General features: G+C 42.9%; 4 protein-coding genes and 2 pseudogenes across 4 annotated transcripts; 4 read left to right on the top strand and 2 right to left on the bottom strand.

Moving 5' to 3' along the window:
• The first annotated feature begins 67,911 nt into the window (after window positions 1-67,911).
• Window positions 67,912-71,064, top strand: LOC119535103 (annotated as a pseudogene).
• A 15,426-nt stretch (window positions 71,065-86,490) lies between these two features.
• On the top strand, window positions 86,491-87,213 carry LOC119535321 (annotated as a pseudogene).
• A 1,273-nt stretch (window positions 87,214-88,486) lies between these two features.
• Window positions 88,487-95,615, bottom strand: GCC1 (GRIP and coiled-coil domain containing 1). Its single transcript, XM_037836241.1, has 2 exons — window positions 94,152-95,615; window positions 88,487-93,308 (listed from the first exon to the last, which is right to left on the bottom strand). The coding sequence occupies exons 1-2, from the start codon at window positions 95,181-95,183 to the stop codon at window positions 92,013-92,015; spliced, it is 2,328 nt and encodes a 775-aa protein (XP_037692169.1). The 5' UTR covers window positions 95,184-95,615; the 3' UTR covers window positions 88,487-92,012.
• A 2,790-nt stretch (window positions 95,616-98,405) lies between these two features.
• Window positions 98,406-101,458, top strand: ARF5 (ADP ribosylation factor 5). Its single transcript, XM_037837442.1, has 6 exons — window positions 98,406-98,597; window positions 99,137-99,217; window positions 99,558-99,667; window positions 100,148-100,219; window positions 100,744-100,869; window positions 100,993-101,458. Exons 1-6 carry the CDS (start codon window positions 98,531-98,533, stop codon window positions 101,077-101,079), a joined length of 543 nt encoding a protein of 180 aa, XP_037693370.1. The 5' UTR covers window positions 98,406-98,530; the 3' UTR covers window positions 101,080-101,458.
• A 1,495-nt stretch (window positions 101,459-102,953) lies between these two features.
• On the top strand, window positions 102,954-108,235 carry FSCN3 (fascin actin-bundling protein 3). Its single transcript, XM_037837580.1, has 6 exons — window positions 102,954-103,097; window positions 104,131-104,827; window positions 105,162-105,280; window positions 106,933-107,092; window positions 107,564-107,734; window positions 108,030-108,235. Exons 1-6 carry the CDS (start codon window positions 102,954-102,956, stop codon window positions 108,233-108,235), a joined length of 1,497 nt encoding a protein of 498 aa, XP_037693508.1.
• Window positions 108,236-114,345: 6,110 nt separating this feature from the next.
• Window positions 114,346-122,955, bottom strand: PAX4 (paired box 4). Its single transcript, XM_037837749.1, has 10 exons — window positions 122,874-122,955; window positions 122,536-122,757; window positions 117,503-117,633; window positions 117,052-117,267; window positions 116,662-116,737; window positions 115,951-116,076; window positions 115,636-115,718; window positions 115,179-115,248; window positions 114,812-114,828; window positions 114,346-114,537 (listed from the first exon to the last, which is right to left on the bottom strand). Exons 1-10 carry the CDS (start codon window positions 122,953-122,955, stop codon window positions 114,346-114,348), a joined length of 1,215 nt encoding a protein of 404 aa, XP_037693677.1.
• Between the last annotated feature and the right edge of the window lie 21,224 nt (window positions 122,956-144,179).

The following is a 144,179-nucleotide window of genomic DNA, read 5'->3' as shown; positions in this document are numbered from 1 at the left end:
AGCAGCAAGGTGGGAACTGGGTGTGGTTGTAAAAGGGACATGTGATGATGGAATTGATCAGTATCTTGACTGATGTAGTGGATACATGAATCTACTTGTGTGATAAAATTATAAAGAACCAAATACAGACACAAATACATACAAGTAAACTTAGGGAAAACTGAATAAGATGGATAGATTGCATCAATGTCAATATCTTATTTGTGATATTGTATTACAGTTTTGCAAGATGCTACCATTGGGGGAAACTGGAGAAAGGGCACATGCTTTTATTTTTGCCATCTATGTATTCTAAATGCCCTACTCTACGAAATCCTTCATCTCTACTACCTCTAGTAGAATGGAGAGGAGGCTTCAGACTCTAGAATCAGATTATCTGCATCAAATCCAAATTCAAACTTCACCATTATGGTTTATGTGTCCTTAAGTTCACCATGGTTCAGGTTCTTCAATTAAGAAATGATATGTGTCTTAGTTTCCTAGTGCTGCTCTAACAAAGTACCACAAATTGGGTGGCTTAAAACAACAGAAATTTATTATCTCACAGTTCTGGAGACCAGAAGTCTGAAATCAAAGTGTCAGCAGGGCTCTGCTTCCTTGGAAGTCTGTAGGTTCTAGCAGTGACTTGTGAGAAATCCATCATGTTCCTTGGCTTGTGGCAATACACAGTCTGTGCCTCCATCACGTGGCTGACTTCTCTTTCTGTCTGTTTCCAAATTTCTTCTCCTAAGGACATCAGTCACACTGGATTAAGCCCACCCTAATCCACTCTGTCCTCATCATAACTAGTAACATCTTCAAAGATCCTATTTCTGAATAGGATCACATTCCCAACACCAGGGATTAGGACTTGAACATATTTCTTCGTGGGACACAATTCAATCCATAACAGGGTGAAAAAATAATACTTACCTATAAGGGTCATTATGATACTTAAATGGGTTAATGTGTGCATAAAGACTTGACACAGATTCTTACTCAGAAGCAGCACTTCAATAAATATTAATTATTATTAAGTTGCTTGCCATTATTCATGTTGTCTCATCACCATGAGAGTATATACTATAAGTGCAAAGGGACGGGATCCACAAATCTAAGTGGAGAAACTGTAGGATGCCGACCACACCACAATGAGGAGGCATCCGTCCCTCTGATGGCAAGAATGGGACCCCTTGTTACTAGTCAGATGACTAATTGCTGTAAAGCTCCTTGATCCTCCCTGCTAAGAAGCCACTTTCCCCTCTCCCTTCCTCTCTTTATATCCATTCCCTACATTCCTATGATACAAACCAACTTCTGTGGTCAAATTGAATTCAAGCTACCCCCAAGTAAATAACTGACTATGTTCCCACTTGTCATTTGTAACTTGGTTGGCTGTAACTTAGAAGAGATGGCTTAAGTTTGTAAAAACAGGATAGGCAAAAGGATGTGATTGAAGTAGAAATAAAAAGGAGTGGACTTTTGTTGTACTCTATTTGACTATGTCAGCAGCCTAAACGGCTTTCATGTTTACCAAGGGGTACTAATGTTTCTTTCTAATGTTTCATAACTGAAACTTTGGTACTGTAACTCAACGTTTTTGGAAATTTCCTATATAACTACTTATTAAATTGTACTTCGAAAGCTATTACCTTTTTGCATATATGTTATATTTCACAATAAAGAAATTACTGAAATTGTGGAACTGTAACCCATAAAATCCTTCGAAATTTCCTCTCTAACTACCTGTTAAACTGCACTTGGAAAGTATCACTTCTATGTATAAATGTTATATTCCACAATAAAAAATATGGTTAAAAAATCAACATAATTATCCCAGGAAAATCAGAAATTTGTAGGATTTCCCTATACTTATTTTACAGTTCAGTGCTGTTTTTATTTTGAACTATATATGAGAGTTGAGAAGGCACCTTTAGCTTATCGATGTTTAGGGTCTCTAAGCTCCCTAATCCAACCCTAGTTTTACCCAAAGTATCTTCCATGCCTCACTGTTCTTCTCCATCTAAATACCACTACCCAAGTTCAGGCTCTGTATTACCACTCACATGGCCTCCTTTTAAACCGGAGCCCCTGTCTCTAGCCTCTTCTCCTTCTAACCAGACCTCTACAGCCTGAATTATCTTTCTGGAAGACAGATCTGTTCACATCAGTCTCCTACTGGGAAGACTCTCAGGACTTCCCACCACCCTTTTAGCAAGGCCCAGATTCCTTAAGATAAATAGCAAGACCCCTGAGATCTGAACCCAAACTACCTGTGAGCCTTGTCTTCCACTATGTCCTTCCAGGCGCCTTGCCAGGCTAGACAACCTGCCTTCCCCAAAACAAGTCAGGCACCCTAAAGAGCCACCCCTCCATCATGCTGTTCCCTCAGTCTGCTCCTTCCAACATTTTCCACCCATTACTTAGAACAATCCTGATCATCGTTCAGATCAACAAAAATTTCATAGATTGAATTCAATGACTGTGGTGCTTAGACAGCCACCACAGCCATCAACTGGGACCCAAACCTTGGTCATGATACTCACAAACACAAAAGCAAAAGATTGTGAGTTCTTCTCCCTAGTCTACCTTCTAGCTTCATGCGATATGCAAACCTTGCTTATTACACACCTGCTTCCAAGAACAACTCCACCCCAGTCACTGATAAGTGCTCAAAAGGGAACAGGGCAGTATTTGACTCATGTGGTCCAATTTGATCTTTCTTTACTTTGTATCTCCTGCTTTTGGCTTTCTAACTCAGAATCAGAATTTGGGCACGTCTTTCACAAGTTCTGGTATGTCAGTGGATTTTTCAATACTATCCCAGCAAAATTCCTGATGGGAAACATATGTTATTTTAACTTTAAGATCTATCCTCAGCCTCCACCTACCAGACTTCTGGCTTCTATCTTAGGTTCAGCCACTAGCAGTGAGGATGACTCAGTGTGACCCAAAACTACCTCCAGAAAAGTACCTCAGAATGTAACCTATGGTATCATTAGCAACCTCCTTGTGTGCTAACAGAAGCCTTCCTTACACTCTACAGTTGATTCCTCCTACTACACGAAGCAATTGTATAGTCATTATGGCTCCACCATGTGCAAATCCTTTTAGCTGCTGAGGAAGTCAATACTATCTCTATAATAAAACTGGGGAAACTGAGTCCTGGAAATCAGGATTATTTTCTCCTGTACCAAAAATCTCAGTCCATTTCCTTCCTTTCAGAGAGAATTTTGCTCAAAAGAGTAGTTGGTCATATCTAGGAAGCCAGACAAAGAAGGCCAAATCCCTGAATAGATTTGAGAATACAGTGTGGTTGGCAGGTGCAGGTTTTCAGAGGCATATCTCTCCCCTTGATCTTGACTCTACCAGTGCCATCCACTCTCTTCACCTGTGCTTTCATCAGACAGTTGCTTACACTGTGAGCAACACTGTCAGGTCCTCAGGAAAAAAAGCCTGAAAGAAATTAAACTGGGCCAAAAGGAATTCACTCTGCAAGCTCATCCTCATTCAATTAAAAGTTTAATATCCACATCACCACTTTTGGTAATGGTCTCAAAAAACAGCAGCCTGGTGAGATGTGTAGCTCTGTTCCAGCCTCTAACTAACAACATGTGCTTTAGGAGACTACATTGGGCTCTCTAAAGAACAGGAATGAATCAACTGCTTATCCCACACTTAATACTCTCTAGGCTGCCCAAATCCCATGAAACAACCAGCCAGGCTCTGTACCACCTAGCCATGAAGCGAGAAGGATGGAACATACTATATAGCTGTTGCATCTCTTAAATCAGCATATTTTTTCAAAGAATACAAGGGAGCCTGATGAAAGAGTAAATGTGACAGTTTTAAGAGCCCATGACTGGGTCATAATGATCCATGCTAATATTTAACCAATTTATTCTTCACCACTGAATATTTCCCCCATCCATTCCAGATACAGTTTCATTTTGCAGTGCATTGCAAAGCCATGCACTGAAATGACATTAACTCTCATCCATTCTCATGATCAGATGAAACTGCAAGGTGTGAGATGCTGTTCTCTGTATGTGGAGAAGCTTTCATTATAGCACATTTGTGTTGGCATTTTTTAAGGGGGTGAGGTAACTGAGAATATTCATACACTAAATCAAAATCTAAAGTATGGCAGGAGAGGAGATGCCAAAAATCCAGCCATGTATTGTATCACAACACTGACATCTGTTGGCTACAAGTGTACTGAACCCTCCTTGTCTGATCTGATTTCACCTTTCTCTGCAGCTGAAAAACAGCTGCTTCTAAACCAAATCGTTTACTGGCTCTGAACCACTTAAGGTATGTTATATGGTGTTGTTCATTCCTAATAGATCACAAACTCATATTCATGGTTTCTCATTTTAGCTTTCAATTCTCATGAAGCAAGATTTTATGCCATTTTAATACTCTTCTAAACCAAAAGCAAACATCCCCTTATGCAACAGTCCCATTAATTCCAGCATTTTACTGTAAATCTACATTTTACTGTAGATTTGAAATGTCAGTTATGAGGAACATCACACGAACATGTTTATTGACATATATGTCCCCAGACAAATGCTTTTTGCCATTCACACTGCTGACTACTCTTTCCTCCTGGATTCTCCTTTAATCCTCCTTCTTGACCCCATCCTCCACCAAGTGCTCATTTTCTCTCCTCTGTGTCCCTATGTTCCTCTTTTTCCCTCTTCCCACCAACTACAGAGAGCCACAAAAACTCTGTGTCCAATATTCTGGGCCTCTTCTAACATTCAGTATCTGGGGCACTATCCAAGCTCATGGTTTAATTTCCCATATAAGAAATCCCAAATCAAAACCTTTGGCCTTGACCTTTCCTCCTCTCTCCTACTCCATATCTAATGATGTTTTAAAAACTTAGAATAAGAGGTATTTCCTCCAAAGTCCATTATTTGATGCTATGATTTTATATTCTATCAATATCTATAACTTTAATGTTCTAAAAACTGAGCTGTTGTCCTCCCTTTTGAATCATCACCCCTTACTCCCCAGCTTCTATCAAATGCAGTGTTATCTTCTCAATCCCTTAATTGCAATTGGATTTGGTGTTGCAACCGTCTCCCCAACAACTTCTATCCATTCCCACAGCAGTTGTTCTGATCCCTGCTTCCCCTGCCTCTCACCCAGAAAAGACAACAGAGAGTTCATCCTCTTCTATGACACCAATTGCCACCTTTGTACTTGTTTTCATTTCCTTGGCTACTCAAGCAAATACCATGCAATGAGTTGGTTCAAACAATGGGAAATTATTAGCTCACAGTTTTGAGGCTGAGAGAAAGTCCCAATCAAATGGTCATCAAGGCAATACTTTCTTCCTGAAGATTGGCATTCCAGGGTTGGCTGCCAGTGATCCTTGGCTCTAGGCTCCTCTGTTACATGGCATTGCACATGGCAATGCACATGGCGGCATCCGCTGGTCTCTCCCTTCTCTCCCAAGTTCTGCTGACCTTCAGCTTCTTGCTTCCTGTGGCTTTCTCTCTGTGTGTCTGAATTTCATTCTGCTTATAAAGGACTCCAGTAATGGGACCAAGACCCATCCTGTCGGAGGTGAGCCACATCTTAACTGAAGTAATCTCATCAAAAAGTCCTACTTACAATGGGTTCACACCCACAGGAATGGATTAAGTTTAAGAACATATTTTCCCGCGGTACATACAGCTCCCAAATCCCCATCTGTAGCCCAGACCTCTCCCCTAAGTTTCAAATCCTTATACTCCATATAGCTATTGGTCATCCTCCCTTGGATATCCCCCAGATACGTGAAACTCCCCATATCCAAAATCAAATTTCTATTTCTCCCTTTCTCTCCCACAACCAGTTTCCTCGTCCTCTGTTCCTTATCTCTGTAAATGAAAGACTGGTGACTTTGCTGTCCAAGCCAGAAACCTGGGCATCACCATCGACTCCTACCCATCCCTCAAATATCATATATCCAGTCAAGCACAGAAGCTTAATTAATTTGTCTGTTGATTCCAGCTCCTGGATTACTCTTTATTTCATTCATATCTCACCAACCCAACCATAGCAAAGACAGCTATCTGAACACCAAAGATTTGTGCTCCCCTTTTACAGTACGGCATTGTGAGACAGAAACAGCTGGCCAGTCAAGAACTATATTCTATAAGCCTCTAGTACCTAGGGTGGGAAGATGGCATGTGAGTAGTTCTTTCCCATGGAGTATGTTTTAGTTTACTAGGCTGCTTTAAGCATATACTATGAAATGAGTTGACTTAAACAGTTTCAAAGCCATGAAAATGTCCAAATCAAGGCATCATTAAGGCAATGCTTTCTTCCCAAAGACTGACTGCTGGTGATCCTTGGCTTCTCTGTCACATGGCAAGACACATGGCAGCATCTCCTGGTCTCTTCCTTCTGTTCTGGGTTCTGTTTCAGTTTCTTGCTTTCTGTGGCTTTTCTTTCTCTCTATGTTCTTTCTCTGAGGCTTTCTCTCTCTGTCTGAATTTCATTCCACTTATAAAGGACTCCAGGAATAGGATTAAAACTCATCCTGAGTCATGCCTTAACTGAAGTAACATCATCAAAAGGTTCTACTTATAATGGGTTCACACCCACAGGGATGGATTTGATTTAAGAACATATTTTTCTGGGGTACATACAGCTTTAAACAACCACAGAGACGAAGCTGAAGTTACTTGTACTACTTAGTAGTTAAGAAGCAGGTGTACCTTCCCCAGGTTCTTACCTCATCCATCAGCTCAGTGGAGTGAACTCTGAAGTCTTAGAGGACAATGGGGCCACAGGATAGGAGCCTGGGTCTCTGAATGAGTATTTGGAAGGCTGTCTACCAGGAATACCCATATTGGGCAGTGACACAAGCAAGAAATAAACTTTTACTGTGTCAAACCTCAGAATTCTGGGGCCTATCTGTTACAATACCTAAAAAAACCCTCTGACACTACCCTATTTCAGGCCACCATCATTTCTCTCCCAGGTTATTGCCTGTTAATACTTGTGCCTTTAGTCTTGTCTGTGGCCCTCACTAGGTTGTAAGCTCCACGAAGGCAGAGTTTGCACATTGCCTATTATTTAATAAAAATAGCTAGCATTTACTAAATGTTTATTATATGCCAGGCACCACGTTAAGCACTTTACATTTAATGATCAAAATAACCCTATGATGTAGGTACTAGTGTCATCCCCTTTTAAAAGGGCAGGAAAGGCTAGGTATACTATCTAAGGCACCCAACCAGAGCCAGAATCTAACTCAGGCTCTGTGACCCAAGTCTTCACTATGAACCACGACAATCTACCATAGTTCCCCTACCACTATCCAATAAATATCTGTAGAATAAGGGCACAGAAACCTCCCTACTAAATTTTCCTAAGCTGTCCTCACTCACAACTGATACAACATCCTTTTAAAAGTATCATTTAGAGCATCCCATTCCTCTTTACCAGAACCCACAGGGTTCCCCAAATATCCTTCATGTCAAATCCTAATAGCTTATGATCCTTCCTTCCCAATTACTCTCCAGCTCATACCCTCCTCTCTTGGATCTCTCTCTCCCTATCTCTTATCTCCACACACACATGCCTTCACAAGTGTTGACTTTAGTCCTCCTTCCAGTCCTCATGCTGACGATTCCCTCACATCCCACCCACTCCCATTCCTCTGTGCCAAGGCCCTCCCCTCGCTCAACCCTACTTCCAGCGCAGCTTCCATGAATTGTCCCCTGACTTCGTCTAGGATGGTTTACTCTGCATCTTACGTACGTTGTCCTAGACCTCTGCTTGCATTTGCAATGAATCCTTTTTATGTGGCATGTGTTCTTCCCATCTCCCGCACTGTATTACACACACCGAGGGAAGAATCTAAGTTCATTCTTTTATAGATTTCAGTGAATGCTCAATAAATGCCACCTACTGAATCCAATAATTTGCTTTGTATAATCCTCTACCTAGCATCTTCTGAAGTGCCTCTGGGTCCAACCCATTTTCTTCTTATACTTCAGTTTGAGACTTTTTAATGGAAATTATACATAAATCTAAAACAAAATAAGGGATTTACAAAGAAAGCTATCTTTCTATTGCTTCTGTTGTAGGCTATGAATTTTTCCATAAAAGGGAAATAGATTGTTAGAGCATGAAATAAGCAATTAGGTCTCAAGAAAAGAAAGGTGAGAGGTGAGAGAGAGGCCCCAGCAATATGGAGCCATTTGCTTTTGTACGTTAGCTTTACTTACACCCCCTTCCTTGCTTGGGGCTATTTCTCCTACCCTCCCTTCTCTACAGGGCGGTGCCTGGTGGTAGATAGTGCATTTGGGGGGTTGGTTGGCACCGGGTGTTTCCCATAGTCAGTAGCGCCAGGCAGGGTGTCTGCTGGTCAGGCCCTCCTGACCTTGATTAACCGTCCTTGCTCAAGGGCTCCTTCATGGTCTCTTCTCTCCCTCTCTCCCTGTTCTAGCCTGCCTCAACCTCCCCCTCAGAGAGTTCTTGTTGCTTAATATTAAGGGCTGCTGAGGGATGAGGGTCTGGATCTTCCATAGCTGCTTCTTGCTTGTCAGGGGGGCAAATGGGTCATAATGCACAATTATTATTAAAAACAATAAGAATATTTAATATCTATTAAATCAGTGCCTAGAACACAGTAAATCTCTATAAACATTTCATTTAATTCTGACAGCAACCCTACAAAGTGGTCTTCTTGCTATTTATGGATTTTATTGAGTTTTCCTGAGTTTCCTTCTTGAAAGAGCTCATAACTAAGAAATAGGGCTGTTCGTGAGATATCTGAAAGCTCACTGATGAGGTTTCCAAAGACAAGATGTTTAGTGAGCATGCCAGAATATGGCTGAAGAGGAGGCACCAGGGGTGATCAGTCCCAGAGAAAACTTCTATCTTCATAGAGTGGCTGCTGGCAAGTTACAGGGAAATCCTAGAGAAGCAATACCTTTTCCTATTACAACCACTATTATCACCACTGTAATCCACCCTCTCCATATGCTCCATTCACCTTAGAGTCTGATACCACGTCCCACAGTGGTCTGCCTAACTGTCCTAGGTCATTCTAAACACATGGAAACTGTGCTTTCAACATTGCTTGGATGCTCACACATTGTGAAGCCAGCCCAGGACCCCAATCTCTTAAAACCATTCAATTTAGCCCTCCTGAAAGAGACATAACCTAGCTCTCAAATAAACTTGTTAACACTTTCAGGCATGCCTCATCCTTCTTTTGAAAAATTATTTTTCATTTACATGTCATATTTACTACTTTGTGTTCAGACATAACTTACATTGTGCTGCACAAAAATAATTGATTACTCATGAGTGACAGAATAATTGTCACTACTCTGGGTTATTCAGCTATTTTTATGCATTATAATTATCAGCTTCAGTACACTAGACAGAATTTAATGTTCTTGAAAATTAACATTATTGAAGGACTTGATACCAAAGAATGTAATGTTCTTAAATTAAAAATTTCTTACACACTGATAGAGACACACATTGCTGGGTATTCATCAACATTTTGTTTTAATCATTTCAAGCCCCTTTATCATGTTGCAGAGCCTATAGCCCATGTCAATTCAGTACAATTGAATTCTGTTAAGTTGATGATCTGAATTAATATTTGCAATGGTAATATTACATGTTTGATGCTGTGTTGATGATCTAGAATCTTTTATCTACTTATCTACATTATAGCTGGGAGTTCCTTAAAAAAAAAAAAAAAACAGAACCATTCATATATGACCCTAATAAGGGCCTGGTGGTCTAAGGCTGCATGATGCATATTTAACAATCAGAATAGTATACAACAATGATGCCTGTGAGCTTGCTGGAAGAAATTCCATCCTGTCTGCCCTGTGGTCCAGATGTGATGCCAGAGAAAGGCCTTCCCAGGATAAAAGGCATAACTGTGGAGATGAATCTGGCTCTTAACTTAATGTCACTCTACCCAGGAGGGATAGTGTGAAGAAAGAGTATCTTTAATTATGCATCAGATTGTATAAATGAAAGCCCCCTTTAAAATGACTAATTACAGTCTCCCAAAATGCTTATTACTTCCTGAAAGCTGGTTTTCTTTTCCTCGCTGTGTATAATACCTTTGCTTATCTGGTCTCTTTCTTTCCTTTTCATTCTGACTACCTTCTATCTCTGATGGCACAGGGATGTTTAAAGGTTTGTAAATTGAGTGCCATTTTTCCATACAGGTCCTCTCCATTCTGCTGCAGGCCCCCACTTCCTAGTGTTCACACGCAGTTGCCTCCCAAACCATGTGAACACCTGACCACTCATCATTCTGCTGTCTATTTTTAATATTATAACTTTCTTTAAAATAATAATAAAACTTACATTTTATCCCTGGGGACTGAGAATTGTTTCTTTTCTGTAAGTTAGTGTTCCAGTTTGCTAATGCTGCCATTAAGCAAAATACCAGAAACGGATTGGCTTTTATAAAGGGGGTTTATTTGGTTACAAAGTTACAGTCTTAAGGCCAAAAAGTGTCCAAGGTAAGTCATCAACAATAGGGTAACCACTGAAGGATGGCCATTGGCATGGAGAAAACCTCTGTTAGCTTGGAAGGCACATGACTGGCGCTCCCAGGTTACATTTCAAAATGGTGTTCTCCAAAATGTTGTTCTTGGGGCATTTTGTCCTCTTTTAGCTGTGGCTCCTCTTCAAAATGTCAATCTCAGTTGCTCTGAGTTCCTTCTGTTTGTCAGCACTTTTATATGGCTCCAGTGATTTAATTCAGACCCACCCTGAATGGGTGGGGTAACACCTCCATGGAAATTATCCAATCAAAGGTCTTGCCAACAGTTGATTGAGTCACATCTCCATGGAAATACTCAATCAATAGGTTCCAACCTAATCAACACTAATACATCTGCCCCCACAAGACTGCATCATAGATAATGGCATTCTGGGGGACATAATACATCCAAACTGGTACAGTTAGCAAGAAACATTTAATAGAAAATCATTTTTCACCTCCAGTATAATGGGTTACCATGTGAATCTGAGAATCATACAATATTTACAATTATTAGTTTTACCAAAAATGAAGTTAAAAAAGACAAGGTTAGGATCAATCTTAAATTTGAAGCCAAAATTCTAATATTTCTTCACAATCAGATTAATAATCAACATGACTTAAAGTAACTCACTATAATTGTCTAGCATACATAAGTTTAGTAATGACAGCAATTCCTACCAACTAGATTAATTCCCATAAATTGGCATAGAAAAAAATGCTTCTTACTTCCCATCACACACAAAAATTAAGTCAAAATGGATCATCTGCCCAAAAGTAGGAGCTAAAAATATAAAACCCTTAGAAGAAATCATAGGGGTAATCTTTGTGACCTCGGATTAGGCAATGGTTTCACAGATATGATGCCAAAAGCAAAAGTGACAAAAGAAAAAATTGGACTATATCAAAATTTAAAACTTGGTGCTTCGAAGTATCCCATCAAAAAAATGAAAAGACAACCCACAGAATGGGAGAAAATACTTCCAAACACAATAAGGGTCTAGTATCCAGAATATATAAAGAATTCTAAGAATTCAATAATAAAAAGACAATGCAATTAAAATATGGGCAAAGGACTTGAACAGACATTTCTCCAAAGGAGATATGCAAATATTCAACAAGCACATGAAAAGTTGCTCAACATCATTAGTCTTTAGGGAAATGCAAATTAAAACCACATGAGATACCATTTCACAGCTACTAGGATGGTTATAACCAAAAAAAACAAAAACAGAAAATTAAAAGTGTTGACAAGGATGCAGAGAAATCAGAATCCTCATACATTACTGGTGAAACTGTACAATGATGCAACCACTCTGGAAAACACTTTGGCAGTTCCTCAAAAAGTTAAACATAGGATTACATAGAAATTCCACTCCTAGATATGTCCCCAAGAGAACTGAAAACTTACATCCCCACAAAAACTTGTACATGAATGTTCATAACAGTATTATTGTAATAGCCCAAAGCAGAAACAATCCAAATGTCCATCAACTGATGAATGATTTAAAAAATTGTGGTATATCCATATGTTCCAGTTTGCTAAAACTGCTGTTTTGCAAAATACCAGAAAGAGATTGGCTTTTGTAAAGGGGATTTATTAGGTTACAAATTTACAGTTCTAAGGCCATAAAAGTGTCCAAACTAAGGTATCAATATGAGGATACCTTCACTGAAGAAAGACCGATGACATCCAGAACACCTCTGTCAGAGGGGAAGGCACATGGCTGGCATCTGCTGGTCCTTTGTTCCCAGCTTCTGGTTTCAAAATGGTTTTCTCCAAAATGTCTCTGGACTTCTGTCTCTCTTAACTTCTCTCTCTCAGCTCCTATGCATCCATGCTTCTTCTCAGAGAGCATTTCTCTCCAGTGTCTGGGGGTCCTCTCTTAGCTTCTCCAGGGCAAACTCTGAGCTTCACCTCTTAGCTTAGCATCTCCAAACATCTTTCTGTCTGCATTTCCAAGTGTCTGAGTCTGTGTCAGCCCCTGAACTCTCTTAAGGACTCCAGTAAACTAATCAAGATTATTTTGAATAGACAGGATCACATCTCCATGGAAACAACCTAATCAAAAGATCCCACCCATAATACAACTGCACCCACAAGATTGGATTAAAAGAACATGGCTTTTGTGAGGGGCATACTAGATTCAAACTAGCACACCATACAATGGAATATTATTTAGCCATAAAAAGGAATGAAGTTCTGATTCATGCTACAACATGGTGAAACTTGAAAACATTAAATTGAGTGAAAGAAGCCAGACACAAAAGGCCATATATTGTGTGAGTCTGTTTATACAAAATGTCCAGAAAAGGCAAATCCATAGAGACAGAAAAGAGATTAGTGGTGGCCAGGAGCTACACAGAGGGGAGACTGGGAAGAGTCTGTTAATAGTTACAGGTTTCTTGTGGTGATGAAAATGTTCTGGAATTAGATAGTGGTGATGTTGTACAACTCTATGAATATACTGAAAACCATTGAATTGTACATGTTAAATAGGTGAACTTTCTGAAACATGAATCAACATAGCAGTTATTTTTTACAAATGCTTATTGATGGAAAGTGTTTTGTGCCCTGATCAGTGAAGGAGTTTCCAGAGATAGAGATTGGGAGGTGTCCTAAAACCTCCAATCCACAGAGCTCCATTCCAGAGCACCAGGATCTTCACTGGCCTTCTTCTCTTTTCCCCTGTTTAATTCAGATGTGTTGGTGTTACTTTAGATAAATTAACTTCTTTTCTCTTCTAAGGTATTCATCTAAGGGAGCCATAACCTAGAAGTTAAAAGTACAGACTATAGTCAGTGGGGCTACGATTTTAAATGCCAGCTCTACCATCTAAGAGATGTTGGGCACGTTGTTGAACCTTGCTGGGCCTCATTTGTCCTCACCGTAAAGTGGGTATGATTATACCCACTTTGCAGATTATAAAACATGAAATAATATGCATAGTACTTACTGAGGTCCCTGACAGGGAGTAAGCATTCTGTCATTGCAGCTACTGCCTCAAAGGCCTCTTCCAATTCTAAAATTCTGTGAGATGTTTAATAGAATTACAATTTAAGCAGTGTACATTATAAAAATAGCAATTAACACAGAATAATAGTCTACACAGACATGATATAAAGCTTAAAAGAATAAGTTTTAAAAGTCCTGTGTCATACAGCACGGACACTTCCATTACAATGGTGTGTGCTCAAATACTTTTTCCTGTCTTCTGCCAGTTGCCTGACTTCTCAGTTAAAATAGAGTGTCCAGGAATATGACTCCCGGGGAGGAATGTAGACCCGGCATCGTGGGACAGAGAACATCTTCTTGACCAAAAGGGGAATGTGAAAGGAAATGAAATAAGCTGGCAGAGAGATTCCAAAAGGAGCCGAGAGGTCACTCTGGTGGGCACTCTTACGCACACTTTAGACAACCCTTTTTAGGTTCTAAAGAATTGGGGTAGCTGGTGGTGGATACCTGAAACTATCAAACTACAACCCAGAACCCATGAATCTCGAAGACAGTTGTATAAAAATGTAGCTTATGAGGGGTGACAATGGGATTGGGAAAGCCATAAGGACCACACTCCACTTTGTCTAGTTTATGGATGGATGAGTAGAAAAATAGGGGAAGGAAACAAACAGACAAAGGTACCCAGTGTTCTTTTTTACTTCAATTGCTATTTTTCACTCTAATTATTATTCTTGTTATTTTTGTGTGTGCTAATGAAGGTGTCAGGGATTGATTTAGGTGATGAATGTACAACTATGTAATGGTACTGTAAACAATCGAAAGTACGATTTGTTTTGTATGACTGCGTGGTATGTGAATATATCTCAATAAAATGAAGATTAAAAAAAAAAAAAAATAGAGTGTCCAGGAAGGGTTGATTTGGTAGCTCAGGTGTTCCTAAGCACACATTTTCTTTCCATAATCTGGCTACATTTTGGGCTATGACTTTCTTACCACATTTAAGATTGCACTGGGAAATCACAAAGTTGGTGGAGGTGCAAGTGTAAGTCTTTGGTCAACTACAGTGACAGCTATTGCTCTCCCTGCCCCTTAGGTTTTAAGTCAGAGATCAGACACTTTGATATTGGGTTAGGTCCCCTCTTCTCTGCTAACTTTGATACTGTGTGCTTAAGATGCTATTTCTTAGATCGCAAAACAAACATTATTAGCATCATTTGCAAAATGACAAAATTACAGGGCTGTCTCCACTGACTGTTTTGACAGATTGACTTCTAGCTCTCATGATGTCTTCTCTTTTCTTCAAGCAGTAATTTATCTAAAAGTTAACTACCAACCATTAGGTCCCCCATGGAGCTAGCCCAGCAGTCTAAGTCAAGAGTGAGGAAAAAGGGGAAATCATGTAACTTACCCTCAGTGCAGTCACTAATTTTTCTCAGAAAATAGGGAAACAGAAATATGACTAAAGGAAAGTCTCAGTAGGCACAGAAGTATTAGTAGTAGTAGTAGTAATAATAATAAATTTCTGTAAGAAAACCCACTTAGACCCAGTTGTGAGATAATGAGTACATGCCACACCAAGAAACAGCAGCCTGTGATTAAATCTACAGCCATTCACGTCCCTCTAAGCCTATGAACATAACAGAAAACGAAAAATGTTCTGATGTTCATAGGTTGGCCCATCTGTAGTGACTTTGCCAACACAGGTAGGGGTGGGAGGAGTAGGTATACGTTTCAGATAATCTCTCAAACATTTTAGGGTTTCTATAGCAAGATTGTCCTTCATCTACCCATGAACAGAAATGACACAATTTTTTTAATTATAATCTTGAATAAATGAAAATTATACAATTCAACAAATTATTCCATAGTACCAAATAAATTATGCAGGTCTACTCAAAACAGCTGACATGAACTGTGACATTTAGAAAAACATTACTCCATCTTGATCTTGTTTTGCCATCTGCAAAACTCTACAACTAATGTACCCTACCATGACCCACCACTTTGTCAAACTGGATTATCGCATATAGATCCACAGGCTTTGTAATATAGACACTTAAGAGATAAACTGATTCAGAAACACGAGCAAAACAAATTCCAGAAAATTTTGGGAAAGAGCTATACACCATATTAAAAATTAAAATATTTGTCATTCAAATAGATAACCTATTATAAAGTCTATACACTTGCACACTTTTTTGAAAAGGAGTTGTCTCCAGAGCCAAACTGTCTTGGCTTTGAATCTTGGTTCTGCCAAGCTCTTGGACCTCAGGCAGTTTAATTTCTCTGTGCCTCAGCATCAGTCAAGCAGGGATAGGGATAGACTTATCTCATAGGGTTTTAAAGAGAATTAAATGACTGTAAAATACTTAGTGTCTGGCACAAAGTAAGTGCTATATGGGAGTTAGCTCTTACTCTTATGTAGTAGAGGTGGAGCTCTGGCTCTGGTAGGGTGCCATTTTAGCATGCCAACACAAATGAGCCCCTTGACTTGGCACTTCAGGAAGCTTAAACCTGAAGATCAACCTGACTAAAGATCAATAGAATAGAAGGGACAAGAGATGATCCCTTCTATTAGCTATTTCACGGAGTTCAGGGGTACTCTTTTCAGAAGCTCTCCAGGGACCTTCAACTCCTGGGCATTCAGAGATGGGGAAGAGCATTCTCTGGATCAGCAAACATCAACTGAGAGGTGCCATATGGAGAACATCCATGGCTCTCCACTTAACAGAAAATCATAATACAGTACTACCTACCTATAATAACACTGATAAAACATTTTTAATAATTCAGAAAGCACTTCAAGATCCAACAATGTTGATTCATGATTATGAACATTAATTATCACTATACTATAGAGATGCAGAAAAGGATGATGGGTTGAGCTTGCACCAACTATATTCTCAAAATAATCTTTTTAAATTAAATCTTTGATATGAGTATGCTTGCACATTATTTATGTCCTTTTCTACTTTTTGATTTTCCAGTTGCTTGGACAATGTCCTCATATGAACAATGAGGACATTATTGTCTTTGTTTTCGGTGAGAATGTATCATTTACCCAGCCTTTCACCATAGCACATACGTCGATTACTCTCTGAGAGTAACACCCCAAAATCAAATACCCAGAGCTAATAAGTACTAGACAGTGGCTCCCAACATTTTCACCTCTAAAGACTCCTTTTATTTTCTTTCCCCACAAACTACATGTTTTGAAAGATTATATCTGCAGTCATTTTACAGAAATACAGTCATTGGTTAGCCATTCTCTTATTGGAAGGACATGTAGGTTGTTCCCAGTTTTAAACCATTACAAATAAAGCTACTATGTACATTCATGTAGAGAATTTTGTGTGAACATAAATTTTCATTTCCCTGGGATAAATGCCAAAGCGTGCAATTGCTGAACTGTATGATAAATTGCATATTTAGTTGTGTAAGAAACTACCAAATTGTTTTCTAGAGCTGTACCATTTTACATTCCCACTAGCAATGTATGAGTGATCCTTCCCAGCATTATTCTTCATTTTAGCAACTCTGACAGGTGTATGATACCTCAATGTAAAATTATTTTGTGGTAACATATATGTAACCTGAAATTTGCTATTTTAACCATTTTTAACCATTCAGTGGCATTAATTACATTTACAATGTTGTGCTACCATCAACATCATCTATTACCAAAACTTTTTCATCATTCAAAACAGAAAACTGTACCCATTAAGCAATAACTCCCCATTCCCCCTCCCCCCTCCCCCAGCCCCTGGTAACCTCTAATCTACTTTCTGTCTCTATGAATTTGCTTATTCACATAAGTGAAATAAATATTTGTCCTTTTGTTTCTGGCTTATTTTGCTCAGCATAATGTTTTCGAGGTTCACCTATGTTGCAGCATGCATCAAGTTTGTTCCTGACTTCGGGAAGATGACGGGATAGGTGAAAGTAACTAGAAAGGGGCCGAAGGACACCAGGGACCATGGCTTCCGGGTGTGACCGGCCATAGAGGGTTCCCTACAGTACACGGAGGTAAAAACGGAAGAGAGACGGTGGCTGGAGGGACCTGGTGAGTGTGTTCCCATTGGACAGCCTCCCAGCTGGCAGCAACAAAACCACCGTGGGCAAGGGAGGGAGCGGTGGCTCTCCACTCCCGTGCAACTACCTTGACAGCTTGCTGGGGTGTGATCCTCCATAGTTAGACAGCAGGGAACTCCAGGGAGGGAGCCTGGCAGGCAGCGTTTGCTTCCACCATGGAAGTGGGCGGAGGTGCAATAGCGAGAAGGCGGTAAGGGAGAGGCGCCATACTGGTGATCAGGAACCCTTCCCACACTCCAGGGACTCAGGGGCACAAGGCAGGCAGAGAACTGGCAAGCAGGACCCACGTTCCATCTGCAGGGTGCCCTTGATCAGACTCCCTGCCAACCTGCTCATGGCCCGCATTGCAGCCCCAGGACAGGCATTCCCAGAGCACTCAGAGAACAGGTGCACTGATTGGTTCCCCACCCGATTTGGACTCCATCCACTGCACAGGAGAAGGTCAAGGAAGACCTACTTGAGAGTGCCACCTACTGGTAGGTTAGGGAAACTGCACTCCAGCAAGCTGTGCCTCAAGAGCACCACCAGCTGGTAAGATTGGGAAACTGCACTCTGCACCACTGCACCACTCTCCTCTATGGACAGAACAACTAGACAGAGGACCAATAAGGAAATTGAGAACCTAAACAATATGATAAACGAATTAGGCTTAACAGACACATATAGATCATTACATCCCAAAGTACCAGGATATACATTCTAGTGCCCATGGAACATTTTCCAGGATAGATCATACGCTGGGGCACAAAACTTAAAAAGATTGAAATTATTCAAAGCACATTCTCTGACCACAATGGAATGTAACTAGAAATCAACAACCACCAAAGAACCAGATATTTCACAAATATATGGAGGTTAAACAACACACTCCTAAACAACCAGTGGATCAAAGAAGAAATTGCAAGAGAAACTGGTAAATATCTACTGATGAATGAAAATGAGAACACAACATATCGAAACCTGTGGAATGCAGCAAAAGCAGTGCTGAGAGGGAAATTTATAGCTCTAAATGCCTACATCAAAAAGCAAGAAAGAGCTAAAACTGAAGACATAACTGAACAACTGAAGAGTCTAGAGAATGATCAGCAAACTAACCCTAAAGCAAGTAGATGAAAAGAAATAACAAATATTAAAGCAGAAATAAATGAGCTGGAGAACAACAACAAAAAAAAACAACAATAGAAAGAATAAATAAAACCAAAAGTTAGTTCTTTGAGAAGATCAACAAGATTGATAGACCCTTAGCTAGACAGAAAAAGTCAAAGAGAAGATGGAAATAAACAGAAACAGAAATGAGAAAGGGATAATTACTGCAGATCCCAAATAAAAAAAAAAAAATCATAAGAGGATTCCGTGAACAACTGTATGCCCAAGCTAGACAATTATTTAATTCAATTTTATTGAGATATATTCACACACCATGCAGTCATATAAAGTGTACATTCAATTGTTCACAGAACCATTATATTGTTGTGCATCCATCACCAAAATTAATTTTTGAACCTTTTCATTACCACACACACAAAAATAATAGGAATAAAAATTAAAGTGAAAAAGAACAATTAAAATAAAAAAGAACATTGGGTGCTTTTCTTCCCCTCCTCCCCCCCATTTTTCTACTCATCCATCCATACACTGGACAAAGGGGAGTGTGGTCCATATGGCTTTCCCAATCACATTGTCACCCCTCATAAGCTACATTTTTATACAATCATCTTCAAGATTCAAGGGTTCTGGGTTGTAGTTTCATAGTTTCAGGTACTCACTACTAACTATTCCAATTCATTAGAACCTAAAAAAGGTTGTCTATATTGTGCATGAGAGTGCCCACCAGAGTGACCTCTCGGCTCCTTTTGGAATCTCTCTGCCACTGAAGCATATTTCATTTCCTTTCACATCCTCCTTTTAGTCAAGAAGATGTTCTCCATCCCACGATGCTGGGTCTAGATTCCTCCCTGGTAGTCATACTTCATGTTGCCAGGGAGATTTGCTACCCTGGATGTCAGATCCCACGTAGCAGGGAGGGCAGTGATTTCACCTGCCAAGTTGGCTTAGTTAGAGAGAGAGGGCCACATGTGAGTAATAAAGAGGCATTCAGGAGGAGGCTCTTAGGCACAATTATAGGCAGGCCTAGCCTCTCCTTTGCACCAAGCTAGACAATTTAGAGGAAATGAACTACTTCCTGGAAACATAAGAACAACCTAGACTGACCCGAGAAGAAATAGAAGACCTCAACAAACCAATCACAAGCAAAGAGATCCAATCAGTCATGAAAAAATCTATCTACAAATAAAAGCTCAGGGCCAGATGGCTTCACAGGGGAATTTTACCAAACTTTCCAAAAAGAATGGACACCATTCCTGCTCAAATTCTTTCAAAAAAAGTAAAGAAAAAGGAACACTACCTAACTCATTTTATGACACTAATATCTCTCTGATATCAAAACCAGATAAAGACACTATAAAAAATGAAAATTATAGGCCTATCTCCCTAATGAATGTGGATGCAAAAATCCTAAACAAAATACTTGCAAATCAAATCCAAATGTACATTAAAAGAATTATACACCACAACCAAGTGGGGTTCATGCCTGGCACACAAGGGCAGTTCAACATAAGAAAATCAATTAATATAATTCAATACATTAATAAATCAAAAGGGAAAAATCAAGTATCATCTTGATAGATCCTGAAAAAGCACCTGACAGAATTCAACATCATTTTTGATAAAAACACTTCAAAAGATATGAACTGAAGTAACCTTCCTCAATATGATAAAAGACATATATGAAAAGCCCACAGCCAGCATAGTACTCAACGGTGAGAGGCTGAAAGCCTTCCCCCTATGATCAGGAACGAAAAAAGGATACCCACTGTCACCTCTATTATTCAACATTGTGCTAAAAGTTCTGGCCAGAGCAATTCACTAAGATAAAGATATAAAACTTATCCAAATTGGAAAGGAAGAAGTAAAACTGTTCATTCTTTGCAGATGATATGATCTTATATTTGAAAAATCCTGAGAATTTGACCACAAAGCTACTTGAGCTAATAAACACATTCAGCAGAGTAGGAGGATATAAGATTAATGCACATAAATTGGTAATGTTTCTATACACTAGTAATGACCTAACTGAAAAGGCAATCAAAAAATTGGATTTACTGAAAAGTTCAACTACCTAGGAATAATCTTAACCAAGGATGTAAAAGACCTCTACACAGAAATTTACAAAATCTTAAGGACCTAGATAGGTGGAAAAATATTCCATGCTCATGGATTGGAAAACTAACCATTGTTAAGAAGTCAGTTCTACCCAAACTATCTACAGATTCAACACAATTCCAATCAAAATTCCAAAACCTACTTTGCAGACTTAGAAAAGCTAGTTATCAAATTTATTTGTAAGGGAAAAAGGCCTCAAATTGGCAAAAACATCCTAAAATAGAAGAACAAAGTGGGAGGACTTGCACTTCAGAATTTGAAGCACACTTGTATTAGTTAGGGTTCTCTAGGGAAACAGAATCAACAAGAGATGTATATATAAATACAAGATTTTATAAAAGTGTCTCACACAATGGTGAGTATGCACGAGTCCAAATTCCGTAGGGCATGCAGCAAACTGGCAACTCCAATGAAGATGTCTGATGAACTCCTCAGGCAGTGAACAGGCAACTTTGATGAACGTGTTCAATGAACTCCTCAGAAACGAAATGGTAACTTTGAAGAACTCTTCAGGAAACACTTCACTGGTTAACTGAAGAAGATCCTCTATACGTCTCCCTTAAAAGTCTTCAACTGATTGGATTAAATCCAGCTGACTGAATTCTCTCATTGTAGAAGACACACCCTTTGTTGATACAATCATTCACAGCTGCAGCCAAATGACTGATGATTTAATAAACCAGCCTTCTGGTTTATTAATCAGCCACAAATGTTCTTGCAGTAACAGTTAGGCCAGTGCTTGCTTGACCAGACACCTGGACACCATCACCTGGCCAAGTTGACACATGAACCTAACCATCACACTACTACAAAGCTACAGTGGTCAAAACAGCATGACATTGGCATAAAGACAGACATGTTGATAATGGAACAGAATTGAGAGATTGGAAATAGACCTCCAGATCTACAGTTGACTGAGTTTTGATAAGGCCTCCAAATCCACTGAACTGGGACAGAACAGTCTCTTCAACAAATGGGGCTGGGAGAACTGGATAGCCATAACAAAAAGAATGAAACAGGATCCGTGCCTCACACCCTATACAAAAATTAACTCAAAGTGGATCAAAGACCTCAATATAAGAGGCAGTACCATAAAACTCCTAGAGGATAATGTAGGGAAACATCTTCAAGACACAGTATTAAGAGATCACTTCTTAAACCTTTACACCCAAAGCACAAGCAATGAAAAAGAAAGAAAAGAAAAGAAAAGAAAAGGAAAGGAAAGGAAAGGAAAGGAAAGGAAAGGAAAGGAAAGGAAAGGAAAGGAAGAAAGGAAGAAAGGAAGAAAGGAAGAAAGGAAGAAAGGAAGAAAGAAAGAAAGAAAGAAAGAATTCCTCAAAATTAAAAGCTTCTGTACCTCAAAGGAATTTGTCAAAAAAGGTGAAGAGGCAGCCAACTCAATGGGAGAAAATATTTGGAAACCATGTATCTGAAAATAGACTAATATCTTGCATATATAAAGAAATCCTACAACTCAATGACAATACTACAAACAGCTCAATTATAAAATGGGCAAAATATATGAAAAGACATTTCTCTGAAGAGAAAATACAAACGGCTAAAAAAACACATGAAAAAATGTTCATCTTCACTAGTTATTAGGGAGATGCAAATCAAAACCACAACGAATATCACTTCACACCAATAAGAATGGTTGCCATTAAACAAACAGGAATCTACAAATGCTGGAGAGGATGTAGAGAAATTTAAACTCTTTTTCATTGCTGATGGGACTGTATTATGGTACAGCCACTCTGGAAGACAGGTGGTTTCTCAGAAAACTAGATACTGAATTAACCTATGATCCAGCAATTCCTCTTCTCGGTATATACCCAGAAAATTTGAAAGCAGTCACACGAACAGACATTTGTACACCAATGTTCATAGCAGCATTGTTAACAATTGCCAAGAGATGGAAACAATCCAAGTGTCCTTCAACAGACGAGTGGATAAAAATAAAATGTGTTATATACATAGGATGGAATACTATGCTGTAATAAGAAGCAACAAGTTTCTGAAATATATGGCAACATGGATGAACCTTGAAGATACACTTCTAAGTGAAATAAGACACAAAAGAAGAGATATTATATGTTATCACTTCTATGAACTATCTGAAAAATGTAAAATCATTGTCTTATAATATAGAATATTGGGGACCTAGTGATAGGCAGTAGCTAGTAAGGAGAAATGATAATCAAATATGTTCATATATGGTAGTGATGGTGAATTCAAAGGTATGGTAATGGATAGGGATGATGATTGTTAATGGGATTATAAGTATCAAAGCTGTATTAAAGGCAAATAGGATTGAAAGGGATTGTTTAAAGGTATGTTTCCCACATATCAGCACCACAAATAAAGATGGGTGCTTGCATGATATACTTCTATGGTATGACACTAGCACAGAGAGTTGACAATAGAAGTGTATTTGGAAAAAATCTACATATTGCATACTGGGGACTATAATCAATAGGAATATTATGCTAGCATTGCACAAATACTAGGGACAAAAAATTAAGGGCTGACAAGAGCTACAAGATGTTTTAGGTCATGAGAATTGTTTCAAATGGAGAGTGATGAGGATTGTACAACTAAGTGATGATAATGTGAGATATGAATGGATTATCACGGACATAACATATGCTATATGAACTTACGAACCCCCTACTTTGTAAGTCAAGCCCTCGATATTGAGGCTTACTTGGATGAAACTTATGTTTGTAAAAGGGGAGGCTAAGCCCACCTACAGTTATGCCTAGGAGTCACCTCCAGAAAACCTCTTTTGTTGCTCAAATGTGGACTTTCTCTCTATAAGCCCGACTCTGCAAATAAATTCATCACCCTCCCCGCAACGTGGGATAGGAACCCCAAGTTGAATGAGACTTCCTGAAAACGTGGGACATGAATTCTGGGAATGAGCCTGACCCTGGCATCAAGGGGTTGAGAATGCCTTTTTGACCAAAAAGGGGGAAAGAAAGGCAACAAAATAAGGTTTTAGTGGCTAAGAGAATTCAAATAGAATGAAGACACTGTCCTGGAGGTTACTCCTATGCAAGCTTCATCTAGATAAGCCAAATGACACAATATGATAAGCCCAAGTCAACAGTAGTCCCAAAAACCTTAAAGAATACCTGGATCCCTACCTGAGACTCTATAAAAGTTTTACTCACTAAGTTTATTCTTCAGAAACTTAAATCCTTCAGAGTGCTCCTATGCCAGCTAAGTTCCAAAACCCAGAGGCAATACCCTCTTCAAGAACATCAACTAGATGTGTCCCCTTTGCTCATAAAGTTGACACTCCTTTTCAACATGAATAGGTTAGGGTGGTCACTGCCTAGACATCCCTGAAGATCGGGAAAGTGACTAAACTAGAGGAAGGGGTAGAAACAGACAAGACAAAATTTAACAAAGATTATAAATACTGAATCTTTATATAATTTTCTTTTTCTTAGTTGCTAGGGTATTAGAATAGCTAGAAGGAAAGAACTGAAATGGTGGAACTATAACACATAGAATCCTTTGAAATTTGTTCGATAGCTATTTGTTAAATTGTAATTTGGAAGCTATAACTTTTTGTATATATGTTATTTTCACAATAATGAAATAACTGAAACTATGGTACTATAACTCAAAACAACTTTGGAAGTTTCCCATATATCTACTTGTTAAATCATACTTCGAAAAATATTACCTTTTTGTATATATATGTTATATTTCATAATAAGGAAATAACTGAAACTGTGGAACTGTAACCTATAATATTCTTTGAAATTTTTTCTCTAACTACTCATTAAATTGCACTTGGAAAGTTATCACTTCTATGTACATATGATACATTTGAGAATAAAGAATACAATAAAAAAAAAATTAAGTTACACAACAAACTCATCTGGCTTTAGATTAAAAAAAACACCTTGTTCCTTTTTATGGCTGAATAATATTCCATTGAATGTACATATCACAGTTTTTTATCCATTTGGGTTGTATGCACCTTTTGACTAATGTGAATAATGCTGCTATGAACATCTGTATACAAGCATCTGTTTGAGTTCCTTCTTTCAATTCTTTCGGGTGTAAATCTAGGTATATACCTAGAAATTGCTGAGTCACATGGTCATTCTACATTTAACTTTTTGAGGAGCTGTCAAACTGTTTTCCACAATGGGTGCACCATTTTACATTCCCACCAGCAATACATAAGGGTTACAATTTCTCCACATCCTTACCAACTGTTCCATTTTGCTAATGCTGCTGGGAGGCAAAATACCAGAAATGGACTGGCTTTTATAAAGGGGGGTTATTTGGTTACACAGTTACAGTCTTAAGGCCATGAAGTGTCCAAGGTAAGACATCAGCAATCGGGTACCTTCACTGGCAGATGGCCAATGGCGTCTGGAAAACCTCTGTTAGCTGGGAAGGCACGTGGCTGATGTCTGGAGTTCTGGTTTCAAAAGGGCTTTCTCCCAGAACATTCCTCTCTAGGCTACAGCAGTTCTCCAAAATGTCACTCTTAGCTGCTCTCAGGTTGTGTTTCAAAATAGCATTCTCCAAAATGTCTCTGCGTCAGCTTCTCGGGGCAAACTCTGGGCTAGTACCTCCAAAGCATCAGAAAAACTCTGCTTTCAACGGCCATCTTCAAAATGTCTCTGTAAGTTGCAGCTCCTCTCCAACATGTCACTCGCACTTGCTCTGCACTCCTGTCTGTGAACTCCTTTATACAACTCCAGTGATCCAATTAACACCCACCCTCAATGGGTGGGGTAACACTTCCATGGAAATTATCTAACCAAACGTTGCAGTCACAGTTGATTGAGTCACATCTCCATGGAAACACTCAATCAAAGAATTCCAATCTAATCAACTTTAATACGTCTTCCCCCACAAGACTGTATCAAAGATATTGGCATTTTGGGGGACATAATACATTCAAACTGGCACACCAACACTTGTTATTTTCCTTTAAAAAAAAAAAATTAGCGATCCTAGTGACAGTGAAATGGGATCTCACTGTGGTTTTGACTTGCACTTCTGTAATGACTAATGATATTGAGCATTTTTTTCATGTGCTTATTAGCCATTTGTATATCTTCTTTGGAGAAATGTCTATTCAAGTCTTTTGACCATTTTTTCGTTGTGTTGTTTGTCTTTTTGTTTTTGAGTCATCAAATTGTGGTTTTACTTTGCATTTCCCTAATGGCTAGTGAAGTTGAACATTTTTTTGTGTGCTTTTCACCTGTATATCCTCTTCAGTGAAATGTCTGTTCATGTCTTTTGCCCATTTTCTAATTGGATTGTTTGCTTTTTTAACATTGAGTTTTGAGAGTTCTTTGTATTTTCTAGATACTAGTCCTTTGTCAGATACGTGGCTTACAAATATTTTCTCCCAGTCTACAACTTGTCTTTTCATCCTTTTCACACTGTCTTTCACAAATCAAAAGTTTTTAACTTGGAGGGGTCCAATTTATCAATTTTTCTTTTTATAGATCATGCTTTTTGGGTCAAGTCTGAGGATCCTGCCACAGGAACCATTGCTCTAAAATTAGAGTCACCGATTTATCCCAGTTTGCCCGGACTTCTCTGGTTTTAGCCCTGAGAGTCCAATGTCTTGAGAAACAACTCAGCCCCAGATAGACCAGGATGGCTGTTCACCCTAACCAAAACCAATGGACTCCTGCACATCTTTGCACCAAAGCAGCCTCAACTGAAGAATAGAGGGCTAGTGCCAGGGAGACACCACATCCTTATGGCTTAGAATCAATAGATGATGTCATTGACAAGTGATTACATTATGATGCTACGAAGTTATGACCTGCACACATGGCAACTTCACAATTTCCCATCTCACTATGATGGGCTGATTGCTCTGGAAAGGCAGTGTGGCAAGAGAAGAGAGTTTCATTTATATGGTCACCCCACTGTTCTCCCCTAGCTTTGGACTCAGTACCCCAGGTAGCTGTTTTCACAAGTCCCACCTACACCCTTCTACACTTTAGTTAAACCCTCTGAGCCAGGTGTCCTCAGCCCTGGCTGCACAGTAGAATCACCAAAGGAACTCTTTTAAAAAATGCCAATGACTGGGCCCCATCCTAAACCAATTAAATTTGGTTCTCTGGGAACTAGGCAGCAGAAAACTAATAGTTGTAAAAACTCAGCAGTTACTATTAAACTTCACCACCTGAGGAATTCCTGCTATTCTCTTAAGCAATGGGGGCTACCAATTTAATAAGCCAAGCCCTCTATCTAGAGGCTTGCCCTTATGAAATTTCTCTCTCCAATGGCAAAGCTAAGCCTACTTATAATTATGCCTAAGAATCACACCCAGAGAACCTCTTTTGTTGCTCATATGTGGCCACTTTCTCCCAGCCAACTCTGTAAACTCACTGCCTTCCCCACTACATGGGACATGATTCCCAGGGATAATCCTGGCCCTGCATTGTGGGATTGAGAATGCATTCTTGATCAAAAGGGAGAAAAGAATGAAACAAAATAAAGTTTCAGTGGCTAAGAGAATTCAAATAGAATCAAAAGGTCATTCTGGAGGTTATTCCTATGCATTATATAGATGTTCTTTTGTAGTTTCTAGTGTATTAGAATAGCTAGAAGGAAATACCCGAATTTGTTGAACTGTAATCCAGTAGCCTTGAGTCTTGATGATGATATAGCTTTTATTATGTGACCATGTGATTGTGAAAACCTTGTGACTGTCACTCCCTGGATTCAGTGTATGGGCAGTGAGTAACAAAATAAAGACAAATGTATATATAATAATGGGGGGCAGATAAAGGGTATGGGATGTTTTGGATGTTCTTTTTAATTTTTATTATTTTGGGGAGGGAGTAATGAAAATCTTCTAAATCTTCTAAAATTGATTGTGGTGATGAATGCACAATTATATGATGACACACTGAGCCATTCCAACATATACTTTGGAAGGATTATATGGTATATGAATATATCTCAATAAAATTGCATTTAAAAAAAACTCTCCAGGTGATTCTAATGTGCAGCCAAGATTGAGAACTACTGCTCCAACCTCTAGGAGTGGAAACCCCATGAGGGCAGGGATAAGATCTGTTTTGCCACCATCATACCCACAGCACCCAGCCCTTGCTTGCACAGAGTATGCATCCAATATATATTTGATAATGAAAAATAAATGAGTAACTAATACAGAAATGATAAAAGATTGGTATCAAATATCCTTTAATTTGTCTCTCCTGCTTGGAACTGAAGAATCAAATCAGGTGCCAGATAAATTACAAGATAAATCTTCCAAAAAGCTATTGGAGTTTAAAAGTTAAGAAATTCCTGAGTTCCTTAATGGACATTTTTATTTCCATCATTTTACAGATAGATACTTTGGACCTGGGGCAATGAGGGTTGTACCTCATCTCCAGGTAAGTTAGAGTAAGTTAGAATCTAGAGCCTCTAGCTACAGCATCACTAGGGAGCAGGTTAGAAATGCAGATTTTCAGTCCCTATCATGGAACAACTGAGTGAGAATCTGCCATTTAACAAGATCCCCAGGTGATCCACATGCTCATTAAAGTTTGAGAAGCACCTTCTCTCCCAGGTGGCTGACAAATCACTGTGGGAGCCAATCAGGTGGCTCCACTGGGAGAATTCTTCAGCACCTGTGAGAGCTGGGTTCTCCCTCCCCTACTCCCCCATCCCACCCCAAGAGACCCCCAGATGGGGCAGACACTGCAGCCACACACAGAAAGCGTCTAAAGACTTAAATCTTTAATTTTTCAAGTATAAGTCTTGAACTTGAAAGATTAATGAGCAGGCAAACCAACGCTGCAGAGGAAACTAACCTAAAGATACCATACAGTCTGTTTATTTTTACTTTTTGAAGAATTTGAGAGAAGACAGGTTCATGGCCTGTGTATCATCCTGAGATGGATAAAACAATGTGGCCATCTCTGAATTACCCAGCACTGAGGCAGACTCTTTGGGGCTGCTCCAGGAAGGCAGGGTGGGTGGGCCTCTTCACTCCCTTCCCCACGTGGCCAGAGTTTTGTAATTCCCACATGACGTCCCCCATGCTAGGCAATCCCCTCCCGGCACCAATGATTAGCACCAAGATCCTTAGAAATCCTGGCCTGTCTTTCCTCCGTCTTGTATTCTAGTTAGCATGTCAGCATCCTTGCCAGCGTTTACAATTGGTGGCTATTACTTCTGTCACCTACTTCTTCATCCTATAGACTTTCTGTGGGTTTTGAGGATGAAAAAGGGTGGTAGTGGTCATCTTTTGTTTTGTCTAACAACAACAACAGAAAAAAAAAAAAAGGCAGACTTACACTTGTGAGGAATTAATTTATATTTTGCAAATTCTAGATGCCCGATTATACAGTTTTACCCAATTTTCTCCAAGTCACCTACTAAATCACTATCACCTACTCATCCTTTCTTGGTGACACATAACTGACATATGCCAGAAGTTCACGGAGAACAGCTCCAAACTCAGAGTAAACATCAGAAGAAGAACTAAAATCTCATCTGAGCCCCTCTCTGCCCTCAACCCTAACTTGAACATGTCACATTAACACAGCAGCACCCAAACCAGTGATCTCTGCTAGAAACCGTGTTGAAACAATTATGCTTTGCCCTCAATGAAATTGCCTAAACTATTTTCTGCCTTACAACATCATACACCAAAAACATTTTTCATGCCTCAGCCATGGCTTGAGACAGTTTTGTTGTTTTTTTTCCTGCATTCTGCCATCAGGGGGAAATTGATTAATGTGAATGTTTTAGCTGTAGTTGTTGTTTGTGTATAAACTTTTGTTAAAACAAGTACGGCAGAATAAATGACCTTTATGTAGACACCTATTAAGGCACTAAAAGGCTTGGCTACATTCATCTGAGACGCGTACACATAACGACTGGGACAATAAGGGGATCAGCAGCTGCAAGGGGTTGAATTGAATTCTTCAACAATAGAAAAGTTTTTCAGACCCAAATACCAGCAATCAAAGAGAATTTTTGCAGATAATCCAAGAGAAAGAAAATAATAAAATTTTTTAAAAAATGCAACCCAACTTTGCACCAGTTAGCATAAGGTTGCCATCAGAAACATGTCAGCTTAAGAGCAGCCCATACCACCATTCTTTTGCACAACTGCAGTATTCAGAACTGTTTCCCCAAATAATCCCAGATGGCATGCCACAAAATTTCAATTCATTTTAAAAGCTTTCTTTGCTGTTATTATGTGATTGAAAGTGCAAAAGCAAGTTGCCATTCTCATGGCACTATTTGCATTGCTATTATCCCCTAAAATCCCCTTTAAACAGCTACATTGTCAGCCCATAGGCCTCATTTAGAACTACAAAAAAGCCCAGATTAATTCGATCAAAGAAAGAGCCAAGTACAAAATGCACTTTTCAAACTGTATCAGAGTGGGTTCGCTTTACAGATTGCTTCGGGGCAAGAACCGCAGGGGAAAGAAAGCGCTGAAATAAAGCTTGGTTACCAAGAGAAATAACTAGGTTTAGCTCCCTCTCTGATTTGTTTGAGCATGTCAAGGCAAAATCTCCAATTAAAAATTCTTAGCGGGAAATATATTTAAATATAAATGCTGAAACAGACCCCCACAAATTGCAGCATCACATTTGCACCCTTGGCTTTCAGCCACCATTCTTAGGAGGCAGTTTGAAGCCTTGCGTGGGTAACCTGGTTAGCAGTAAGCAGCTCTGGAGTCTAATACATTGAATTAAGCTAAAGTACTTTGCACTTGTAAACATTTATCTTCAATTTTTTTTTTCACCTCATCCCCAGAAGAAATGTTTTAAGTTACTACAAGAAAATGACTGCTGGAAAACAAAGGAAAACGGTAATGACAGCATTTCTTTTCACAAAACAAAACATGCTACTAAGTTGAATTCAGGTTGAATTCCAAATTATAAACTTGCCGAAGCTCCCCGTTCTACAGGCAGGCTGACTGGGCTGTCTGTCGGTCTCGCGTGGATTGTTGGATTGTTTCGGTCTCACCTGGGGGTCTGGAGGTGGGGGAGTAAGCTGGTGTGAGCCAGGCTGGAGTTGGGTTTCTTAGGGACGCTCCATTAGTTTCCTAGGCAGGGTTAGCGGCATCTGTCTCCACTGGAGATGTTGCAGCAATGCACTGCAGCCGGCAAGCTCCCCTCACTCTGCCCAAAGCTGTTTCCTTCAGCAGATGCTTTTGTGCGCTAACATCTTACTGGGGAGGGAACTGCTGCACAAAGGTAGGGCTACAGGACGTGTGCAGCAAGATGTGCAATTGCCTCTTCAAGGACCAAGCGGGGCCAGGAGAGCACTGAAAACAGACAGCCACAGCAAGTGTGAAAGTCATCCACAGGAGAAAAGAACCAGGAATGATTTTGGCGTGTTGTTTCAGCTCAATCTTTTGCTCCTGGAGGGATGAACTCAGAGTTCTAGAATGTCTGCTGTTCCCCCAAACACACCCAGGAAACAAAAGTACATCATGCAGCTGCAATCACATCACATATGTTTAGAAGGGGCACACTTCTTACTAAGGGGCTCTGACCATAAAACCCTGGTCCTGAACTTCTGGATCACATACTTAGCTAGAAACTTGCAGGGTTAATAAGTTAACCAAATTGTACCTCCATCCTCCAGCAACCAAATCCTCTTATTCATTCTGAGAACTGCCAACAGAAAACAAATATAGATAGCAATACATTGTAAATTGGAAATGTTACCCCTCCCTAAAATCCTGAAGGCAGAGGATAAAGTAAATGGTGAACACACATATGGGAAAGGAAACTTAGAATCAAATTGTTTCCAGTTCAGAAAATATTCAATTTCCCCCAAATCTTCCAAACAAGCCATTTGGAGTATTTCACTGATGGTTCTAATTTTTAACCACAGCAACACAGTACAAAGAAAAAATGGTTCTGATTTTTGAGACCTGGCTAAACTTCCTGAAATTTACATCTCTGAGCCTAAACCTATATAGGATAGGGGAAAAACAACCACATCTGTTGATTCATTGTGAGATAAACTATGTCACTGTGAAAAAGCAAACCCGAAGTGATTTATTTCTGCTGAATCTTAAAAGACTGTTAACCAGTTGAAATTAGAATGTTTCCTGTGACTTTTTGTATAGGTATAGCTTCACTGGAGTCCTAGATAAAAATATAATTATTTTGCCCATAAGATTAATTTAAAGCCAGGGTTATTGAAGTACAAGTTATATGCCATAAAATTTGCCCTTTTTAGCGTTCCGTACTGAGTTTTGACACACGTCACGTAGCAACCATCAAAATCAAAATATAAAATATTTCCATGAGTCCCCAAATTTGGTAGTGCCCCTGTACCCAACCCCACCCCAGCCCATGGAAACCACTGGTTTGTTTTCTACCCATATAGTCTCACCATTTCCAGAATGTCACATAAATGAAATCATACAGTGCATAGCCTTTTGAGTCTGGCTTCTTTCACGTAATGTAATGCACAGGGTAATCGTCATGCACTGCTGCATGTATCAGTAGTCCATCCTTTTTCATTGCTGAGTAGTGTTCCACTGTGTGGCTAGATCAGGTTTATCCACTCACCCACTGAGGGACATTTGTGTTGCTTCCATTTTAGGGAAACTATGAATAAAGCTCTATGAACATTTTTTTAAAATACAATTACTTGCCTTTGATGGTGTTCCAGTTTGCTAATCCTGCCATTTGCAAAACACCAGAAATGGATTGGCTTTTATAAAGAGGGTTTATTCGGTTACAAAGTAACAGTCTTAAGGCCATGAAAATGTCTAAATTAAGGCATCAACACAAGTATATCTTCACTGAAGGAAGGCCAATGGCATCCAGAAAAACTCTGTTAGCTGGGAAGGCACATGGCTAGCATCTGCTGATCCTGGGTGTGTTCCAGTTCCCTCTCAGCTGTTCTGCATTCTTCAAAATGTTGCTCTAGGGGAGTTTTGTCCTCTATTAGTGTCTCTGGAGCAAACACTGGGCTAGCATCTCCAAAGTGTCAGCAAAAGTCTGCTTTCAGTGGCTGTCTCCAAAATTCTCTCTGCTTTCAGCAGCTGTTTCCAAAATTCTCTCAGCTGCTCAAGGCCTCATCAAAAGAATCTTTAGAGTCCATATTTCCACAAACAGTCCCTTCAAAGCAATCTAGGCCTTTTCTATCAAACTCCTCACAATTCTTCCAGAACCTTTCCCTCATCCATTTAAAAAGCCATTCCAACATGTTTGGTATTTGCAAACTCAGCAGCATCCCGCTCCTGGTACAAAAATCTGTTCTGGTTTGCTAATGTGCTGTCATGCAAAACACCAGAAATGGATTAGCTTATATTAAGGGGATTTATTTGGTTACAAAGGTATAGTCCTAAGGCCTTGAGAGTGTCCAAACAAAGGCATCAACAATAGGGTACCTTCTCTGAAGAATACCGATGGTGTCCGGAAAACCTCTGTTAGCTCAGAAGGCATGTGGCTGGTGTCCACTTGCTCCCAGGTTGCATTTCAAAATGGCTTTCTCTCAGGATGTTTCTCTCCAGGCTTCTGGGGGTATTATCTTAGTTTCTCCCAGGCAAACTCTGGAGTAGCAAAAGTCTATTTTCAATGGCTGTGGTTCCAGTTTGCTAATACTTCACTGGAGAAAGGCTGTTGGCATCTGGAAACCTCTGCTAGCTCAGAAGGCACATGGCTAGCATCCACTTGCTCCCAGGTTGCATTTCAAAATGGCATTCTCCAGATGTTGCTCTTGAGGCGTTGTGCCAGTTTGTATATATTATGTACCCAAAAAAGGCCATATTCTTTGATGCATTCTTGTGGGGGCAGACATATTAGTGTGGAATGGGTTGGAACTTTTGGTTCAGTGTCCATGGAGATGTGACCCATCCAACTGTAGGTGATAACTCTGATTGGATAATTTCCATGGAGGCGTGGCCCTGCCCATTCAGCGTGGGCCTTGTTTAGTTTACCAGCGCACTACATAAGCTCAGACAGAAAGAGCTCATAGTAAGCTAGAGCTGAGACAGACATTTTGAAGATGGCAGTTGCAAGCTGATGCAGACATTTTGGAGAGCTCCATTTTGAAACACAACCTGGAAGCAAGCAGACACTAGCCACATGCCTTCCCAGATAACAGAGGTTTTCTGGATGCCATTGGCCATCCTCCAGTGAAGGTACCCTTTGTTGATGGACACTTTATGGCCTTAAGACTGTAACTGTGTAACCAAATAAACCCTCCTTTACAAAAGCTGATCCATTTCTGGTGTTTTGCATTCCGGCATTAGCAAACTAAACAGGTGTTTTGTCCTCTCTTAGCTGCAGGTCTTCCAAAATGTCACTCTCAGTTGCTCTCCAAAATGTTACTCTTAGCTGCTCTGAGGTTCTTCTGTCTGTGAATTCCTTTATATGACTCCAGTGATCCAATTAACACCCACCCCAAATGTGTGGGGTAACAGCTCCATGGAAATTATCCAATCAAATGTTTCACTCACAGTTGATTAAGTCACATCTCCATGGAAACACTCAAAGGATTCCAATCTAATCAACACTAATACATCTGCCCCCAGAAGGTTGCATCAAAGAATATGGCTTTTGGCAGGACATAATATATCCAAACTAGCACAGCTGTTTTCAAAATATCTCTCTTGACTGCAGCTCATTTATAGAACTCCAGTGATTAAATCAAGACCCACCCTGAATGGGCAGGGTCCATATCTTCATGGAAATAATTCAATCAAACATTTCACCCACAGTTGACTGAGTCACATCTCCATGGAAAAATCCAAGGATTCCAACCCAATCAACACTGATAGATCTGCCCACACAAGATTGCATCCAAGAGCATGGCATTTGGGGGGACATAGTACATCCAAATCAACATGGATGGTAAATATTTGTTTGATGATGATTCAGGAATATTCTAAGCAAATTAAGAAAGGAAAATCAGCAACTGCATCTTTACCACCACTGCCAGGCTTCAGAGATCCAGGGTGATTCTGCCAGGACTTACAAAAACATTGTTTAAGGCAAATCGAAGCAGTTTTTTTAGGAGGTTGGAGAATGAGAGAAAGGGTGCCATGGTATTTTGTAAAAGTCCAGACTTTTTGTTAGGAGATTTGAGTTCTAGTTCTGGCTCTGTCTCTAACAGAATGACACTGGGATAGTCACTTTCCCTATCCAGATCTTCTTCTTATTATCTATAAAATGAGAAGTCTAAACTAGATGATGTCCAAGGTCCATCCCAGAGGTAATATCAAAGAATGATGAGAACATTTCTCTGAAGAATGCACATAATAGTGTATTAGTTAGGGTTCTCTAGGGAAATAGAACTAACAAGAGATATCTGTAAATATAAGATTTTATAAGTGTCTCACACAACTGTGGGGATGCAAGAGTCCAAATTTCATAGGGCAGGATGTACAAGTCCAAATTCCTTAGGGCAGGCAGCCAACCAGCAACTCCAATGAGGGTGATCAATGAACTCAGGAGACACTGGCTAGCCAAGGAAGAAGTGAAGGTTCTCTCTTTTTCTCCCTTAAAAGTCTTCAACTGATTGGATTAAATCCAGCTGATTGAATTCTCTCATTGCCTGAAGACATGCCCTTCATTGATGTAGCCACGGGTGCAGTCAACTGACTGATGATTTAATAAACCAGACTTCTGATTTATTAACCAGACACAAATGTCCTTACAGTAACAGTTAGGCCAGTGCTTGAGTGACCAGACACCTGGGCATCATCACCAGGCCAAAGTGACACATAAACCTAACCATCAGAGTCCACCCCTGCCAACTTGACAGATATACACATCACCTTAAACCATATTTAATCTCCAAATAGAGCACAATAACAGACATATATTTTGCCTAACAATATTCAGGTGTCCTGCATACAACCAGAAACACACTAAATCTCTCCAGATTAGGGTGCAAGTCTTTGGGTAACACTGACTCTTAAACTTGATTTCCTATAACTTAAATACTGTGAAATGGACAATACAGCTTACATCATATGATAAGGGGGAAAGATAGAGAAGAAAGCAAAGATATTTGCTTTATGGACAAATAGAAACATACTCATAACAAAACATGGAGGAAATATTCATGCCATCAGAGTCCTTGTTTCTGTAATTGGTCATGTAGTCATAGCTCATATTTAGCACTACCTTCTTCCACTACCCATTCCATGTTCCCTTTACCCTCAGCAAGCACTTCAACTGGCAGTGGTTCTTTGCCTGGTGGGGTGACCCAAACCTTCACTCCTGAAGTTTCTTGGTCATTGGTAGTTCTGCCTGGACTGGGTTGTTGCAGTTTTCCATTGACTATTTATGGGGCATGGTAGTACTAAGAGATGCCCTAGGGGATCTCCTGTATTCCAGGAAAACTCTTCTTTACCTTTATTGTGTAGTTGTAGTCCTATTTCCCCTTGATAGGCAGGATCAATCACCCCAGCCAGCACAGTAAGCCCCTTCCTTGCCTGTTGATTCAGAGGCATAAGAAGCCCAAAGTAGCCAGATGGCAGACTTAAGTTCCAGTTTAATGGAATTACTGCTGTGTTTCCTGGTGGAAGCACTCTTCCTTTTGGAACTAAGACTTGTAAACCAGCAGAGCTTAAGCTTGCAGGGACAGGAAGGAAAAATTTTCCTAGTGGATAACTAGAAGTGACAGTGAATGGTGCCAATCCTGTTTCCACTGCTTGATTCCTGTACCCGTGAATCCTGGCTTTGGGAATGGACACTGATTCAGAGCATACACAGCCTCCTGGAGAACACTGCTTCAGCCCTGCAAGGTACTGCCACATAGTTGGCACCATAACTGGGTCTTCAAAATGCCATTCCACCATTCAATCAACCCAGCTGCCTCTGGATGATGGAAAACATGGTAAGACCAGAGAATTCCATGAGCATGTGCCCATTCCCTTACTTCATTTGCTGTGAAGTGGGTTCCAATGCTGTGTGGAGTACCATGATGGTAATAGGCATTCTGTAAGTCCACTGATGGTAGTTTTGGCAGAAGCAAGGCAAACCCATATCCAGAGTATGTGTCTATTCCAGTGAGAACAAATTGCTGCCCCTTCCATGATGGAAGTGGTCCAATGTAATAAACCTGCCACCAGGTAGCAGGCTGATCACCTTGGGGAATGGTGCCATATCGGGGACTGAGTGTGGGTCTCTGCTGCTGGCAGATTTGGCACTCAGCAATGGTGTGGCCTGGTCAGCCTTGGTGAGTGAAAGTCCCTGTTGCTGAGCCCATGCATAACCTCCAACCCTACCGCCATGACCACTTTGTTCATGAGCCCATTGGGCAATAACAGGAGTGGCTGGGGAAAGAGGCTGACTAGTATCCACCAAACTGATCATCTTATCCACTTGATTATTAAAATCTTCTGCTGCTGAAGTCACCCTCTGGTGAGCATTCACATGGGACACAAATATCTTCATTTTTTTTTTTTTTTGCCCATTCATAAAGGTCTATCAACATACCTGTTCCCCAGACTTCTTTGTCACCAATTTTCCAATCATGTTCCTTCCAAGTCCCTGACCATACAGTCAAACCATTAGCAACAGTCCAAGAATCAGTATACAAATGCACCTCTGGACAGTTCTCCTGCCAAGCAAAATGAACAACCAGGTGCACTGCTCAAAGTTCCACCCACTGGGAGGATTTCCCCTCACCACCACTGTCCTTCAGGGACATCACAGAAAGGGGCTTTAGTGCTGCAGCTATTCACTTACAGTGGTACCTGCATATCCATCTGTAAACCAAGCTCAAGTTTTCTCTTCCTCAGTCAACTGACTGTAAGGAACTCCCCAAGAGGCCATAGCTGTGGGCTGGGAAAGAGAAGGCAATGTGGCAGGAGTAGGGGTCATGGGCATTTGGGCCACTTCCTCATGTAACTGATTTATGCCTTCAGGACCCACTAAAGCCCTATCTTGTAAATACCATGTCTATTTTATGATGATGGAGTGCTGCTGTGCATGCCCAATTTTATGGTTTGATGGGTCAGACAACACCCAGCTCATGTTAGGTAACTCAGGTCTCATGGTAACTTGGTGGCCCGTGGCTAAGCATTCTGTCTCTACTAAGGCCCAACAGAAGGCCACAAGCTGTTTCTCAAAAGGAGAGTAGTTATCTGCAGAGGATGATAAGGATTTACTCCAAAATCCTAAGGGCATGCATTGTGATTCTCCTATAGAATCCTGCCAAAGGATCCAAACAACATCTCTATTTGCCACTGACACTTAAAGGACCATTTGAGCCACTGAATCATAAGGTCCAAGTGGCAGGGCAGCTTGCACAACACCCTGGACCTGTTGTAGAGCCTCATCTTGTTCCAGTCTCCACTAAAAACTAGAAGCTTTTCTGGTCACTCGGTAAACGGGCCGGAGTAGCACACCCAAATGAGGAATATGTTGTCTCCAAAATCCAAAGAGGCCAATTAGATGTTGTGCCTCTTTCTGGTCATGGGGGAGCCAGATGCAACAGCTTATCGTTCACCTTAGAAGGGGTATCTCGACGTGCCACACACCACTGGACACCTAGACATTTTACTGAGGTGGAAGGCCCCTGTGTTTTTGTTGGATTTATTTCCCATCCTCTGCCACACAAATGCCTTACCAACAAATCTAGAGTAGTTGCTATTTCTTGCTCACTAGGTCCTATTAACATACCATCAATATAATGGACCAGTGTGATGTCTTGTGGGAGGAAGAGACAATTAAGGTCCCGGCAGACAATATTATGACATAGGGCTGGAAAGTTTCTATATCCCTGAGGTAGGACAGTGAAGTGTATACTACTGGCCTTGCCAGCTGAATGGAAACTGTTTCTGATGGTCCTTATTAACAGCTATTGCAAAAAAAGCATTTGCCAGATGTATAGCTGCATACCAGGTCCAGGAGATGTGTTGATTTGCAGAAGCAATGATACTACATCTGGAACAGCAGCTGCAATTGGAGTCACCACCTGGTTAAGCTTATGATAATCCACTATCATCCTCCAAGACCCATCTGTTTTCTGCACAGGCCAAACAGAATAGTTGAATGAGGATGCGGTGGGAATCACCACCCTGTATTCTTCAAGTCCTTAAGAGTGGCATTAATCTTTGCAATCCCTCCAGGAATCCAGCATTGCTTCTGGTTTACTATTTTGATAGGCAGGGGCAGTTCTAGTGGCTTCCACTTGGCCATTCCCACCATAATAGCCCTCACTCCATGAATCAGGGAACCAATGTGGGGATTCTGCCAGTTGCTGAGTATGTCTATTCCAATTATGCATTCTGGAACCAGGGAAATAACCACAGAGTGGGGCTACAGATCCACTGGACCCACTGTGAGATCGACCTGAGCTAAAACTCCATCGACTACCTGACCTCCATAAGCCCCTACTCTGACTGATGGACCAAGGTGACGTTTTGGATCTCCTGGAGTTAATGTCACTTCTGAGCCAGTGTCTAATAATCCCCAAAATATCCAATCATTTCCTTTTCCCCAATGCACAGTTACCCTAGTAAAAGGCCGTAGGTCCCCTTGGGGAAGGCTGGGAGGAAGATTAACAGTATAAATTTTGGCAGTGTAACAGGGTCCTTGCCCAAGAGTACCCAGATTTCTAGTCATTCAAGGGGCTCTGGGTCTATAAACAGTCTTAAGTCTGGGAATTGGTCAACGGGCCACAACTCTCTGTTTTTGTAATTGAAGTTAGGCTTTCGTTCACCTATCCTAGAATTCTTCTGCTTACATAGATCAAACAAGAATTTAGTAGACTGCCCATCTATTTTACTACTAGATACTCCACGATCTACTAGCCAATGCCATAAGTCTCTGCAAGTCAGGTTATTTTAACTGCTGCTTTGAGCCTGTTTTCCATTATGGCAGCCACACCCACCCTGTCTTTGGCAATTAACTGCTGCCATGTGGCTTCTGCCAACTTGGGATCTGATTATCCCCATTGTGTTTAAGGATTCCAGCTCAGTGACAGCAGTTCCCACAGTAATCTCTGACCTACAGAAAAGGGCAACTACAGAGCTCTTTAAGGGATGACAGATCAAGTCTCACAAATTTATTCCTCACAGTCCTGGTAAAAGGTGTGTCCTCTGGACATTCCACGGGTGTCTGAGCAGGTCTTCCATATTAAATTCACTCCACCATTCCAATCTCTCTAAGCCTTTGAAACCCCTCCTCTACATTACACCAGGGCAGTTCTGGCATTTTGACCTCAGGTAATGTCGGACACCTTTTGATGCATGTTTCAGCCAATCACCCAAACAAACTGTTATCACCCTTTCTAACCCCTCGAGCTACAACATTGAATGCAGAATCTCTGCTTAGTGGGCCCATATCAATAAATTCAGCATGATCCAATTAATATTCCTTCTGCCATTATCCCACATCCTTAATATCCATTCCCACATATTCCCCTGATTTCTGTCTACATAAATTGGAAAACTTACGCAGCTCTTTAGGAGTATAGCGTACTTCCTCATGGGTCACTATTTGTACCTCATTCTTCAGGGCCTGTTGGGACTTTAGTCTAGTTATAGGTCTTGAAGAAAAGAGTGATGGTGGGAGTAAGTCATGAGAAGAATTAGAAGTATCCCTTAAGCCAATTACCTCAGGACATTACATTGCAGTTTCATCTCGTGAAACAGGATTAATCTCTCCAGACAGAGGAGTGAGGGCTTCTTCCTCAGGAGAGGTGATTACAGGTTTAGCAAGCACTAAAGGGTTAATCTCCTTAAGTGGAGGTTGGATGGCAGGCTCCTCCGAGCAGACCGGAGGTTGAGAAGCTGTTTCCTCACAGCAGGCTGGAGGTTGGGTAGCTGTATCCTGAGGGCAGACTGGAAGGGGGGGGGGGCTGTTTCCTCAGGGCAGACCATTGCAGATATATCTAGCAAAGACCCAGCAGAATCCAGGGTTCCAATGTCCTCACTGCCGTTGTTATCAATCCATGTGTCCCCATCCCAAGTTTCTGGATGCCATTCTTTTACAAGCAATGCCTTTACTTTAACAGCAGGCACCCTGTGAGGCTGAGATTTTAGTTTACATTGTAAATCTACTACTTGCACAATGAGACTCTCAGTCTGGTTTTCAGAAATCTCAAGTCTGCGGCCCAGGAAATAAGATTTTCTTTCAGGGCACACATAGAAACCTTTACATCTGTCATATGGCATTTAAGTTTCAAATTTGAAGCATTTAGCTCATCCCTTTCTCTTATAACTTTATCAGCATGTCTAAGAGCAACCAGTGAACATCATTATACCTCTTAACTCTGCAAAACTCTAAGGTGTCAAAAACACTGTCACACCAAGCCTTGCTTCATACAAGAGTATGATTAGGAGAATCAAATGGTGATATTTTGCATATCGCCATTGCCATGGACCGTCAGTGCCATCTTGATTATTGGAAATGGAGTCATTAGTGCCTTTGAATCTAATCAGAGTAGAAAACCAATTGTAAAAAGCCATTTTAAGATTCTATTTCTCAAGAACAATGCCTGGAACCAAGCTGTAATAGTAATGGTTCTGTAGGGAAACAGAACCAATAAGATATTTCTGTAAATATAAGATTTTATAAGTGTCTCACACAACTGTGGGGATGGGACAAGTCCAAACTCCATAGGGTAGAACACATGAGTCCAAATTCCATTGGACAGGTAGCCAACTGGGAACTCCAATGAAGGTGATCAATGAACTCCCCAGGAGACCCTGGTTAGCCGAAGAAGTGAATGTTCTCTCTCTTTCTCCCTTAAAAATCTTTGGCTGCTCCCCCTACGTGGGATCAGACACCCAGGGGAGTGAATCTCCCTGGCAACGCGGAATATGACTCCCGGGGAGGAATGTAGACCCAGCATCATGGGATGGAGAACATCTTCTTGACCAAAAAGGGGATGTGAAAGGAAATGAAATAAGCTTCAGTGGCAGAGAGATTCCAAAAGTAGCCGAGAGGTCACTCTGGTGGGCACTCTTATGCACAATATAGACAACCCTTTTTACGTTCTAATGAATTGGGGTAGCTGGTGGTGGATACCTGAAACTATCAAACTACAACCCAGAACCCATGAATCTTGAAGACAATTGTATAAAAATGTGGCTTATGAGGGGAGACAGTGGGATTGGGGGGGGCCATAGGGATCACACTCCCGTTTGTCTAGTTTTGGATGGATGAGTGGAAAGGTGGGGGAAGGAAACAAACAAACAGACAAGGGCACCCAGTGTTCTTTTTTACTTTAGTTGCTCCTTTTCACTTTAATTATTATTCTGGTTCTTTTTGTGTGTGTGGTAATGAGGGTGTCGGGGATTGATTTTGGTAATGAATGTACAACTACGTAATGGTACTGTGAACAATCAAATGTACGATTTGTTTTGTATGACTGCATGTTATGTGAATATATCTCAATAAAATGAATAATAAAAAAAATCTTTGGCTGATTGGGTTAAATCCAGCTATTGAACTCTCTCATTCTGGAAGACACACCCTTCGTTGATGTAATTAGTCACAGGTGCAGTCAACTGACTGATGATTTAATGAACCAGTCATCTGGTTTATTAACCAGACACAAATGTCCTTGCAGTAAAGGTTAACCCAGTGCTTGCTTGACCAGACAACTGGACACCATCACCTGGCCAAGTTGACATATGAACCTAACCATCAAAAATAGTAATATGATGGTTCTAAAATCTTTTTCTAATGTTGTGTGCTTTCTATATAATGGAAGAGCTTCTCTGGCAGAGGGTGGAGTTTGGGAGGTTTCCCCTTACTTTCCCAGTAGCTCTGATCATCTCTCCGCTACCCAAATGAACTGACCTCAACATGGTCAATCTGAAATTTTCAGCCATGTTTACCATGAAGTATTTGGCAGTTAACTGAACCAAATGATCCAAAATCTGAATGCTCTGTATGAAAACCTAAATTACTTCTATTGCAAGTATCAATACCCATGCATTCATTCAAGATATATTTGAGTGCCTACTTTATGCCAAGCACCATTTTAGGCTCAGTAAATACAAGAGTGAGAAAGATGGACAAGCTCTGCTCTCATGGAGCACACACTCTAATGAGGACCAGGGAGAAACAATAAACAAGCAAAAATAAAGTTAGAATTAAGGCTATCTGACAGATGCTGGGTATTCCACTTTGGATTGGGTGGTCCAGGGAAGGATGCTCTGAGATGACATTCAAGCTGAGCTATGAATCACAAGAAGAGCCAGTCATGCATAAACTTGTGAAAAGAGCATTCTGGGCAGAGGGAATAGCTAGTGCAAAGTCCTCAAAACTTGGGGGTTTCAAGGGACAGAAAGAAAGCCAGTATGGATAGAATGCAGTGGTAGAGGAGACGCACAGAATGAGATAAAGTCAGAGAGGTGAGCAGGAACCAGACCATGTACAGCACTGGATTCCAGCCTAATTACAGGAGGAAGCAAACTGGAGAGTTTCAAATGGGCTAGTGATCTGGTCTGCTTTACATTCTTAAAAGATTACTCCTCCTGCCATGTGAAGAATGGTTTATAGATGGAGCAAGTGTAGAAGAAGGGAGACCTATTAAGAAGATATTACAATATTACAAGTAAAGGTAAAAGTGGCTGGGACTGGGAAGTAGTAATGAAGATGGAGAAAAGTGAACAGATTCAAGATGTGTTTCAGAGGATTTGTTACTGGAGTAAATGGGAGTAAGCCAAGGGGCAGGATGCTGAGGGAAAGAGGACCAAGTGTAACTTCTAGATGTCGGGACTGATCAAGTGGTTGATGGAGAAGCAAGTCTGGTGGGATGGGAAGAGTTACGAGCTCTGTAATTGACATATTAAGTTTGAGATGCCTTAAGATGTCCATGTGGCAGTTGGACATGAGTTTGGAGCCACAGGGAAAAACCAGGGCTGCAGATGAGATTTGTGAGTCATGGGGAATATGACAGTTACAGCTAATAATTCTGATTGACACTTCCTCTTAAATGTAAATGCAGCAAAGCCCTCTGATCCAATTCATCTGGGAACTGTAGTTGATTGATCAAACAGACGCCTCATACGTGCCACTTCAGAGCTCTTAGTCTCACTTGAATCCAGGGTTTTTGGGCCACCTATTCTGGACCCAGATGCCATCATGGTGACTTCTCTGTTACTAGCTTCAGGAGAATATAACTCAACAGCATCTCCCTTCATGCCCACATTCCACATCTCTCACACCCTGTTCCCCAGGTTTTTCCTGAAGGCCTCCCTATTAATACTGAGGCTCAGCCTCCACATATATGCAATTGGGACGTATAAGGAAATTAATGGCCCATGGGATGAATCTTTGACCTAAGCAAGAGGAGAGCTAATAGATAAATTCTTCTCCCTTCTTCTTCCTTGATTCCATGAAAATGATCTCATAAGATGGAGAAATCAGTCATCCTTAAATCCAAGTTGTGGCCAATTGAATAACACATCCTTGTATTTATTCACTTTCCTCTCCTGACTCACTCTCCCTTTTCCTTCCCTCTACTCCCTGGGATTGCATTCAGAAGACAGGAGTCCAGGCTGTGGTGCAAGCTGCTCTGCCACCTTATCAGTCAGCAGATCTGGTGGTGGTAGAACTATATGTGGTGCATAAGAATACTGTGTGAAGTCTCAGTAGGAGAGTTAGCGTAAACCCCTACGATTATGGAGCAAGGCCATACCTTCTATGGCTGAGAACTGTTTTCCATTTGAAAAACACCTCCTGGTCTACTACTGAGACCTAATAAAGATTGGGCAGCTGACCTTGGAACACCAGTTGACTATGCAACTGGAATTGTCCATCAAGATTCTGATCAGATTCACTGAATCATAAGTTCAAGCAGGCAGAGCAGCAACCCATTGTATAATGGGCAAGGTGCATTCAGGATTGGGCCTGAGTAGAAGGTATGAATAGATTAAATGAACATGTAGCCCAGATTCCCATTCATCTATTTCTACTGCAGTAACACCTCTTCCCCAACACACTCCTATAGCCTTATAGAGAATTCCTTAACACCAATTAACAGAGGAAGAAAGAACTCAAGCCTGGTTCACAGATGGGTCAATACAATCTGTTAGCACTAAGGAAAAAAAAGACCACAGTTGCATTATCACAAGAGTGGGCCTGAAAAATGATGAAGGCAGAACTCTGCACAATATATTGGGCATCCACTCCATATGGAGTGGCCTGAAGTATACATACACATAGATTTCTGAGAAGTGGCAAAAAAAAAATGGCTTAACTGTTTGGTCAGGGTCCTAGAAGGAATGAGATTGGAAGATCAGGAATAAGGAGGTATGGGGAAGAGGTCTGTGGATGGACCTGTGGAATTGGACATGAGGTGTCTAGATCTTTGTGTCTTCAAGCCCACCAGAGAGTGTCCCTTCCAGATAAGGCTCTCATCAAACAATGGACAGGAAAACTTTTCTTATGGACATGAGCCAGCCTCTCTTTCTTGGCCACCACTGTGCTGGTGCAACAGACCAATGCTATTTGGCCCATCCATAGCCTACATCATGCTACCATGCTGTGGATGGGCCAAATAGCCCAGGTTCCCCCTTACCAAGGTCTTTGTAGTGACTACCACTGCTTAATGCCACCCTGCCAATAGCATATACTGACACTGAAATATTGATATGGCACTATTCCTCAAGGAATGACAATTATATCACTTTCTATAGAGTAGCAGATATCTGATTTTCAATTGTGTTCACAAAAACAGACCAATTGTTCTCAATTGCTTTATAATAAGTAAATGTTTTCTATTTTCCCTAATAAAATACATTTATTCTAATAAAATGCTGCTTTATCTCTCCCACTAGTTTTTGTTTGTTTGTTTGTTTACTATCAGGAAAAAACTGATAGTACTTTGCCTCATACCCATACACATGCTCCTTACCCTCTGCTCCAAGGCTTCTCCACTGACACTAAGATACACGCAGACCCACTGAATGCCCATCAGAGCCAGCCACACACACTGCACATCCCAGCACAAAATGAAAATGCAAGGCCACTTGTTCAAAAGGCAGGGAAAAAGCTTTTTCCTTTCTTCCCTGGTGTGTGTGTGTGTGTGTGTGTGTGTGTGTGTGTGTGTGTGTGTCTCTCCACCGCCCACCCCCTCACCCCCCACTTCCTGTAATGGCATTTGTACTTGTTATTTAATATTGTGCTTCTCTGATACTCAGAAGGTGAGCGCAGACCCTCACAGGTGCCAGACTCCAGCCCTCCTCTTGCCTGCATCTGGGTTCCCACCGGGGGTCAGCAGAGGGCGGCTTTGGTCACTGGATAGGTGCTGGGGATCAAGTAGCTGAGAGCCCATCCTGGGGAGGCAGGACTACTTGTGATCAGCGGCTCCAAGCCCCCAGCTCATGCTCCATTGTCTTTCAGCCTTCACTTACAAAACACAAATTCAGGGGTAAAATTACTAAGATTTTCAAGACAGTGACTGCAAAGCATTAAACCCCAGATGGGGGCCCCTTCTGAGATCAGGGCCCTGTGTACACTGGTCATGGGTCCAGGAATCAGGCCCTGGTGCCCATGCATGTCCAGGTAGGAGGGTAAGGGAATTAATGCCCCATGGAACAAACTTTTAACCATAGGACAAGGGAGGCAGCAAGTAAATTCTCCTCCCATCTTACTCCAGACACACTGTCCTGGAAAGCAGTCATTTACATAGCCTCTCAGAAAGTGATCCTGTAAAACCAAGGAATCCGTCACACTTGATTCCAAGGGCAGGCCAGCTCAGTAAGGCATTTTCATGTTAGCTCTCCCTCCTACCTTTGGAGGTAGGAGCCTTATTTCCCTTTGCTCCATCCTCCTTGGATTGGATTCCCTATTAAAGTAATAGTCCACAGACATTTCCACAGCCTCTGCTTTTTGGATAACCCGGGCTAAAATGATACATTAACTGAAAAAGTACATCAAAGCAAGGAAGCAGGGAATCATACTTTGAATATTTTATTTTGGTTTAAATATGTTACTTTAATTTAGAATTTTTTTTAATTTAAAATGTTTAAGCATACAGTCTTTTGCCAATTTTCTAGTATAGATCCAAAGCTTTTAGTTCTATTTTGTCTATATTGATTAAATCACAGCCACACATCATTTACAATTTATAGATTTGATTTAAGTAAAACAATAATTTAAAGACCCTTTTAAAGCCATGTGAATGCATAATCCCCCTAAATTTCATAGATTTTTTTTTCTGATATTTAACAGACCACCAAACCTCACCAAACCTAACTTGGCATAATTTTTTTGAGTGAGTATTTATATTAAGTCATCCCAAAGCATTCAACTTAGTTTATATAGAAACAAATCTTTAGTTAACTAATTTTTCATATGTCTATGCAATATTTCATTAAATTACATAATGGCAACCGTAAGTACAAACTGGTTTGAGAACAAACACAATTGATTACTGATAGGAATGGAAGGATGTGGTATCTCAGACCAGCGGTTCTCAAAGTGTGTCCTCAGACCAGCAGCATCAGCATCCCCTGGGAACTTGACAGAAATGAAAAATTATCAGGCCCCACCCCAGGCCTCTGAATCAAAACCTCTGGGGGTGGGGCACAGTCATCTCTATTTCAATAAGCCCCCCAGGTTATTCTGATGTGCATGCAAGCTTCAGAACCACTGTCCTAGAGAATAGTCTAGCAGCTGCAAGCATTCGCCTAGTGGACAGTGATTAGTACACCACTGAGTGTGCCAGTTTGGATTTATTATGTCCCCCCAAAAGCCATATTCTTTAATGCAATCTTAAGGGGGCAGATGTATTAATGTTGATTAAACTGGAATCTTTTGATTGAATGTTCCATGGAGATGTAACTCAATCAACTGTGGGCGAAACAAAGTTTGATTAGATTATTTCCACGTAGGTATGGATCCCACCCATTCAGAGTAGGTCTTGACTTAATCACTGGAGTCCTGTGAAAAAGCTCACAAACAGAAGGTGCTCAGAGCAGTTGAGAGGGACATTTTGGACAGAAGCTAAGAGATGACACTGAGGCTGACACTTGGAGATGCTTGGAGATGTTTGGAGATGCTAGCCCAGAGTTTGCTCCAGAGAAGCTAAGAGAGAACCCCGACACTTAGATGCACAGGAACTGAAGAAGCTAAGAGACTGTTCTAGTTTGCTAATGCTGAAGAATGCAAAACACCAGAGATGGATAGGCTTTTATAAAACGGGGGCTTATTTCACTTCACAGTTACAGTCTTAAGGCCACAAAGCATCCAAGGTAACACATCAGCAATCGGGTACCTTCACCGGAGGATGGCCAATGGCGTCCGGAAAACCTCTGCTAGCTAGGAAGGCAGCTGGCGTCTGCTCCAAAGCTCCAGCCTCAAAACGGCTTTCTCCCAGGACGTTCCTCTCTAGCAAGCTCGCTCCTCTTCAAAACATCACTCCCAGCTGCACTCCGTTTCCTCGCTCTGAGTCAGCTCATTTATATAGCTCCACCGATCAAGGCCCACCCCGAATGGGCGGGGCCACACCTCCATGGGAACATTTCATCAAAATCATCACTCACAGCTGGGTGGGGCACATTCCAAGCAAATCTAACCAGCATCAAAACGTCTGCCCCACAAAACTACAAAGATAATGGCATTTTGGGGTACACAATACATTCAAACCGGCACAGAGACCCAGAGACATTTTGGAGAAAGCCATTCTGAAATGCAACCTGGAAGCAAAGGAACAGCAGATGCCAGCCATGTGCCTTCCCAGCTGACAGAGGTGTTCCAGATGCCATCGGCCATTCTTCAGTGAAGGTATCCTCTTGTTGATGCCTTAGTTTGGATACTTTTATGGCCTTAGGACTGTACCTCTGTAACTTAATAAATCCCCTTTACAAAAGCCAATCCATTTCTGGTATTTTGCGTAACAGCTACATTAGCAAACCAGAACACTGAGGAAATGGAGAATGGCATTGATTTTAAGAAGTTGATTAATTGAAGGTCAATTAATAGAGCTTCTACTGTGTCTCAATTAGGATTAGGTTTGGCTTCCTGTAAAGAAAGAAAGAAAGAAAGAAAAAGGAAAGAAGGAAGGAAGGAAGGAAGGAAGGAAGGAAAGAAGGAAGGAAAGAAGGAAGGAAGAAAAAGAAAGAAAGAAAGAAAATCAAAATAACAGTAGCATAAATAAGTTAGAAATTTTTCTTTTTCCAGAAGAAATCTAGATTTAGACCATCCATAGCTTGTACAGCACTCCACTAAGTTGCCAAGGACCCAGGCACCTCTGGCTCACTCTCTGCCATCCATAGTCTGGGGCCCTTGCCTACAGGCAGCCTTCCAAGAGGGCTACTAGAGCTTCAGCCACTGCATCCACATTCCAGGCAGCACAATATAGCAAAGACAAGACCAGGCAGCTCCTCCCTTAAAAGGAGACTTTATAGAAACCCCACACAACACTTCATTTTAAAATCCCATTGCCTAGTAGTCACATGGCAATGAGTACCAGCAAGGTAGCTTGGCAAAGGTCTTTTAGCCTCAGAAAGCAACATGCCCACCTAAATATTGAGATGTTATTACTAAGGGAGAAGAGAAGACTAAATATTGGGGGACAATTAGTAGACTTTATCACATTTTTTATCATTTTTTATTGTAGAATGTAACATATATACATAGAAGATATGCTGGTTTGAATGTATTATGTCCCCCAAAACGCCATTATCTTTGATGTAATCTTGTGTGGGCAGACATAACAGTGTTGATTAAATTGCAATTCTTTGAGTGTTTCCATCGGGATGCACCCCACCCAACTGTAGGTGATGACTTTGGTTGGATAATTTCCATGGAGGTGTTGCCCCATCCATTCAGGGTGGGTCTGAATTAGATTACTGGAACACTATATAAGATCTGACAGAAGGAGCAAGCTTGCTACAGCCAAGAGGGACACCTTGAAGAATGCACGGAGGCTACAGATGAGAGACAGTTTGAAGACAGCCATTGAAAGCAGACTCTTGCTCCAGAGAAGCTAAGAGAGGACAAATGCCCCAAGAGCAAATGAGAGAGACATTCTGAAGAGGAGCTGTGGCCTAGAGAGGAAGGTCCTGGGAGAAAGCTATTTTGAAACCAGAATTTGGAGTAGATGCCAGCCACGTGCCTTCCCAGCTAACAGAGGTTTTCCGGACGCCATTGCCCATCCTCCAGTGAAGATACCCGTTTGTTGGTGACTTACCTTGGACACTTTATGGCCTTAAGACTGTAACTGTGTAACCAAATAAACCCCCTTTATAAAAGCTGATCCATTTCTGGTGTTTTGCATTCTGGCAGCATTAGCAAACTAGAACAGAAGTGATACCTTTCCAAGTACAATCCAACACGTAGTTAGAGAGCAAACCTCAAGGAATATTATAGGTTACAGTTCCACAGTTTCAGTTATTTCCTTATTAAGAAATACAACATATAAACAAAAAGGAAATATCTTTCAAAGTATGATTTAACAAGTAGATACATAGGAAATTTCCAAAGTTATTGTGAGTTATAATACCATGGTTTCAGTTATTTCCTACTGTGAAATACAAGATATATACAAAAAGCTATAGCTTTCAAATTACAATTTAACAAGTAGCTATAGAACAAATCTCAAAGGATACCATGTGCCACAGCTCCATCATTTCAATTCCTTCCCTCTAGCTATTCCAATACCCTAGCAACCAAGAAAAAGAAAATTACTCAAAGATTCATTATTCATAATCCCCTGCCAAATTCCATCCTCTTTGTTGCTACCCCTCCCTCCAGCCTAATCACCCTCCTGATCCCCAGGGATGCCTAGGCAGTGACCACCCCAACCCATTCATGTTAAAAAGGGGTGCCAACCACATGAGCAAAGGGGACACATCTAGTTGCCTGACGAGGCTACTGCTTCTGGGTCCCAGGACCCAGCCGGCACAGGAGCTCTTGGAAGGATCTTAGCTGTACAACCCTCATCACTCTCCATTTTAAACAATTCTCATGACCCAAAACATCTTGTAGCTCTTTTCAGCCCTTAATTATTTGTCCCTAGTACTTGTGTAATACTAGTAAGGCATTCCTACTAATCATAGTCCCTAGTATGCAATGTGTAGATTTTTCCCATACACCCCTCCACTGTCAACTCTCTGTGCAAGCGCCATACTCCAGAAGTATAACATGCAAGCACCCATCCACACCTGTGGTGCTGATCTGTGGGATGCAAGCCTTTAAACAACTCCTTTCAATCCTATTTGCCTTCAATACAGCTCTGATACTTATAATCCCATTAACAAACAATCCTCACCCCTAACCATTACCATACCTTTGAATTCACCATCATTAACATATCTGAACATATTAGATTATCATTCCACCTCACTAACTTCTGTCTATAACTAGGTCCCCAAAATTCTATATTATAAGACATTGATTTTACATTGTTCAGATAGTTCATAGAAGTGGTAACATACAATACCTCTCCTCTTGTGTTTGACTTATTTCACTCAGCATTATATCATCAAGATTCACCCATGTTGCCATATGTTTCAGGACCTTGTTCCTTCTTACTGCTGCATAGTATTCCATCTTATGTATATACCACATTTTGTTTATCCACTTATGTGTTGAAGGATACTTGGATTGTTTCCATCTCTTGGCAATTGTGAATAATGCTGGTGTGAACATCGGTGTACAAATGCATGTTCGTGTCACTGCTTTCAAATCTTCTGGGTATATACCGACAAGTGGAATTATGGGATCATAGGGTAATTAATTCAATATCTAGTTTTCTGAGAAACCGCCAAAATGTCTTCCAGAGTGGCTGTACTATTAAACAGTCCCACCAGCAATGAATGAAAGTTCCCATTTCTCCACATCCTCTCCAGCATTTGTAGTTTCCTGTTTGTTTAATGGCAGCCATTCTTATTGGTGTGAGATGATATCTCATTGTGGTCTTGATTTGCATCTCCCTAATAGTGAAGACAAACATTTTTTCATGTGTCTTTCAGCCATTTGTATTTCTTCAGAGAAATGTCTTTTCATATCTTTTGCCCATTTTATAATTGCACTGTTTGTACTACTGTCATTGAGTTGTAGGATTTCTTTATAGATGCAAGATATCAGTCTCTTATCAGATACATGTTTTCCAAATATTTTCCCCCATTGAGTTGGCTGCCTCTTCACATTTTTGACAAATTCCTTTGAGGTACAGAAGCTTTCGATTTTGAGGAGTTCCCATTTATCTATTTTTTCTTTCATTGCTTGTGCTTTGGGTGTAAGGTTTAAGAAGCAACTTCCTAATACTACGTATTGAAGATGTTTCCCTACATTATCTCCTAGGAGTTTTATGGTACTGTCTCTTATATTGAGGTCTTCGATCCACTTTGAGTTAAATTTTGTACAGGGTATGAGGTAGGGGTCCTGTTTCATTTTTTTTGTTATGGCTATCCAGTTCTCCCAGCCCCATTTGTGAAGACATTGTTCTGCCCCAGTTCAGTGGATTTGGAGGCCTTATCAAAAAATCAGTCAACCTTATATTTGGGGGTCTATTTCTGAACTCTCAATTTGATTCCACCGAGATATGTCTATCTTTATGCCAATACCATGCTGTTTTGACCACTGTAGCTTCATAGTAGGCATCAAAGCCTGGAAGTGTAAGTCCTTCCACTTTGTTCTTCTTCTTTAGGATACCTTTGACAATTTGAGGCCCCTTTCCCTTACAAATAAATTTGATAACTAGCTTTTCCAAGTCTGCAAAATAGGTTGTTGGAATTTTGATTGGAATTGCATTGACTCTGTAATCAGTTTGGATAGACTTGACATCTTAACAATGTTTAGTCTCCCTATCCATAAGCATGGAATATTTTTCCACCTATTTAGGTCCTTTTTAATTTCTTTTTGTAAAATTTTGTAATTTTCTGTGTAGAGGTCTTCTACATTCTTGGTTAAGCTTATTCCTAGGTACTTGGTTTTTTAGTTGCTATTGTGAATGGAAATTTTTTTTGCTTGCCTCTTCAGTTAGGTCATTACTAGCATATAGGAACATTACCAACTTATATGCATTAATCTTATATCCTGCTACTCTGCTGAATTTGTTTATTAGCTCAAGTAGCTCTGTGGTCTAATTTTCAGGATTTTTTCAAATATAAGATCACATTATCTGCAAATAATGACAGTTTTACTTCTTCCTTTCCAATTTGGATACCTTTTATATTTTTATCTTGGTGAATTGCTCTGGTCAGACCTTCTAGCACAATGTTGAATAATAGAGGTGACAGTGGGCATCCTTGTCTCACTCCCAGTCTTAGGGGCAAGGCTTTCAGCCTCTCACCTTTGAGTACTGTGCTGGCTGTGGGTTTTCATATATTCCCTTTATCATATTGAGAAAGGTTCCTTCAATTCCTACCTTTTGAAGTGTTTTTATCAAAAAGGGATGTTGAATTTTGTCAAATGCTTTTTCAGCATCTATTGAGATGATTGTTTGATTTTTCCCCTTTGATTTGTTAATGTGTTGAATTACATTAATTGATTTTCTTATGTTGAAACACTCTTGTATGCCAGGAGTGAACCCTACTTGATTGTGGTATATAATTCTTTGAATGTGCCTGTGGATTCGATTTGCAAACACTTGGTTTAGGATTTCTGCAACTATATTCATTAGGGAGATTGGCCTATAGTTTTCCTTTTTTTTTTTTTTTAATTCAATTTTATTATGATATATTCACACACAAAACAAACCATCTGAAGTATACAATCAATGGCTCACAGTATTATCACATAGTTGTGCATACATCTCCATGATCAATTTTAGAACATTTTCATTACTCCAGAAAAGAAATAAAAATTAAAAAGAAAACCAAAACATCCCATGCCCCGTTACCCCCCCATTATTGACTCATAGTATTGGTGTGGTACATTTGTTACTATAGATAAGAATATTAAGATACTACTGTTAATTGTAGTCCATAGTTTCAGGAAAATGCATGTTTTCCTTATTTTATTTCTTCTTTTGTGATTTCTTGGGGAAAATGCATTTTTACTTATTTATTTGTTTTTTATTGAGATTGTTCAGATACCATACAACTATACAAAGATCCAAAGTGTACAATCAATTGCCATGGCACCACCATACAGCTGTGCATCCATCAACACAATTATTTTTTTTTCAGTTTTTAGAACATTTTCACTACTCCAGAAAAGAAACAAAGACCAAAAAAAGGAAACTCACATCCTCCCATACTCCTAACCACACTCCCCCCTCCATTATTGATTCATAGTTTTGGTATAGTACATTTGTTACTGTTGATGAAAGAATGTTAAAATACTACTAACTGTAGTATATAGTTTGCAATAGGTATATATTTTTTCCCTATATGCTTCTCTATTATTAACCTCTAGTTATAGTGACATACATTTGTTCTAGTTCGTGAGAGAGTTTCTAAATATTTGCATAGTTAATCACAGACATTGTCCACCACAAGATTCACTGTTTTATACATTCCCATCTTTTAACCTCCAACTTTCCTTCTGGTGACATGCGTGACTCTGAGCTTACCCTTTCTACCACCTTCACACACCTTTTAGCACTGTCAGTTATTCTCATTACATGCTACCATCACCCCTGTCCATTTCCAAATATTTAAGTTCACCCTAGTTGAACGTTCTGCTCATAATAAGCAACCACTCCCCATTCTTTAGCCTCATTCTATATCCTGGTAACTTATATTTCATGTCTATGAGTTTACATATTATAATTAGTTCATATCGGTGACACTCTGCAATATTTGCCTTTATGCGTCAATTTAATGCGTCAATCTGTCTTATTTCACTCAATATAGTGCCCTCAAGTTTTCTTCATCAACCCATTTCTTTTAAGATGGTTTTGTTCAAACACTATACATTCCATCCTAAGTAAACAATCATTGGTTCCCCGTATAGTCACGTATTTATGTATTGAGCACCATCACCACTCTCTATATAAGGACATTTCTTCCACAAAGACAGAGGAAGGGTCAAAGAAGGCAGAGAGGCAAAAGAAAAAGGCAAGAGAAAGAGAGAAAACAAACAAACAAACAAAACTTGATAGCTAGAAGGTGACAAAAGGAAAGATAGCATTAACCTAAAGTAGAATAAAGAGTCAGACAACATCACCAATGCCTGGAGTCCCATACCCTTCCCCTATTCCCTCCCCCCCAATATGTATTTAGCTTTGGTATATCGCTTTTGTTACATTAAAGGAAGCATAATACAATGTTTCTGTTAATTCTAGTCTCTAGTTTGCATTGATTGTATTTCCCCCCAATCCCACCCTGTTTTTAACACCTTGCAATGTTGATATTCATTTGTTCTACCTCATGTAAAAACATATTTGTACCTTTTATTACAATCATTGAGCATCCTAGGTTTCCCTGAGTTACACAGTCCCAGTCTTTATCGCTCGTCTTTTGTTCTGTTGTCCCACATGATCCCAGCCTTCCTCTTTCAACCATATTCAGTTCAGTGTACTTACATTTCTGTGCTACTGTCTTCCACAATTGTTTTCCAAACCTCTCATTCCTGTCTTTTCCTTTCTGTCTGCAGTGCTTCCTTTAGTGTTTCCTGTAGAGCAGGTTTCTTGTTCACAAACTTGGTCACTGTCTGTTTGTCAGAGAATATTTTAAGCTTTCCATCATATCTGAAGGATAGCTTTGCCAGATATAGGATTCTTGGTTGGTGGTTATTCTCTTCCAGTATCTTAAACATATCACCCACTTCCTTCTTGCCACCATGGTTTCTATTGAGAAATCCACACATAGTTTTATCAAGCTTCCTTTGTATGTGATAGATCATTTCTCTCTTGCTGCTTTCAGGATTCTCTCTTTATCTTTGATGTTTGATAATCTGATTATTAAGTGTCTTGGCATAGGCCTATTCAGATCTATTCTGTTTGGGGTACGCTGCGCTTCTTGGATTGGTAATTTTATGTCTTTCATAAGAGATGGGAAATTTTCATTGATTATTTCCTCTATTGTTGCTTCTGTCCCTTTTCCCTTCTCTTCTCCTTCTGGGACACCAATGACACATAAATTCTTGCTTTTTGTTTTGTCTTTAAGTTCCCGGAGATGTTGCTCATATTTTTCCATTCTTTTCTCTATCCGTTCGTGTGTAGGCTTTCAGGGGCCTTGTTCTCCAGTTTCTGAGTGTTTTCTTCTGCCTCTTGAGATCTGCTGTTGTATGTTTCCAGTGTGTCTTTCATCTCTTGTGTTGTGCCTTTCATTTACATAGATTCCGCCAGTTGGTTTTTTGAACTTTCAATTTCTACCTTATGTACATCCTGTGTTTTCATTATACGGTTCATCTCTTTTGCCATATCTTCCCTAAACTTTTTGAATTCAATTATTAGTAGTTGTTTCAATTCCTGCATCACAGTTGAAGTGCAAGTTTGTTCCCCTGACCAGGCCATAACTTCATTTTTCTTGGTGTAGGTTGTAGTTTTCTCTTGTCTAGGCATGGTTTCCTTGGTTACCCCAATCAGACCTCCCCAGACAAGAATGGGCTAAGGTCCCAGAAGGAAGAAATATTCAGTATCTGGTTTCCCTGAGGGTGTGTCTTAGAAAATTGGTACACCCTGTGATGCCTCAGGTCACTGTGCTTTTCTGCCCAGCAGGTGGCGCCTGTCAGCCTATAATTCTTGACTGGTGTAAGTTCTAAATGAAAGGCAGGTAGTAGAGCTGGGCCCCACCCCTTTCTTTCCTCTTAGAGAAGATAGACACCCTAGGGGGAGGTCATTAGCATTTCAGTGGTCTCTCTCTGCCTGTGCTATACCCTTGTCCAGGTCACAGAACTGGGAACTGAAAATGGCTGAGGCTTTCTCCACTGAGTTGAAAAAGGAACAGAGCTAGTCCAAGGTGACCCTCCGGCTCTCCAAGGTCAGTCATCACCCAAAGCCTCTGTCTACTTGTTGGGGATTTGTACCTGTAGTGAGCAGTTCACACTCGCTAACTAAAACCCCAGTTGGAGCTCAGCTGAGCTGTATTCGCTTGCTGGGAGAAAGCTTCTGTCTGGCACCACGAGGCTTTGTAGCTCGGGCTGTGGGGAAGGGGTCTCCCGATTTGGATCCGCAGTTTTTACTTACAGATTTTATGCTGTGATCTCAGGCATTCCTCACAATTCAGGTTGGTGTATGATGAGTGGATGGTCACGTTTGTCCCCCTGCAGTTAGGTCTTTAGTTTTAGCTCTTTTGTGCTTTTTTGATATATGCATTTAGAGCTATAAATTTCCCTCTCAGCACTGCTTTCGCTGCATCCCACAGGTTTTGATATGTTGTGCTCTTGTTTTCATTTGTTTCTAGATATTTACCTATTTATCTTGTAATTTCTTCTTTGACCCACTGGTTATTTAGAGTGTGTTGTTTAACCTCTATATATTTGTGAAAGATATGGTTCTTTGGTGGTTGTTGATTTCTAGTTGCATTCCATTGTGGTCAGAGAATGTGCTTTGAATAATTTCAATCTTTTTAAATGTATTAAGACTTTTTTCGTGCCCCAGCTTCTGTTCTATCCTGGAAAATATTCCATGGGCACCAGAGAAGAATGTATATCCTGGTTCTTTGGGTTATTACAATCTATATATGTCTGTTAAGTCTAATTCATTTATCATATTGTTTAGTTCTCAATTTCCTTATTGGTCCTCTGTCTAGTTGTTCTATCTATAGAAGAGAGTGGTGTATTGAAGTCTCCCACTACTATTGTAGATGAATCTATTGCTCCCTTCAGTTTAGCCAATGTTTGTCTTACAAATTTTGGAGCTCCTTGATTGGGTGCATAAACATTTACAATTATTTCTTCTTTGTGAATTATTCCTTTATTAATATAGTGTCCCTCTTTGTCTCTTATGACATCTTTGCACGTAAAGTCTATTTTCTCTGATATCAGTATAGCTACCCCAGTTTTCTTTTGATTGCAGTTTGTTTAGAATATTTTTCCAACCTTTCACTTTCAGTCTCTTTGAGTCACAGGGTCTAAGATGAGTCTCTTGTAAATAGCATACTGATGGGTCATATTTTTTAATCCATTCTACCAGACTGTATCTTTAAATTGGAGAGTTTAATCCATCCACATTCAAAGTTATTACTGTGAAGGGAGTTCTTGAACCAGCCATCTTATCCTTTGTTTTTTAGTTGTAAGATCTATTTTCCCCTTTCTCTCTTTTTTTTCTTTAAGTTACTCTTACTAATACTCTTCAGTTATGTGCTCTTCTCCAGACCTCTCTCTTTTTTCAGCTGATAGAGCTCCCTTTAGTATTTCTTGCAGGGCAGTTCTCTTATTAACAAATTCTCTCAGCATTTGCTTGCAAAAATTTTAAACTCTCCCTCAATTTTGAAGGAGAGCTTTGCTGGATAAAGTGTACTTGGCTGGCAATTTTTCTCTTTCAGAATCTTAAACATCATACCACTGTCTTCTTGTCTCCATGGTGCCTGCTGAGTAGTCAGTACTTAGTCTTACATTGTTTCCCTTGTATATGGTGAATCACTTCTCTCTTGCTGCTTTCAGACGTTTCTCCTTCTCTTCAGCATTTGACAATCTAATCAGTATATGTCTCAGAGTAGGTTTATTTGGATTTATTCTCTCTGGAGTTCACCGGACATCCTTGATTTGCATGTTTATGTCATTTAAAAGGTTTGGAAAGTTTTCTTCAACTATGTCTTGAAACAATCTTCCTAGCCCTTTACCCTTCTCTTCTTCTGGGACAACAATGATTCTTATATTTGTTCACTTCATGTCGTCCATTAGTTCTCAGAGATCCATTTCAAATTTTCAAATTTTTTCCCCATTTGTTTTTTAGTGTGCTTGCATTCAATTACTCTTTCTTCAAGTTCACTTATCCTTTCTTCTGCCTCTTCAAATCTGCTATTGTGCATCTCTAGTATATTTTTAATTTGAGACACAGTGTCTTTTTTTTCCGTAAGGTCTGCTATTTTTTTTTTTTTTTTAATCTTTCAGGTTCTTCTTTATGCTCTTGTAGAGTCTTCTTGATTTCCTTTATGACTTTAGCTATCTCGTTGAAGTTGTTTGGGAGATTTGTTTGTCTTCTTTAATTAATTGCTCCAATTTTTGTGTCTCTTGCAGCTTTTTAATTTGTTCATTTGCCTTGTCCATATCTTCTAGATCTTTCAAGTGCTTTGTAATTTTTTTGTTGGCTTTGGGGCATTTGCTTGTCTTGATAGGTTATTTTGGGAAGTGCAGAATAATTTGAGCATGTATATACAATTTGGTTTGCTGGAGTGCAGTTTCCCAATCCTACCAGCAGGTGGCACTCTCAACAGGTTTTCCCCGAATTTGTCCTGTGCAGTGGGTGGAGTCCAAACTGGATGGGAACTAATCACTGTACCTGTTCTCCGTGTGTGTGCACTGAGGAATGCCTGTCCTGGGGCTGCAATGCGGGCCCTGAGCAGGTAGACAGGGAGTCCAACCAAGGGCATCCCGCAGGTGGAACGTGGGCCCTGCTTGTTTGTTCTCTGCCTGCCTTGCACCCACTAGTCTCTGGGGTGTGGAAGAGGCTCCTGATAGCCGGTATGACACCTCTCCCTTCCCTGCTACTCGCTGTTGCACCCCCTGGACTTCTGTGTGGGGAAAGCAAACGCTGCCCACCAGGTTCCCTCACAGGAGTTCCCTGCTGCCTGACCATGGAGGATCACCCCCCAGCAAGCTGCCAAGTAGGTGCATGGGAGTGGAGAGCTGCTGCTCACTCCCTTGCCCAGTGGCGGTCTTGTTGCTGCCAGCCAGGCACACACTCACCACATCCCTCCAGCTGCTGTCTCTCCTCCGTTTTTGTGTACTGTGGGGGGCCCTCTAGGGCTGGTCACACCCTGAAACCACAGTCCCTGGTGTCCTCCGATCCCTTCTAGTTACTTTCATGGAAGAGAAGCCTGTTCTGCCTCACCTACTCCACCATCTTCCCAGAAGTCTCTATCACATCTTATAACTGTAAAGTCATACCTGCAGTTAACCCCAAAATGAAGAAACTCTGGCCTAAACATTTCAAGACTCTGCTGTAGTAAAAATACACACAGATTTGGCTTTCTTTTGAGAACTAATAATTCACACTTTCCTCAGATTTTAAAAGGGAAAGGGAGGAAGAGAAATAACCTTCTCCAGGGCCTATTATGTGCCAACAATTGTACTTTTGCATCTGTCATCTCATCTACTGGTGGGAAGTCTAACTTAGTTTTCAACAATAGCAGGATCACCTAGGCCTGATGCACTTAAAAAGAAAACTCACTGGTCACTTTTTGAGAGGGGGATAGGGAAGAAGGAGAATCATTCACAGGTTCTTATAGGTCAAAGCCAAGCACATTCCAGAGAGTAACCAAGTGCCCAGGAGGAGAACAGGAAACACTGGGGACTAATGGTCCAGAGTTAGAAAGTTGTTCTTTAAGGGCAGGAACAAAGCCTTATACCCTTGCATCTAGCTCATCTGGCACCCATCCTCACACATCTAAAGAGCCCAATAAATGTTTAAGTTAAATTGTCGGCTGAACAGAAGTTTCAAAATCCCTCAGGTGAACCTCAATAATCTTTCTAGGATCACTCCCCACTCTCTTCCCCCAACAAGAATTAGCTCATGCCGCATTTACTCCCAGAATTCATCCAGGCATTGAAAAATTAAGAATTCACTGAAAATTAGGTTCTGCCTCAATGCCGGCACACACTGCCTCTGGAGCAGCCCAGAGAAAAGCCTTGCCTTCCGGAGGCTGCCTGGGCAAGCACCAGCCCTCTAGTGGAGGAAACACTCACTTATTTTGACTTTCATGTAGCAGTTCAATTTAAAGTGTCAAAATTCTGGGCTTACGTGATTCTTGAAGACAATGGCATAACTAGGTAGCTTACATGGTGTGACCATGTGATTGTGAAAACCTTGTTCACACTCCCTTTATCCAGTGTATGGACAGATGAGTAGAAAAATGGGGACAAAAGTAAATGAAAATAGGGTGGGATGGGGAGATGGAATGCTTTTACTTTTATTCATTTTTTTGGAGTAAGGAAAATGTTCAAAAACTGATTGTGATGATGAATGCACTATACTGTACACTGTGTATGATTGTATGGTGTGTAAATAAATCTCAATAAAACTGAATAAAAAATAAAATAAAATAAAAATTCCATGCTTAATCTACCCTGTCACAAGGCAGTAATAACAAGTGTTACAGGAATTACATTTTTCAGATGACTAGGTTATATAGCACACTAACCACTTTTGCTTTTATGAAGAATAAAGTGCATCACATTGTTATCAGATAGTCAACTAAATAATTTACACTGGGCTGTTTACATTAAGTCTCTAATTACTGCTGGGATTTGTACAGTAAGACAGAGTTAATGTTCTTTTCTATCACATCTTTTCTGTATTGTGATGACTTTTGTGAGCGTCCTCCTCTTAATTGCATAAAACAAAGAAAGCACTATATTAAGTAAAAACAGGTGAATAAATAATGATGAGTCAAAATCCACCTAATTAAGACCTGAGTGCCAGAGCTGAGCCCAGAGCTGCTTAGGGGCACACTTCTAATCATTATTGGATGTCTCAAAAACAAACCATGCATTAATACCAGGAAAACAGCCAGCATTATCCATCCAAGCACCTTCATCAGTATATTCCTGGGTCTCTAGTGTCAGAATTTTAACATTGTTAGCAATTGGAATGCCAGAATTAGATGGCCTTATACACATTCGGAAATAAATCTTATTATGTGGGTTCTCATCCACCTCTCAACAACCCAGCCCAATTCTGGATTCATAAACACTTAAAGTTAAAAAAAAGTAGGGCAGGGAGGTAGGGTGAGGAGTCTTGGGCCGCTGCAGTCTTTTGATCTTTTTTATGATTTTATGGACATGTTTGCTGGTTTGAATTCCAACCCACATGAGTTAATGCAGCAGCAATGGGGTGGAGACAGACAGTGTAATGGCCTCAAGGCGCTGGATTCAAGATCAGTGGGTCAGAGAGGAGGTTCTAGGACTATAGTCTGCTGGACAGAACTGAGGGCAAGACCAGGAGGGCTCTATTACAGAGAGGAAGGGAAGAACCTAGCTGCAGAGTTAAGAAGGGACAGGAAAAGACCATGCTTTTCTATCCACTCAGGAGACTCCAATAGCATTCAGCCTGGCAAAACAAGGTGGACAAGAAGAGTGGCCCCTATGTCAGGGCTGAGAACCGGAAAGGGGAGAGATTAAAGGATCTGGAAGGGGCTACTAACTGCATTATACTTTTGCCCATAATTTCCTCAACTGTGTATACTGTGTCCTAAAATCCTCTTGTATCACACTAAAAGTTAGTGTAGACCAGTTTTGTAAGTCGATTGATTAATTCCTGCATTGCCACCAGCCAAAATTCTTTGAATTTTTTTACTTCTCAAAAGTTGCTCAATATCTACCTTTTTAAACTTACTTAAAACTCTGGGTGAATTCTTTGTTTTAAAAGAGAGCAGTCTGTGATTCTAGCTGAGAGAAGAGATAAATCAACAGAAGGCTAGGAACACACGGAGTCTGAAGTCCCTGGTTCTTCTGGATGGAAAAACAGCATTGGCTTTATGAGGCTGACACTCAAGGGAGAGCCCTAAACTGGAATACAGACTCGGGAGTCACATGAGCAGGAGGAAATTTAAGTAAGGAAAGTGGATGCTTACCCAAGAGAGTGGGAAAAATACAGAACCCAAGTGATCAGCAACATTTTTTAGGAGGGTGGGAAAGAAGAGACAAGTCACAGAGGCAAGAAGAGAGGAGAAGTCACAGGAGTAAGAACAGAGAATCACTCCTCCCTAGAAGAAAAGTGTCAGGAAGGTGCAATTACTAGGGTCAGATGCCACAGTGATGAAGCACAACAGATCTGAAAAGGGAGGCTCTTCGGTTGGAGGTGTAGGAAAAGGAAACCAAAGAAGAGAAAGTCAGCACATCCCATGGAACCATGGAGCAACCTTTAGAGAAGGAATCTACATTTTTGGTTCCTTCGGATAATAGGACAAGAATTTCACAAAGAAATCCCAGCTAGGGGAGCCTTCACTGTGGGGAGTAGAAGATGGGGAATAGAAAGTACAGAGTGAAACACACTGTTGCCTGTATTACTTACTTATTCATTTATGGACCACGTTGGGTCCCACGAGTGTGAGGTTCCAGCTCTGAGCCTCAGATCTTCCAGGAAAGACCCTTTCGTGGCTGAGTTCTATACACCTTCCCAGCTTCTTCCTCACTAATGTATTCATTTCCTAGAGCTGCAGTAACAAAATACCACAAATTGGGTGGCTTAAAACAACAGAAATTTATTCTCTCATAGTTCTAGAGGGTAGAAGTCTGAAATCAAGGTGTCGGCTGGGCCACGCTCTCTCTGAAGGCTCCAGGAAGAATTCTTCCTTCCTCTTCTGCCTTCTGGTGGTTGTCAGCAAACCGTGACATTCCTTGACTTGCAGCTGGTCTCTCCGATGCCTGACCCTGTTGTCGCACGCCTCCTTTCTGTCTGTATCTGTGTGTCCTCTTCTCTTCTCATAAGGACGCTAGCCATTGGATTCAGGGCTCACCCTAATCCAGTGTGAACTCTTCTTAACTAACATCCGCAAAGGCCCTATTTGCAAATTAGGTCACTTTCTGACGTTCTGACGGACACGAATTTTCTGGGAACACTATTCAACCCAGTACACTGAACGTGTGAGTACTTGCCTGGGAAAACCAAAGTCACGCTTGACGACTAGGGCTGGCTGCTGAGTCACTTCTCTCGCTCCCTCCCCCTCTTCAACCCCTCTTTTTCCTCAACAGTGGCCCACGGGATGCTTGGGCTGTAGTTCCAGAGGCATCTTTTCTGGCCTGACTGACTTCCTTTTATAGTCTGTCACATGAAGTGCATTTGCCCCTTATGCAGACAGAATCCTGGGAACTCAGGGCCCCCGAACTCCCTCCTGATCAACCCAGGTGACTTTCTTGTACATCCTCAGCCCCTGCACATTCTCCGACTAAACTCTCATGTTTTGGAGCAAAAGCTGGCTACACTTTCAGCTCTTGATCTTTGGCTCTATGTCCTGGCTACAGATTTACCTCAACTTTGGCCTGATGTCTTCATGGATTGTCCCTTCCCTAGAGGCCATGTGGGCCGGCCCAGGGTTACTGAAGTCTCACTTATTGCCCTTGAAGGCCTTACCCTATGACCAAAATGTATATCTCCGGTCTAGTGCTCTCATCTTCCTACCTACCGACCCAGATCTTTAAACTTTACCCTTATGGACAGGTAAATGGAACTTTCCCAGACTGCATTGATGATGCAGATGATACCTAATAACTACATTCAAAGAAGGCATACTGGATGACACTCTCCTTTTAAAGTGGTCTGGCCAGGTCAGAGCTGAAGGCTGTAATGGGGGGTGGGGCACTTTTTATTTATTTATTTTTTTTTTTGGTGGTGGTGGGGGTGAGTGTTAATAAAGTTTTTACTTTTTATGGAAAAATTTCAAAGGTAATACAGTTTTCCCATACACCCCATGCCCTATTATAAGCATCTTTTATTAGCACATTTGTCACAATTAATGAATCAATATTGATACATTATTATTAACTGAAGTCCAGACTTTATTCAGTCTTCACTAGATTTTTCCTAATGTCCTCTTTCTATCCCAGGAGCCTATCCAGAATCCCACCATACATGTAGTGGTCATGTCTCCTTGGACTCCTCTTGTGTGTATCAGCTGGAACACTATCTTTCACTATGGCTCTGCCATTTCAGACTCAGCCTCCAGTACCTAGACCCCAGGAACCCACGAGCACAGGGAGGAAGGTCTTAGGGACAGGCATGAGTCACCCAGGGTAATGCATGGGGCCTGATCCAGTTCTGCACTATTTATAAAGACTTATTAGAGCAAGGGAAACAGCAAAGCCTAACTAGGGCCGAGTGATGGGTGTATTTACTGCCATAAAAACCAGTGCCTCATTAACACGGCACAAGAAGACAAACCAGAAAAGATCAAGGATGAAACCACATGGGTGGAAAGGAGACATCAGAATGTGTGTTAATGAGGAACTGCTCTCTCAAAGGGGGTGAGTGGCGAGGTGAGCGGCCCAAGGGAGACGGGCCAGCCCAGTGAGCAAGGATGGATATTGCTGGTTCACATATCCATGGAGATTAGGAACACAGGCTGCTTCTTGCCTTCCCTCTCCAAGACTCTTCATTCTCCAAACAGATGAGTCAACAGCACGGTGGGTCACAGGGATGTATCAGCCCCTCTCCTGTGCCACCAGGGCCAGGGACTTCCAAGGACATTCTTCCCCCAGAGGCAGCGTTAACTCTCATGTAGGGACACATTCAGGAGTTAGGGAGTATGGATTCTATTCCATTCTCTATTTCCATCAGCACATTTTCCATTTTATTTCCACAGGGAACAGAGGTGCCATCTCTCGCCTTGTCCAGGGCAAGGACAGCCTCACATAGTGAACATTCTGCTGATGGTAGAAGGGAGGACAAGGGAGATCCAACCCATGGGAAAGAAGGAGGTCTGGAGAAGAAACATGGGGGCAACGACTAAGAGAAGTTAGTTTTCTCACCTCTTCTGCATGTCCTTTAATTATACATTATCCATTTTTTTATTCTCCATCCTCTCAGGATTTTTTAGGAGCTTTATTGAGATATAATTCACATACCATACATTTCACCTATTTCAAGTGTACAAATACAATGGCTTTTAAGGTTCTTATTATATTCACAAGGTTGTTCAACCATCAGCACTATTTAATTTTAGAACATTTTCATCCCCCTGGAAGAAACCCTGTCTCCATTAGCTGTCATTCCCCATTCCCCACCCCTACTCCAGCCCCAGCCCTAAGCAAACACTAATCTCCTTTCAGACTCTATAGGTTTGCCTATTCTGGACATATCTTATAAATGAAATCATACAATATGCAACCTTTTGTGTCTCTAGCTTTTCATTTAGCATAATGTTTTTAAGGTTCATACATATTATAGCATGAATCAGTACTTCATTCTTTTTTTATGATTGAATAATATTCCATTGTATGAATACACCACATTTTCTTTATCCATTTTGATGGCTACTGCTCTGGATGCCTGAAGTAGAAAAACCCACCCAGTCTATGGCTCCTCAAAGCCCAGCCTCAGCACAGTAAGACACACTCCACGGTTTATCCCATTCTGCCTTCTGGGTCTCCAATCTATGATCTACCTTCCATCTGATGCCTTACCTCCCTCCCTCCCTCCTTCCCTCCATACCATCTACCCTTCCTCTCTTCCTTCCTTCCTTCCTTCCTGCCTTCCTTCTTCCATAAATATTGAGGACATATTTATTCCAAGCACAGTACATTGTCCAAGGCACTGGAGATCTAGCAGTGGAGAACTAGGCTCGTGGCCCCTCGCATCCATTGGGGAATGCATACGCTAAATAATAAGTTCTACAAAACGGGAAACACAGGGCACTCAGGATCACTTGGCAGGAGACTGGCTCCAGCTCTCTTAAACAACACTGTATTTGGTTATTTTAACATTAGAGGTACCTAAAACATTCTTTAAAATTTTCTCTCTACTTGTTAAATTGTACTTTGAAAGTTATCACTGTTATGTATATATGTTAAAATTCACAATAAAAAGTACATTAAAAAAAAGGCCCCCGACTCCCTGGAACCAAATCCTACATCTACCATCTGCTAGCTATGTGATCTTGGGCAAGTTATTTCACCTTTCTTGGCCTCAATTTCCTCAGATGTAAAATGAGGAAAAATGATGTAAAATGATGTAAAATGAGATAAAAAATGTTGATGACAATAATAATGCCTACCTCATAAGGTTGTTTTGATGACTAAATGAGTTGCTACATGTCACCATGGTACTTGGCACATATTGATTGAAAACTATACAAAAATTGCTGTTGTTATAGAATGAATATCAGCAATTCCATATGTTTTAATCTCAGCATGTACTATACAGGTGCTAGTCACTTCCTTTTTGCAGAGTGTTGGGGAAGTGAGAATAATAAACAAGGGGCAAAGGAGTGAGTCGCTAGTGAAGCCAGAGAAGCTGAAAGCGAGGCAGCCGCTTCCCTCTTTAATCAATACAACCACTACAACAGGTCAGAATGAAGAGAAGGCACACACAGGGGGAAAAAGGACATGTTAATTACAAAATGATCTCAAGTATAAAGCAAAACACTACTTTATAATGCATAGTGGTAAAATCATGCAGCAAAAAGGAAAGTATTCTTGTAGACAAAGATTGGAAGTGAGCATAGAAATGAAAACAGTTGCTGAGGTTGCATATTTTGCATATTTTGAAAGACAGTAAATTCATTTGATTCCTTTGGGACCATTTTTCCCTTCATTTTTTCAAAAAACAGCTTTATTGAAATAAAATTCACATGCCATATGATTCACCCATTTAAAGTGTATGATTCAATAGTTTTTAGTTTTCAGTTTCAATAGTTTTCACAGATAAGTGCAACTCTCACCTCAATTTTAGAACATTTTCATCACCTCATAAAGAAATTTCATACCCATTAGTTATCACCTCCCTTTCCCCCCAGTCCCACAGCCCTAGGCAATCCTATTTTCTGTCTTTATTTATTTGCCTATTTTGGACATTTTGTATTAACGGAGTGATATATTATGTGGGCTTTTTTTCTTTTTTGTGTGTGGTCTTTTGTGATGTTTCTTTCACTTCATCCATGTTGCAGCATGTTATCAGTCCTTCATTCCTTGTTCAGCCAAATAATATTCTATTAAATGGATATACCACAAAAATATATATATACTGTTGTAAAGTGGTTAGTTGTTTTTTTTTTTTTTAAGTTAATAAGTGTGTCCGAGAAAGGAGAGCGTAGGCGAGGAAGCCCGTTTAAGCTCCATGTGGACACAGACCAGATCTTCCTTGCTCAATAGCTAAGAGCACGGGTTCGGGAGTCAGCCAGGGTGTGAATCCCAGCTCTGGGGTTTGCTGTGTGACCTTAGCGGAGTAACTTACCTCTCTGTGCTTTGGTTCTTCTTAAAAAGCAAACGGCGGCCGGCGAGCTCGGCCCTGCTGTGCTGGAGCCATGGCAACCTCTGGGGAGGCGGCAGGGCCCGCGGCTCTGGGCACCGGCACACCGCCGACCCGGCGGACACGAGGGGAGCCACCGCAGTCTCGGCGCGTGGTGTCCCCCGGAGCGCTGAGGGGCAGCCCGAGGCGGGCGCAGGGGCGAGGCCGTAACCCTCAGCCACTGCGGCGCCGCCTGCCGGGGCGGATCCAGCCGTCGGTGAACGAAGTGCCCGGGCGTGCGCACCAACAGCCTGTGCACCAACAGCCTGTGCACCGTGCGCGGCTGCAGAAGATCCTGTCCCCCAGCCCCGCACTCAACACGGACCTGGTCAAGAGCCACCGCCTGCGGGCGGCATAGTAAATCCAACAATAAGGAAAGACGGGAAAGCTGGCCGGAATTTTCACTGTGGTCCAACTGAGTGATGCCCCAGAGGCCCTGACAGACCCTTCTCTCGATTCTCTTTTGTACAACAGCACTTTATGAAAATGCATGCTGAAAAGAAGCATAAACGTAATGAGTACACAAATTCCTGTGGTACTGAATGGGACTTGAAAAGACATGTGGAGGATTGTGGCAAGACCTTCCAGGGCACATGTGGTTGTCCTTCCACCAGCAGAACTAACTGCCTTGCCATCACCTCCACTGAAATGGTGGTGAGATCCCTGCTGAACACAGGGATCCAACTGGTAAGACAAGGAAAATGGAGAAATCCATGCACAACCAGAAGTAGTCAAAAACAAAAACAAACAAACAAAAAAACACTGAATCATTGATGGATATACCAACCTCTAAACCAGACACTTAAGAACTAGAAACTTCAGAAATAAAGCTAGTAGCTTCCTCTGAAGACTCTTGCAGCTCCAATGCCAGAAAACAGACTCTTACAAGACCTTCAAGATATCCTCGGAAGTTGGTTTTACCAAAACCCAGAGTTTGGCTCAACTGCCTGTTATGCAGTTTTCTCCTTTGCCTGTCTTTGTGCCTACTATGGCCAACTCCTCGGCCCAGCCTGGGCTAGTAGGTGTCACTCATCAGGGCTCTGCCACAGGCACTGTCCAGTTACTTCCATAGGAACCCTGACCCTCGGCCTAGACTGAGAAGCTTGCTCTTTTAAGGAGAAACTGCCTCTCTCTAAAACTGTGAATCCCATTGCTGTTGAGCCAATCAGTACTGGAGTTCAAGTGAGCTTGGGTAAAAGTCCACCTACCACTTTACGAAACCTAGAGAACACATCAGAAGAACAGCAATTCTTCCATCAGTATGCAGACAGATCTGTCTTAAGCCTCACAAAGCTCCATGCCTTCTGCACAGTGGGCTTCCCCAGATTTTTCTGTATCCTCTTGTTCTCAAACTGATTTGACATTTGGTCCTCAAGTTCCACTTCCCATCAGTGTTCATATTCAAACATTGTTACCCAGCTCTAAGGTAACTTCATCTCAGACTGATGCTTTTTTAGATGCTTGTTTCTAGTCAGGTGGGATATCCAGAGAAACTCAAACCAGTGGGGTACAAAGTTCCACAGATGAATGGGTATACTTGGACCAAGCGTGGAGACATTTTTGAGAATGTCCATTCCTCATACAGGGTTTCTACAGACAATATTATAAGCAATAGTTTGGTAGCACAGACTGTAACTCATGGTTTGTTACCTTAGAACAACCCTAAGACTTTAAATCAAGATATTGAGAAGTCTGCACAAATTGTAAACTTCAGTGAATAGAATGGTATGCTTCCTTCACAAAACATGACAGATAATCAGACCCAAACCATAGATTTATTAAGCAACTTAGAAAACATCTTGTCAAGTAACCTGCCAGATCAGACATTAGATAATTGCTGTCTTTTACCCAACACATACTCTGGACCTAACACAGCTCCCATCTGGCCCAACCCAGAATCCTAGAATAGATTTTGATATTGAAGAGTTCCTTTTGGCCTCAAATATCCAAACTCAAATGGAAGAGAGTGCACTTAGCAATAAGAACACTGATCCAGTCTTGGAATCCCTAGACATAAAGACCCAAACTGACATTTTACTTGCAGACAGTCCTACAGTTGTAGGGGAAATGCTAACTTCTTACGCCTTGAAATGTTTGATATGTGGATACAGACAGACTTAAACATCTTTTTGGACAGTAGTCTTCATCTGCCTCTGTGCAGTATTCTGAAGCAATCCAGTTTTTCCAAGAGCACTGATTCATCTGACACAGAAACCCAAACAGAAGGGATTTCCACTAAAAACCTACCTGCTTTAGAAAGCAAAGTTAAGTTGAATGAGAATGTTCTCAAACTGACTGTAGTGATGAATGCATAACTATGTGATTATACCAAGAGTCACTGATTATGTGCTTTGGATGGATTGCATGGTGTGTGAATAAAACATTAAAAAGAAAAAAAACAACTGAGGAGCCAGGAAGGGCCTAGAAAAAAAAAGATGCAATAAAGAAAAACGGAATATTCTGTGCTTTAAGAGCAACAAAGAAAGTTCGGTTGAATAGCACAGAAACACAGACCATGAGTTCTGGTTTTGAAACCATGGCGTGCCGGTTTGAATATATTATGTCCCCCAAAACGCCATTATCTTTGATGTAATCTTATGTGGGCAGATGTATCAGTGTTGATAGATTGTAATTCTTTGAGTGTTTCCCTGGAGATGCACCCCACCCAACTGTGGGTGATCTTTGGTTGGATAATTTCCATGGAGGTGTTGCCCCGCCCATTCAGGGTGGGTCTGAATTAAATTACTGGAGCACTATATAAACTCAGACAGAAGGAGCAAGCTTGTTACAGCCAAGAGGGACACTTTGAAGAAAGCACAGGAGCTGAGAAGAGAGGAGCTACAGATGAGAGACAATTTGAAGATGGCCGTTGAAAGCAGATTTTTACTCTGGAGAAGCTAAGAGAGGAAAAATGCCCCAAGAGCAACTAAGAGTGACATTTTTGAGGGACTGCAGCCTAGAGAGGAACATCCTGGGAGAAAGCCATTTTGAAACCAGAACTTTGGAGCAGATGCCAGCCACGTGCCTTCCCAGCTAACAGAGGTTTTCCGGACATCATTGGCCATCCTCCAGTGAAGGTACCCGATTGTTGATGAGCAACCTTGGACACCTTATGGCCTTAAGACTATAACTTTGCAACCAAATAAACCCCCTTTATAAAAGCCAATCCATTTCTGGTGTTTTGCATTCCAGCAGCATTAGCAAACTAGAACACATGGGGAGTTTGTTTTTCACCAGTAATGAAATGCAAACAGCCATGGAACATTTTCTTCTAGCCAGTTTGGCCTGGAACATGATGGAGTCTCCATTCAGTTCTGTGGAAACCCAGACATGTGCAGAACTACACACAGTCTCCAACTTCTAAAGGTGAAGTCCACATGTGGGGCGGCATTTACAATTTTATTCTAGATTTAGAGAATGGGTAACAGGGACAACGGTATTAGAATGCAGTTTATGCATTTACTAAGATTCTTTGCGGTTCTTTGCCTTTTGTACTTGTAAACATGTACTTGTATACATTTGTGTATAAATGTGAGTGTATTATAAAATATATGATCTTAAAAAAAAAAAAGCAAACCCCACTAAAGGCAACTACAACTAAAGGCTGTTATAAAGTCGAATTGAGTTAGCAAATGTAAAACACTTAGAGCAGTGGCTGCTGTGTAGTGTGAACTATCAATATTATTATTCCCAGCAAATGTCAAAAGAGCAAAGGGAAGCTCTGGGTTACATCACTGGGGTTATAGTCTAGTGATAGAGACAAATAATAGCTAACACTAAGGGCTTACTATTTGTCAGGCACCCTACAAAGTTAGTTATGCAAATTCATCCCTTTAATTCTTGCAACAGCCCTAAGAGATAGGTACTATTATTACTCTCATACCATAGATGAGACAATTGAGGCACAGGGAGGTTAAGTAACTAACCCAAGGTCACACAGATAGTAAGTTATGGTGCTTTTGCAATGACAATATAGCATGGAAAGGAACTTTATGAGGGAAACAAGAGATGCTGCATGAGTACTTAGAGTTGAGGGTCAGGGAACATCCCAAGAAGAGATGCTATATTGAAACCTGAGATAGGAGCTAGCCAGGAGAAGCATGAGCTGGGGAAAGAGTATCCCAGGCAGAGGAGATAACAAATGCATACCTTTGAGGAAATGGAGAGCAGTATGATTGGCAGGGAGTTGCAGGAGGGGAGGCTAGAAGAATAAGCTAAGGGCAAATCAAGCAAGACCCGTAAGTCTTATTAAAGGGTTGGGACTGACAGAAATTAAAGCAGTTGAGCCCTGCAAAGCTAAAACATTCATGTTAAAGTTTACTGATTGCCAAGTCCAATGGTGGGTTCTCTGTTTTTACCTCCTGTTCTAGTTTGCTAATGCTGCTGGAATGAAAAACACCAGAGAAGGATTGGCTTTTATAAAAGGGCATTTATTTGGTTACACAGTTACAGTCTTAAGGCCATAAAGTGTCCAAGGTAACACATCAGCAATCGGGTACCTTCACTGGAGGATGGCCAGTGGTGGCTGGAAACCCTCTGTTAGCTGGGAAGGCACGTGGCTGGCATCTGCTCCAAAGTTCTGGTTTCAAAATGGCTTTCTCCCAGGATGTTCCTCTCCAGGCTGCAGTTCCTCAAAAATGTCACTCTTAGTTGCACTTGGGGTATTTGTCCTCTCAGCTTCTCTGGTGCAAGAGTCTGCTTCCAACAGCTGTCTTCAAAATGTCTCTCATCTGCTGCTCCTGTGCTTTCTTCAAAGTGTCCCTCTTGGCTGTAGCTCCTCTTCAGAATGTCACTCTCAGCTGCACTAAGTTCCTTCTGTTGTCAGCTCATTTACATGGCTCCAGTGATTGAATTTAGACCCACCCTGAATGAGTGGGGTTACACCTCCATGGAAATTATCCAATCAGAGTCATCACCCACAGTTGGGTAGGGCACATCTCCATGGAAACACTCAAAGAATTCCAATCTAATCAGCACTAAAATATCTGTCCCACAAGACTGCATCAAAGAATATGGCTTTTTCTGGGGGACATAATACATTCAAACCAGCACACCTCCCTTGACCTCTCTGCAGCCTTTCAAAGGGTGACTGCTTCTTCCCTTGTTGTTCATTCTTTTCTGGGCTTTGGTGACTCCATGCTCACCTAGATTTTTTTCCTCCTTAATAGGCCTCTCCTTTCCAGTCTCCTTCACTGGCTCCTCCTTTCTGCCCACCTCTAAAAGTTGATGTACCCCAAAGCTCTGTCCTCATAACTCTATAAAAAGCAACTCATTAGTTGCTGTCACCCAGGCCCATGGCTTTAACACCATCTGTAAGCCAATGACTCCAACATAGGACAGGATCCTTGCAAGAAGCATCTGGTTACACTTCAATTGAGTAATGACAAGAGTTTAATAAAAGGACTTTTTACGGGGCAGGATTTAAGGAAACCTCAATGGATAGTTCAGTACCACCAGGCTGCTAACAGTAAGGCACCATTATCACCCTTAGGCATGACTGAGAGGTGAGGGAGCAGGTACCAAAACCAGGAGACAGGAACTGTCATCTTTGATTGAAAAACCCAGCAAGTCTTCAGCAACACTACACAGAAAGGGGGCCAAAGGAATAAATACCTCAACCTCAGTCTCCACCCCTCTTCAGATCCCCTTCCAGAACTTTCCATTGATTAAACCCAATGGGAAGCCACACAGCAAGAGAGCCTATTGTTATCGTCATCACAGGTCAGATTCTCAGAGCTCGCTGCAGGGTAGAAAAGGGGTTGTGAGTGGTTCTGAAAGGACCAATTGAAAATATCCAGCACAACTCCCAAGTCTGTCTCTAGCCTTAACCTCTCCCCTGCGCTCAAACTCCTATAACCAACCATCTTCTCAACATCTCCACTTAGCCATATAAGAGCTTTTCTCCATTTCTGTTAAATAGTACTACCAACTTCCCAGTTGCTAGGGCCAAAATTTTGGGTGTCATCCTTGCATTCTCGCCTTCCCACACAGCCAACATCCAATCCATCAGCAAATCATACTGATGCTCCTTCTGAACTATGTCTTGAATCTGACTACTTCTCATGCTGTGTATTGCTAAAACCCCACCCCAAGCCACCATCACCTCTCTCCCAGACTTCTGCAGTAACCTCCTAATTGGTTGCCCTTCTTCCACTCTTGGCCCTCCTTCCAATCAGCCCTTTAAACAGAGCCAGAGGGAGTTTTTGAAGGGTAAACCAGAATATAGTGCCCCTGTTTTAAATGGCTTCATATAACTATTTGAATAAAACCCAAACTCCTTATTATAGTTGCAAGGCCTTCCGTGATCTACCCTAGTCTACTTCTCCCACTTCTCCCACTTCATCTCATCATCAGTTGATGGTAAATCAGGGCAGGGGGTGGATTTTGATGAGGAGCAGGATATTTGCATGGACTTAAAGTATCTCCCCATAGATTATTTATCCATATCAAGGCCAAAAATATTAACTGAACAGTGAAGAAATCAGACAACACCTCGACTGAGTGATCAAAATTAACTTCACCAATGAGTGGCAGATAGATATCATTTGCTTTTGGATGTGATGCCCTGAGAAGAACATAATATCATTTATAAATATTCTGGAAGAGAATGAGAAAGCATCAGACAAACCCCAAATGGGGAACATAATATTTTAAAAGGGGGGTAGGATGGGCTGTAGTCTTCAAAACTGTCAAATGTCATAAAAGACAATGAAAAGCTGAGGAACTGTTCAAGACTAAAGGAGACTGAAGGGACATGACAACTAAATGCAAAACATGATCCTAGACAGGATACTGTACTGGAGAGGAAAAGTATGCTATAAAGGGCACTATTGAGTTAATTGACAAATTGGAATAGAGAATAGAATTACATCAATGTTAAATTTACCAAATTGATAACTATGCTGTGGTTATATAAGAGAATATCCTAGTTCTTAGGAAATACCTACTAAAGTATGCATGAGTAAAGGGCTGTAATGTATACAATTTACTCTCAAAAGGTTCAGAAAAAAACACATATCTGCATAGAGAACTAGTGATAAGGCAAATGGAACAAAATGTTAACAATAGATGAGTCTTGTTAAAGGCATATGGGTATTCTTTGTACTGTTCTTGAAACACTTCAGTAAATACGAAATTATTTCCAAAAAGTTTTTTCAAGGGGGGAGGTGCCACTTCTCTCCACTCTGTACATCCCCCTGAGTAATCTCATCCACACAAATGGTTATATCACACTGCTGACCCCAAATCTTTATCTCTACACTAAGCTGTGCTCGAGTTGCCAAACTATATTTCCATCTCCACCCAGATGTGCCCCAGACTTAATATACCCCACCCTGAAGTCATCATCTTTCCCACTTCTGTATTTCCTCTCTGAGATGGGTGCCACCCCTTGCCCAGCTGCTCAAGTTGGAACCTGGGAGTTATCTTGGCTCTCTTCCTCAAAGCCTGCATCCACTCAACCAAGTTCTGTCAATTCTATTTTCCAAATAGCTCTCAAATATCTACATCCCATGTGTTTCCGTTTGCTAAAACTGCCGGAATGCAATATACCAGAAATGGGTTTGGCTTTTTCAATGGGGATTTATTAGGTTGCAAGTTTACAGTTCTAAGGCCATGAAAATGTCCAAATTAAGGTATCAGGAGGTAGATACCTTCTCTGAGGAAAGGTTGATGGCATCCAGGTTCCTCTGTCACATGGGAAGGTACATGGCGACGTCTGCTGGTCCTTCCTTTCCTGGGTTCTGGTTCCAAAATGGCTTTCTCCTAGGGCGTTTTCTTTCTCAGCTTCTCTGAGCTCTCTCCAAAATGCCTCTGCCTTTTATCTCTCATAGAGGACTCCAGCAAGGGAACTAAGACCCACCTTGAGTGGGCAAGTCACATCTCCATGGAAACAACCTAATCTAAAGGTTCCACCCACAATAGGTCTGCCCACACAGGATTGGATTAATAGAACATAGACTTCTCTGGGGTACATAACAGATTCAAACCAGCACAACATGCTAGCATGGGTCCTAAACATTTATTGTCTCAGTTACCGCAGTATGTTCTCCTGTCCAGCCTCTCTAGCTGCAATCTTTCTATGCTCAAATCTAGTCTCCATACTGCTGTCAGATTGAATTTACTGATAAATGAGTTTGATATATCAACTCAAAGATTAAAACCCTCCAGGTTAAAAGGCAGAGCCTTTAGGATAAATTCCAACCACTTTCAAGCAGAAGACTTGATCCTTGGCCTGGCTGCCACACACCTTTCCAGTCTCCTCCCCAGCCATGCTTCTGCTGTCAACACCTACTCAGCACACCAAGCTCTCTTGCACTTTTTTAGAGTGTTTCTGGCAATTCGAGGCATCTTTCCTTTCCAAATAAATTTGATAACTAGCTTTTCCAAGTCTGCAAAGTAGGTTGTTGGAATTTTGATTGGGATTACATTGAATCTGTAGATAAGTTTGGGTAGAATTGACACCTTACTGACATTTAGCCTTCCTATCCATGAACATGGAATATTTTTCCATCTTTTAAGGTCTGCTTCTATTTCTTTTAGTAGAGTTATGTAGTTTTCTTTGTATAGGTCTTCTACATCTTTGGTTAAGTTTATTTCTAGGTACTTGATTTTTTTAATTGCTATTGAAAATGGTATCTTTTTCCTGAGTGTCTCTTCACTTTGTTCATTTCTAGCATATAGGAACATTACTGACTTATGTGCATTAATCTTGTATCCCATTACTTTGCTAAATTTGTTTATTAGCTCTAGTAGCTGTATCGTCAATTTCTCAGGGTTTTCCAGATATAAGATCATATCATCTGCAAACAATGACAGTTTTACTTCTTCCTTTCCAATTTGGATGCCTTTTATTTCTTTGTCTTGCCGGATTGCCCTGGCTAGCACTTCCAGCACAATGTTGAATACCAATGGTGACAGTGGGCATCCTTGTCTTGTTCCTGATCTTAGAGGGAAGGCTTTCAGTCTCTCACCATTGAGTACCATGTGGGCTGTGGGTTTTTCATATATGCTCTTTATCACGTTGAGGAAGTTTCCTTCAATTCCTACCTTTTGAAGTGTTTTTAACAAAAAGGGATGTTGGGTTTTGTCGAATGCTTTTTCGGCATCTATTGAGATGATCATTTGATTTTTCTCTTTTGATTTGTTAATGTGTTGTAATACATTGATTTTCTTATGTTGAAGCATCCTGGCATGCCTGGAATGAACCCCACTTGGTCATGGTGTATGATTTTTTTAATGTATCTTTGGATTCAATTTGCAAGTATTTTGTTGAGAATTTTTGCTTCTATCTTCATTAGGGAGATTAGCCTGTAGTTTTCCTTTTTTGTAGCATCTTTGCCTGGTTTGAGTATTAGATTGATGTTAGCTTCATAAAATGTGTTAGGTAGTATTCCATTTTCTTCAATGTTTTGAAAGAGTTTGAGTAAGATTGGTGTCATTTCTTTTTGGAAAGTTTGGTAGAATTCCCCTGTGGAGCCATCTGGCCCTGGGCATTTATTTGTGGGAAGCTTTTTGATGACTGATTGGATCTCTTTGCTTGTGATGGGTTGGTTGAGGTCTTCTGTTTCTTCTCTGGTCAGTCTAGGTTGTTCATATGTTTCCAGGAAATTACCCATTTCCTCTACATTATCCAGTTTGTTGGCATACAGTTGTTCATAGTATGCTCTCATAATTTTTTTAATTTCTTCGGGATCCACAGTAATGTCACCTTTCTCATTCATTATTTTGTTTATATATGTCTTCTCTCTTTGATTTTGTCATTCTGGCTAGGGGATTGTCAATCTTGTTGATCTTCTCAGAGAACCAATTTTTGGTGTTATTTATTCTCTCTATTGTTTTTTTTATTCTCTATGTCATTTATTTCTGCTTTAATCCTTGTTATTTCTTTTCTTCTACTTGGTTTAGGATTAGTTTGCTGTTCATTTTCTAGCTTCTTCAGTTGCTTCATTAGTTCTTTGATTTTAGCTCCTTCTTCCTTTTTGATGTATGCATTTAGCACTATAAATTTCCCCCTTAGTGCTGCTTTTGCTGCATTCCATAGGTTTTGATATGTTGTGTTCTCATTTTCATTCGTCTGTATATATTTAGCAATTTCTCTTGCTATTTCTTCTTTAACCCACTGATTGTTTAGGAGTGTGTTGTTTAACCTCCAGGTATTAGTGAATTTTCTAAGTCTCTGATGGTTATTGACTTCTAATTGTATTCCATTGTGGTCAAAGAATGTGCTTTGAATAATTTAAAATTTTTTTAATTTATTGAGGCTTGTTTTATGTCCCAGAATATGATCTATTCTGGAGAAAGTCCCATGAGCACTAAAGAAGAATGTGTATCCTGGTGATTTGGGATGTAATGTTCTATACATGTCTGTTAAATCAAATTCATTTATCAGATTGTTCAGGTTTTCAGTTTCCTTATTGGTCTTCTGTCTTGTTGATCTATCTATAGGAGAGAGTGATGTATTGAAGTCTCCCACAATTATTGTGGAAATATCAATTGCTTCCTTCAGTTTTGCCAGTGTTTATCTCATGTATTTTGTGGCACCTTGATTGTGTATAAACATTTATGATTGTTATTTCTTCTTGTTGAATTTCCCCTTTTATTAGTATGTAGTATTAGCATATTCTTTGTCTCTCATAACATCCTCACATTTAAATTCTATTTTATCTGAGATTAATATTGCTACTCCTGCTTTCTTTTGGCTGTAGCTTGCATGAAATATTTCTTTTCCATCCTTTCACTTTCAATTTCTTTGTGTCCCTGTGTCTAAGATGAGTCTCTTGAATGCATCATATTGATAGTTCATATTTTTTGATCCATTCTGCCAATCTATATCTTTTAATCGGGGAGTTTAATCCATTTACATTCAGTGTTATTACTGAGGAGGCATTTCTTGAATCTGTCATTCTATCCTTTGGTTTATGTTTGTCAGATATATTTTTTTCCCTGTCTCTCTTAAGGTCTTTTAATGTACCCATACTGAATCCTTTAGTACTGAACCTTTCTCCATCTCTCTCTCTCCTTTCTCTGTTTCTCTGTCAGTAGGGCTCCCTTTAGTATCTCAAGTAGAGCAGGTCTATTGTTAGCAAATTCTCTCAACATTTATTTGTCTGTGAAAAACTTAAGCTCTCTCTCAAATTTGAAGGAGAGTTTTGCTGAACAAAGAATTCTTGGCTGGCAATTTTTCTCTCTCAGAATTTTAAATATGTCATGCCACTGCCTTCTCGCCTCCATGTGGCTGCTGAGTAGTCACAACTTAGTCTTATGCTGTTTCCTTTGTAAGCGGTGAATTGCTTTTCTCCTGCTGCTTTCAGAACTTGCTCCTTCTCTTCAGTATTTGACTCAGAGTGGGTTTATTTGGATTTATTCTATTTGGAGTTTGCCAGGCATTTATGATTTGTGTATTTATGGTGTTTAGAAGATTTGGGAAGTTTTCCTCAATAATTTCTTTGAATAGTCTTTCTAGACCTTTACCCTTCTCTTCCCCTTCTGGAACACCAATGACTCTTATATTTGTACATTTTATATTATCTGTCATATCCCTGAGGTCCATTTCAATTTTTTCAATTTTTTCCCCATTCTTTCTTTTGTTCTTTCATTTGCCGCTCTGTAGTCCTTGAGGTTCTCACTGTTCACTTTCCTCTAGTCTTGTACTATGAGTATCCAGAATCTTTTTAATTTGGTTGACAGTTTCTTTTATTTCCATAAGATCATCTAATTTTTCATTTACTCTTTCAATTTCTTCTTTTTGCTCTTCTAGGGTCTTCTTCATGTCCTTAATATTCTGTGCCATGCTCTCATTGATTGTCTTTAGTTCTTTGATTAATTGCTCCAAGTACTGTGTCTCCTCTGCTCTTTTGATTTGGGTGTTTGGATTTGTGTTATCCATATCTTCTGGTTTTTACATATGCTTTAAAATTTTCTGTTGCTTTTGGCCTCTTGGCATTTGCTTAACTTGATAAGGTTCTTTTAGGATATGTAGACTGATTCAAACACTTGTCTCTAATTTGTCAGATCTACAGCTTGATGGAGTACACTCTCTAACCATCATGTGGCATCCACAAACCACCTATTCCCCTCAAGCCAGTTCTCCCCAACTTTGTCTTTGTGGTGAGTGGGGGTGTGAGTCTTGTGGGGTCCAACTGGTGCACCAAGTTTGCATGTGTAGTTGGTGCTGCCTGCCCTGAATGGGGGGCGTGTGTCTGAGTAGTTAGGGAGGGAGGGCGGCTTTAATAATCAAATCTCCCAGGTGTTCCTGGAGATTTAAAGCTGTTGCAATAGTCTAATGCTTCAGTTCAGTCTCACCACAGTTTGTCTCTGCTGCTGACCCACAAGTCCTTGGTATTGGCGTATGGTCCCTGGGACTTGCAAGTGGGTCCCTCTTCCAAGCCATGCCCTCCCAGGGCCTCTCTGTCTTGCACTTTTGCTCCCACTAGTCCTTCTTTCCCAGGAAAGGGAATGAGTATTCATCCACTGTAAACCAGTCAGGAGTAAAGAGAAACATGCTTACCTGTTGTTTGTTCTGTTTTGTTTTCATTTTTTGCACAGAAGGCATTTCACAAAGGGCCTTGGGTGCTGTTCCGGTTTGCTAATGCTGCTGTCTTGCAAAATACCAGAAATGGATTGGCTTTTATAAAGGGGGCTTATCTGGTTACAAATTTATGGTCCAAAGGCCATGAAAATGTCCAAGTTAAGGCATCAAATGAGTACACCTTCACTGAAGGAAGGCCAATAGCAGCCAGAAAACCTCTGTTAGCTGGGAAGGCATGTGGCTGGCTTCTGCTGATCCCGGGTTGTGTTCCAGCTCCTCTCTCAGCTCCTGTGTGTTCTTCAAAATGTTGCTCTTGGGGCACTTTGTCATCTCTTAGCTTCTCTGGAGCAAACACTGGGCTAACATCTCCAAAGTGTCAGCAAAAGTCAACTTTCAACTGCTATCTCCAAAATATCTCTCTCAGCTGCTCTGAGCTCTGTTTGTGAGCTCTTTTATAAGACTCCAGTGATTAAATCAAGACCCACCTTGAATGGGTGGGGCCCACATCTCCATGGACATAATTCAATCAAACATTTCACCAACAATTGATTGAGCCACATCTCCATGGAGACACTCAATCAAAGGATTCCAACCTAATCAACACTAATACTTTGGCACCCACAAGACTGCATTAAAGAACTTGGTATTTTGGGGTACATCATACATCCAAACACAGGTGCTTACAAAATCATTGAGAGGTTCAGAGGAGTAGGCTCCTAGTTGAGCCTGGAGAAATGATTCCCAGAAAACAATGCAGATGCAGCTCACCAAGGGCCCTGACCTCTGCCACCATCAGGAAGTTGGAGTGCCAACTGCAGAGTTCAGGGTCGCAGCCCCTTCACTATGACCTGGAGAACAGGAAGACACAGCACCTGCAGGCTCCAGACCCATGTGTTCCTGTAAGAGCCACACCAGAAAAATGGAAGCCTGGCATGCCCACTTTCTCTCCACTTACTCAGTTCCTAATTCTCATCTCTGATGGAACCTCAATTGCCTCTGGAATCCTAGTTGCAAGGAGAACCAAGAAATGTTATCTTCCTAGTCACTGCATTTCAGGAAAGCACAGCAAAAGGAGATTGGAACAAATGTTTAATGAGCTAATCTACTGTATCTGCCCTACCTCCACATACCCACTCTCACCACCACTGCTGTATCAGAGTTCTCAAAAAGAAACAGAATAAACAGGATATAAATATGAGATTTATTTAAATAACTGGTTCATGCAACCATGGGCACTGGCAAGTCTGAATTCCATGGGGCAGACCACAGGCTAGAAATTCTGGTAAAGGTGATATTGAAGTCCTGAGTCTGAATTCCCCAGGGGAAGCCGGCAGGCTGGAAATTCCATCAAGATTCCATGTTGATGACTCCCAGGTTGGCTGAGAGATTTCAAATGGAGTCGAGAGGTCACTCTGGAGGGTATTCTTATGTGCTATATAGATATCACCTTACAGTTTTTAGTGTGTTGGAATGGCTAGAGGGAAATACCTGAAGCTGTCGAACTGCACCCAGCGACCTTGATTCTTGAAGATGATTATATAACTTTGTAGCTTGCACAGTGTGACTGTGTGATTGTGAAAACCTTGTGGCTTGCACTCCCTTTATCTAGTGTATGGACAGTTGAGTGGAGAGATGGGGACAAAAGTTAGATGAAGAATAGGGTGGGATGGAGGGGATGGAAAGAACTAGGTGTTCTTTTTTTCTTTTTTTTTCTTTTTTATCTTGGAGTGAGGAAAATTTTCCGTAATTGATTCTGGTGATGAATGCACAAATGTATGACAGTGCTGTAAATAATCGATTGTACACTGTGGATGACTTAAGGTGGGTGAATATATCTCAATAAAACTATTTTAAAAAGGGGGAAGGAGAGTAAGGGGATGTTTTGGAAACTTTTATTTTACTTTTGGGGGTAATGAAAATGTTCAAAGATTGTGGCGATGAATGCACTACTATATGACGATACTGTGAACTGATTGCACCATTTTGAATGATTGTATGTTATGTGAATATATATCAATAAAATTGCATTTAAAAAAATTAGGTCCATAAATACTAGTATTCATGGATGGGAGTTCCTGGGAAAGTTACCTTTAGCCTGTCAAATCAATAGCACCAACCTACCAGGTCCCTCCTCCTTCCCTTCTTGTAACTCTTTAAAAGACCCAGGAGCAGCAGCAGGAGAGGAGGAAAGTTCTCACATCCATGGAGCTGTGGCCTGCAGCCCCAGCTGCAGCCCTCACTGTCCCCCTTCCACAGTGTTTACTGCTATTCTGCTTGCCCAGGCCAAAAGTGCAAAATCCATTCGGCCCACAGTCCAGCCACTACTCATCACTCTGGGCAAGAGCCTCAATGTCTCTCTTAAGCCATAATTTGTGATAGAGTCAATTTGTCCTGTGTGGGTCTTGGTTTCCTCTCCTGTAAATGGAGGAGCATGACCAAATACATTAGTTTTCTAGGGCTGCATAAAAAATACTCACAAACTTAGGGGGGAGGGGAACTTAAAACAACACAAACTTATTCTCTAACAGTTCTAGAATCTGGAAGTCTGAAATTAAGGGTTGGTTCCTTCTGGGGACTAGAAGATCTATTCCATGCCTTTCTCCTAGCTTCTGGTGGTTGCTGGTGCTCTGTGGCATTCCTTGGATTATAGATGAATCACCCTGTGCCAGTTTGGATGTATTATGATTGATTAATCTTTCTGATTGGGGTGTGACCTCTTGTTTGTTTCCATAGAGATGTGACTCAACTGTGAGTGAAACATTTGACTCGATTATTTCCATGGAGATATGGGGCCTGCCCATTCAGAGTGGGTCTTGATTTCATCACTGGAATCCTATGAAAGAGCTCACAAACAGAAGGACCTCAGAGAAGCTGCAGCTTAGAGGGCCATGGAAAGCTGACACTGACATTTTGGAGAATGCCATTTTGAAATGCAACCTGGGAGCAAGGAGACACCAGCCATGCACCTTCCAAGTTAACAGAGGTTTTCTGGATGCCATCAGTTGTTCTTCAGTGAAGGTACCCTACTGTTGATGCCTTTGTTTGGACACTTTTATGGCCTTAGGACTGTAATTTTGTAACCAAATAAAACCCCTTTATAAAAGCCAATCCATTTTCCGGTGTTTTGCATAACAGGAGCATTAGCAAACTGGAACACACCCTAATCCCCATCTCTGTCATCAATGTTGTTCTCTTGTGTCTTCACATGGCCTTCTTACAAGGACACCAGTCATTGGGTTTAGAGCCCACTCTAATTCAATATGACCTCATCTTAACTTGATTTCATCTACAAAGAACCTATTTCTGAAGAATGTCACTTTCCCAGGTTCTGGGGTATGAGGTGGGATTAGGAATTGAATATATAGTTTGGGGAGATACAATTCAACCCATACCACCAACTCCAACATCTTCTTCAGGTCAAACATTCTGTGATTCCATAAATGTCACCCTCCCTCAATCACATCTACAAAGGGCTTGAATAGTCAGGCTTTTGGTCCATGCTTTTCTTCTGTGTAGGATGCACTTCCCCACCCGAAGTCACTTGATGAAGGTCACATCATGATTCATTGCCTTTCTTGAACACTCTGGATCACTCCCTGCATTCATTCGACCCATCAATCATCCCACTTTCAGTAGTCTTTTGGGTATTACAGTTTGGATGAACATGCTGTGTGAATGAAGTAAGCAACTTCAGGGTAGAAACTGTAATTCATATAGAAGTAAAAGGGATGAAATAGAGAAACAAGTGGAGAGAGGTGTGGCAACAGCAACACTCAACTGAGGTTAGAGAATCAATTCAGGTTGTTGGATTAGGCTCTGATTACCTAGGTCTCTTGACCAAGTCTGCCACCTCATCTTGGAAAAGATCCAGAAGTCTGGCTTCTACAACATCCAGACATGGCCTGAGCCATCCTGAGGGCTGAATGACCAGGGACTACTGACATGAGTAATGTTGACCCCAGATATCTCCAAAGTATGATTCACTGTTAATCAAAAATGCTGTTTCCTTCCATATCTATCACTGGACTCCTCGACTCCCTGGCTTCCATGATACCTACTTACTGACCAAGGGGATAGAAGGGATCCCAGAGTGCTCCCCTGCTAAGATCTGGTAGGAAAAGAAAAATAGTATCATTCGCAACTCTTCCCTCATGCCAGGCAAGCATATTTTGGTTAGTTCCCTATACAGAAGTTGGGTGCTGGGTAAAGAACCAAGTTTTAACTCTAAGAAAGGAATCAGCCTTTTTATGACTAGGTCTAGGCAGCAGAAAGAGGCCAAAGTTTCATTCTCCAAGAACTTTGCCACAACCATAGAAGAATGTGAAGGCAGAAGAAAAGATTTTTGACCCTCTTGAGAGATCAGGTAATGGAGGTGTCTATTCTCCTACAGACCCCACCACCTCTCAAGTACAAGGACACCTTGACGAGAAGCTTACTGCTGAAATCTGCAACAAGAGTTAAGACCTGAGGTCCATCGTTTGGCTTTGTGCCCGAGACTTACAGTACTCTCAGTGATCCTACTAATAACTGAAGAGAATTCCCTGGTGGGATCAGGACTAGCTCCCCAACTCATCTAACAACCAAGGGAAGCTATTTTACCTAAGGTCAATTTCAGTTATATTCCCCAGAGACAGAAAAATAAAGCACATCCACCAAAATGGCTAGAGAGAAAGCCAGGAAGAAAGAAGCACAGTTAGAGAAAGCAATACTATCAAAAATTCAATCTGTCACTCTGAAGTCACAAGACTGGCATTTTCTAGTTTTACATTCATTCATTCAGCCATCACTTAATGGGCATTTACAATGTGCAAGATTGTAAAAAGTCCTGTGAGTACAAAAAATAGAGCATGGGGCATGATCTTGAGGGATTTATAGGGTAGTCAAGGAGAGACAGAGAAGTAAATTTTACAATGACTCTACAAGGCAATCACTTCTGCGTCCAAGATAGAATGCACAAAGTATAGAGGGACCTCATAGGAGAAGGTACATGACCATCCCTAGGAAAATAAGCATGGAGGAAATGACATTTCAGCTGAGACTTAAAGGATAGGACCATAATACTAAGGGGTGGGGGATGAGGAGGAGGGAACACTAGGGGCCGCCAATGTGCCTGGAGTTCCCAGATTTGAAAATACTTAAATTTACCAGGTGATACAATGATACAATGTAGGCATTCACAAACAAAACACCAAACCAAAGCAGCCTGGTCTCCAGACTCCTTTGAACCTCATCTGAGCTGGCTGAGGCTCCATGCTGGGCAGATGTCCCAGTGGAGCAAACAGGTCATGATGGCAGGACATCCCCTGGGGGCCTGTGAAGTTATCTAGACTGAGGCTTCATTTTCAGAAGCCTGGTGGCTGTTGAACTAAGGGAAAGACAAAAACCCTAACTCTAAATACTACCCCCCAAAATACTTTGACATTTGATAACACAGTCTCAGATAATATAAAAAAATTTATGTATAATCTACATTTTTTAAATGCCTATTAGCATAAAGTGTTATCAGTCTTCTGATTCATTCTCTCAGATATATGACATGCAGATATACTTTTGGTCTCTTGAAGGTAGACCATATGGATGGACGAATTTACACTGAACCAGAGTTGGGCTGCTTGTTAAAGTCATGGGACAGGGTTTCCTCCTTATGGCCACCAGCCTCTAAGTGACTCAGATGACTCAGAACCTCTGATATTTATGTTATCTAAAAGATCTGTATTCCAGAAAAAAAAAACGGCTGACACTAAACAAACTCAGATAAAACCGACTTGTAAAAAAGTGTATTTCAGAATTTTCATAATGAGAAAGAGCTCTGCTGCTAGGGAAGTGGAAGGCTTCTGAGAAATCACAAGGAAGTCTGTTGCCACAGAAGAGAGGACTACGTGGACAAGCACCTCTTCTTCCCCAGCCCATGCCAGAAACAGCCCCATAAATTTCTCTGTGAGCAATACTTTTTCAGTATTCCGTGTTGCCCTCTACTGGGAGACAGCACAGATGCAGCATTTGGTTCAGATAATCGTTGAGTTTGAATCCAGGTTTTATCATTACTGGTTCTTGGTCTTGGCCAATACATTTCAACTTGCCAGGGCTAAATTTCCTCATCTGCAACAAGATGGTTTACAAGGTGACTGTGAGAATTAAGTAAAATAATGTAAGAAATGTTAGCAGTCTGTTTCACAGCAGGAACTATATAAAAGATAGTTATTTTTCCTTTTGTTTACAGAAATATTTGTGGTTAAGAAACACTAAGCACGCATTCTGGGAATGGCAGAGGGTGGCAGTTGGCTGGCAGAGGTAAACCAAGATTTCATCTGCAAAATGGAAAGTCCATCAGATTCAGCTGTGATATTACCTAGCACACCACAGGCATGTGGGAATCAGTCTCCCCATACCACTAGTTCCAGGCAACAACCCACGAGCACAACACTTAGAGAACGATTAAGGAAGACAAGATCTTCATTTAATTCCTCATACAGCATGGTAAAACGTCTTAAAGTTGAGAATGAAGAAAATGATCAGACTTGGAAGAAACCAGCAGCTTCAACAGAAGAAAACTGGAATTTCATGAAAGTTTTAAACACACACACAGTGAATTTGAAAAAAAGCACATATTTCAAGAATTGCAATGCATGTGACTCTAAATCACTTGATTTTGGGTCATGCATTACTCTCCAAAATGATTTTGTGAATGAGAATCATCCCAAACAAGGATTCAGTGCAGAAAAAGCAAAACCAGTGAAGCAGGTTGAGGAGAAAGACGACCTTCTTCGGAGGCTAAAACTAGTCAAAATGTATAGATCAAAGAATGACCTGTCTCAGTTACAACTGTTAATAAAGAAAGTGCAGCCAGCTTGCTTTATGAGTTGCAATCATCTTATGTCTAAGGAGAACAAGAAACTAAGTCTTACTCTGTGGATAGACTACTATGAGTTAGATGATAAACTTTATAACAGAAGTGAAGAAGAATTTATAGATTTTAATTCATAATTTCTTTCTCCAGAATATCTTTGAGAATAACAACTTAATTAAAAGATAATTTAACATTTGGAAGGGACAGTATAAACCATTAGGCTTAGAGGAAGGTATTCTGATAGGCACTCTGTTACATACATAAAAAGTCCTAAATTGAAATTTTTGTATTTTGGATAGATTTGTTAAAAGAAAACTTGACATTTAAAGAAATGTGGGAAAAATCATGTTTTAAAAGATAATGTAGACAATTTCTGGCAAGCAATTTTAAATAGTTTTTTGTGGCAAAAAGTTTTGTTAAAAAGTGGGCTAATCTTAATCTGGTGAATATATAACTCTAAATTGGTCTAAAAATGAATTTCTGCCTCTCTTCTAAGTTTGTAAACCTTGTTCCCATCCATTTACCACATAGTTACATATGGATGGTCTAGAAGATAATTAAACTTGTATGTCCAAAACTACAAAAAAAAAGAAAAGAAAAGAAACACTGAGCTAAATCCAGAAGACTTCAGTTTGACTTCCAATTCTGGAACTTAACATTCTTGGGAAAAAAGGAACTGATGTGCTTTAGCACCTGCTTTGTTCCAGGTACCTGTGCTGTCGAGGTACTTATTTTTTCTTTAATCTGAAGATATAATCCTTAAATAGGTATTATTCCCAGTATGAGAAAATTAAATTCAGAGAGATTAATGTGCCGGTTTGAATGTATTGTGTCCCCCAAAACACCATTATCTTTGATGTAACCTTGTGTGGGCAGATGGATCAGTGTTGATTAGACTGTAATTCTTTGAGTGTTTCTGTGGAGATGCGCCCCACCCAACTGTGGGTGATGACTCTCATTGGATAATTTCCCTGGAGGTGTTACCCCACCCATTCAGGATGGGTCTAAATTAAATCACTGGAGCCATATAAATGAGCTGACAAAACAGAATGAACTCAGTGCAGCTGAGAGTGACATTTTGAAGAGGAGCTACAGCCAAGAAGGACACTTGAAAGAACGCACAGGAGCTAGGAAGAGAGGAGCTACAGATGAGAGACAGTTTGAAGATGGCCGTTGGAAGCAGACTTTTACTTTGGAGAAGCTAAGAGAGGAAAAATGCCCCAAGAGCAACTGAGAGTGACATTTTTGAGGAACTGCAGCCTAGAGAGGAACATTCTGGGAGAAAGCCATTTTGAAACCAGAACTCTGGAGCAGACACCAGCCATGTGTCTTCCCAACTAACAGAGGTTTTCTGGACACCATTGGCCATCCTCCACTGAAGGTACCCGATTGCTGATGCGTTACCTTGGACACTTTATGGCCTTAAGACTATAACTGTATAACCAAATAAACCCCCTTTATAAAAGCCAATCCATTTCTGATGTTTTGCATTCCGGCAGCATTTGCAAAGTAGAACAATTAGTATGCCAAGGTCACAAAGCTGGTCCCAGAAATGTCTGAATCTAGTTCCCTTCCCCAAACACCATCAATCTAGCATAAGCAGGCTGCCTGGTGGAGGTGGAGGAACAGAATAGAGGGGAGGGAAGAAAGGTGGTTAACAATTGGGTAAAGCAGCCCATTCATTAGGGTTCTGTTTCCAATTCCCAAAGCTGTTTCCCCAGCTTTACCACAAGTAACAGTTGGAACATATTGTAGCAAGAGTTGGTACCCAGCCCTCCTTTTATTTTGTTAGAATGATCTGAGTTCTAAAATTAGCCCTCAGAAACTGGGACAAAGCAGCTTTAGGTCTCTTATGCACAACCAGTTGCCTGTTCAACTTGTGTAGCAACTTTAACTGGCTGCAACTGAAGGCTGGAGACTTTCCACTCGAACCAGCCCAGTTCAGCCTGGAGATTGGTCTTGCCATCCCTAGAAATCCTCTACAGAGACAGGTATTGAAAGATGCGCTGACCCTCCTGGGTCCTGAGGAAGCAGGAGCACATCAAGATTATGTGGGCTTTGGGCTGGGTCAATCACACCCAGTTCTGACATCTAGTTAAATGATCTTGGGCAAATTTAATGCCTTAGTCTCTCTCTTCATCTCAAAAGAGACCTCCTCCTACACCTCGGAGGAGTGAACAATACAATGGATGTAAATTGCTCAACATGGGGCTGGCACAATTGACAAGAGTTAAAGAAAACAGCATGAAGCAGCAGCCTGAGAGAGTCTTAAGGTTCTGGGTAAATAGGTGGGGACTTACAGCAAGGGAGTGCTATATGGACATATTTATCCCTCAGATTGGAGGTACCCAAAAAGAGGGGTGGGGGGGGGAGAAAGCAGAAAATCCTTACAGTTGGGTGGTCAGATTGTCTTACTGTCAATTTCTCTCTCCACCTTGTTTTCACATAAATCCTTCTCTGATTTGTGTAGTAACAAGGAAATAAATAAGGTTCAGTCTTACCTAATTGACACACCTTGTATACCATCAACATTCTGGGACCAAGGCCCAAGAAAAATTTATTTTTCTCTGCTTCTGATCTCAATTCTACTTTCAGTCTCTTTCCCTTTCCTTTCTTAGAGTTTCTATCATAGACAAACCAGTCAAATGACTGGAAAACCTTTTTGGGAAGGGTAGAGAGATAAGGAGCTTTAAATTTACACCTCTGCATTAATGATGTCTTTTTCTAGCCTCTAAGTGACATTAAGGGTAGGGAGGAACCAAGTCTTCTAGTTTCAGCTGGGGGCATTCACAGCCTTAATTACATCCAGACTATTAAAATTATTAATCAGAAATTGACTTCCTTTTTTGCCTGTCTGGTGTCCTTTGAAAAGTCATAAGCACAATTGACTATGGATCTTTCTATTCTGTCCATAACCACCCAGAAAAAGCAACAACCACAAAATATCAACGTTCAGGGAGACAGAGGTAAGGAAATTGAGGGAAAGTCTATAATTATTATTTAGTTATCTTGGTGTCCTCAAACTTTTTCAGGATTCATAAACCCTGATTCTATGCAGATTAAAACACTCATAAACAGATTACTTCCAGAGTTTGAAGCAGTTATAAAAGTTTCAAGTCCACCCACTAAACCCATGAGAAAGCTTTTTCCAGTGTTGCTGCCTACACAAAACATACACACACAAAGGCTAAGAAATTTGTGTTGTGAACTGAAGCAGCTGAAGCACTAAGGTATTCCTCCCTGGATTCAGGTTCATGGATTAATATATTTCCATCCTTTCATTCACCATTTATATTCATACTGTTTGTGTCTAGATATACATACCATTAAGGAAAGATGCAGGTCAAGCCACTCGGGGTTAATGATTCCATGGTTTATGTTATCATTTGAACACATCACTTCCCTTATATTAACTCCATTCACTGTGGATACTCAAGGTCACCTACCCTCCCACTCAGAAAGTTTAAACCAAATCTTCTGCACCCCAAACCCTCAGAAAACAGAGCTCTATGGGGAAAAAACAGAAAGATAGTAGTCCAGTTAAGGGAAACCATCAGTATTTAGGATCCAGAGATCTCTATAACCAGCAAGGGAATACAGAGGAAAGGAAAAGATAGGGAAACTGATACTGTTTGACATAAATTTTCTGAGTCCCACCTTTCCTTAAGAGCAGAATGGATCTATTTATACAAGAGCAAATAAAAGAAACCCCTGGGAAGGAGGAAAAGTTACAGTAACGTGTGTGGGAATATGAAGACTGTAGATTGAAACTCTATTACCTCTGAAGGGGTGGTCAAAATACCCTGGTTACAGTACACTATGAGCACCCTGGTTGCAAGTAGATGGAGATTTAGCCAGAATGCTGGTTACAGGGCAGAAGTACCCCAGCACAGCCACAGCTAAACTTCCATCACTCTCCCGTAAGGATGACAGCAATCTTTCGGAATCCTTTGCAACAAATCTTTCTCCTCCTTCCTTATCCTACAGAGGCAGAAATAGAGGGTAGCAAATCTCTGAACTGGTTCCTTGTACCAAGGCAGGATCAGAGCTTACCAATCCAAACCCTCTCAGTAAGAAGCTAGGATTTTGTTTCTTAATGAAAGTACAACACTGAGGAAAAGACAGCGAAGTCATCCACTCACAATTTCAGGTCAACCTTAGGCAGACAGATTAAGGCAGGAGCCAGTATGAGGTCTATTTTAACCCTATCCAGGCCCAAAGCAGGTCACTCAGGAACTCTCTTAAAGTCAAAATGGTACCCAGGGCCCTCTCCAGGATGGTTATAAGTGGCATGTTTTGTCTAGATTGCTTGGGTCACACCCAGGCCCTAACTAGACCAAGCTTTCCAGTTCCAATATAAACTCACTATTCCTTAACCCTTTGGACTAGCGGACAATCTGTCACTATTTCAAGCTTGCTGGCCCTTTCCAGCCTGGAATTATGTCCCCAGAGAATAGGGACAGCAGTGAACACATTCATATTGTGATGAAATGGAGTAAATGGTCAATGTGCATCTCAGGGCTTGTTTAGAAATTAGTTACCTGAACTCTCTGTGGAGTCACATTTACTCCTAGCTCTAAGCAAGGAGCATAGTATTAAAACAAACGTCCCCCCCAAAAAAATTTTTATTTTAAAAGATTCTCACCACTTCCCCAACTTTTGCACCTCTCAGTCCCAACCTCTCCCCCCTCACACTCGGAGACACACACACATGGCACCAGCAGATGCTATCCCAACACTTTCAGTATCCCCAGAGCCCAGATGCATTAATGGCATGTGGCAGAAAATCCCATCCCACACTGAAGACTCCTCCCAGTTCAATACAGTGAAGAAATAAATGATAACATAAGAGAAGAGGCAGAGGCAGCAGAAACCGTAGCCTGCCCCTTCCCACATGAAAGAGGCACAGAAATCTCGGAAGTCAGCGAAAATGGCATCATCTCTTGCCAGAAGGCCACCAGCTACCACTGGCTGGGAGACGCATTATCACTTGTTTCTCTTCTGGACTGAAGTGCAAGATAGTCAGAATGGCTGTGAGTGTCTGCTGGCGGCCCAGCATGTCAGGCAAGGTCAGGAAGCGGAAGATGATGTTTTTGAGGTACTCCAGGTTGGCTCCCTCCCTACTCTGGTCCCGGATGTTCTTTTCGATGTGGCTCTGCAGGGCTCCGACCTCCTCACGATGCCGCTCCCCCTCCTCCAGCAGCCGATCCTGCAGCTGATGCACCTCGACCTCAAGCCTGTGTTTCTGCTTCCTCAGCGATGTGATCTCCACCTTCTTGCGGGCCAACTGCTCAGCGTACAGAAAGAAAGTGGGCTCACTGGCTGCAGCAAGCTGCAGGGCTTGGGTCAGGCTATCCGAGGTAGATTTGTCAGCTGGGTCTCCAAGAACCCCGCCACCCACAGGGCTTCTGCGTCCTGGCAGCCCAGAGGACAAGGCCACAGAACGCAGTTGCTCCAGCTCCAAGTCCTTCTCGGCAAGCACAGCCAAGGCGCGGTCCCGCTGCTTGTGCAGCTCCTCCTCCAGTTTCAGCGTGCGGTCCCTGAAGTCCAGCTGGCTCCGCTCCAGCTCCTGCCGGTGGAGCTGCTGCAGGCGGGCCAGCTCCTGCCTCTGGGCCTCAGCCTCCTGTTGGTGCTGACGCTCCAGCTCCTCACAGGACAGCCGCAGGGATATATACTTCTCCTTTAGCTCTGCAAGCTGTTCCTGGGCTTCTTCCAGATCCTTCGCCAGGTTACCATCTTTGGTACTCTTGCTCTTGAGGACGACCTGGGCCCTCATCTTGTATCTCTCAAACTCTTCCTTCAGCTGTTTCAACTCCTGCTGGTAATAGAGCGCAGTAGCCTTCTCCCCATCGGCAGCCTCCGAGCTGGGCATTATCTCCAGGTCGCAGAGCTTCTCCACGTCCAGGGTCATCTGGCTTTTCCTGGCTGCAACCTGCAGCAGCCTCTTCAGCTTCTCCATCTTATCCTTCAGGACACTGACATCCAGACTGGGCTCCTCTCCATGGCTGTCTAGAGGGGACCGGCTGGAGGCAGCTAGAGCCAGCGTCTTGTTCTCCATGTCTAGCTGCAGAATGCGCTCCTTCAGCTTCTGGATGGTCAGCTGGTCCTTCTGCTTGGCTTTCTCATAGGTGCCCAGCAGTTCAGACACCTCAGATATTTGATTCTCCAAGGCCGCCACCCTCTGCTCTTCCACCTGAGATTGCTGGCGGAGTTGATCCTCTGCAAGGGCTGTCTGCAAAACAAGGGAACAGACAGAAATGTATCCAGAAAAGCCACAAAGCCCTATAGCAAACTTCCAGGAAGCAAGAAAGGAGAACAAAAGGGTCACAGGATTGGGATGGCCTGGCAAGAATGAGAATGGGATATTTCTGCAGATTCAGGTGCTAACAGAAGTTCCTATGGCTTGGTTAGGTTCTGTTCCCAGACACATATTATACTAAGCAATATTAAGCTTCTTTGTGTATCTGTTGCTGTTCTGCTTTAGTGCTTCCATTTCCTCCCATCTTACACCTAGCTCACATATGGTGTGTTCCTGTTCCTTATTATGCGCATCCCCAAATCCTATTAAGAAATCATATTTTTCCCTCTTCCAATAGTCCTAGAAGTTCAAAACTGAGTTGGATCTCTCTCCATACTGAAAGGATACACTATGAAATAGCACAACTTTCCAAAACAGGCAAACCTAGACTAAAAGCAATTACAAGAGGTTGTTTCTTCTGAGAAAATCTCTATCCCCCATCAGTCCCCCTACACACTATACTTCACTGAACAGTTGTCACTATACTGGTTCCTGGAACACAGCTGGTAAGATGCCAATGCCCAGAAGCTCAGAGCTGCCTGGCTTCCACCCAGCCTACACTGAGAATTCCATATCATGTTGGAAGCTGAACACTGACAGTGGATACTGTCAACACCATGCAGAACAGGATTTCCTGAGATTCACTAGCGGAATTTTTCAGATAGTATCAAAAATGCCAGTCTAGCCACTTAGATCTAACTACCAACAGAGGGAAAACCCTATTATTTTCCCACTTCAGGTTAATGACTAATGTTTGAAGGAGGTGAGTATAATTACCTTCCTCATTTCCTGCTGCAACTGAGCTTGAAAATGGCTCTTGAGGCAGGAAGCCTCTTCCTGAAGCTCCTGCAGCCGGGGGTCTGGCTGATTTTTCTCATCTCGAAGAGCCTGCAGCTCACCCTTCAGCATCTCCACTTCACGGGTCAACTGCTTGGTCTGCAGTTCGAACCCTTCTATCTGATCAGCTGCATACGCCTGCCCCACCAGGGCTTCTCGGGTCTCTTCCAGCCGGAGCTCCAAGTCCTGGCGCTGGATCCTCTCCTCCTGCAGCAGTTTCTGGAGCTCACGCAGCATCAAGGCATGGTCACTCTGCTCTTGAGCCCTATCATGCTGCTGCGAGATAAGTCGGGCTTTGGTTTCTGCTATCTGCTCCTGCAGCCCCTTCACTTCCCCCTCTAGAAGGCCCCTTTCCTCCTCTGCCTTTTTATTGGCATCCTCCAAGTCCTGTTTCATCTTCTTCTTGTCAGCCAGGTAAGAAGCCTCCATGCGGGACTTCTCCTGGGTGACTGTGGCCAAAGAGCTGGTCAAAGTAGCCAACTGAGTCTTGAGCTGGTGCAGTCGTTTGTCTGCCTCCCCACCCGCAGGGGGCCCATCCCCACTGCTACTGCTAACACCACTCTCTGACCCGCTGGCCTCTTCGGACTTTGCAGGTGGTGGTCCGCGGACCGATCTGTCATCTTCTCCCCCAAACTCACCCTTGGTACTGGTAAGACTGGCCGCAGTATCCAAGCTGGTGGCAGTCCCAGTGCTATCACCGCTGTGGGTGGAGCACCGGTCATCAACAGAGTCAGGAAAGGTGAGGCCTGGAGGCTGGACCCCTGTGAGGCTCAAATCCGCCTCGTGGGACACCGACAGCACTTTAATGCTGGCCTCCAGAGCCTCTTTCTCCTTCAGGAGGCTTTTATAAGCGCGGACCACATCCTTGAGCCGTGCCTGGTACTGGAGAAGCTGCTTCTTCTGCGACTCGATGGTATCCAACAGGTCTTTCTTGCTCGGGCCGCCTCCGAAACTCATCCCAAACTTCTCCATGAGCGTGCTGGGCGGGCTGCTCCACGTCAGCGTTCTGGCAGCCCGGGAGAGAGCCGCGGAGACGCGGGCGGGGGCCTACTGTAAGCCACCGGGAGAGAGCTGTCCGATTGCGGGCGGGACACCAGCTCTTCCCAACTGTCCAGGACCGGATGAGGGGCGGCGGGGCAAGTTGGCAGGCGCGCCGGCGGTGTTCCAGGCCGGGAGGACGGGGGCGGGTCCTGGCCCCGACGCCCGCACGAGAGGAGCGCAACGGCCAGGGCTCGCCCGCACTGACCCGAAGGCCGCTCCGCGCCCCCTGCTCGCTCCACCCAAAGCAGCCCGGGCCGCCCCCAGCCACCTCGGCCCAGGCTCGGCCACGGGCTTATGCTGAGCGCGGTTCCATCCCGACTTCCTAATCACTGCGGCCCGCGGACAGCGGCGCTTCCGACTCTGCTGGAAGTGACGACAGGACGCCGCCCAGGCTCCGCCCCCGGTGGACGCCAGGTGGGCGGGGCTACTTCAAACAGCGGCTGCGGGTTTTGTTGAGAACCGGGTGGGCTTAGGGTAGAGGAAGCGTCTTGGGAAGGTGGAGTAAAGCAAAGTCGAGGACACCCGGGTAATGTTGGTTTGGTGAGGTCAGGGCGCCTGAACTTACCCCTTGGGCTACGATCAGCGAGCGACAGGGGGCGACGCGTCCCTACTATTTGAGGCCCAGTACCTGTGCCCCTAAAGTGCAACAGACTTGCTTTTTGACCACGGAAGCTACAACCCTTTCTAGCAACAGTGCTTGGCACCTAATAGGCATATAGTATAATAATTGTTAGTACCCTTCCAGAGTTAATTCAGTAAATATTTATACAGGGCATTGATCCATCCGGAGTGCCCAGTGTATGCCAGTAATCTCGCAAGAGTTTTGCTACCGAGTGTTTACAATAATTCTACTCTGTGTCATTAATGCTTGTTTCACCAATATGGAAACACGAGGCACAGAGAGGTTAAGTAACACGTCTAAGCTAGTAAGTTTAGGAATCCTATCCAAATCAGTCTGACACTCAGCATACCAAGTGCTGTTCCAGATGATAACACCGTGAAGGGACATGGCCCTGCACCCAAGCCCCTCACAATCTAGCGAGGAACCTGATACGCAAACACAAATCATGCTATCATACCAGAATTTATAGATATATTCAATAAATACTGGAAGTGAAGAGAGGGGCGGCCCATCTAGGATAGGCAGAAAATGGGGAAAATACACTGGTTTTGAACGATGAGTAGTGATTGCCCATCTAACTAGAGATGAAGGAAACCGGCATTCCAGGAGAGGGAAAAGATCACAAGGACTCCCCGGGGCATCTGAAAGCCTGCCTCACCCAGGAAGCATTAAGAGTCACCTCAAGACAGTAGCTTAGGTTATGTGAAATAGGTGGCAACAGATGAGGATGGCACAACAGGTGGGGGTCCAGATTAAGGAATTTAGATTTTATCTCGGGTGATAGGATAACACCAAAGGATTTTAATCTCAAAGGTAGTACTGGCAAAACTTATATGGAAGGGTGGAGATACAAGGAGCAGGAGGTGGGTGAGGAGGTTCTTTCAGTCATAGGGAAGAGTTGATAGTAAAATAGGACAATGACAGTAGGGATGGAGAGAAACAGGGCTGATAAAAGAGCCAAAGATGTAAAATTGACCTAACTTGTTGACCACTAGTTGTGCTATTATATTGGTACTCTTTTAAATGTACTTTTTGACCTTCTAAGAACCTTCTTAGGAATGGAATATATGACTGAAGAGTGAAGGAAAATCATGCACTCATGCATACTTGGTTCCCAAAGTCTGTTTTCATTCCAGACATTGCGGGCCAGGATGGGGCAGATCCTAGAAGTATGTTCAACCTCGTTTCTTTCTGACCCTGATGACATCCAGCTGTCTAACACAAAACAGTTAGACACATTATCTCATCATTTTAATCTTCACCATAATCCCTTGAGATAAGTAGGGCAGATATTAGTGTCCTTTTATAGATGAGAAAATGATAAAGAGTTCTAAGGACTGTTCAAGGCAAACTTTCAAAAAATGCCAAAACACGGATTAAAACTAAGACTTGGAACGGTGCTGGCCCATAGGAGGCACTCAACAAATATTTATTGAGTGAATGAATGAAGGAATGAATGAATAAGCGTTCTCTGATTCCCAGCCCACCTCACCATGTCTGGTCCATAAGCAATTGATCCTAGAAACCCACTGGGAATCCAGAATAGATATAATGGCTGCACTTGCTCCTCTGATTTCCTTATCAGTCCAGTTTAACCCAACAAGCATTTTGTTTCGCTTAAGTTAGGTGCCTGGTATTTACCCAGTCTCTGCCTTAGAAGAAATATAAGTTCATTCCTCTCTTGCTGTTCCCCTTAGATCCTAAGAGGGGGAATTATTCGTTTAGTTCTTTGGGTCTAGGGAGCCAAGGGCCCCACAAACTCTGGATAGGTGTGCATTAATCCAGGTCCCCATGTCTGTGGCAACGCTGAGGAAGGAACTTCAGAAAGGCTGCGTGGGCGCACACTGAAAGGCAGTGTTCCCAGAGAATCGAGGCGAAGGTAGAGTTCTCCAGAGTTCTGCGACCACGCTGCCGGGCTGAAAATCACTACTGATTGGGGAGCTATAAAGCAGGCGTTTTAAAGAACTTTGAAAGCTAGTTATCACCAGAGCATCTTCTTCCCCCACCTCCTGCGCATTCCTCACGTGATCCTACAGTCCTTTATCACCTACTAAGCGCAAAGCCCCTCACTAGGAGCTGAGGAGGCAAAAGGGAGGAATAGGAAGGAGCCTTTCACGGAGTGCCCGCTCTCCTCGGGAGGGCGGTGCAGGCACTCGGTGCAGCTAGCTATCAAAGGCTATCCCGGAGCCCAGAGTGGCCTGGACGCCAACAGAACGGACGCCAAGTCCCAGCGGCCGGTCATTGAAGATGGGGGGACAGGGCGACTTGGAGAGTTGCTTTTCCTCAGCCCCTTTCGGGCTGTTGGTTTAGCAGCCACAAACCTGATAGGCGAGCTAGAAACTGCCGAGGCCTGGACCCTTACCCTCTTTAAAGCCCGCGCAGGATACAGAGATGAGGAGACTTGCTCGGCTTTAGCTTCCCTTGGAGCGGGAGCGGGCGGGAGGGGGATGGGGGGCGGAGCTGGGGCGGGGGTGGGCCCGCGGTGACGTAGGGCGGGCCAGGACGCGCGGAGGCGGGGGCGGCGGAGCCTCCCGCTGCTGTTTCTGCTGCTGCTGCTGCTGCTGCTGCTGCTGCTGCTGCGTCCCGTGCCCCGCGGCCGGCCGCCTCCAGCCTGCACCCGGCGCCCGTGCCCGCGCCCCCTCCCCCGGGCCCCGCCATGGGCCTCACCGTGTCCGCGCTCTTTTCGCGGATCTTCGGGAAGAAGCAGATGCGGATCCTCATGGGTGAGACAGACCAAGCTCGCGGCCCGGAGAGGGGCGCGGGCCCCCGCACAGCCCTCCCTCCCCCGCGCCCCTCCAGCCGGGCTCACCCGGATCTCTGACCCCGCCTCACCCACCTCCTCACCCCCCAGGACCGCTGCCCTCGGGCGGGTCCCGGTCTGCAGCGCCGCCCCTGAGGCCTGAGACCGGGAGCTGCGGGCCTGGGTGGGGTGAACCGCCCCTCTGCCCCGGCTGGTAAGAAGGGAGGATTCCGCCCTTGGGGACGACTTTTAGAGGAGTGCGGCCCTCCTCGCGTGTCCCTTACCTCCCCCATCCCCAACCCCAACCCCAGTTCTTCCCCCTCCTCGCCCACTTTGGGGGCAGGAGTTGGCTCACATCATCGTGACTGCCCTGAAGGCCCCGAGGGTGGGTAACAGCGCGCACCTGGAGGCGCTCCGGCTCTCCGCCCCCGTCACCACCCGCTGTCCTGACCTGTCCCCTTCCCTAGTCTCTAGGGGGCTCCCTCGTTCCCATCTCTATCCTTCTGCCCTCTCTTGTTGCAGTTGGCTTGGATGCAGCTGGCAAGACCACAATCCTGTACAAACTGAAATTGGGGGAGATTGTCACCACCATCCCCACCATAGGTGAGCCGGGGAGCGGGAGCGCCGCGGCGATCCTTCTCAGGGTATGCTCCGGGTTCTACCGGAGGCCCTTATCTCCCTACCCGGAGCTGACCCTGACATCAGATATGGCTACTTGAGAAGTGGGTCTGGGTATCTCTCTACTTGCCGGGGGATAGTGCCGGAGGCGGGGTGGATGTGACCTAGCCCCGCCCCAGCTGTTGACTGCCGGTGCTCTGGGGTTCTTTTCCCCCTGAATCTTGATCACTGTCTTCTGGTTTTGTGTTCCTGCTGAGATCCAAGTAGTTTTAGTGAGTTCCTTCCTTAAAAGACTTTTCCCATATTTGTACCCAATTATCTGCAGGCTTCAATGTGGAAACAGTAGAATATAAGAACATCTGTTTCACGGTCTGGGACGTGGGAGGCCAGGACAAGATTCGGCCTCTGTGGCGGCACTACTTCCAGAACACTCAGGTAGGGGGTTGGACTCCCCATCCCCAAGGAAGAGAAATTAGGGCTAGGCCAGAGAAGGTAGCCTAGGCTGGGCCTCGAGGCCAGGGAAAGACCTTCCCCTTCCTCTCCCTTTTCTTGGCTGGTCCCTACTCATCCTTCAGAACTTGTCTTAGCCTTCTTCTGTGACTTCACCACCTTAGACTTCTGAGAAGCAGGGTTCTTGGGTCCATGCTGACTGATTGAACTCTCATCACATAGCTTTACTGCCTGTTCCCTTGAACATCTTTTAGCTGGACCACTTGCTCCTTGAGGACAGAGGCTGTATCCTTTGCTGTGATGTCTCCAGCTGTGCTAGGGCTTCTGCAGAGCCTTGGTGGAAGCTTACTGGGCAGGAGAGGTTTAGACCCAATTAAAGAAGGAAAGAAGAGAGAGAGGAGCAGACTAGGGCACATCCCAGTTGGGAGTGATTGTTCCTTTTTCCTTTTCTTTCTTCCCACCCAGGGCCTCATCTTCGTGGTGGACAGTAATGACCGAGAGCGGGTCCAGGAATCTGCTGATGAACTCCAGAAGATGGTGAGCACCCAGAGCCCTGGGAACTGAGCCCTTGGTTTGGGGACAAAGAGATCTCGGGGCTGGTGTGGAAGTCAGGGAACGTCTCATAGCTTTTGAAGGCCAAGAAGGTACGCTTTCCCTTGTGGACACAGCCATGTTGTTTATCTCACACGGCTTTTGGTTTGGAACAGGTAAAAAAGCATAGAACTGACTTTTTCCTTGAATTCTCATACCTCCACATTCCAAATCTGAGAAGTTGATGGGGAGGGGGATTAATATGTGGTGGAGGGAAACATCATTTTACATTTTGGTTTTCCTATTTGGAAATTTGGTCATTAGAAAAATGCCTTTCCTGGAGATAAGGCCTAGGGGACCTCAGGCTCATTCATAACCCTGTACTTTTAGCACTCATCAATACATTACATGAATCTATTATTTTCCCACAAATAAGGTGGAAAGTAGAAAGGGGTATTTCCAGCACAGCAGGAGGAACACAGGAGACGCTGCTGGAACCACAGGTCCTGCCCCCTCTCCTCCCTTCTTAGTTGCAGGAGGATGAGCTGCGGGATGCGGTGCTGCTAGTGTTTGCCAACAAGCAAGACATGCCCAACGCCATGCCCGTGAGCGAGCTGACTGACAAACTGGGACTACAGCACTTGCGCAGTCGTACGGTAAGGATCCCTCCCCTCCCACTGGATCCTGCCTCCCCCAAGGGAGCCTCAGCCTGGGGCAAGGATATAAAGGCACCCCGTTTTCTTCCCTGCTGATGACCACCTCCTTTCTTCTCCCCACAGTGGTATGTCCAGGCCACCTGTGCCACCCAAGGCACAGGCCTGTACGACGGGCTGGACTGGCTGTCTCACGAGCTGTCAAAGCGCTAACCAGCCAGGGGCAGGCCCCTGCTGCCCGGAAGCTTCCACGTGCATCCCCGGGATGACCAGCCTCCCGGACTCCTCAGGCAGTGCCCTTCCCTCCTACTCCTCCCCAGCAGACACAGACCTCTGCTCCTGCTCCTGCCTGCATGTTCTCTCTGATGTTGGAGCCTGGAGCTTCACTCTGTGGGCACAGAGGGGTCCACTCTCCGCCTGCTGGGACCTGTGGAAGGGGCTTCCAAAGGAGGAGCAGGGATCTGGGGTTTCCGTTGGTGTTTTTTTTCCATTTTGGGTGTACCCTTGGGGCCAGGTTGGGGGAAGGTGAGGGCTCTGGGTGGTGCTATGATGTGGCACTGGATATTGAGTAATAAATTTGCTGTGGTTTGTACACTGTGTTGTCTGTAGCCTAGAATGGGGCAAGGGTGGGGTTGGCTGGGGCATTGGGAGGAAAGAGGCAACATGGGGGAGGCTCAAAGCAGCTAAGACTGCAAGATGAACCCCCTCCCTGCATTGCAGTCGTCATGCAATTCAGCTTCTCCCTCTTTCCTTATTCTTGATGCTGGAAAATACTTTAGGGGTTCCAGTGGAGGAAACCCCCCTTCTTTCCCCAACTCCAGGGAGCCTTTGCTGAGGGTAGCAGGCACTGCCTTTATGATTCTGTAAACCACGTAAATCCCCTTTCCCATCCATCTCCTGGTTACCTAGAGCAGTGGTTCTTAATAGTGGCTATGCACATTAAACTCTGAGGGAGACGGAATGCGCATTAGAAATGCACCCCAGAAATTGTGATTCACTGGGACCGGTCTAAGGCCCTGGCACAGTCTATTAGCAATATTTTACAAAACATTGGCAGTCCGGGAGATTACAATCCCTTGTTCACCACTGAGACTTTCTCCCTAAGAGATGTCCCCCCTATGGGGAACAGGGAAGCACATGTAAGGAACAAGGACTGTGGGCTATTCTCCAAGCATGGCTGACTCTGTCCATTTTCCTTTGGATCCCAGCAAAGCTTAAACACCAGTAATCACACCACCATTTTTTTCCCATTCTTCCATTTTCTTTCCTGTTGTCAGTTTCTCCAGGTTCTGGACTGGGTTTTCTCCATGAACTTTTCAGGAAGTGAGTCCCAGGGGCTCCTAGTAATGGGGACCTGGAAATGGAGCTGGTATCCCTACAGGCAGCACTGGCTGTCTGCCAAGGCACCTGTCCTGCCCACCTGAGTGCAGCTAGGAGATGTTGAGGGGAGCCCAGTGCTCTATCCACCTAAGCCATTCTTACTCGTCCTGAGCCATCCCTCAGGCTCTTTATGGGTCATCTATCTAGGGTTTCCTCATGCTCCCTGAGAAATAACCTCTGAGACATTTTAGCCTCATCATTGTAAGGACCGTAAAAGTTCATAAATTTTTCTCAGACATTTGGAACTCAAAAGACACTTGAGCCCCAAGGGATCCAGTGAGCCCACTCCCTAGGGAGGAAAGAGGTTGGTCTCTACCCTGTTATCAAAATGAGAAACAGAGGCAAAGAAGGGGAGGGACTTGCCTGAAGTGACATGTGGGCACTGGCACAGACTCAATGTTTGGATGCTCAGTCTTAGCTGGGTGGTGGCATAGGGAGGTGAGCGCCAGAGGCCCTGGGCCATGAATTGATTGCTGAGCCAGTGCCCTTTCCCCACTGTGGTGGGATAAGAGGCAGCCCTCCACAGTCACAATGCTCCCGGGTCACAGAGGCACTGGGCCCAAGGCCAGCCTCTGTCTGGGAGGTTCCCTCTGGGAACGTCTTCCCGTGGGTACTGCGGGGCTCATTCCGGGCCCTATGGCCTGTGGACCCTTGCCACCGGGGGGAAGGCTGGGCCGGACCGAGTCATCACCTGTGGCGCCGGCCCCATGGAGGAGGGGGAATGGATGCAAAGACAACCCAAGCCGGAGGACCTAAGGGTTGGTCTCATCAGCTGGGCAGGAACCTACCTCACTTTTGAGGCGTGTAAGAATACGGTCACTGCTGCGGCAAAGGGTTTGGGCAGGAGACAGGTAACAAAGCAAACCTGCACTGGAACCAATTTTCCAAATGGTCGGGGTCTCCTTTAGATGGCAGGGGGGTGGAGGGTACACTCAGCCTAATCACTCTTCTAGCCTCTGCCATGGCCAGGCCAAGACCCACGTGGCCATGCTTTTGCCCATGTGTCTCCATTGCTCCATCTCCCTGTCACCAAACCTAGTTCATGCAGTGATGCCTCAGCCCTGGCCTTCCTGGCTTGTCCTGCTCTGGCTGCTTCCTACCCTCCATCCCCAGCTCAGAGTGGTTGTCATCACAAAGGAGGGTTGGAGGGCCCAGGCTGGGATGCAGGATTGTGGGCATCCTGGGGAAGGTGGACCAATGGAGCTACTGCAAGTCCTATATTTCTGTTCTAGTTATAGATTAGGGAGAATGGGGTACTCTAGAAGCCCTAAGATAGTTGGTGCCTGAGTGACGCAGGACCAACGTCCTTCCACTTGTAACAAGTATGATGACAGCTAAACCAGACAACTGCATCTCAACCAACGTGCTCCCACTCTCCTCTCTGGAGAGAGTCCCTCAGGATGCCCAGGGCCTGTCTCTAAGAGATCTTGCTTCTCTCCTGCCATGTTGGGGAGGTGGCCTTTGAGGAGCAAAATGTTGGCTGAGTGTGCTACTGGGGCCAGTAGTGAGGAAGAGAGAAAAAAAGACAAAAGTCAAAGTGTTTCTTGGAAAATTTCTTGTAAAAGGTATTGAATGAAGGGATCAAAGAAGGGAGTGGGAAGTTTACCTTCTGTAGTTGGAGGCAGTGGGCATCTACAAGTTTTTCTTTGGCTCTTGAGAAGCCCTGTGGCTCCCATGGGGAGGTGCCCTGAGATATTCTGACGGCTATGGGTTGGGAGGGTGGAAGGGCTGACAGCAAAGAGGACACCAGAGCTGATGTGGAGGGGAAGGTAGTTGGTCTCCATGAAGGTGCTGGGGTGATGCTGGGGGTGGTGGCTGTAGGGATTCCCTGGTCTAGTCATCTAGCTGTACTGACTTTCCTCCTCTCCCTCCTGATGCCTCCAGACCTGGGAGCTCCTGGTGAGCAATGAGCATGAGACACAGGCTGTGGTCCGACTAAGAAGCTTGCAGGGCCTCTATCTTCTGCCCGAGGGGGATGGCTCTGTGTGCTATGGCCAACCAAGGGCCAGCCACCACGGATGCTTCCTACTCCGTTTCCACCGGAACTGCAAGTGGACACTCCAGTGCGTAATCACTGGTCGTTATCTGGAGTCCGATGGTGAAGAAGTGTTCTGCAATTCCAGGGTCCTCTCAGCCTACCATATGTGGGCCCCCCGGCCAGCCCTGCATGTCCACGTGATCCTGTACAGCCCTCTCCACCAATGCTATGCCCGGGCTGACCCCACTGTGGGCCGCGTTTGGGTAGATGCTCCAGTTCCCTGCCTGGAGGAATGTGGCTTCCTGTTGCATTTCCAAGATGGATGCTACCACCTAGAGACCTCTACGCACTACTTCTTGTCCCACTTAGACCGGCTGGTCACCGAGCCCTCATCACAGACAGCTTTCCACATGCAAGTGCGGCCTGGAGGATTGGTGACACTGACCGATGGTGAAGGGGGCAGGTTATATCCACAGGGCTCCCGTCTGCTCCTGGGCTTGGGCTCCAATCCCCTTAGGGGAGAGGAGTGGTTCAGCCTGCAGCACTGTCCCACCTGGGTCACCCTCAAGTCCAAGGCTCGGAAGTTCATCTCGGTCTTCTACGGCAAGTGCCGGGTCCCTCACAGCCATGGAGGGAGGAAGGGCTGGCTACTGAAAAGAGGGAGATGGTTTGGAATCACAAGGAGGTTTCTGAACCTGCTGATAAAGAAGATGCTGGGCACCCATGAGGGTCTTTCATGCCATGGAGGACAGAAAAGCAGGGAAGATGGGCTTTACAGAAAAGTCACTTGGGTCTTCTCTAGGCTAATAAGTGTCTGATCCAACTTAAGGAGATGGAGGCTGAGGAGGAAAAGCAGAGGAATAGAGCTTGGAGGAAGAGCTGAGACTGAGGGTGAGGCCAGGACTCTGGCTTCCTCTGACATGTTCTTCCTCTGCAGATGTTGAGGTGTGCGCTGCCTCTGAGCACTTAACCCCAACGTCCTTGTTCCAGTTTGAATGTGACCGCGAGAGCCCCACCTTGCAGCTTCGTTCAACCAATGGCTGCTACCTGGCCCAGGTGAGACCTTGGCTTTCGGCGCAAGAGGAATCTTAAGCCCTGAGCTCACCCTCTCTAAGCACACTTTCCCTTCCCTCAAGGTAGATGACCAAATGGTGAGGTGAGCTGTGGATGCCCTTTTAGTAAACATTCAGTTTCATTCACTGGGCCCATTTTCATCTAATGGGACCTCTTTTTTTCTTTTTTTAAGCTAACTTTATTGAGGCATAATTTACATACAATAAAATGCGCCCATTTTAAGTTTTGACAAATGTACACATCCATGCCAACATAATACAATCAAGTCAGAGACTATTTCCCTCCCCCTAAATTTATTCTTTCCCCTTTGCAGTTAGCAACACACTACTCTTGATCCCAGGGTACAACTGATCTGTTTTCTGTCACTAACTATAGGTTAGATTTGCCTACTTTATGATTTCATATAAATAGAATTATACGTATGTACAGTATGTCTGCTTCTTTCACTAGCATAATACTTTTGAGATTCATTTATGAGGTTGCATGTATCAGTTGTTCATTCCTTTTTATTGCTGAGAGGTATTCCATAATGCCGTTCATAAACGCAAACATAATTTGCTTATCCATTCACTTGTTGAAGAGTATTTGGCTTGTTTCCAGTGTGGGTTATTATGAATAAAGTTGCTATGAACATTCACATATAAACCTTTTTACTTTGATTGATCTTGGGTAAATACCTAAGAATGGAATTATTGGGTCATATGATAAATGTGTGTTTCACTTCATAAGAAAATGTCAAACTGTTTTCTAAGCTGACTGTACCATTTTACATTCCCATCAGTAATGTATGAGGATTCTAATTGGTCCCTGTACTTATCAACACTTGGCATTGTCTGTTCTTTCAATTTCAGCCATTCTAGTGGGCGTTTAATGACATCGTAGCTTTAATTTGCATTTCCCTTAGAATTAATAATGTTGAGCATCTTTCCATGTGCCTATTTGCCATTTGTATATCTTCTTTAGTGAGGTGTCTAGTGAGGTGTTGAGATCTTTTGCCCATTTTTAATTGAGTTGCTTGTCTTATTATTGATTGCTGAGAGTTCCTTATATGTTCTGAATTCAAGTCCTTAGTCAGATATATGTAGTGTAAATATTTTCTCCCAGTCTGTGGCTTGACTTTTCATTTTCTTAATTGTGTCTTTTGAAAAGAAAAGTTTTTTAATTTTGGAGTTCAATTTTTCCATTTTTTTAAATGGTTAGTTCTTTTTTGTCTCAAGAAAGCATTGCCTACTCCCCAAAGTCACAAAGATTTTCTCCTGGTTTTTTGCCTCTAGAAGATTTATGGTTTATCTTTCACTTTTATGTCTGTGATCCATTTTGAAATGATTTTGGAGTAAGGGTCGAGGTTGATTTTTTTTTTTCCATACTGACATCCAGTTGCCTTTTTGATGCTGGGTTCTGAGATACAGCACAGACTGGGGGAGGGGAAGTGGTGGTTGGGGGTATAGGTGGGGAACATAGGGCACACCTGTTTTCTAAAACAGAGCTGAAAGCCTAAAGCATACCCACCCTGGGGGAATGAAAAAGGTTGATGGGTGGTATGTGAGGAAGAGGGTCTAGAAATAAAAATGATGGGAAAGAAGCTGAGATTCTTGGTCCTTGCTCCCTCTCCCTGTTCCCGATATCCTCTCCAGAGGCGCCACAGGAAGATAAGGGCTGATGGACACCCGATGGAGTCTGACACCTTCTTCCACGTGCACTGGAATTGTGGCAGAATCTCCCTGCAGTCCTCCAACGGGCGCTTCCTGGGCATCGCAGCCAATGGCCTGCTGATGGCCAATGCCACCATTCCAGGTGAGCAGGGCAGCCCTCCTGCTAGGTTTTTCCGAGTCAGGGATGATTTGAGAGGGAGCTGGGATCCCATAGAGCACCTGAGTTGGGGTCAGAAGATTTGGGTTTGTATACTTGCTCAGCTACTGAATTTTTGTAGCCACTCAGAAAAACTACCTCTTTGAACCTCAGTTTAATGGTCGGTAAACATAGAGATGATATTCGCCCAGTCTTCTTCACAGGCTTAGAATCAGAGATAAGTGAACATATCTCAAAGGAAGGAAAAATACGAAAATTTCTTGAGCCCAGCACTGTGCTAGGTTCTCTCGCAAACATTTCATGAACACCCAGCATAAGGCTAGGCACAAAGTGGATGTTCAGTAAATGTTAAAATATCAACCAGAGCCCTCTGCAATTAGTCTTTCCCCTCCTGCTTCCATCTGGGAAGACATCTCAGGCCAGCCCTTCCAGATAACTCCTCCCCCTTTCTCTCAGGCCCAAATGAGGAATTTGGGTTTCGGTTTGCCAACCGCCCTTTCCTGGCCTTGCGGGGTCGGTATGGGTATGTGGGCACCTCGTCGGAGCACGACGTCATGCAATGCGACCTGGACCACCCTGACTGCATCCACCTGCTGCGCTGCCACCAGGGCATCTACCACTTCCAGGGTGAGTAGCTCGTCTTCCCCACCCCAGGGTCACAGTCCAGCCCCTGCCTCAGCCCCAACTCCAACTTCAGGGCTGGTCACTCAGGGCCTGCTCATCGTGAAAGCAAACTCAGGGTTTCTGTTTATTTTCACACTTCAGGGCCTCCCAGAGTGGGTTGGCAGAACAGAAACCAGTTGAATCTCTGGCCCTTGAGTTTCCACAGAGGGTCTGCCAGCACTGCCAGGACAGGGTGACCAGGGCAGAGTGGCAGAGCTGCATGAAATAGTCCTCACTGACCCGAGCTCTACCCTCTCAGCACAGGGTGGATCCTTCTGGTCCATAACATCCTTTGGCACCTTCCGCCCTTGGGGAAAGTTTGCCCTCAACTTCTGTATAGAGCTACACGGGAGCAACTTGCTCACGGTGTTGGCACCCAATGGCTTCTACATGCGAGCCGACCGAAGTGGCACCCTGTTGGCCGATAGCGAAGACATTACCAAAGAGTGTATCTGGGAATTTTAGGTAAGTTTGGGTGGGTAAGGGGTTGGAGAGCAGAAGCTGAGGGGCAAGAGAAGCGGATGGAGAGGCATGTGATAGTAAGACCACAATGCTCTCCCAGGCTGACTTCTGTCCCACAACTGGAATGACTCCAGACATTTATTCCAAAACTTTGCCCTTCCTCACTGGACTCCTAAGCCTGGACTTGGTAGAGAGGAGAAGAAATCAGATTCAGTTTCTCACTATTAAGCCACACTGACACGTGTCTATGCGAGTGAGCCTGGAGGAGACAAAGCTGAAATTAGATTCCTCGTCCCCCCTCCAAAGGCAATTTTCTGCTTGCTGCTTTCCCCATGGCCAACTGGGGCATCGCCATACTCCCAGGCTCTCAGGCTCAAGACCTCGGCATCATCTTCCATTCCTCCCTTTCCACTCCCTTCATCAAACCCTGAAAATTCTTGGGTACTTCCTTAACAATGCCTCTTGGATGTTTCTCTTTAATTACCCTTGCTACCACTTGGTTCCAGGCTTTTCACCAAAAGTCTGCACTGTTTCTAGGGCTCTGCAGTCAGATCTAACCCTGCGATCAGATCTGACCCTATCCAATCTCTTCTCCACACAGCTGCCAAGTTAGCTTTCCTAAATGCAGCTTCCATTCCATCATTCTCTTGTTCACAACTCTTCAGGGCACCTTGTTGCTCTTAGTCCTGCCCCATTCACAATTGACCTCATTTTCCTGGCTTCGAGAGTAACAGGATGTTAAAGGAACAGCTTGGGTTTTCATGTCATAGGTCTGGAATCAAGAGCTAGTAAGGCTTCAGTCTTCACTACCTCTGTAAGCTTGAGCACATTGCTTTAGCATTTCTAGGCCTCAGTTTCCTTACCTGTAAAATATCTACTTATAGGGTGTTCTGAAGGTTAAATGACAATCTGAATCTAAATATAGGTCCTTAGTGCATGTTCACTCCTCCATTGTCTCCATTTTTTTCCCTCACTCCTCACTTACCTCTAATTCCTACCAGTTTGTTCTACAAACCCTTTGCTGTGGCCAAACTGGGAAAAATAAAATGAAATCCAACTGGGCCTCAGTTTTTTTATCTGTTCCATTAAGAGTTTGGATTAAGCTAAATTTCTTAGGCCCCTTCGAGGTATGGCATTCTGGTAAACAGTATATCATAGTGGTTGAGCTTATTTCTGGACTCAGAGAGACCTGGATTCCAATTCGGTTTTATTGGTTAAATTTGGACAGATTAACCTCACAAAGCCTGTTTCTCATGGGTCAAATAGGAACACAGTGTCCATCTCACAGGGTTGTTGTGAAAATTACATGAGATAATGAATGTAAGATCTTGGTAAAGAGCCTAGTCTGGAGGATGCTTTCACTGACTTTATGAGAGGTCTTTACCAATCCAGCTCAATTTCTTAAGAAATCTTACCTGTTGAATGCAGTCTCCCTATCAACTCTGATAGCATTTTTTATTCCGTTAATTTTATTTTTGGAATAATTTTTACTACCTTTTCTTATAAATTAACTTCACATAAGTCTAGTTCTGATCCCTCATCAAGGATGGGACAAATCACTTTATTCTCTCTCCTCCCACAGGATCTTACCAAGTTTGCCCCTAAAAGCCAAAGATCAGCATATAGCTAACTGATGCTGAAGGTTTCTATTTCCTCTTCCCTCCCCAGGTCAATGGGATGCCATCCACCAAAATCAGAAACCCCCAGAAGAAACTACTGCATTAATCAGAACAGGAACCCCAGAGACGAGATCCATGAGAAGACTATGTGTTATACAACTTTTCCTACCCAGTTTAGTACATCACCTGTTTCGATCAACAATACATCACAAAAGGCCACTCCCAAGATCCTTGTGTAAATCTGAGTCAGTATAGAGTAGGAATCAGGGTGAAGGTGGAAACTAAGACCCTAGGCTTCTCTAAGTTCTATTCAAGTGGGGGGCTGAGTGGTAACCAGTTCTTCCATTGATCCTCCCCATCCCCACCAGAATCCCAAGACTATTCCCAGTGACCCCATGAAAAGCCAGCCTTGTCCTGAGGGATTCAAAATCCAGATATGACTCTAAACGTATCCTTTCAGTCTAGAAAGACTGAAAGATTGTTGCTCCTATGGGCATATGGTACAGTAATAACACCTTATGCCCCACAGTCCTCCTCCCCCTGCAGTTTACCACCTTTTGTGCCAAGGGTGGGCAATATACCTCCCCACCGCTTCCCACCTTCTACAGGGAGCTAAAGTGCTTTGCCCAAGGTCCCTTGACTGGCCACATCAGAACTGAACCTCTGACTCATTCGTCTTACTCTAACGTCCAATGTTCTTTCCATCCAAGCAGTGTGTTTCAGTTTCCTAACTGCCAAAGCAAGTACCATACAATGGATTGCCTTATACAATGGGGATTTATTGGCTCACAGTTTTGAGGCTAGGAGAAGTCCAAAATCAAGGTGTCATCAAGGCAAGACTTTCTCGCAGAAGACTGGTGTTCTGGGGCTGGCTGCCAGCCATCCTTGGTCCTTAGCTTTTCTGTCATGTGGCAATGCACATGATGGCCTCTCCTGGCGTCTCCTTTCTCTTCCAGATTCTGTTGACTTTCAGCTTCTGTCTGCTGCCTCTTGCATTCTCTTTCTTTGTGACCTTTCCTGCAAGGCCTTCAATAATAGGATTAAGACCCATCCTGAGTCAGTTGGGCCACACCTAACTGAAATAGCCTCATCAAGAGGTCCTATTTACAATGGTTTCACACCCACAGGAATGGGTTAAATCTAAGAATAATGATTTTTCTGGGGTACATAGCTCTAAGCCACCACACAGGGCTTCCAAAATGTCTGTCATTCTTCCACTATTGTCATGATACTGATCCTTATTTACCATTTTCCCTATTAATGTGTTTATTGGTATAAACTCTTAAATACAATTTATTTAGCAAAGAATATTTTTATCACTATCATAAATGGAAAGCTAGAATCACTTGTCATACCAGAAAATGACCATTAAAACAGCTACAATGAAAATAAAACTGTGTTACCAAATCCTGGTTATATTTCCCTTCCCTGCCTGTCCCAGTTTGCTAATGCTGCCAGAATGCAAAACACCAGAAATGGATTGGCTTTTATAAAGGGGGTTTATTTGATTCCACAATTACAGACTTAAGGCCATAAAATGTCCAAGGTAAGGCATCTACAACAGGGCACCTTCACTGAAGGATGGCCAATGGTGTCTGGAAAACCTCTGTTAGCTGGGAAGGCACATGGCTGGCGTCCACTTGCTCCCAAATTGTGTTTCAAAATGGCGCTGTTCAGAATGTTGCTCTTGGGGTGTTTTATCCTCTCTTAGCTGCAGTTCCTCTTCAAAATGTCACTTTTAGTTGCTCTCAGGTTCTTCTGTCTGTGAACTCCTTTATACTCCAGTGATCCAATTAACACCCACCCTGAATGGGTGGGGTAACTCCTCCATGGAAATTATCCAGTCAAACATTTCTCACAGTTGATTGAGTCACATCTCCAAGGAAACACTCAATGAAAGGATTCCAATCTAATCAACACTAATACATCTGTCCCCACAAGATTGCATCGAAGAACGTGGAGTTTTGGGGGACATACTACATCCAAACTGGCACACTGCCCAAAGCTCAGAGCCTGAGGCTCCCTTTCCCTTTGGTAAAAAAGGAGATTAACAACCTGTCAAACTAGGAATGAAGTGAAACTTTCTCCTTGATGCAATAAAAATTGAACAGGAGTTGAAAAGGGAATAATTTTCTTACTTCTGACTCAATATTATTTAAAGCAATGTCCACACGCCTCCTAAAATATTCTCAAATACAATAGTGATGCTTGTCTCCCACTTTGGAAAAATTGCACCATATCATACTGAGTGCCTGGTTTTTAAGTCCATTGAAAATAGAGAGCTGAAACCAGAACATGAGATTCCATTTGGATAGAGGAAAATGACCTTAGGTTTCTACAAGTATATTTCTCCTCAAGAGATATAAAGGAATTTAAAAAAATTTTAGTCGAATAAGTGAAAGCAGGGCATCTGCTGTCCTAGAGATCATTAAGATGTGGAAAGGAGTGGAATGCACTCTTCAGAGAGAGGAGACCTTGGAGGTAATTTAATGCTGAATCTCTTCCTCAGCATTGCACAAATACGTATACACAATCAAATGTGCAGACACACACACAGTCTTATGCCCCGTTCCCCACAAGTGGCCATCTGTCCTCTGCTTGAATGTACTCAGCCATGGCCTCAGCTGAGACAGCCCCTTCTATTGCAGACCTTGTCCTGACACTGAAGCGAATGGCTTATTCTTAGACCGCACTGTGCAGATTGTCACCCCACAAAACTTCACCCATTTCCCTGGGCAGTTCTGTCCATGAGGGACTCCAGCCTGGGGGTTAGGGAAGGCAGGGCAGGGGCAGGGTGTGCTCCATTGCCTTGGAGTCTCCCTTTAGAGCTGTGTGGCCCCATAAAACTTTTTGCCATGATGGAAATCTTCTGTAGTCTTTACTCTCCAATAAAGGAGACTATTCAGCATTTGAGATGTGGCTAGTGCCGCTGAGGAACTGAATTGTTTATTTAATTTTAATTACACTCAAATAGCTACAGGTGGTTGGTGTATACTGTATCAAACAGCACAGCTCCAGAGTGTTGGATGATAAAAAGACCCCTTGAAGGATAGCTGCTGGAGCAATACATGTCCCAGATGGGACAAACAAACCCATGCATGTCCTCATCCTCCTGCCCTCTGCTCTGATTTGACCCATCATCATTACATCCCCTGACCTTCAAAAGAGGGAAACAATTTGGAGGGATGAGCCCATCCCCCATTTAGAATATCCTCTTCTTCATGCCTTTTTCCTAATATTCCTCCCTGTTCCCATATCCTGAGATTTCCCAGGAGAAGCCTAGAGCTTTCTCTGCAGGGGAGCAAAGTTGAGAAGATTTGGAACTTACTGTCAAGAAGAACCAAACAGACATGCCCTTAAATGTAAAAGCAGAATTTGAGAAATGACTTTTCCATTCTGTTTGCTGCTATGTAAAAAATACATATGCAATTATGGACTTATTGCAAATTTTCTTAAATGTGGTGATGAGATTGTGATTATGTAAGAGAAGGTCCTTATTGTTTGGAGATGCATGCTGAAGGACATAGGGGTGAGGCACCATGACGTAATAACAGTGTGGGTGTATGTGTATGTGTGCATATGTGTGGGCATATGAACATCCAAACACCAGGATAGATGATAGGTGATAGATAGATAGATAGATAGATAGATAGATAGATAGATAGATAGAGATGATAGAACAAACAATATGGCAAACTGTTCATAATTGTAGAATACAGGGGTGGCTGTATGGTGTTTACGGGAAAAACATGATGGACAACAGGAACTGCTAATTTAAAAAATGTTTTTATTACTGCTGAGAGGAGTCCTCTTCAGTCCAGTGTGAGAAGGGGCTGGGCATCACTTTTCCATCCCTCCAATCAGGCGATGCATAGGAGGGGCAGTGAGGCAGGGCCAGGCGAGGTCCACAGACGAGGGAGGCCCAGCACTGCTCCATGGGCCTGAACGCAGCATCATCAGGAGAAAGGAGCAAGGATGTGCTCAGGCAGGATGGCAGGGACAATGGCAGGACAGTAGTAGAGCCTAACTACCCATCTCCTTTCCTCTCTGGCCCTCTTCCCTCATTCCGGGCATTACAGCAGTGGACAGCTGGGCTGCAGCAGGGTCCGACAGGCACCAAGACAGGTGACAGGGGCAGGGAAGGAGGGGCAAGGATGGCAAAGCAGGACTGAATCCAAGAAACTCGGCTCTGGGGGGCAGGTAGCCTGCAGGGACAAGGAGAGAGTGAGCTTGGTCTTATTTTCTTGACCCCCAACACTTTACCCCTCAAAGTCATGGGAGGAGGGAGGGGCTGAGACATCAGTTCCCTGCCCTAGATACCTAGATATACACACTTGAATCCCAATCCACCCCCCTTCTTCTGCTATAGTTTTCAGTGGTACCATAGGCTCAGGGGGTATAGCCTCCCCAACTTTGTGGGCCATGAAAGTTGCTGTATCACGGTTCCTTCGATGACCCCAACTGGAGATCCAGACCCTCCTGTGGATCCAAGAGTCAATCAGCCCTCCCCACATCCTGCAGGATGGAGACCTGGCCCAGATTCTTACCCCAGCAGGACTTGAACCAGGCTTGGGGTGGTATGTCACTCAGACACCTGTCTGGTGCTGTCCCCCAGTATAGCTGATAGCAGGAAGGACCCAGGGGTTTCGGGGCAGGCAGGGCTGCTGTGGACACACTGCCAGGGGGCTGCTAATAAAAGCAAGAGGAGACTCTCAGCTGCCAGTGTTTCCTCTTGGTTAGAAGGCCGGGGGCCCTAGGGCTGCCCGCCACCCATCTGTATCCTGCACAACTGCAATAGGTGCCATTCACATGGTAGACTACGGGCATGGTGCTTTCTGGAAATGTGCACTGTGGGGCTCCTGGGGAATTGTGGAATCTAACTCAGGCCTTCACCAGGAATGGGGCTGGTGGTGAATCTTTCAGTCTTCCCAGCTCACAAACTTCCTCTCCTCTTGGGTACCTGTGCAGAGGCGATCCCTGGGGAAGCACTCGGTGCAGTCAGACCCTGGGAAGCACCTACAAGATGAGGGTGGATCCACTCAGAGGAGGGTGATGGAGAATCAGGGAGGTCAGATGCAGGGAGTTTCTAGGAAAGGAAGCAACTCCTGGCTGGGGTAGGAGGAGAGGAATGGGAAACCTCCAGGAATGGAAGAAGGATTAAAACCCAGGAATGGCAATTTGAGGACAATGCAGCCCTTAAGAGCAGAACCTGTGTGTGCCCAGTGTCTAGCACATGGGAGATGCCAAGTAAATGCTTGGTGGATGGATGGATGGATGGATGGATGGATGGATGGATGGATGGATGGATGATGGTGCACAGAAATCACCTGGCAGCTGCGTTTCCCACTTGAGCTTCTCTTGCCGTCGCCATTTGGCTCTTCGGTTGGAAAACCAGACCTGAGAGCGGGCAGGGACAACAGAGCCAGCAGTGCCCTCTGAGGCCTGGCCACCTGCTGCTCTCTTCATGTGCCCCTGGCCTAGGCTCAGAGCACAGACCCTTCCATGAACCTGACCTGACATCCTTCCACCCTGCTCTGGTGTTTGCTCTCTGTCCCCTTCCCCAACTCAAAGGCTTGGAGTGGGGAAGACAGAAGAGCGATCAGCAGAAGGGGGTCAAGGAGGGCCTCATCTCTGTTTTTTGCCCCAAACAAAATTTGTTCCCTCTTTCTTGTCTCTCTCTCCACCTCATGGGAAGCCAAAGCCCTGCCATGTTCAGACTCTTTCTGCAGGGCTCACGGCTTCCTCCTCATGGCTTGTGTGCACCATGTCCAGGAGGTCACTCACCCTCACTGTGTCCTCAGACAGACAGGTGGCAGCAGCCAGCTTTCCACGAGCCGCTGAATCGGGATACTGCCCACGCTGGAACTCTGCAGGGACCAGGGCTCACATGGTGAGGGCGGGGGGAGAGAAGCAAGGCATAGGTCTCCAGCTCAGGACCCCTCCCCACCTGCGACAACCCTAAACTATCCTCTTCCCCAAGGCAGGGCCACCCACAGCCTCCAGCTCTCAGTCTTTGCCCACACGCCCCAGGCCTCAGGGCCACTGTCTCTATGTCACCCTCAGGACCCTCCGACCCACTGTCTGCCCCAGCTCCAGCACCTTTCTCCAGGGCCTGGGCCTGGCTGGGGGAGAAGATAGTCCGATTCCGGTGGCCAGTCCCTGGGTGGGGACCCCGGGAAGTTGCAGAGCCACTATGGGGAGTAGAAGGAATTGGAGCCAAAACAGCTGCAAAGGAGGACAGGGGTGGTGGCGGTTTGTGATGATCATTCCTTCAGTCAGACAGGACCCCTGAGTCCCTGGGACAGGGAACAACAGAGGGGTAAAAGCAGAGCCTATCTGATGGGGCATTTACCGTTACGGGGTGGTGGCTGCAGGGACGTTTGGTGGGATGCATGCTCGGTGTCATAATGTGGGGAATGCTTATTGTTTTGGGGGGAACAGGAGCAGGGTTGGTCCAGGTTTGGGTGATTCCACAGAACCTGAAGGATGCTCTGAGAAGCTGTGCATGAGGCAGAGGGAGGTGTGAAAAGCCCAGTCCTGGCTCTTCCTCAGCAGGTTCTATGAACCTGGGGGTTAGAGGACCTGGTTTCTGTTCCAGGACCTGCCATCAACTGCCTGGAGACCTTGGGTAAGTCACTTCCCTTCTCTGAATCTCAATTTTCTTCTGCAAGGAGAGAATGAGTCCCTGCCTGGCCTTCCTTTTTGGGTTGCTATGAGGGTGATCCAAGAAAGAATGAGAAGGACTTTGAGAACTGCAAAATGCTGGAGATTTTAGCTCTGATTATCCCTTGGGGCAGCTCCAAAACCCACCTTGTGGCCCGAACTGTGCCCAGGGCAGTCTCTGGTCCTCCTGCAGTGCCCGCAGGACTCGGTTGATGGAGGAGATCTGGGAGTGTCAGGGTGTTGAGTGCGGAGACGGTGCACTTGCCCAGGCTGCATTCTAAGGGTATTTTCCCCATATCCTTCCCCCCTCCCCCATCCCCACCCACACATCATTCCCAAGTGCTGCCTCTTCTTTTCCCATGCTTTCTTCTCATCTCCTTTACCACCACTTTTCAGAAGAGAAACTTCTGGGTCAAAAGAGAGCCCAGGAGTCCTGATACCCAGCCTAGGATGCCCACATTGCCAAGTAAGAAAGACCCTTCTTCTCCCCAGACAGCCTATTTGCCAGCCCTGGGGTGGGCAGGGGAGGGCACTTACACTGGGAGTCTTGTCCTGAGAGCAAAGCCCTTCAGCACAAAGCTGGTGTTGGATTTCCCAGGCAAAGAGAGTGGGGCACTCCCCCTTCAGCTGGGCGATTCGAGCTACCACAGGGGGTGTAGCCAGACGTGGCTTGCTTCCCCCAATACCTTTGGGTTCCAAGACACCTGTGCGGTAGTAACGCCCCAGGATCTTGCTCACACAGCCATTAGATACCTGGGTCAGGTGAGAAGCAGAGGCAGGTAAGGCATTGTGAGTGTCTTGGGGCCAAAGGAGGATCCAAGACAAAGGATGACTTACATCTGGCCACAAAGTTGCGATTCCAGCCTCACCTTTAGATGCCCTTCCCAACCATCAAGAGGGTCTTTTAGGAAGTAGCCTAGGTCCCAAAGGCCCAAAGTCTGGAGCAGTCCAAGACTTCTGCTGCTTTTGCCCATCACCAGCACCCTACCTTAAGGCTCCGTGAGATGTCACAGGGCCGCATCCCACTGACCGCGAGCCGGATGATCTGCTGCCGGAGATTCAGGGGCAGGGGCCGACCATTCACAAAGAGGCCCCCCAGCTGATTCACACTGCTGATCCCTGGGCGTGAGAAGAAGGCATCCACACACCACCTTTCCCCACTTCCTCACCCACGTGCGGCATGGAGAGCTGCTCCTGGGAGGAAGGTTACTCAGGCCCCTCCAGCCTGGCCTCTCACAGTTCAGGAAGTCCCCCACCCACCCTGCTGGGATTCAGCTCCCCTCATGCTCCCAGGGTCCTCCAAACATGCCATTTTCCGGGGAGAGGGGGGTTGGCTTCAGAGTATATCTTTGTCCCTTGGCCATATGTGCTGATTCTTCTGATCCAAGGCATGAAGCAGGATGGAACAGGGAAGGAGTAACCAGAAAAACACTTCCCCCCAATCATTGGCCAAGGGCAGATGAAACCATGTCAATGAAGGCAAAGCCCTGAGATACTCCCCTCCTTCTACACTGCTGTCTGTTCCTCCCACTTCTCCCAGACTTCTTACCATCCAGCTGCATGCTCCAGGCTGGCCCACCTCACAGAAGGACGGGAAGCTAACTGGCAGGACTGGGAATAGGGGTTCCTCTGAAGAGCTCCTTTCCCAGCCTGGGGACTGGGCCTGCAATAATTGGGGGTTATTTGGGTGAAGTCTTTTACTTGGGATGTAGTGTTTTGTGACAGAAGACCAGGTTTCTAAAATTTGCCAGTAGGTTGCCTAAATAAAAAAATAGAATTCTCTTTATTTAAACCTTTATCTGATGCATTTAAACATGACGGTGGTGGTCCCCAAAGACTGGATCTTTGTGACTGTCCTAGATAAGGGGCTGGGAAGGTAACAGTTCCCATTTCCTATGCATCCATTACAAGAGGTCAGGGAGGTGGAAAGGGAAAGATACTTTCGAATGCCCAGGCTTTCCCTTTTCCAAATGGACAACTTTTGCCTCTGACCCCTCATAAGCCTTCTTCTCACCTCTGACTGGCACATTTGGGCCAAGGCTCCTGCCTCCTGGGTTCAGACCAAAACCAAAACTTAGGCTGTTCTTCTTGACCAGGGGAAGGCGTCAGTGATCAAAGATCAAGTTGCCCGGCCCAAGGCTTGGAGACCCTGCAGTCTCCAAGTTCAGAGGCCTGCCTGCACCCTCAGGCAGTTCTTAAGGTTAAGTATTCCAAATATCCAGCCAGAATGCTTCCTTCAGAGCACTTCAGGAGAGGGTTTTGCTCCTCTTTTTCATACTCCTCAGGAAGGTCTGGGGAAATATGGGGCTCAGCTCTATCCCCAAGCAATGGGTCTCTGGTCCCACACATGGAAAGTAAAGATAAACAAGGTGAAGCCAGTCCTGGCTTCTCCTGGAAGACACATCTCCCAGCAGCTTCTAACCTGCTGGGTTTTTTTTTTCAATTCCTGTTAACTCTGAAGATTTCTAGATGTCGGCATGAGTCTCCATTCTCAGAGACCAACTCTCTGGAATCACTCATTCATTCAACAAACATTCACTGAAGGCATGTTGAAAGGAGGGAATGAGAAGCAGGAGAAAGCTGTCTGCTGATTGGCACAGAAGCCATCAGGAACACAAGAGAGTCTCTGAGGAGCAAGGGACACGAGGCATGGGCTACCACGTCTTTCTTGCTTTCATCAGCAATTAACGGGAGTCCAAGGTGCCTCCTCTTATGCCTGGAACCCTGACAGGGTGGGAGATCACCCCAGGGAGCAGCTTATGTATAGAACTTTCCTTTAACAACCATGCCATCTTGGCTCAGTTAACTAATCTGCAGTCATTTACTGAAAAGGTATCAATCACAAGCACACTGCTGGTTGTTTGGGATGATAGGAGGAAGAAAAGGACCAGGGTCTTTGCTCTCCAAAGGATTGCAGTGCCGCCGTAACTGAGAGAGGAGACTAGCACAGGTGAGACAATAATGGACTCACAAAGACTACGGAATCCAGAGCCTAGTTTTAAAATTCAGTTGCTAAATTGGCTTTTACTCCCTCCTCTCAAGCAGGTACAGACACATTCCCCTTCAGTTCTCATCTTTCCAGAAAGTTGGGAAGGAAGTCAGAGGCTTTTTCAAAAAAGAAAACTGGGGCACAAACTGGGTCCCCATAAGTCAGGGGCCACCCAAAGAGTAAAAATCGGGGTGATTTAGAAGCTAGTTCTTCAGCAGAAGACAAAATTTCTGACTCCTAATCCTGGGCATCTCTTTCTCTTCAAGTTTGTGTAATTGCCACCTAAGCAATGGGGAGAAGAGAGTCAAGCTGGAAACAAGAAGAGCTATACCAGGATGGGGGAAAGGAACAGCAGGATATCAGCCAAACCCTGAATTCCCGAAAAGGACTCTGACCCCCTAAATGACCAGAGCTCAGAGCAGACTCTGGTTCTATATCCAAGCCCAAATCAATTCCCTGCCCTAACTCACAAACAGAAACCCCATTCTCAACAGCCACATGCACACTTCTAACAAGCATATTAACTTGTCTGGTTAAATAGTTTATGCTCACAAGATAGAAAAGAAGGATAGAGGATTGATGGGGCAGAAGACTGGGTAGCTGCAAGGACAGAGGAGGAGAGAAGTTGAACTTGGCCACACAAAGACATGGAGATGGCATGAGAGGCAGAGCAGACAATGAGCCTGCAGGGAGAACTACCTGCGTACTGGCAATGAGCTGGGAGCTTCAGCAGAAGGATTCAGTCCCTGATGCTGGAATCCCAAACCCTCCTGCAGCTTCCAGGGACAGTGGTCTGGTCCTGGTAACAGCCTCCACTCTCTGGTCCTGCTTCAGTCCTGCCAGGGGGTCCAGAGCTACAAAGAGCCTGTGCTCAGGTGCAGAGGACAGCCTTCTGGGAGCAGCCAGTGATGTCACAGGCCATGGGCAGGAGAGAGGAGGAGGGAGGTGTACATGGGGCTGACTGACACTGGCCTTGAGGCAGGGTAAACCACAGCCAATGACCCACTGTGTCCTTCCATGGGAAGTGCCCAATTACCACCCTCTGCAGCAGGAACAGAGCCACCCTTGTGAAGGCCCCCTGGACCCAGAGTTCACCTATAAGGGTACCAGTACTCCTGAAGGGAATGGGGGACATGGCAGATGGGGAATGGCAGAACATGTCTCCAAAGCTGTGAAGGCACAGAGAGCACAAAGTCTCCTTCCAGAACCGCAGACGCAGCTTCCTAGCCAGAACAAATGGCTGGGCTTTTGTATCAACTCCTGGGTCATGAATGTATTACTATAAAAGAGAAATAGATGTACAGACTGATCCCTAAATACTGACCAACTGAGCTCCTAAAACTCAGAGAGAACAAGGGTGCATGTATAAAGGTGTGTTACCTAGCACCAGTTCTCCCCAAAGAGTGTCCTCACCTATTCTTCAATTGGTTGCATTATTGGGGTGACACCAAGGATGAATCCTTGCCTGGTAACAGGGGGATCCTGGACTTTGTAGCACAGGCAACGGTGACAGGGGTAGGAATGAGTCTCTGGGGGTACTTTAGAGATGCATGTAGGGTATTTATGAAGAGCTGTGCTTTTACTTCTCTCATCTCTGGATGTTATAAAAAATCAATTAATGTAGTACACCACATTAATAGAATGAAGAGAAAAAACCTACATGATCATCTCAATCGACGCAGAAAAGGCATTTGACAAAAAAATCCCACATCCTTTCTTGATGGGTTATCATGCTCAGTTCCACCAGGGATTTGGTGCTTTTGCAGCTGCTCGTTAATGACACTCCTGTTCTCACAAAGGACACCACATGTTATCTGGGTCACTGGTGGGGTGGTGTTGGGAGAACCAGGAGTTGAGTAGGTGGTTTCTGCAGGGTGGGATGCTAGAAGAGAAACATAGCCACAGCATGTGGTAGCTTTGTTGCTGCCACCATCCTGGATGGATTTCTTGTGGGTGTAAAGGAGCTGACATAGAAAGCCCTCTGGGTCCATCCCATACCTAGGATTCCGTGGAACCCTCACAGCAGTCAGGCTGAAATTAAGCAGGGTGTGGGGTAGGAAGACTAGATCCTGGCAGAGGGGAGAAGAATGGATTTCACTGGTAATGCTTTGGCTCTTTTGGGGGGGGGGGGTGTTTTCCATTCAGCTTGGTCCTAGGGTGGGGGTCTCTTCTTCTCAAAGCAAGGCCAAACGTATCAAAGAAGTGGGTTTTTCCACTTTGCCCCCACATATACTCCCCTGCTCTTCCAGCCTCGTTCAGCATCCTCAGGCTGGTTCAGAGCCCTGGGGGACAGGGGAGGCTGCAGCAGCTGGTTTCAGCACCATGGGCAGGACACCTCACCCTTCAGTGCCTGTAGAGACCGTTCAACCACCGGGCAGCTGGACACTTTTGGTCACATTGCTCAGTCATGCTTGATGAGAGGAGGTCCTGAAGAAGGAATGTGGTCCACTGGGAGCCTTGCTCTTAGTCTCCCTTTCTTGCTCCATCCCTTCCCCTGGATTTGCCCCTGGATCTGGGGGCACAAATCTCCATGCCCTGAACTGCTGTTCCCATAGCCAGCTGCATGAGGGTGGGGATAGGGGCGTCAGGGGAGAAGGTGCAAGCCCTGGCAGATGGTGGTGGCAGCGATTTCCCCCATAAACCACCCCCTCCCCCCTCCTTTACAACGGGCTCTCGGGTCTGAACAAACAGAGGCTTTCGACCTAGAGGTGATGGGGGGAGGGAAAAGGGGGGAAGGGCCCTGGCAGGGGGGCCTAGCGATCCCAAAGGCTCAGCCACTCAGCCCTCTGCCCAGCGCGCCACACTGTTTGAGGAGCAAATATCTGCCTTCACTGTCTGATTCTTTCAACGGCCCCCACCGAGTTCGGGGCTAATTGTCCCTCATTAACTGGGCCCAGGCCCCAGGTTGCCGCCAGCCCCCGCCATCTGCTCACAATTATACATTAACTCAGAGGTCTTGCCACCCGCCAGCCAGTCTGTGCGCCCCTTTCTGGGGCTGGCCATTGCCATTCCAGCCTGTCTTTCGCCCTGACGTAGGGCCCTAGTCGCTGGCTTCTTCTGCCCCTGGGTGCCCCTGGTACAAAGCCCCGAAGCTGTAGGAAAAGGTCTGTCGTCAGGAGAGGCGAAGGGAGTTCCCTCGCTCTCCCCTCGGTGCCAGAAGGCAGTCCAAATCCGTGCGTAAAGCTGGAGAGGGCTGGGCGCGGCCAGCGCTGAGACTCGGCTGGATTTGGGCTGATGCTTCCGGCTCTTGGCACCTGTTGGGGGAGGTGACACCAGTTCCAGGCTGTTTCGACCCCTCCATAAGGCGTCTTTTAGAGGTCTGTGGGGTTTTGTCCTCATCTTCTCTCTCTATGGAGCCCCATCTCCTGACAGCCTTTAGCTTTCCAATGCGCATCTCCGCGCCAGTCTCCAACATCGCTTTCCAGCAGCGCGCGCTGCGGGTTTAAGTTCATAGCGGTTCCCTTGCTCCGAAGGAGGGCGATTCTTCAAGTTCCCTGGATATCCCTGAGCGTGGGACTCCCATCCTAAAGTGGCAGACCTCCCACCTTTATGCACTCCCCCTACTCCCCGCCCAGACCCTGCTCAAGCACCAAAATTCTCTCCACCTGCAAATCCCTGCAGTTTTCTACTCGGGTTCTAGAAGGCTGGTCACCCAGTTCCCTCCCTCTGAACACAGCATAGAGGGTGTGAAGACCACATCCTCCCAACCATGGCTCTGAACGGGGGCGGGAGAGGGGCGCAGAAAAAGCCTTCCTTTATTCCTTTTCTTCATCATGAGTTTCTCACCTCTGAACTCAACCCTGCCCTTTGTTTCTCCCAGATCTAGGGTGAGGCTGGTTGCTAGTGAGTCTGCACTCCCCTAGACAACTCCCAGCAGACATGGAAAGTTCAGGCAGCTGGATCCAACGACCTAAGGAAGCTGGATAAGGAAACCTGTGGGGATGTGAAGGGCAGGATGTGAAGAGTCCAGCTCAGGGTGGCCACGTGCTACTCCATAAGCCGCTGTGGAGAGTGCCTACCCGGGTCCACATGCACACCAGCCTCACCAGTGTGGGGAAAGTGCTGCCTCCTGGCTGGGTTCCCCCATATCCACAGAGGTAACAGAAAATGTGAAATTCAGTCTGCTCCCTGGGAGCTACCAGCTCTGCTTTCCTCATAGCTGCCCCTCTACACTTTGTATGGGGTGGGGATCTGGGGAGGCAGATAGCCAGTTTTCTTCAAGAGAAAAATTTTTAGAGCAGATCTAGACTTACAGAGAAATTACAAAGATAGTATAGAGTTCTTATATATCCTACACCCAGTTTTCCTTATTATTAACATCTTACATTAGTATGGGACATTTGTTACAATAAGGAACCAATGTTGATACATTACAGTTAACTAAAGTTGATGCTTTATTCAGATTCCCTCAGTTTTCCCTTAATGTCCTTTTTCTATTCCAGGATCCCATCCAGGATACCACTTTACATTTAGTTGTCATGCCTCCTTAGGCTCTTCTTGGTTGTGACAGTTTCTTAGACTTTTCTTGGTCTTGATGACCTTGAAAGCTTTGAGGAGAACTGGTCAGGAACTTTGTGGAATATTCTTCAGTTGGAATTTGTCTGATGTTTCTTCTCATTATTAGACTGGGATTATGGGTTCAGGAGAGAAAGACCACAGAAGTAAACTGCCATTTCCATCACATTATATCAAGGGTACAGGGTACACATGATCAACATGACTTGCCACTGTCGATGGTGGCCTGGACCACCTGGCTGAGGTAGTGTTTGTCAGTGACTGTAAAATCACTCTTTTTTTCTCCTCCTTTCCATAATGTGTTCTTCTGAGAGAAGTCATCATGAACAGCCCACACTTAAGGAGTAGGGAGTTATGTTCCATCTACTTGAAAGTGGACTATCTACATAAATTATTGGGAATATCTTCTGCATGGGATATTTGTCTTTTCCCACATTTATTTATTCAAACATTTATTTCAGTATGGACTTCTGAACATTTATTTTATACTTTGGGTTGTAATCCCATAGAGCACTTTATATTGTTACTCTAATCATTTCAGCTTTGCCATTTGGGAGCTCTTTCAGTTGACTTCTGTGTCTTTGGCATACACCCATCACTGTGGGTTGTTTTGTTGTTGTTGTTTGTGTACCTCATTACTTTCTGGCACTACAAAATGCTCCAGGCTCATCTGGGATATATTCTGCCCCAGTCCTAAAATCAGCCATTTCTCTAAGGAGTCCTGTTCCTTTGATTGAAGAATGGTATTAGAAACCAAGATCTGGGCAAGAGGGGTGCTTGCTGCTACCGGGGTGCTGTTGCTTCTAGGTCCTTTCAGTTAACAGAGCAAGGAAATATATGTGTGTAGACTAACCAGTGTATATACACATATCCATAAATATTTCTATATGAAACCATCTGTATCTGTATTCAGTTAAACATGAGTTCATGCTGATGTCTCCAACTCTACTCCATTAACACTTGGATTTTTCTAACCTCCTCCCCTTGCTTATCTGTAAACTCCCACTCCAACAGTGAACAACTCAATTCCTAATCATCTATCATCCATTTACTTAATTGTTCAATTCGAATATACATGTATAGGAATATCAGAATTGTTAACATGTATCCCATGGGAAACAAGCTTATCAACTAGAGTGTAATGCTTATGTACAATTTCTTTTATGTTTAGTCTCACAGGCACCACTTATAGCCAAAGTCATTTAAATTAGCATTTCCCTCCACCCCCACACTCTCAGTGAGGTTGTTTCATACAACCTCCTATATGATTTTTTAAAATCATTTAAAATTTTTTTTAATTTGCATACTGTAATATTTAATCTCTGTACTTTAAAGTTCTACAGGTCTTGACGAAAATACATAGTGTCATGTATCCACAACTGTAATATCAGACAGAATAGTTTCACTGCCCTAGAGAATCCGTGGTGTTCCACCTATTTGACTGTCCTCCCTCCCCCCAAAAATCTGGTACCGCTGATTTTTTAACCTTTGCTTATAGTTTTGCCTTTTCCAGGAATGTCATATACTTGGAATCATACAGTATGTAGCCTTTTCAGACTGTTTTCTTTCACTTAGCGATATGCATTTAAGATTCATCCATGTCTCTTCATGACTTGATAGTTAATTTCTTATTATTGGTGAATAACATTCTATAATATGTACTTACCACAGTTTGTCCATTCACCTATTGAGAGACATCTTGGTTGCTTTCAGTTTGGGGTAATTATGAATAAAGCAGGTTTTTGTATGGACATAAGTTTTCAAATCATTTGGGCAAATACAGGGAGCACAATTGCTGGATCTTATGGTAAGACTATATTTAGCTTTCTAAGAAGCTATCAAACTGCCTTCCAAAGTGGCTGTACCATTTTGCATTCCCACCAGCAATGAATGAGAGTTTCTGTTGCTCTAAATCTTCATCAGCAATTGGTTTTATTAGTTTTTCAGATTTTGGCTACACTAGTAGGTGTGTAGTAGTGTTTTGTTGTTGCTTTAATTTGCAATTCCCTAATGACAAATGATGTTAAACATCTTTTCATATGCTTATTTGCCATGTGTATATCTTCTTTAGTGAGGTGTCAATTAAAATCTTTTGCTCATTTTTAAAATTGAGTTGTTTGTTTTCTTATTGTTGAGTTTTAAGAGTTCTTTGTTTATTTTTAATACAAGGCCTTTATCACTTTATCATATATGTGTTTTTCAAATATTTTCCCCAGTCTCTGACTTGTCTTTTGATTCTGCTATTAGTGTATTTTTCAGGGCAGAAATTTTTTATTTTAATAAATTTCAATGTATCAATTTTTCTTTCATGGATCATGCTTTTGGTGTTGAGCTGAAAACTTATTTCCAAGGTCACCTAGACATTTTCTTCTATACTTTCTTCAAGAAGTTTTATAGTTTTGCCTTTTACATTTATCTGTTTTGAGTAAATTTTTGTGAAAGATGTAAGGTCTGTGCCTAGGTTCTTTCTTTTTTTTTCGGCACATGATGTCCAATTGTTCCAGCACCAATTGTTGAAAAGACTATGCTGTCTCCAATGAGTTATCTTTGCTCTTTTGTCAAAATCAGTTGATTATATTTTTATGGGTCTATTTCTGTGCTCTCTATTCTGTCTATTCTGTTGCATTGATCTAGGTGACCTTGGAAATAAGTTTTTAGATCAACACCAAAAGCATGATCCATGAAAAAAAACTGATAAAGCACATTCTGTATAAGTGTTTTCTGTTATTGTTGTTGTTATTACCACATCAATATTCCTTCATCAATATCATGCTGTCTTGACTATTGCAACTTTATAATAAGTCTTAAAATCAAAGTAGTGTGAGCTCTCCAACTTTGTTCTTCTTCAGTATTTTGTTTACTATTCTATGTCTTTTGTCTGTCCATATAAACTTTAAAATCAGTTAGTTGATATCTATAAAACAGTTTTCTGGAATTTTGATTGGGGTTGCATTGAATCCATAGATCAGGTTGAGAAGAATTGACCTCTGAACAATATCGAGTCTTCCAATCCATTTACATAAACTCTCTATCCATTTATTTAGATTTTCTTTGACTTCTTTCATCGGAATTTTTCCTTATGTAGATCCTGTGCACATTTTGTTATATTTATTCCTAAGTATTTCATTTCTTGGTGCTATTGCAAATCCCAGATTCTAATCAGTCATTGCTAGTATAAAGGAAAACAACTGACTTTTACATATTAACCTTGCATACAGCGACCTTGCTACACTTGCTTATTAGTTTTTGTTTTGTTTTGTTGATTCTTTAATATTTTCTCCACAAAAAAATCATATCATCTATGAACAAAGTGGTTTTATTTCTTCCTTCCCAATCTATATATCTTTTCTTTCCTTTTCTTGTCTTATTCCACTAGCTAGGACTTGCAGTACAATGTTGAATAGGAATGGTGAGAAAGGACATCATTGCCTTGTTCTAGATCTTAGGGATGAAGGCATCAGTTTATCACCCTTAAGTATAATAATAGCTGTGGGGTTTTTGTAGATGTTCTTTATCAAGCTGAGGAAGTCCTCCTCTATTCCTAGTTTGCTGAGCATTTTTATCATGAATGGGTGTCATTTTGTTAAATACTTTTTCTGCATCAATTGATATGATCATATGATTTTTCTTCTTTAGCCTGTTGATGTGGTAGATTACTTTGATTGATTTGTGGATGTTGAACCATCCTTGCATGAATGGAATAAATCTTGGTATGTAATTCTTTTTATACATTGCTGGATTGTTGCTAATATTTTGTTGAGGATTTTTCTATCTAAGTTCATGAGAGGTTGGTCTATAGTTTTCCTTTCTTATAATGTCTATTTCTCTTGGTATTAGGTTAATGTTAGTCTAATAAAATAAGTCAGGAAGTGTTTCTTCAGACAGTCAGTTTTGAGGGTGAGGGCCGGGTTTATCATGCAGATGTGACTCAGAATGAGAGACACACAAAGCTTATCTCTTGTAATACCATTCAGAACAGAATGACACAGTGATTAACAGTAGGAGCTACCAAACCTCAGTTCCTGTCCGTGTTCTTTTATGCCATTTGCACGATCTTGGACCAGTAAACTGTTAATTCAACAAATAATTATTGTACCTACTAAGTGCCAGGCACTGGGACTGCAGTAGTGAATTAAGAAAACAGAAATCCCTGCTCTCTTGGAGCTTGCATTCATTTTTGTTTTTAAGCTTACAGTTTTAACTCTTTGTGCCTCAGTTTTCCACATATATAAAATAAGAATGATAATGATAGTACCTACATCATAGGATTGTTGTATTACTTAAGTTAATGTATGTAAAGCACATTCCATATAAGTGTTTCCTATTATTGTTGTTGTTATTACTACTATTGTGTATCAATAGTATTATTATCTATTAACTGAGCTTACTAGTTCCAGTCTGGAAGATTCCCAGCCATACCCTCCCTGTCCTCACTTTGCACTCCTTTCATTTCTGTCTCAGCTTCTTCAGTTGGCTCTCTTGATCTCTAGGCTCATTAAGCCTATTATATGAAATTTTCTCTCTCACCTTGAGTCACCTTGCTTGGGAGGTAGTTAGGTAGCTATCTTTCTATTGCCTTTGAAATATACCAAAACTTTTGCATTTTTGAAAGGGAAGAGAATGAGGATCATAAGTCACCAATGATCCAAAGTCTTTGCCTGTATGCTTTCTGAAGCAACCTTCAGAAACTACTGGAGTCTTGGCCTGGCCTAAGTTAGAGACTGGGGACTGTAGTAGTTAGGGTTCTCTAGGGAAACAGAACCAACAGAAGATGTCTGTAAATATGAGATTTTATAAAAGTGTCTCATGCAACTGTGGGGATACATGAGTCCAAATTCCATAAGGCAGGAGAGGCTGACTGGCTGAAGCAGAAATGAAAGTTCTCTCTCTTCTCCCTTAAAAGTCTTCAACTGATTAGATTAAATCCAGCTGATTGAATTCTCTCATTGAGGAAGACACACCTTTGTTGATGTAATCAGCCACAGATGCAGTCAATTGACTGATGATTTTATAAACCAGCCTTCTGGCTTATAAACCAGCCACAAATATCCCTGCAGTAGCGATTAGGCCAGTGCTTGCCCGACCAGATACCTGGACACCATCACCTGGCCAATTTGACACATAAACCTAACCATCACAAGGACTGTATTAATTTGCTATAGCAATCACTGAAAATAAGTCTGTGACGGGACCCACATAGGAAAGCTCAGTGCTCCACCTTGGGTAACTTTCCAACACCAAGCAAGATGCAAGGAAAATGGAGAGGATTCCCTTCCTAAGCTCTTCACCTATACTGTGCCCACAAGGGCCCCCAAACCAACACTTTCTCAGCCCAACAGGAGTCACTATACAATCCAGAGAACAAGCTTTGTAAAAACCAGTAATTACAAACAAAGTTTCATTACTGTCTTTGGCTTGGCAACACTGAACACAATAACCAGACTTTGAATGACCCATTCTCAGTAACCACTCAGCTGACATCATCTTCACAACTAATCCTCAGGTCACCTGATTCCTTTGTGATGGTACTTAGGTCCATCTCTTGGACTAGATCCAAAGTGTTCTTTTTCTCTGAAATCTCCACTACCTGGAATCGGTGTTTTTAGCCTTCTCTGGACTGCTTCACATTTCTTTTCTTTTCTTTTCTTTTTTCTGGAAAACCTAACACAGGATACTTTAGAGAAACCTCTGTTTACTCTGATTCTCCTTTCTTCTCTTGCTCTCCAGCATTTAGACCTTTCATGGCAACCTTAACTTTCTCTACCCACCATTCTGGTTTCTCGTCAGTCTCCTCAAACTTTGAGGTTTTTTTCTTAGTTTTCTTTATACTTCTCTTTAATTTTCAGAGTTAATGTATAATTGTTCCAACCAAACAATGTTTGGAGAGAAATTTCACTGGATGGGTTTGGGCTTAGCCACTTGGAAGTCTGACAGATTAAGGGGGTCCCCACTGTGTCTGCACCTAGGTTACAACCCTGCAACCTACCCAGCGTTCTGCATTTTGAAGAAGACATGGTGTATGGCAGTCATTGTCAGCTACTCAGGCTCCCTTCATTTCTACATAGCCCCAGAAAGCCTGAGCAGTGTGATGAGAAGGGAAGTCAGCAACGGGGCAAAAGACAGAAAGGGCATGCAGACAAGGGACAGATATGCCAGCAGTGAGTGCTTTGGGGGGCCAGTTCCCCTTCCAACACCATATCACCAACATTCTGACCCACCTTCCCTTCCTCCCCACCCCCCAAACCCCTCTACCTCAGTCATGTGTCAGATATGCCAGCAGTGAGTGCTTTAGGGGGCCAGTTCCCCTTCCAACACCATATCACCAACATCCTGACCCACCTTCCCTTCCTCCCCAACCCCCCAAACCCCTCCACCTCAGTCATGTGTCTGACTTTCTTCATGGACAGAATTGAAAACTGCAGGCCCTGGAACCCAACAGAGTAAAATCCTTAGGGTATTATTGGCACTGTCAGAGGAAGCTGGGGATCTGAGAATGGAGTTCTTCATGCATGAGTCCACTTCCCGCCTCTTATCACCCTGGTCTCAATAAAAAATGAAAGCTGATTCTGGAGCCGTAGCTGGAGCCCTGGTCAAGAATGAGGACATCAGTCTATGGAGAAAGATGAAGGGTAAAAGCAAAGTAAGTCTGTGAAGCTGCCAGACTATGAAACAAGAGCAGATTCCTTTATAGTTCAGAGTTCACATATGTTTTAGTTTACTAAAGCTGATGAAATGCAATGCACCAGAAATGGATTGGCTTTACAAAGGGGGTTTATTAACTTACAAGCTTACAGTTCTGAGTATATGGAAATGTGCAAATCAAGGCATCAACAGAAGATGCTTCCTTTCTGAAGACTTACTACTGGTGATCTGGCTCCTCCATCAGGTGGCAAGGCACAGGGCGACGTCTGCTGGTCTCTCCCTTCTCTTCTGGGCTTCCTTGGTTTCAGCTTCTGGCTGCTCCATCGGTGATTTTCTTTCTGAGCCTCTGCGTATTCTCTTTGCTTCTGTGTCTTTGTCTTCTGTGTGAGTTTCATTCTCTTATAAAGGACTCCAGTAAGAGGATTAAAATCTACTTGGGGAAAGCCTCAATTGAAACAACCTAATCAAAAGGTCCCATCCACAATATGTCTACATCCACAGGAAAAGATTAGCTTTAAGAACATGATCTTCTGGAGTACATACAGCTTCAAACCATCACAACATGTCTTGAGTATTGGGAGTGCCTCAGATGAGAGAGAAGACAAGGTGAGAGAAGATTCACCGGTCAGCCCACAGAGATACTAAGCAAACCAAATAGGAAAACGGTAGCTTGCCTCTCTCTCCCAGGTGCTAGGATTTCTCTGCACTGGAGAGGAGACACACACCACCACCCACCCACCCACCCACCCCCACCCCCGAATTCTGGTCTGGTTGGAAAGGCAAAGAGGTAGAAGCAAAACAGAGGAATTAAGATGCAAAAGTGAGTCCTGTCTCCTAGCTTCTAAACTCTTCCTTTCCCAATCCATGCCCATCTTTCAGAAGGCTTTTAAGCTGCAATCTTAAAAATTCATGGAGTAGGAGAAAAAAGGGGGAAAGTTGTAAGTAATATGGGAGGGGCATGAGAAAAAGAAGACATGGGAACTCCATTCTGTCAACTGCCTGGCTGCTTCTGTCCTGCCCTAGGAAGAGATAGTGGGAGGATACAGTTGGAGAGCCTAGAAAAGCTGTGGGTTAAGCCAAACTCTGCCACTTATTTTCTGTGGAACCTGTTTTCTAGTGAATAAACTAATCCTATTTTACCTTTTTCTTTTTGTCTTAAGAAATGATTCCATTGTTTCATTAGCACCTTTCCCGTGGTAATTCCTTAGCACCGTGGCCTGAAGAGAGAGAGACTAGTTCCTTCAGAGCTGTGTCTCAAGAAAGTAGCATCTTCTATCCTGTCTTATCCTGCCTTATCTGGCCCCTGTTTCCCGGGCAGGAACTCTAAAGCTAGTGTCCAGCTGAGCAATACTTACCCTACCTTTGACAAACACCTTTTTTCTCTTCTCACTCAGTGCAACCTCTTTAGAGGGCCATTCCGTGGAGCCAACACCACTTCGAACTGGCCATGATGTTCTTACTGGTGCTAACAAAACCTGTCTCATTTTAGGTTCATTTTCTCCCTCCCTGAAAGTTCTAGGCTCCAGTGTAAGGAGGAGATCAGGGGCTGTACAGAGGTCCATCTGACAAACAGAGTCATCAAGTTAGCCAGCTGCTTCCTGAAAACTCCCGACCGTAGATCGGACCAGGATGTGTTGGGTGGAGGAAGAGGCTCAGGGCCACGACACTGGGCATGCCCTGACAACAAAGCCTCTGCCAGGCAGCCAGGGGGCAGCATTTGGCCACTGAAAACCTGAGAAGAAGGAACCCCTAAAAAGGAGCAATGGACCTGGGCTGGGATGGATAAGGACTATTAAAACAAAACCCGTTCTTAAAAATCATTCCCTGGATTTCAGGTCGTCTCAGATATCAGGTCTGTCTTAACTCAGGAAAGAGTTTAGGGCAATTCCGTCTCATTTCAACTATGAAGGAACAAAAATTTTTGTGGCAGAGAAAGGACAAATAAATTGGATAAAGGGGGGAAATAACTAAGGTGCTTGATAAAACTTTGGGTAGGAGGAACCCAGAGAATTGCCACAATGGCTTGTAGTAGTGATCTTTCAGTCCAGTATTTTGTTTCTGGAGTGCAGGGGAAAAGGTTCATTGATGGGAAAAATCATAGGTGGGTGGGCAAGAGCTCTTGTGAGATAAGAAAAAATGAATGTGAAAAAATAGAGGAGGTCTTTAACCTTGACCTCAGTCTTTAAGAATATTTGTGTGGGGTGGAATGGTCTCTAAGAGGCTCCCAAAATAATGTCCCATTAATAGATTCACTGGTTGATGTGCTAAGAGCTTGGACTTAGAAGTCAATCAGACCTGGGTTGTCATTCTGTCCCTCTGAGCCTCAATTTTATTGTCTTTATAATGGAAACAACAATATCTATCTACCCCATGAAGCTGTTGCAGCAATTTTATGAGATTATATATATGTCATCTCATACTGAACCTGTCCCATAGTAGATACTGAATAAATGGTAGTTCTTTTAATTTACTTGAGCACCAATAGGAGGCAACAGAAGTCTCTTAACTATAAAAGATTACAACTATGTGGACTACACTAGTACACTGAAATGGTGCACAAAAAAAAAAAAGTTAAGAAAAAAAACTCAAATAAGAAAGAGTTTTTGGCTGCTTTTTTGGACTGTTGGTTTATGACCACATGGGACTCACTCCTACTCATTCTTTATCATCTATGTGAATTCTGATCTGGATTCTATAAAGGTATAACTATCAATCATGTAGTCAGGTAACAGAAGCAATTAGCTCTCTCTCCATTTCACACTCTGGATTGTGTTAACCAGTAGACTGGGCTGCAGAATAGTGGCAACACTATTCCCTACATAATTAATTAAAGCTGAAATTCTGGGCTCTATTAGCATTATACAACCAGTACCTCCTGTGGGGAACTTCTGAGAAATGCTCTCTGTATGGAGACTGGAAATGGGAGGGAGGTGACAGTCTGTGTGTGCCCAGGCACTTCAGGGCTCTCTTGTTGTGAAAAAGTTCATCACTAAAACCTACCTCCTAACCAATCACAACTCTTTGAGCATTTATTATGCTCCCACTATGTTCTGACCCCTTTTCTGTCTCTTGCATTTCTGGCCTTAGAATTTTTTTTTTTTTAATTATAAATGCTCTTTTTTTGATGGCTGTTTAAAATTATGAACTTTAACATATATACATAACAGTGATAACTTTCAAAGTACCGTTTCACAAGTAGTTAGAGAGCAAATTTCAAAGAATGTCACAGGTCACAGTTCCACATCTTCAGCCATTTCCATTATAGTAAAATATAACATACATACCGAAAGTTGTCATCTCTTGATGTGCAGCTCAACAAGCAGTCATATAGGTAATTTCAAAAATTGTTATAGGTTACAGTCCCACAGTTTCAGTTCTGTCCTTATTATGCAATATAGGGTATATACAGAAAGAAGACTTTCAGAGCACAATTCAACAAGCAGCTATAGAGCAAATCCCAAGGGATGCTATAGGCTAGAGTTCCAACACATCATTTACCTCCTTCCAGCCATTCCAACACCCCAGCATCCAAAAAATATATATAATTATATAAAATTTCATTATTCATGGACCTTTGTTAAATCTTGTCTTGTTTGTTGCTATCCCTTCCTCTCACTTAATCTCTTTCTCCATCTTCAGGGGTGTCTAGGCAGTGAGCACCCTAACTTGTTCATATTGAAAGGGGGTGTCGACAGTATGGGGAAGGGGCCACGTCTGATAGTTGATCTTAAAGAGGCTGTTGCCTCTAGGTTTTAGGACTTGTGTGGCATAGGAACACTCTGGTGGATTTAAGTTTCTGAAATATAAAACTTAGTGAATGCATCTTTTATAGAATCCCAGGTAAGGACTTCAGTATTTGGGGACTACTTTTGGTAAGGGCATGGCATACTGTGGCCATTTGGGATGTCTAGCTGGAGCGTGCATAAGAGAAACCTCCAGGATAGCCTCTCGACTCTATTTGGGATCTCTCAGCCACTGTGACCTCAGCTTGTTTCCTTTCTTTTTTACCCCCTTTTGGTCAAGTAGGCATCTTCAATCTCTCACTGCCAGGGCCATGGCCTTAGAACATTTTCACACTGATGTGAGGTGGAGGCTGTAAATCCTTAAGGAAAATAATGCATGGGAGTGGCTTTTTATAAATCAAGGGGTATTTAATTATAATTTGTTTATTTCTAGATTGGAGGAAGAGACATCATTTAAGAATATGGAGAAAAATTAAGATGAGTGGGAAAAAGAGAAGCAAGGAGAAAGGAGATGAATGAGTGGTGGAATCTGTATTTATAGACATTAGAGTATCTGAAAAGATTTTCCCATCTGTCTGTCATGGTCAGGAAGAAGAAATTGGTCTCACATCTTAGAGATAAGCAGGCTGGAAATCCAACTTCTGGGAGGATACTCCAGGAAGAGAATTTATCCTAATCCTTCCAGGGGAACTCAAAAGCCAAAATGGAAAAATCTCCAGTTACAGTTAAATTGTACTAACACTCTCATGTTTGCTCCCAGAGCTGGGAATCAGGGGTCCACAAAAGATATTCCTCTTAATTACCTTGTCCTGGCCACAAAAACAGGATTGAGGTTGGAAAATTGCAGCTTGTTTTGCTATCACAAGGAAAAGGGTGAAGAGTCATAGTTTCAGCTAGAACCTGGTTTGGAGGAGAGGGCTGAGATGGGAGGAACCAAATGAGTGGGTAATATGGGTGGGGTCAAACATTCTGTAGAGATTGAGTTCCAAGTATTTTGTTGAGAAATAGAGTTTTACTCTTCAAGGCCTTAAAATTTTGATTTATCATTCTGTTTGCAGTTAAGAACGTGTAAGTTCTGATGGTCAGAGAATATCCCAGAGCCAGATCGTCTCTCACCCTCCTACCTCATTTTGGGTAAGGATGGGATGTAAATAGCTACAATTCCAAATATAAGATGACATCACAGTACCTCCCGGAATTGCTAATATTAAATGTGAAAGGGCAAATAAAAAGGGTCCTAGAAGATAATATAGGAGAATAACTTTATGATCAAATGCTCAACAAATGCTCAATCTAACTGGAAATCAGGGAAATGAAAATTAAAATCATAATGAGATACTACTACCCACCCCCAACCAGAATGACTAAAATTAAAAAGACTGACTATCAAATGTTGATGGCAATGTGGGCCATCTAAAATTCTCACACTGGTGGTGGGAGTCTGAATTGGTACAACCGCTTAGGAAAAAGATAGGCATAATCTACCAAAATTATATTCATGACCTATGACTCCTATATATATTCCCAACAGAAAGGCATGCACATGAATGTTTATTTGTAATAGCTAAAATCTGGATACAACCCTGTTCCAGACACTAGTGCTGTGTAACAAACCACTCCAAACTTAGTGGCATAAAACAATAACCATTGTATTATGCTCATGGATTCTGTGGGTTGGGAGTGCAGAAAGGGCATAGAGGGGATGACTCATCTCAGCTCCATAATGTCTGTGGCTTGATAGTGAGGAGATGAAATCATCTGAAGGCTTGTTCACACATATATCTCACTGTTGATGCTGACTGTTGAGTGGGAACTCAGCTGGGGCTTTTGGCCCAAACATCTGCATGTAGCCTCTCTGTGTGTTAGCTTGGGCTTCCTCACAGCTTGGTGGCTGTGTTCCAAGTTCAAGGATCCCAAGAGAACAAGAGGGAAGTACATGGCATGTTTATGACCTACCCTTGTGCCATACTCTGTTGTCTAAGGCAGTCACAAAATCCCACCCAGATTCAAGGGGAGGGGATATAGACTCCACTTCTCAATGGAAGGATGTTGAGGTCACTGTCCCTGTTTGCTAAAGCTGCTGTTATGCAAAATACCAGAAATGGATAGGCTTTTATAAAGGGGATTTATTAGGTTACAAATTTACAGTTCTAAGGCCATAAAAGTGTCCAAACTAAGTCATCAACAAGAGGACATCTTCACTGAAGAAAGGCCGATGGTGTCTGGAAACCTCTGTCAGCTGGGAAGGCATGTGGCTGGCTTCAGCTGGTCCTTTGCTTCTGGGTTCTGGTTTCAAAATGGCTTTCTCCAAAATGTCTCTGGGCTTTTGTCTCTTTTATTTTCTCTCTCTCAGCTCCTGTGCATCCTTGCTTGTTCTCCCAGGGCATTTCTCTCTAAGCATCTCCTAGCTTCTCTGGGGTAAACTCTGGCTTCATCTCTTACCGTAGCATCTCCAAACATCTTTCTGTCTGCACCTCCAAGTGTCTGGGTCTGTGTTGGCCCCTGAGCTCTCTTAAGGACTCCAGGAAACTAATCAAGTCCCACCCTGAATGGGTGGGGTCACACTTCCATGGAAATAATCTAATCAAAAAGGTCTCACCCACAATTGGGTGGGTCACATTTCCATAGAAACAACCTAATCAAAAGATTCCACCCATAATAAGTCTGTCCCCACAAGATTGCATTAAAGAATATAGTCTTTCCTAGGGTACATAACAGTTTCAAACCGGCACTGTCACATTGTTAAAAAAAAAAAAAAAAAGTATGTGTGTTAGGAGATTTTGTGGCCATCTTTGGAAAATACAATCTGCCAAAACCCCAAATGGACATCTGCAATAGAATAGATAAATATATTGTGGTGTACTCACATATTGGAATACTCTACCGCAATGAAAATGAACAAACTATAGCCACATGACATAACATGGATTAATCTCACAAACATAATGTTAAGCAAAAAAGCCACATGAAGGACTACACACTGCTCAATTCCAATTTTATAAAGTTTTTTTAAAGGCAAAACTATAGTGTTTCAAAATGTATTCTGTCTTAATTTGCCAAGCTGCTATGACAAATAGCAAGCAATGGGTTGGCTTAAACAACAGGAATTTATTGTCTTATAGTTTCAGAGGCTACAAGTCCAAAAACAAATTCTTGGTGAAGTCATGCTTTCTCCCCAAAGTCTGTATGTCCTCGGGCTGGCTTGCCACAATCCTTGGGGTTCCCAGGCTTGCATCTTGGTCTCCTGTCATATGGTGAGCTCTCTCTCTCTATGTGTCTGCTCCTCTGATTATTTCTGGCTTCCGGCTGCCTTCTGTGGCCTTCTCTGATGGGCTGTGTCCACATTTCTTCTGCTTACAAAAGACTCCAGTAATACAGATTAAAGCCCACCCTGATTCAGTTGGGCCACACCTAAATAGGATCGTCTAAGAGTCCACAATGAGTCCACACCTTAACTGAAAGTACATCTTCAAAGGATCCTATTTACAAATCAGTTCACCCGTACAAGGATGTAGATAAAGATTAAGAGGTAGAGGGCGGGGCAAGATGGTGGATTGGTGAGCTGTATGTTTTAGTTACTCCTCCAGGAAAGTAGGTAGAAAGCCAGGAACTGCGTGGACTGGACACCACAGAGAAATTTGACTTTTGGCATACTTCATACAACACTCATGAACACGTCGAACTGCTGAGATCAGCGAAATCTGTAAGTTTTTGCAGCCAGGGGACCCGCACCCCTCCCTGCCAGGCTCAGTCCCGTGGGAGGAGGGGCCGTCAGCGCTGGGAAGGAGAAGGGAGAACTGCAGTGGCAGCTCTTATCAGAAACTCTTTCTACTGATCCAAACTCCAACCATAGATAGACTGAGACCAGACACCAGAGAATCTGAGAGCAGCCAGCTCAGCAGAGAGGAGATAGGCATAGCAAAAAGCAGCAAGAAAAACTCCAAAATAAAAGCGGAGGCTTTTTGGAGTTCTGGTGAACATAGAAAGGGGAAGGGCAGAGCTCAGGCCCTGAGGCTCATATGCAAATCCTGAAGAAAAACTGATCTCTCTGCCCTCTGGATCTTTCCTTAATGGCCCTAATTGCTTTGTCTCTTAGCATTTCAATAACTCATTAGATCTGTGAGGAAGGCTTTTTTTTTTTTTATCTTTTTTTTTCTGTTTCTAAAACAATTACTCTAAGAAGCCCAATACAGAAAGCCCCAAAGACTTGCACTTTGGGCAGGTCAAGATAAGAGCAGAACTAAGAGAGCTCTGAGACAAAAGGCAAAAATCCAGTGGCTGAGAAAATTCACTAAACACCACAACTTCCCAAGAAAAGGGGGGTGTCTGCTCACAGCCATCATCCTGGTGGACAGGAAACACTCCTGCCCATCACCAGCCCCATAGCCCAGAGCTCCCCCAGACAACCCAGTGTGATGGAAGTGCTTCAAATAACAGGCACACACCACAAAACTGGGCGTGGACATTAGCCTTCCCTGCACCCTCAGCTGGTTGTCCCAGAGTTGGGAAGGTGGAGAAGTGTGAAATAACAAAGCCCCATTCAGCCATCATTTCAGCAGACTGGGAGCCTCCCTACACAGCCCTGCAGCCCAGAACTGCCCTGGGGATGGCACTCACCTGTGACATAACACAGTCATCCCTCAACAGAGGACCAGGGGGTGCACAGCCTGGAAGAGGGACCCACATGCAAGTCTCAGGGGCCATACGCCAATACCAAGGACTTGTGGGTCAGTGGCAGAGACAAACTGTGGCAGCACTGAACTGAAGGATTAGACTATTGCAGCAGCTTAAAAACTCCAGGAACACCAGGGAGATTTGATTGTTAGAGCCACCCCCCCTCCCTGACCGCCCAGACACACACCCCATATACAGGGCGGGCAACACCAACTACACATGCAAGCTTGGTACACCAATTGGACCCCACAAGACTCACTCCCCCACTCACCAAAAAGGCAAAGCAGCGGAGAACTGGCTTGTGGAGAACAGGTGGCTCATGGACGCCACCTGCTGGTTGGTTAGAGAAAGTGTACTCCATGAAGCTGTAGATCTCATAAATTAGAGCTAAGGACTTCAATTGGTCTACAAACCCTAAAAAACCCTATCAAGTTAAGCAAATGCCAAGAGGCCAAAAACAACAGAAAATTATAAAGCATATGAAAAAACCAGACGATATGGATAACCCAAGCCCAAGCACCCAAATCAAAAGAACAGAAGAGACACAGTCCCTAGAGCAACTAATCAAAGAACTAAAGATGAACAATGAGACCATAGTACGGGATACAAAGGATATCAAGAAGACCCTAGAAGAGCATAAAGAAGACATTGCAAGACTAAATAAAAAAATAGATGAACTTATGGAAATTAAAGAAACTGTTGACCAAATTAAAAAGATTCTGGATACTCATAGTACAAGACTAGAGGAAGTTGAACAATGAATCAGTGACCTGGAAGATGACAGAATGGAAAATGAAAGCACATAAGAAAGAATGGGGAAAAAAATAAAAAAAAATCAAAATGGACCTCAGGGATATGATAGATAATATAAAACATCCAAATATAAGACTCATTGGTGTTACAGAAGGGGAAGAAAAGGGTAAAGGTCTAGGAAGAGTATTCAAAGAAATTGTTGGGGAAAACTTCCCAAATCTTCTAAACAACATAAATACACAAATCATAAATGCCCAGCGAACTCCAAATAGAATAAATCCAAATAAACCCACTCCGAGACATATTCTGATCACACTGTCAAACACAGAAGAGAAGGAGCAAGTTCTGAAAGCAGCAAGAGAAAAGCAATTCACCACATACAAAGGAAACAGCATAAGACTAAGTAGTGACTACTCAGCAGCCACCATGGAGGCAAGAAGGCAGTGGCACGATGTATTTAAAATTCTGAGTGAGAAAAATTTCCAACCAAGAATACTTTATCCAGCAAAGCTCTCCTTCAAATTTGAGGGGGAGCTTAAATTTTCACAGACAAACAAATGCTGAGAATTTGCTAACAAGAGACCTGCCCTACTGGAGATACTAAAGGAAGCCCTACAGACAGAGAAACAAAGAAAGGACAGAGAGACTTGGAGAAAGGTTCAGTACTAAAGAGATTCGGTATGGGTACAATAAAGGATATTAATACAGGGGAAAATATATATGACAAACATAAACCAAAGGATAAGATGGCTGATTCAAGAAATGCCTTCAAGAAATGCCTTCACGGTTATAACGTTGAATGTAAATGGATTAAACTCCCCAATTAAAAGATATAGATTTGCAGAATGGATTTAAAAAAATGAACCATCAATATGTTGCATACAGGAGACTCATCTCAGACACAGGGACACAAACAAATTGAAAGTGAAAGGATGGAAAAAAATATTTCATGCAAGCTACAGCCAAAAGAAAGCAGGTGTATCAATATTAATCTCAGATAAAATAGACTTTAAATGCAGGGATGTTTTGAGAGACAAACAAGGCCACTACATACTAATAAAAGGGGCAATTCAGCAAGAAGAAATAACAATCGTAAATGTCTATGCACCCAATCAAGGTGCCACAAAATACATGAGAGAAACACTGGCAAAACTAAAGGAAGCAATTGATGTTTCCACAATAATTGTGGGAGACTTCAACAAATCACTCTCTCCTATAGATAGATCAACCAGACAGAAGACCAATAAGGAAATTGAAAACCTAAACAATCTGATAAATGAATTAGATTTAACAGACATATATAGAACATTACATCCCAAATCACCAGGATACACATACTTCTCTGGTGCTCACGGAACTTTCTCCAGAATAGATCATATGCTGGCACATAAAACAAGGCTCAATAAATTTAAAAAGATTGAAATTATTCAAAGCACATTCTCTGACCACAATGGAATACAATTACAAGTCAATAACCATCAGAGACTTAGAAAATTCACAAATACCTGGAGGTTAAACAACACACTCCTAAGCAATCAGTGGGTTAAAGAAGAAATAGCAAGAGAAATTGCTAAATACATAGAGACGAATGAAAATGAGAACACAACATACCAAAACCTATGGGATGCAGCAAAAGCAGTACTAAGGGGGAAATTTATAGCACTAAATGCATATATTAAAAAGGAAGAAAGAGCCAAAATCAAAGAACTAATGGATCAACTGAAGAAGCTAGAAAATGAACAGCAAACCAATCCTAAACCAAGTACAAGAAAAGAAATAACAAGGATTAAAGCAGAAATAAATGACATAGAGAACAAAAAAACAATAGCGAGGATAAATATCACCAAAAGTTGGTTCTTTGAGAAGATCAACAAGATTGACAAGCCCCTAGCTAGACTGACAAAATCAAAAAGAGAGAAGACCCATATAAACAAAATAATGAATGAAAAAGGTGACATAACTGCAGATCCCGAAGAAATTTAAAAAATTATAAGAGGATACTTGAACAACTGTATGGCAACAAACTGGATAATGTAGAGGAAATGGACAATTTCCTGGAAACATATGAACAACCTAGACTGACCAGAGAAGAAATAGGAGACCTCAACCAACCCATCACAAGCAAAGAGATCCAATCAGTCATCAAAAATCTTCCCACAAATAAATGCCCAGGGCCAGATGGCTTCACAGGGGAATTCTACCAAACTTTCCAGAAAGAACTGACACCAATCTTACTCAAACTCTTTCAAAACATTGAAGAAAATGGAACACTACCTAACTCATTTTATGAGCTAACATCATTCTAATACCAAAACCAGGCAAAGATGCTACAAAAAAGGAAAACTACTGGCCAGTCTCCCTAATGAATATAGATGCAAAAATCCTCAACAAAATACTTGCAAATTGAATCCAAAGACACATTAAAAAAATCATACACCATGACCAAGTGGGGTTCATTCCAGGCATGCAAGGATGGTTCAACATAAGAAAATCAATCAATGTATTACAACACATTAACAATTCGAAAGGGAAAAATCAAATGATCATCTCAATAGATGCTGGAAAAGCATCTGACAATTTCCAACATCTGTTTTTGATAAAAACACTTCAAAAGGTAGGAATTTAAGGAAACTTCCTCAATATGATAAAGACCATGTATGAAAAACCCACAGCCAGCATAGTACTCAATGGTGAGAGACTGAAAGCCTTCCCTCTAAGATCAGGAACAAGACAAGGATGCCCGCTATCACCACTGTTATTCAACATTGTGCTGGAAGTGCTAGCCAGGGCAATCCGGCAAGACAAAGAAATAAAAGGCATCCAAATTGGAAAAGAAGAAGTATAACTGTCATTGTTTGCAGATGATATGATCTTATATCTGGAAAACCCTGAGAAATCGACGATACAGCTACTAGAGCTAATAAACATATTTAGCAAAGTAGCGAGATACAAGATTAATGCACATAAGTCAATAATGTTTCTATATGCTAGAAATGAACAAACTGAAGAGACACTCAAGAAAAAGATACCATTTTCCATAGCAACTAAAAAAATCAAGTACCTAGGAATAAACTTAACCAAAGATGTAAAAGCCCTATACAAAGAAAACTACATAACTGTACTAAAAGAAATAGAAGGGGACCTTAAAAGATGGAAAAATATTCCATGTTCATGGATAGGAAGGCTAAATATCATTAAGATGTCAATTCTACCCAAACTCATCTACACATTCAATGCAATCCCAATCAAAATTCCAACGACCTACTTTGCAGACTTCGAAAAGCTAGTTATCAAATTTATTTGGAAAGGGAAGATGCCTCGTATTGCTAAAGACACTCTAAAAAAGAAAAACGAAGTGAGAGGACTTACACTCCCTGATTTTGAAGCTTATTATAAAGCCACAGTAGTCAAAACAGCATGGTACTGGCAAAAAGATAGACATATAGATCAATGGAATCGAATTGAGAATTCGGAGATAGACCCCCAGATCTATGGCCGAGTCTTTGATAAGGCCCCCAAAGTCACTGAACTGGGTCATAATGGTCTTTTCAACAAATGGGGCTGGGAGAGTTGGATATCCATATCCAAAAGAATGAAAGAGGACCCCTACCTCACACCGTACACAAAAATTAACTCAGAATGGATGAAAGATCTCAATATAAAAGAAAGTACCATAAAACTCCTAGAAGATAATGTAGGAAAACATCTTCAAGACCTTGTATTAGGCGGCCACTTCCTAGACTTTACACCCAAAGCACAAGCAACAAAAGAAAAAATAGATACATGGGAACTCCTCAAGCTTAGAAGTTTCTGCACCTCAAAGGAATTTCTCAAAAAGGTGAAGAGGCAGCCAACTCAATGGGAAAAAATTTTTGGAAACCATGTATCTGACAAAAGACTGATATCTTGCATATATAAAGAAATCCTGCAACTCAATGACAATAGTACAGACAGCCCAATTATAAAATGGGCAAAAGATATAAAAAGACAATTCTCTGAAGAGGAAATACAAATGGCCAAGAAACACATGAAAAAATGTTCAGCTTCACTAGCTATTAGAGAGATGCAAATTAAGACCACAATGAGATACCGTCTAACACCTATTAGAGTGGCTGCCATTAAACAAACAGGAAACTACAAATGCTGGAGGGGATGTGGAGAAACTGGAACTCTTATTCATTGTTGGTGGGACTGTATAATGGTTCAGCCACTCTGGAAGTCGGTCTGGCAGTTCCTTAGAAAACTAGACATAGAGTTACCATTCGATCCAGCGATTGCACTTCTCGGTATACACTCGGAAGATCGGAAAGCAGTGACATGAACAGATATCTGCACGCCAGTGTACATAG

This window comes from Choloepus didactylus, chromosome 5, assembly GCF_015220235.1.
Source record: "Choloepus didactylus isolate mChoDid1 chromosome 5, mChoDid1.pri, whole genome shotgun sequence".
Lineage (NCBI taxonomy): Eukaryota > Metazoa > Chordata > Mammalia > Pilosa > Megalonychidae > Choloepus > Choloepus didactylus.
This window is presented reverse-complemented; position numbering and strand designations above follow the sequence as displayed.

Excerpts from the sequence above, each read along its gene's own strand:
- GCC1 (XM_037836241.1), bottom strand. The coding sequence starts at position 95,183 with ATGGAGAAGTTTGGGATGAGTTTCGGAGGCGGCCCGAGCAAGAAAGAC. Across the intron at positions 93,309-94,151 it reads TGCAGCAGGAAATGAGGAAG|ACAGCCCTTGCAGAGGATCA; the intron begins GTAATTATACTC and ends CTTGTTTTGCAG.
- ARF5 (XM_037837442.1), top strand. The coding sequence starts at position 98,531 with ATGGGCCTCACCGTGTCCGCGCTCTTTTCGCGGATCTTCGGGAAGAAG. Across the intron at positions 99,218-99,557 it reads CACCACCATCCCCACCATAG|GCTTCAATGTGGAAACAGTA; the intron begins GTGAGCCGGGGA and ends AATTATCTGCAG. Across the intron at positions 100,870-100,992 it reads AGCACTTGCGCAGTCGTACG|TGGTATGTCCAGGCCACCTG; the intron begins GTAAGGATCCCT and ends TTCTCCCCACAG.
- FSCN3 (XM_037837580.1), top strand. The coding sequence starts at position 102,954 with ATGGAGGAGGGGGAATGGATGCAAAGACAACCCAAGCCGGAGGACCTA. Across the intron at positions 103,098-104,130 it reads AGGGTTTGGGCAGGAGACAG|ACCTGGGAGCTCCTGGTGAG; the intron begins GTAACAAAGCAA and ends TGATGCCTCCAG. Across the intron at positions 105,281-106,932 it reads ATGGCTGCTACCTGGCCCAG|AGGCGCCACAGGAAGATAAG; the intron begins GTGAGACCTTGG and ends TATCCTCTCCAG.
- PAX4 (XM_037837749.1), bottom strand. The coding sequence starts at position 122,955 with ATGAACTTAAACCCGCAGCGCGCGCTGCTGGAAAGCGATGTTGGAGAC. Across the intron at positions 117,634-122,535 it reads GCCAGCGACTAGGGCCCTAC|GGATCAGCAGTGTGAATCAG; the intron begins GTCAGGGCGAAA and ends TCTCACGCCCAG. Across the intron at positions 115,719-115,950 it reads GGCCCAGGCCCTGGAGAAAG|AGTTCCAGCGTGGGCAGTAT; the intron begins GTGCTGGAGCTG and ends TGGTCCCTGCAG.